The sequence below is a fragment of the Coturnix japonica genome, chromosome 2 (assembly GCF_001577835.2).
Source record: "Coturnix japonica isolate 7356 chromosome 2, Coturnix japonica 2.1, whole genome shotgun sequence".
In the NCBI taxonomy this organism is placed as follows: Eukaryota; Metazoa; Chordata; class Aves; order Galliformes; family Phasianidae; genus Coturnix; species Coturnix japonica.
The window spans coordinates 122,987,095-123,108,990 of record NC_029517.1 but is presented as its reverse complement, the minus strand read 5'-3'; the positions used below and the strand labels follow the sequence as shown (position 1 = coordinate 123,108,990).

Genomic DNA, 121,896 nt, shown 5'->3' with positions numbered 1-121,896 from the left:
CGAACAAGCACACGTTTTTTATAGGGAAGATGTGGGCAACTCAATCTGAAGCTTTGCTGGCAGTGGGTGACCCACTCCTGGATTCAGCTGTGTGTCTGTTACAAGTCCTTTCCCTTGACATAAACTTTGCAGTGCATCCCTGGCTGTAAGGGACTCAAAGCCAACCAGAATAATTGACTTCCAGAGAGCTCAGTGGTTAAGTGTGAGCAAGTTGCACACAGTGCTGAGCATACACAAAGATCTCTTCAAGATTTATGACTTGACCAAATCCAGCTGGAATTTGGTAGGGATGGATGAACGCATTCACTTTAAAAAGGCTATTCTTCCCTGATGCCCCAAATCCAATCTGTTGCTTCCAAGGTATATAATAATGTTATTTGTTCATGGAAAGGACAGAAAAATGTATATAATATCAGTACAGCAAAGTACTCACCTTTTGCTTTACTCTGAAAAAAATGGTTGGCATATTTTTAATTAACTTAAAAATAGATTAAAGAAATCCATGTTTCCAGCACAAAAATAGACAATGAAAAGTAATAAAGTAAAACGGCCATTCTCTCAGAGCAACTAACAGCAAAAATCAAGGTCTTAGAATGGAAAATGTTATCTAACTCTCTAATGAAATAAAGAAGCCCTCCAAGGGAGCTGCCTTTGAGCAGCTACAGCTGCAGCATTTGCAGCATCACTGTATCACAGTGACAAACTCCTTCGTGCCCCTATCTCCAGCTACGGTGATATCTAGATTTCATGTGTGCTAAATACTGACAGCTTCCATTTTATATCCCACCAAGTATGAAATGTCAAAACTTTAAAAATCACTTTAAATTTATGATCCAGGAATTCATTTTCAAAGAAGTATCCTACAGATTAATTATACAGATTCATTAAAAAATGAAAGGTTCTCACGTTCTTATCTGGATGCACACATTTAATACTACATGAGCTCTAGTGAAGCTGGCCCGCGTTTGGAAGTGGCTCAGGGCATCAGATTAGAAGTTCGGGCTCTCCAGATTTGTAGTTAAATTCCTGAGTGCAGATAAAAGCACCCCAGCTAGCAAATTCTGGTGAAAGACTTTGAAAGTGTAAAAAATAACCCTATCCATTACTGAATAGCACTATTAAATGATTAGAAAGGGCTCAACACCACCTTGTTATCTGCACATGACCTCTCCTGAGGCATTCGTGGCCAAAAGAAAAAAAAAAAAAAAAGAACAGATTAAGCAAGAACATCAGTCCGCTGCATTTGAAAGCAGATCTTCGGGACAGGGACGCTTTCCATAGAGTCATTTCAGGCAAAGGTCACATGTGTGCATATAAAATCAATCCTGAAAGCAGCGCCTTTGTCCCCAAGCTCTGTCCCAATGGAGCCATTGTCCTGCGGGGCAGCTGGCACCCTGACTCCAGCTCCCAGCCCAAGGCGGCCGGGCAGCTCCCAGCAGCCGGCCCGGGGCCAGGGCAGCCGCTGCAGGGACCGGGGCGAAGGGAAGTTTCCTCGTCAAACCTCAGCCATGGAGAAAAAAGACCCGCTGGTACGGTAGGCACATCCTCCCTCCCTCCCGTTCTGCCCCGTGTTTTTCTGGCTTGTGGAAGTAGGCTGAAGTAAACATAATTACAAGCAAAGTCAGGCTGTGAAGCGGTGTGAGTGTATTCCTGCCAAGCGCAGCTCGGACTGGGACTTGGCAAGCTGAAAGTCCTTTCGATGTGCTTTTAGAGGTGATAATGGAAGTGCTCTGAGTCATAATTAAAGTAGAACATGTTATTTAATGCACAGAGCAGTAAGTATATTTAAAAAATGATAGTAGATCTCTTACAGCTTGTTCTGCTTTATGTAGATATCCTTCTCTCTTAACCTTCCAAATATAAACTGCCTTTCACATCTTATTACCTTATAGCAGTGTTAAAATTGGCACCCGCTACAGACACAAGCGAAGAAACGTCTGTTTTGTTTGTACTGACCTCCTGCAATATTAACGTCACTTCAACAAGCGATGATCAGTTTAGCTCCACATCACCTGGCATTTGATTTGTATTAAATTCTTCACCATCTGTTGGGTGTAAAGGCAAGCTGTTTTAAATAAGGCTCCCATTACAAGCACCTCTACCTAATCCTTGCTTTCCTGAAAGAAATGCAGAATTTCTTTAATCATTGCAGAATTACAATATTTGTGTTTGTTTTTCCTAACTCCCCATGCCAAAGATGCAAAGTGCTGATTGGAGGTGCAAGCTGATAAGGAATTAACAAAGCCGTGCATGCCTTGCAGTGCTCAGTATGGTTGGAATTGTAATGATTTTTATTAGTTTGATCCTGAAGTAATAATCATTGGATCCCCCTTCTAAGTCTCTTTGGCTTCTGGTTTGCTTAGATTTTAACTGTGATTTCCTCTAATTACTTCTGTGTCTGCAAGCTTCCCTTCAGCATCTGTAAGCACTGGGTAGGGAGAGGCAGTGGGGGCAGCTGGGGCTCTGTATACTTAAAAGAAAACAAAAAAGGCTGACTCTGCTCCAAGTTGCCTACGAGTGACCTGCTGAATTGTTTAGGGATTATTATGGGCATTTTTATATCAAGAAGGAGCTTCTTTTGAAGTGCATGGCTGCAGAAATGCTTCCTCCTAGCAGGCGGACCTGTATAGCATGTTAAGAAAACATGACTACTCCTCTTTGAATCTTGCCTCGTTTTAGAGGGTGCAAAACAGTGCTTAAACTATGAGTTTATGTCATTGCTGTCATTGCAGCAGAGAAGGTTCCCAGTTACTCATAAAGGATGCTAGCTGAGTTTGAATGCCAGATAAAGACAGGTTAGCATCATTCTTGAAAGTTGTAGCTGCTACTAGCAATGCTCACATAGCAGCCTTAGCCCAGGGGTGCTACTTGTAATCCTTTCCACATCGATCTGAAGTGGAGGTATTGAGTAGTTCTGAGGGATCAGTGAGGGGTGGTGACATGAGACCACTCCTGGCATTGCTGGCTCTAGCACCACCTTGTCTGAATTTCCATTTTGAGTGCTCCCTCATGGTGCTTCACCAAAGTAACAGTCACTTAAAGGAGCAACACGCGTTACTGCTGACACACAAGAAACGCAAACTCATTTTCATTTGCTTGTGAAGATGGAGGTGTACTTGACCCCCCACTGCACCTCTCTGGGTGAGGGTTCAGTGCTCCTAGCACAGCACCAGCCCATCTGGGCTCATCGCTCTGTGAAATGGTGGCTGTGTTCATGGGATGTCAGATCTCACAGGCTTTCATTGTCTCAAAATCCATGAAATTGTGTGTGTGCTCCATTCACTTTGAGTAACGGATGACAGGGTCACTGTCACTTCAGTACACAAAGAAATACAAATACATAATTACGTGTGGGCCCTGCTGGAACTGGAGAATTAGTTTGCACTTGTGTACTATTTGAATTCCAACAGGAAGATCCATAGTCAATGATCTTTCATCCTAGATGTCTTCATATTTCAAGACACTGATTTTGCTTCCAGAAATGAAGAAATCCTTAGATGTTTCAGATACTGAATATACAGGAATAATTCAGATCAGTACAAGAATAGTTGGATGAAATAGCAAGTATGCTCAGTTCCTGTGTTCTGGTTCTGTACGAGCCAAAAAGAGCTGTTCTTGTATTGCAGATGGATCTTCCTCACTTACGCAACTGGAGAGAAATTGTGTCTCCTGTTGCCTCCTCAATACAGTTCCTGTCCAGTCACTCTCTTTCCATTTCTGTAGGAAACTTTATGCCTTCCTTCCACTCTTTCTATTGTAAAGTACTTCTGAAATCTGCAGGATTTCTCTCTTGTTTATCTGATTTCATACTATTGTGTGAACGTTTTTTAAGAGGAAGCTGTGGTGGGTTGGCTTGGCTGTCTGCCCGGGACCCACCAGGCTGCAGTATCTCTCTCATTCCTCAAGAGAACAGGGGAAGATAATAGGATGGAAAAGCCTGCGGGTTGAGGTAAGGACAGGGTGAATGAACGTGCTCCAATGTGGGTTTCTTCCTTGGGCCGTAGGGGAATCCCTGCTCCAGTGCCTGCTGCACCCCCATTCCTTTGCGGTGTCTGCAGGGCTGTTCCACATCTTTTCTCACTCCTCAGTGCCTGTGCAATATTTGTTGTCCTTTCTGAAATCTGTTTTTCCCAAGGCGTCACCAGCTTGGCTGCAGGGCCCAGCCATGCCCTGCGATAGGGCCTGGAACTGGCCTGCAGCCACATCCTACGTGGGACAGCCCCTGCCTCTCCTCACAGAGGCCCTGCAGCAGACAGGGAAGACAGAAACTGCTGCTTGTTCTTAAACAGTACCTTCATCTGAGGCCCTTCCTCTCATCTCTCTAGTGCTCAAAGAACTCGGGATATATAATCTATCCTGGATAAAAACACTTGGTGCATGCAGGCATACTGCCAGTTTCTGGCTTTGTATTGGCACCTGCCAGAGTCAGACAAATGTAGGACAAGGCCAGGGTGTGCTTCCTACACTGCTGGGCTGTGCTGCTTGCACTTTGGCCAGAGGTAGCCCATGGAGAGGCTGTTTACACACAAGCTCATCCACTAGCTCATTCTTTTGCCAGTCGCTCCAGGTTTTCCAGAGAGCCCCTTGCAAACCTGGGACAGGATCTGAACGCCTCCCAGAGCGCTTTGCATGCAGCATAACAAAGCAGAGGGGAGGAATACGGCCTATGGACACCTCATCCCAGCCCTGTGTATTCAGTGACTAGATTCCAACAGCTCATTTCTGCCAGGATTGCTCTAAACTGCCCTATTTATGTGCGTATCCTCCAGGCAAGACAAGGTTTTGGTGCAGCAGGAACAATCAGCACTCCTGACAAATAGCAGTGAAAAAGGCAAAGAGAATAGGATGATTTTAAAGTAGAATTTAATATCTGCAGAATGGCTGCTTACACCTGCTGCGTATTCTTTCCTGGGAAAAGCCTTTTCAGTTGTACTGGCTCCATGTGCCTGGTGAACGTGACACTGATGAATGCAATAGCTTGAAAATGCTTTCTGGGATGAAGATAAAGAGTCCTCATGCAATAATGTGTTGTAAATAACTGAGCTTGAATCATCTGTAAGTCCTTGCTTTCCTTTCTTTACAAGCTGCTGCCCACGGAGCTAAGGTAGCAGAGAAGACAACAGGCAAACTCAAGACAAGGTTGTGCTTAGGGTAGGGCAGAGGAAAGGGATCACTGCTATGAAGTTGGGTGAAATTCCTTTGGAGCTGATAGCCCTTCATTCAGCATAAATGTAAGAAGTCCTTACGTGCCTTTTAGATATCCGAAACAATAGGATTCCTTTCTGTGCTCAGGGTAACTGCATTTTTTGGACATTCTTTGTAAACGATGGGATTGTACCAGAGAATTGCTTGATGCCACATTCTAAGACCTTCTGTTAAAGGAAACGTGTCCAAAAGGATTCATTATTCAGGTCACTTGTGCTTCCCCAAATAAATTCAGTGCATCTGAATAAGCTCTAATTGTTATGTCCTTTAGCCTATATCAGACATGTACACTAGTGCACAACAGAAAAAGAACATTAACAATAAAAGGGAGCTCACAGGGATGGTTTTATCCACTGTAGTCCCCCAGAACAGAAAACAAGAAGGAAATATCCCCTCCAAAGATCTGTCCTCCTAACATACTGTCTCTTTTCACCCCCAAATTCAAGGTCAGCTTTTCTTCCTTTGCATCACATCAGTTGGAAAGTAGATGTTCTTTGAGGTCCTTCCAACCCAAGCCACTCTGATTCTGTGATTCTCTGCCAGCCAGCCCAGAATTTCTTCAGAGATGTTGGGATATAGCTCTGACTGTGCTGGGATATTGGGTGCCTCCAGATATTGTTGGCAGCATTAAGTCTTGCTTATTCGCTGAAGCTGCTGCCTCTCCAAAGTCCTCCCACACCTCTGCCCTGTGCCCTCTGTCCTGACCCTGTAACAAGCAGTTTTCCTTGTTTAATTCTTTTTGCCCTATATCTTCTGAAAACATCGACAGAATCAAGCAGATGTTTCAGCAGGATCGGGTTGCCTACAAACAGGGCTATGAACATGAAGTTTGGTCTGATACTCATTTGCAGAACAGCTGTTGTGACTTAAGCTACTATAGAGGAAGCAAGTACGTGCTCCTGCTCTTGTCATAATGCAAAGGGATCCAGGTTTGCCCCAGGGATAGGGATCCTCCTTTTATGACATCAGCAATGTCACCTAGAGGTATTTCTGCTCCCTGTCAGGTTCCTCTGCTCATCCCTGCTCCTTTAGCCAACAAAGCAAAGCATTGTTTGCTTTTCATTTTATACATCTAAGGTGATTTAATCATAGTATTCCTCAATACTAAGTTGGAGGGAAGATTAGCTGAGTAGTAAAACTCCTTTGGTTGTTGCAGAGCAGTGCAGAAGGGACAGGGAGAAGCAACTGGTGTGGGTGACTCTTCACTCAAAAAGAATAAACGTTGAGCTTGCAGACATGAGCAAGGACAGCAGGCCTTTCCTCCAGCTGGCAAAGATGGAAAGAAAAGCTGAAAAAGCTGGAAAAATGGCTCTTCACCAGAGCTCTATTTCACTCAATTTTACTCTATTTCACCCATTTTACATTGCATTAGAACAGGCATTGCTTTCAAAGGTGTTATGTTGCAGCATCTTGGAGAAGGGGCAGCAATGAACAGAGAAAGAATACAAAATTAAACAGCCCCAGCTGTTTTGCAAACTCCATATGAATGCCCAGGAACATCTGTCTCTGCTCTGAGAAGCTTCAACAAGTACAATTTCAAGCTGACTTTACTGGTGTCTGCTGTGGAAAAGGGATTTAGTGGGGTGGGGAGGAGACATGCATCTCTTTGCTGTGAGGGCTGAGCAAAGCAGAGCTTCTTTTATTGTACAACAGTCAATAATCATTAAACAGAGGAACAGATTATTTCTGAAAATCTTGTTCAGTTTGATGGAAAAAAATGAATTAGGGAAACAAAACCTAAATCTTTGAGATTATCCACTTAAAAATATCGAAGAAATTTGTTAATAAAGTGGCTGTGGTTTCACTGCAGTCACCTTGTTTAATCCATAAAAAAAGGACTCTGCTCCTCTCCAAAGCTTTATGCTAAATAAATGTGAAAAGAATTAACAACAACAACAACAACAAGAAAAGGCTGATAATCCTTAAGCAAAACTATGCGAGCACAGTGTTGCATACTTTTGCTTTCTAGCACTTTCCTTCATGGCTTTTTTTTTCCTTCTTTTTTTCATACTGCACTCCTGCACAGCTTGGAATATATTCAGTTACACATTATGATACGGGTTGAAAAAAATAGCACAGCAATGGATTGCATTGTTATGTTGTTGAAACGCTGCTTATACTTTTCTCACCCTGAAAATACAGGGAGTACTGTTCCAACAGGATGTTTTTCCCTTTGTTCCTACATTTGTCATCTTTGCACTCAGCTGTAAGCAGAGAGAGAGAAAAAAATGCTGGCATGACACAGTTCAACTTAGGAAAATTTGTGATGCTTGGAAAATGACCCATCTGTCCAAAATGACCTAAAAATAATATGCAATTGTTTTAAGCTTTTGAGCTTTGCTGTTAAAACAGGCAGTGGCAGATGCATGATAGGAAGCATAAAGAAGTATGAGGGAAGAGATGAATTGCTCTGTGCTGTCCCCAGCCAAGGGATGCTGCACACTGACATTACCCAGGTTAGCGTTCAGAAGCAGTAGCAGCTTGCAGCTTGCTGCTGTCTATTGCAGACATGCTGCTCCCAGGTCTGAGCACAAAACTCATCCAACTGCAAAACCTCACACTGTGGCCCTGGGTAGGTGTGGTGGGGCAGTTGGAGTGAAAGGAATTGAAGTGATGGCCAGCCAGTCTACTGGGATTAATCGAAGAAGGGCAAAAATGCTGTAAAGGGTTTGGAGTCTTATGGGGAGTGGCTGAGAGAACTGGGATTGTTCACTATGGAGAAGGCTCAGGTGAGACCTTATCATTCTCTACAACTGCCTGAAAGGAGGCTGTGGTGAGGTGAGGGTTGGCCTTTTCTCCCACATAAAGTGATAGGGTGAGAGATAATGGCTGTAAGTTGCTCCAGGGGAGGTTCGGGCTGAATATTACAAACAACTTCTCAGAAAGAGTGGTGAGGTATTGGAACAGGCTGCCTGGGGAGGTGGTGAACTCACTGTCCCTGGAGGTGTTTTAGAAATGTGTAGATGTGGTACTTAGTGACATGGTTTAGTGGTATAGTGGGGATAGGTCAGCAGCTGGACTTAGATGATGTAATCATCATACAATCACCAAGGTTCGAAAAGGCCTTGCAAGACCATCCAGTCCAACCATCTATCTACCACCAATGCTTCCGCACTAAACCATGTCCCTTAGTACAACATCTAAATGTGTCTTGAACACCTCCAGCTATGGTGATTCCACCATATGGTGATTCCACCAATGGACAGCCCATCCCAGTGCCTGACCACTCTTTTGGAGAAGAAATTTTTCCAAACATCCAACCTGAACCTCCACTGGCGCAACTCATGGCCATTCCCTCTAGTTCTTTTGATAGTTACACAGGAAAAGAGTCTGACCCCAACCTTGCCACAACCTCCTTTCAGGGAGTTGTAAAGACCTATAAGGTCTCCCTTGATCTTAGAGGTCTTTTCAAACCATATGATGATTCTATGATTCTATGACTGCTGATAGGTGCCTAACACTTGGACTGTACCTGCTGGTTTTGTTCATATATCTTTAGACTGTGCTATTTCAACTACATGACAAAGCATTCCATCCAGAATGGTTCTGTGTTTGTGAGTGTTTTTTCTGTGAGAGCTATTTTTTGTTTAACTGCAGCTCTGTCGCAGCCTGTCACAGGACTGCAGCTCTGCAGTTTTACATACCTTCACACATCCATTCACCGTGCCAAAAAAGCTTTCATAGGTACAGGCACTTACAGGTCACTGTAAGAGCAGCCAGTTCCTCAGTCTTGAAATACCTCCTTGTGCAACTGCAGAAACAAAAGGAGAATGTTCCCAAATGGGGACATGTCCCTGTTGGTTGAGGAGGAATCAAGCCTGATCTCGCTATGCTTTTTCTCCGGAACATGTATTGGTGCTGGAGAGCATGGATGGCCAAAGCTCCAACTACAGGCAAGCTGAGAATAATATTCTCAGTGACAAATCTCTTTAAACTGAAATCAAATAGAATTTTGCTGTTTAGAAAATATCTTTTTTTTTCTCTCTCTCTTTTAGATTAACAAGAAGAAAAATATCAATTAAAATGCTTTTCTTGATCCAAATGCCAAAAACTTTTTTAAAAAATAGATTTGAAACAAAGAAATAGAAACTCTTGTTTGGAAAAGAAAACAAACTGAAAGTAAACAGTGCAGTATTAATTACATCCACATTTTATTTGAAGGGAAATGATTAGCACTTGGAAGTTTTTTAATCATAACCAAGCCTTGAGCTTGGAAAGAGCGCCAAAATGAAGTTTGGGCTGAGGGTAAATATGCTTAAGTAGGAGGGTTTTGTTACAGGATTATTGTAGAAGTCCTCACAAGATATTCTATATATCCAGGCAGTTCAAGCCTGATATTCTCCTGAAAAAGGGTCAGACATGGTAAAGGATGTTCACACAAGTTACAGAAAGAAAGTAGGATATGGTTTGAGGCCTAGAAAACCATCTTCCTTACATCTTTAAGTAACATTACCAGCTTTGCTCTGTTTTTTTTTTATTTTTTTTTTATTTTTTTATTTTCTCTTTTAGCTTTTACTCTTTATTCCAAAAGGACTGTGGTTTTCACAGAATGGAAGAGATTGTACATTTTGTATGAAGATCAAGAAATTAACAGTGATTGTGCAGGCAGATGTTTGCTACCATGTAAAGCCATCAAGACTGGCTGTGATGAACTCACAAGTAAAGTGCTTGTTCTGATTCTTAATAATAATATTACCCAGAAACTGAATTCAGAAGATGTTAGCATCTTTGAGGGTGATGAAAGCATGTATGTTGGATTGGTGTTTATGTTATGTGATTCTCAGGGACATGTTAACAAATTTTGGACCAGCTGGTCTGTTGGGAGCCATACTGCCAGAAGGAGGGAGGCTCTCAGGTACACACAGCTTTCTACACTTGTCTGTTTTTCATCTGACTTTGCTGTCTTTGCTCACAAACCTTGCTTTGCTTGTGTATAGTCACAGATGTCAGGTGTGTGTGTTGCACTAGACATAATGTCTTGCCATGGGCATCCCAGGAAGCCTCAGGATCTGCAGTGTTCTCACCAAACTCACAGCTCTCCCTCAGTCAATCACTGAAGCTGTCGTGTATGGTGTGGGGGAGTTTATCCTTGTACTGCATTATGCCCTCCTTATTTTACTAGGCCACCCACCGGGGTTTCAGTCCTCATCCCAACGAGGATGAAGCAGAGCATGGATCTCTTTTCTTTTCTCTCAGGGTAGGCAGCAGGTAGGCCCAGTGTAGGCCAGGTGTGTGGCCCTGTTACACCTGTGTTTCATGCAGGGCCTTATTTGGTAACTAACCCAGTAAGGCAAAGTAAGGAGGATGGTATGTGCTTTGCTGCTCCTTCTCAGTAATGCTCAGTCTGGATTTCAGCACTCCCTGTGGGCCTCATATAGGGTGCTCAGAAATGCTGATGGGCTTGTAGGTGCCTCAGGCACATCTTGCCTCAGGTTGGACTGCAGTGAACTGTTATTTTGAAGACTTTAATTTATCTGTGATCCTCCCTGAGGGTCTGCTGCCTCCTTATGGATCTTTCTGGCCCAGAAGATCTTTCTCAGCCTGCTCCTTGACTGCACTTGAGCACATGGTTTGCATACCTTTCCCTTCAGGATGGTGATGAGCAGACAGATAATTGATGAGGCATTCGTTAAGCCCTCAGGCACTGCTGGGTGGTGTTTTCAGGCTCTTCATAAGCAGGCAGTTTCATGAGCACAACCTGGCCTGTGTGTCTTCCAGTCTTACAGGGTAGCAGCAGACGTGGTGGAGGAGCCCATCATCAACTCTTGGACCACGGCCCTCTACCATGGAGATCACATCCTTGATAAAATGGAGTTTTTCCATGTAAAAGGAAAAAAGATCCTTGCAGAAGCTTCTGTTAATCTCACCACATGTTCAACAACCCAAAGAAGGGACAGTCTGATTCTTGTTTCTCCTAACAGCTTCTTGTGCCCTTATACCCTGCCTCCACCTTCACATATCCATATGAACATCTTCTATCTTTACCTACCTGTTATGAATGGTTTGCATGTCTTTGTTTTCCAGTTCAGCTTTTCAGCCATTTGAAGTTTATCCCTTGCTGAGCATACAGTTCAGTTTCTGTATATGGCTGTGGCCTGATTGCCAGGCTAGTCTCTGCTGAGGTGCTGTTTGTTGCAGGCCACCATGTTCTCTATTGTCTTTCCTTCTGTTCTCTGACCCTGCTGGGTTTGTTCCTTCATCATGTTGGCTTTGCTGAAAATGTTGGGGTGTTTTCAGTGAGGTGCCCACATCTCCGTCATGTTTGCTTCAGTTGCTGGAGACTCACCTACTTCTGCTGTATGGGTATCTGAGTGCATTCAGTTTGGAGACTGCATGAATTCTGCAACAGAGTTTCTGTAGCTTATCAAAAGCTTTTGTGATTAGAAATCTTTCTACCTGACAAGCCTTTTTTCCTTGGCCATAACTATATGTAAAAGATGTATATGGAGGGAGAGGTCAAATCCACATTTCTGCTACTTGTGTAGCTATCAACTACACTGGAAACTTTCACTCTGGTCCTCATTATTTAATTGCTCCCACCTGTGCACCATGGAGATAAGGAGCTAGAAAGGCTTGGTTTTTAGAGCCCACTTTATCCCCAGCTACTGACTCAGTCAATGTACTTGATTTCTCTGCACTTTCCTTTCTCATTAAAAAACAGAAACCAAGAACAAAACCAGACACAAACAAACAAAATCACAAAACAAAACAGTTCAAGAAAACGTCAATTTTATACACGACAGTAAATATTGCCCTTCTTATAGTAACTCTGTGGAACAGAGATAAAGTAACTCTGGAACTGTCATAATATGAATTTCTCATTTAAAGTGTCACCTAGTGGCTGGTAGGAAGTTTTACATTCTGAGTTAAACATAGTGCCATTACGTGTATTAAGCAGACAGAAATGCTAAATCCCCATACTCATACACAACAATTGATTAAAATGCATTTCACATTCTGTTGATCTTGTTAAAATCCCTTTTTCATGTAATTAAAATTTAAGCCCCAAATTCATACTGAACAACTGCGAGACCAAAGGGTCAGGAACATCTTATCTCTAATTAATTCTTTCTTTTTCTGATGAGTAGAAAGGAAATTAATTGCTAAAAAGTTAATTGCCAGTGCTTCCAGCAGTGAAATTTTCCCTGAACAAAATAATTAAACCTTGTTTATGCTAATCGGTTCCTTGTGCATCTGCAGGGTGGCTTCGGGCAGAATCCTTGTTACAAAAAGATTATTGTGCATCTGAGGATGTGGTCAGTTCAGAGCTACTGGAAAATGTGTCTTACATAACACATAAGAAAAATATTAGTAGTTTCAGGATCACTGTCATCTATAGTTCTCAAAGGATATTACAAAGGATGTTAATTAATATAACATACTTATAGTGTGAACCAGGAAAGTTAAAATGAACTCCTCCATTAACATGAACTTGTGCAGTTTTTATGCTCCGGAGATGTTACGTGAATGAAATAAAATGATATCTATATTTTTATTTGGATAAACCCATTCTGCTGTATAATTTGGTTTTATTTCTTGTTTCGTTTTTTTGGGTGGTCATTTTTAACTTTTTTTTTTTTTTTTTTTTCAAAAGAGCTCAGCACTTGCACATTAGGAAGACATGCAGAGACTGCACAGGCTTAGCATCTCTGAAACTGTGCCTGGATATGTTGCCTCAAAACTGACAACTGGATTTGAAAATGCAATTGGTGGCCTGGGGATCCCAGGCTGAAAGAGCTCAATCTGCCAATTCTCATGCTTTGCTAGTCAAATCACGAACTTCATCAGCTGTGATAAGGGACACTGTAGAGCAATTTGGTGTCTGGTTTCCTTTCTGCTGCTGACATGCACTGCTGTACTTATTAGCACTTGCTGGTGAAGATGTTTAACCAAGGATATATCAGAGGCTAAGAGTGAATAACATTGTAGGAACAGCTAGTGCAAAATTTGGTTATTACTCTTCTCTAGACCTCTGTACATAGGTCTGTGGGTTGTTTTGTTGTTTTTGTTTTTGTTTTTTTGCTAGAGAAAGACTGCCTTCAGCAGATTATGCAACCTGTACTTCAGCTGCCTGTTTCATCGTCAGCCAAGCTGGTGATGAAGCAAACATTAGAAAAGTCTTAACTTCACACAGGAGTACAGTGTCCTGGTATAGCTAAGACTGAGGTCTTGCCATGGTAAAAATGTTTCTCTGAAGCTTGCAGTGCAAAGATGCAGCTGCCCAATGGAACCACTCTTTGTTAAAAAACTGTGTTAAAAAGCATCAGCTCTGAGCCACGGGTGTTAGGCAGATGAGTTGGAAGAAGCAAAGAGGAGCCTCTGCCCTGCAAAGCTACGCTGTGGAGAGGGACAAATACTGCAGCAGCTAAAAAGTACCTCTCAGCAAAGCTGAAAAATGTGTGTGTTTCATATTGCAAGATGGTTTAAAGAAATTTGTTGTGTATTTCTCAGTGCCACTATACAACATGACAAGGTTGCAACTGGAGCTAAGTCTGTCCATAGGCTGAACAGCCTTGATTCTGTCCCTTTAAATGCCATTGTTAGTAAATACCTTAATGAAAGGAGCTCTCACCAGACCAAAAAAAAACAAAGTAAAAAGAGAAAGAAAAAAGTAGCAAACTACGTTGGTCAATAATTTGCCTCGGTAAACTGTATTAAAACAACCAATTTCAACTGTAATTCTGCTCAGCATTATTGCCTGCTTTGTAAATAGAAGCTCTTCTCCATACAGCTTAGCTTTCTGCTGCTGGGGAAGAAAATGGGAAAATGTGGGGCAGAGGGAACGTGCCACTTCTCTTCCTTTCCGAAAGGCTGTGGTTTCCAGCCCTCTGGATAAAACTGTGTGTGTTGCCATCTCTCTGTGCCTTGCAGCGTGTGGGAGCTGAATGCCTACCCTGCGCTGGCAGGGGACACTGCGACCCGGCTGGCAGCGCAGAGTGAGAGCGAAGCCCAGGTTGCTGCCCCACGCTTTGTGGCACTGGAAGGAGGTGTGGGGATATTTCCATTCCGCAGCCTGGGCGAGCTTCCCCCCCTTCTTCTGCTTCTTCTCTGAGCCAGATGGAGACGCATTTGGTTTCTCTTTTAGCCATGTTACTTTTGCGAGGAGAATAAAATGAGCAGGAAAAGCTATTGGCCGCAGCGAGAGAAGAAAGCCCTGCTTTGCCAGAGGAAACCACATAAAAGTGTGCGTGTGTGTGTTTGGGGGGAGGGCGCAGCGAGGGATGATGCCTGGAGCTTCTTGCACTCAGAGCTGCGATTTGTGAGTGAAACATGATGAAATCACCCCCTGGACAAATCACACGAGCCTGTCAACCTCACCAGGTGGGATTACTTGTAGCTAATAGCCCGAACTCCCGGAGCAAACAGAGCTCTGCTCTCACTATAAAGCAAAAGGGACGGTACCGCACGGGCTTTTCAAGAATCCTCTAGTATGGCTAAGAAGGGCTGCTTCCACTTCCACCAGGTAGGGGAGGAAAGGAGCGTGTTTGCTTTTAGAGGAGGAGTAGCCCGTCTCTCCTGAATAAGGTCCTACAAAAAGGAGCGTTTCAGCTTCAGAAAGAGATGTTTTATTCATAAACCCCTTCTGGTTTGTGCTACTCTAAAACGGTGACTCTGTCAGCTGCTGCGCCAGTGATGGGAACTGCTGTGCTGGGGAGCTCGAATGTACAGGGACCATCTCTGCCCTTTTAATCATAATACTCTTGGCTTGGAAGTCTGGGCATTTGCACCATCTGATCACTTTGCTGTTTTGCTTTTGCAGGTTATATCTTTATTTGCTTTTGCCTTTGGAGTAAATGTCTGCATGGGATTTACAACAAATCGCTTCAGGAGATCTGAAGAATGGGATGAGGGCCCAATCTCAGGTACAGTAACAGATGTAAATTGTGGATCTCTATATCCTTATGTTATGAACGGTGGTTAGAAACCATTCCTACTCTGAAACAGTAGTTTGCTTGTTCCTTTTACCTCTAGGATATAATGAAGAAATAACTCACTGAGCCTGAGTCAGTTGACCTTTGGGACTCACCTATAGGTCTCCTATTTACTTAAACTTTTGCTCTGTGTGCATGCGACTATGGAAAATCTAGCCTATTTTAGGCTTGAACACCATCAGTCTTGCAGAGATCAGTTTCCTTAGCTGCTTCACCTCTCCTGTGCTGTTTTATGCTCCATACGGTTTCCCTTTAGATCTAAAAGAAACAGCCCTATCTATTAGTTTAAGGGTGCCGGTTTACTTTTGGTAACTACTGAAGCGGTTTTCCTAATCTTGAGTAACGCTTTCAAGAATGTGCTGCTGAGGAAAGCTTTGGGGATTTCTGTGGCTTCTGAGGTCATGCTAGCTTGTGAACAGTAGAAGGCAGACATCTGACAGCAGAGAGGCTGAGCAGGTGTTAGCATCCTGCACCCAGCAGATGTGTTGTCTAGGGGTCGGCTGTTCACCTTTGAAGGAGAGCAAGAATGTGCCATAGAAAGGACTGTTTGTGTTCAGAGGCACTATAGGGTTTTGTGAGCTCAGGCATCGTCTTGAGTGGAAAAATATATACAATGGAAAACTAGTGTTTTTCGTAACAAAACCTAAAATAGATGTGGAGTTGAGTTGTGTCTTTGTTCCTTCTTCTGGGAGGAGGAAGGGAACCTGTGGTTCTTAGTGCTGGCTAATATAACTGAAGTGAAAGGGTTTCATTTTTAGTACCCTTCTGTAATGATAGCTTCTGAATTTTCATTGTAAACTCGTTTATGGTGGCCTGAGTTTGTTGTGTTCCTGGTGAAGAATAGTGTGATCTCCTCTCCCCTTCTATCAGAGAAACCAGCCACAGTCAGGATGCAGATCATTAAGTAGAGGTGTTTTAGGTAACTAGAAAGACATTGGCAGTTACTTTTGGTATTTATCTTATAGTTAGACAAATATGCTCATAAATCAGTTTTCTTTCTAATTTAATCTCTAGTTTGTAGAGCAGTTGGGTAATGTGTGTAACAGTGATGTGAAGGATTTACATTTCACATCTTCAACACCTGACTGCTGACTGCTTCGCTTTCACTGGTGACTGGGCTCCGGGTCAGGGCTGCTTTACCCTGAGGTCCCAAAGGTCTGATACTGGGAACCAACTGCAGCTCATCAGTGCCAACTTTGCTGAGCACACCAGCACCATTCAACACTGCCAGGGCTAGGAACAGCAGCTGTGTGCTGTTTCCAGTAGCAGGAAGGTTAGCTCAGAATCCCAGGAGAATAGTAAGAAGTACAGGATATCTCCCAAAAAGGCAGGAGATAAGGGTTATTTGGGGGCAGTCAGTTGAAGATTCACATATGGTTGGGATTGGACCTGAACCTGACGTTGGTGTAGTCTAGTCTAAGTGTCAACAATGAGAGACAAAAATAATGGAGGGTTTTGTCCCATGTGTGTTTGGGCAGCCTCATTGCTTTTACTGCAGTAAAAACTGGATTGTGATAACAAAGAAAAAGTTATTGCCACATGAGTCTGAAAGAGAAAACGAACTCTTAGGATAGAGAGATGCATTTTTAACAAAATAAAAACATTATGATCAAGTAAACTATTTAGATTCTTGCAGTTGCTTGACTTCCAGTTGTACTTCATCAGAAGCCCAGCGTTAGGAAATATTCAGAATGAAAGATTGACATAAATTCTTTTCCAATTCCAGTCTGCCTTGGCTTATTTATTTCCAGATTTCTTGGTGTTTAGAATTAATTGTTTTGTATTGACTAAACAGTCTCTTTACCAACCATTGCCACATATTACTGAGCTTTTACTTCTCTGGGGGTATGCCATGATTGTAGTAAAACTTCAGTTCTCTTCTAGTATAGAGCTCCTCTGTAAGTCAAATCTGACATCTGATCTTTTTTTTCCATAGCCCATTATATATAGTACATGCATGCCAAAGAAGTATCACAATGCCTATAATGTTTTCTTGGCCTCATTTTATGGTGTATAGATAGTGTATAGATCTCCAATATATATAAAAGACAATCATTAGATGGCTGTTTTGAGGAGAAGAGTGCTTGAAAGGGATATGGAAAGCTCTATCTATTAGCAAGGAAGAGGAGGATCTTCATGTGAGAAATTCTTTTGCCTGTTGCATGGAGGCAAATGTGACTGCAGAATTTGCAGACAGATGCAGGAATTTTGAAACTGTGTAAGTTTGTTCTGTACAAGGGCTTCTGTCAGTATGAAAATGCTAACCATGAATGGGGCTCCTGATGATATATTTTCAAACTATTCTGCATGCACCAGTAGTCGTGCCATGGCATTGTGCACGACCTGAAAATCATGGTCTGGCTGCAAAGTTGAGGTCAGGCATGGTAAACAAAGGAACGATCTTAATGTATAATATACAATGTACACAGAGATCAGGGAGTTAAACCACATCTAGTTTTGTGTTGCTATGTGGAAAGTGTCTTACATTGACTCAGGCCTTGTATTTGCTATGGAATTTGGGAAAATTTGGCACACCACTAATAGAGAGGTTGCCAAGAGATCTGGAAAAAATAACAAATGAAGTAGCTAGGCTAAGCCATCCTCATGTGAAATGGAAACCCTAATTACAGTCAAAGAAGATGGAGGTAGAGGGAAGCTTGACCAGCTCTGTAGACGTTATCCCAGTACACAGGCAGTTATTTCTGAAGTGCTGCTGACAGATCTTGGTCTAACCTGTTCTTCGGATCTCCAAGATCAGAGATTGCACAGCTTCTGTTAGCAATTTGTTCTGGTGGTTGCCTGATAAATGAACTGCCCTTTACAACAGCTAGGCATTCCTTCAGATAGAATTGGTGCTGTTACTTCTGTGACTGGTGGTCAAGTTTCCACCTTCTTCTTCCTAAACCCGTGTCAGTGTGCGTCTCTTGGCCTTCTGAAATGGTGTCCTTTTCATTCCTTTGAAATGAAGAAAGCAATGCCAGTGTAAGTACTACATAGTCTATGGTTGTATGTAATATCTTTGAATCCAGATTTGCAGTTTATTCAGTCAGTGATTATATGAGTCTATTACACAGCTTCCAAAGGGAAAGTAGCAGGTTAAATAACAGAATTATTCTTTGGTAACATATATTCAGGAGCATTTGGCCCAAAGAATCTGTCATTAATAGGGACCAATTCTTCATATCTCTGAAAACCTGAGTGTTTACATGCACTGAAACAATTCTCATGTGATTATTTTCCCACAGAGACTTGTGGCCTTTTTGTGTGACCAAAGAAAACACTTGTCTGTGTATTGACAGCAAAGATAATCCACTTTTAGCCCCAAGGAGGTCCCGGTGACCAAAATACAGTAGTGGAAGTTAATGGTCCTTCAGGGTCCCTTCTAACTCAGGATATTCTTTGATTCTATGATTTTACCTTTACCAGCTTGCAGATGAATGTGCCTTGCCACTGTTGTGATCAGTGATGACAGTCATTGTAGCTTTACCTTCTCCCACCCACCATAACCTTACTGAAGGACTGTTTTGAAGCCCAGTTTATTCCTTGAAGTATTTATGCTGGTGTCCAGCCCGTGTTGTTGCCAGCGCTACAAGAAAAATAGCGGACCTGTACTGCTGGTGATAGCAGTCAATGCAACATATACCACCTCTAACCTTCCTTTCCATCTTCTTTTCTACCCATTTTCAGTGTTGGAATAGTGCCATCGTATTTGGAAACAGATTTTTTTTTTCTCAGTTTATGTGGAGACTAAACTTTCAGCCATAAGAGTAGAAAAAAAATACATGAAAGATCGGAACGGCTCTTTCCCAAAAGTGCCATTGCATCATTTCTCTTAAAATCATTCCGCTAACCATGCTGAGGTTTGCCGAAGCCAAAACATGGTCTAAAAGAAAAAGGCTTAATTTTAATTGGTCCCTCAAAGTACCGGTGACATTGTGAAATATTCCTTGGAACTCTTCTGTTTTTAAGGAATAACATGAATTTATCTCAGTTTATTTCATAAAATAGCATTACCCCTGCAGAGCAGTACACAGCTTCCCTGCTTTATATAAGCTGCTACATAGGAATCTTTGGTAGGAAAAATTGATGAGATAATAAATTTTGAGAAAATAGCTGGGAAACACACATCAACTCTGATAATAAGGGTCCCAGCTAGTAGGTTATTGAAGTCATGCATTATTCATGGTTTCAGACTATCAGTCTTCCATTTAGTTTTGCACATCAAATACACAGACTTCTTACATATTTCAGTATTTTGTTTAGATTTTATAATTTAATGCTCTGCAGAAGCCCACCAAAAAGCCTTGCTTTATTGCTTCTCACTTAACTTATAGAGCATCTCATGGTTTTCACCCATGCTTGACATTGATTTGGTACCTTCCAGTACAGTAGACCAAGTCCTGCTGACTGCATGTAGATTAACTGCAGTTCTTTCCTAGGCGAACTGCCCAGCCAACCATGTAAATGTCACCTGGTTTTTGAAAACAAAGGCCTGTTTCTAAGGAGTAGCTGCAACTCCTGGAATTAGGCTGTGCATATTTTAATACATTTCTGCTAATGATTATTAATGATAAAGACATCCATTTCTATATGGAATGTTACCACAGCACGCTGCTTCCTCTTTCTGCTTCTACAAGCTACCCTTCTCTTCTAACTGTTCCCTTCCCTAAGCAGGCAGCAGAGGTTTCACTTATCCAAATGGCTTGGGGCTGAGTCACCTGCCCCTGCTGCCACTACTGGCCTGACAGATGTTGCCCTGTTTTTTGTTCCACACAGTCCTGTCAGATTCCCCCTGGATCAGTACCTCTGGCTCCTGCAAAAACAGATGCTTTGAACTTCAAGAGGCAGAGCCTCCTGGCTGCCGCTGTGACAACCTGTGCAAGAGCTACAACAGCTGCTGCTTCGACTTTGATGAGCTGTGCTTAAAGACAGGTAGGATGGGTCTCCTGCCCTGCACTGATGATGCCTGGCTTATGTGAATGATTGGGACTGGCCACCATTATCCAGCACTCCCTGCCATAATCTGGGTATTCTGTTCCCCTTGCTGGCTGGGCTTGTCTTGACCCAAATTGCAGTCCATGTATCCTTGCTGGGAGTAGAATGGATTGCTGCTGGGCTTCTGCCATAGTTTCTGCAGAAAAGGGCAGAGTACTGCTTGTACTACCTGAAAAAGAGATGTTCTGATACTCATTTACAAACAATAATTAGTATTCAGGCACCAGTTGTCCTTCCAGGTTACAGTGAAGAGATGGTAAAGACAGCAGTTGGTCTCTCAGTGTCAGCCATCCTTTTTTCTCCAAAGTGATAACTTAATAATTGAGCTGTTAATGTTCGCTTTTGGATTGTTCATTGCATTTATTTGTGAAAGTACCCTGGAGGCTGGGAGTACTAAAGCAGCACAGGTCTGTTCAAAGATGACAGGCCGGGTTTGTTGCCATTGCTCCAGACGCATATAACACACCAGTAAAGATGTTTACCTTCAATTCATTAGACCCCGAGGAGTGGAAATACAGATCTATGTTCACTTTCTGTTTTTCATGACTCATAGGAGAGGGAAACTTCAAAGAGGGTCATGAGTGATGTTTTGTTTCTTAATGTAGTGCATTTGAATTATTAGTTGTACTCATCTCTTTGAGTGTTTGCTTAGTGGTCAGAGTTGACACAGGTGCCTTCAGCTTTTGCCATTAAATGTTTCCTTGCTTTATCAAGGAATTACACTTACAAAGCAAATAGAAGAGTTCCTCAGCCTTCGGTCCACAGGGTACATTATCCACTTAAATGTGTGGATACCTCTGTAGCTCTTAGAATTGTTGTGTACATCTTCTTATAATTCCATAGGTATTTATTAAGACAATTATCACATATACAATAGGTAAATATTATATATTTATTGGAAAAAAGTCTCAAATCAAGAAGAAAATGGGAAGTAAGAGAAATTGCTCGGGTATTTTTTTTTTTTTTTAACTAATTGCATGATGTCAAAAGCAATCTTTTAAGTTTCCTATTGCTTGGGCCAGGACATATGGGAAACGATATATCCTCAGGCCCCATTCTAAAATGTAGCACCGTACTGTGCTGGAGAGAATACCCTAATTTAGACAGGCCCTTAGATTCTAATGACATTTGCAAGATAAGAAGACTGTGCCACGTTTCTTCAAGTTCTTCTAACTTTGCAGTTGGTGCTGAATCTCATCCACTGAGGTATTAGAAAGCTCCTTCTGTCTGTGAGGAGCTGATGTGAGCATAACATAATATCAGTTTCTGTCCACATAATCTCTTTCCAGCTTTCTCTTATTTCCCACAGGTCAAACTGAGGACTTGTATATTTGAGCAAAAAAGGATGAATTGTACAAAAACACCAACATTTCCAGTTTGCACTCCAGACAAATCCATTTATCTTTCGACAGCCTTTCTTTTCTTCTCCTCTCCATGTACTTCCCGGCATTCCAGTTGTACAAAGCCTAGACTACAACAACTGTTTGTAGCAGAAGCACTTGTGTGGATGCAAGAGTCCTCATGTATCTGCAGGACACAAGGGTCCCTTTTGTTTCTGCTTGACATACTTGAGAAGTCTTGAAATCACAAAATTGGGGCAATAAATTTAAGACCCTATAAAGTTGGATGTAGTCATTATGGCTTGAGTGAGTGCTTTCTGTTTTGATTATAATCTCTCATTCTTGCTTACTTGTGAATATTTTAGCTCGAGGCTGGGAGTGTACCAAAGACCGCTGTGGAGAAACCAGGAATGATGACAATGCTTGTCACTGCTCTGAAGACTGCTTAAGTAGAGGAGACTGTTGCACTAATTACCAAGTCGTTTGCAAAGGTATGTTTGCAATACAACCTTTGGTCTTCCTGCCTCTTATCTTTTGAACCTGACAGCAGGCAGCCCTACTGGTAAGGTCTTTTCTAGAGAAGGACACCTCTCTTTGTTTTGCTCTGAATTTTGGGAATAGGGAGGAAGAAAGGGGAGTTACACTGGTGAGTTTTGGACTCCTAGTGGAGGTGAATGCAACTAATTTCTTGACAGTAGGAAACCTGTAGAGATACTGAAAGACAAAGATTAGGCATGGGTGAGCAGAGTTTAAAACAAAACTCAAAAAGTATTCAGCTGCATTTGACTGCATCACAAGGAAAGCTGGGAGATCTGCTGGTTTCAGAAGGAACCCTAGATGGGTTATCTCTGTCTCCAAAACCTCTCCCATCCCTACTACAAAAGCACCTATTCAAGCTACTACTTGCATTGAGTAGGCTTTGTTTCTTGTAGGACAGTGTTTCTGAGAATATAGCAGCTTTAATTTATAGATGGGGTAGCAAGGGCTCTAGGTAACAAAATGGGAACAACCATATCACCTTCTAGACACATGATGTCTGCCATACAGCCTTAACTGGCTGATGGGAGGGACAGGGTGAAGGCTTAATTGTCACCTCATACCCAGTCTGGAGCATGTCCTGCCTTGCATAATGTGGCTCCCATTATGGGGAGGTCTTCTGGTCCTTGGAAATGAACCTTAGAAGCTGTTACTATTCTATTTCACCTAGCTTTAAATTTTTCATTTGTTTAACAGTGGAGTTTCCAAATGCTGAAAGTGGGATTTTCTTTACTTGAATTTTGCTGTTGGGAATCCTGATGAAACATGCGTCTTTCAACAAGTCTCCATAGAATACATTCTTCCTCTTCCCAATGAGACCCAAGGCTTAGACTACTTAAATACTGATATAGTTCTCCGTTCCTTACTTTTTTTGTGAGCTCCCATTTAGAAGGGTCAGGACAGAGGAATTTACATGTGCTGTTTAATGTACATAATCTTTTTCTGATTGCCTAATAACAAATTATCTCAACGATCCTGGTGTTCTGATAGGAATAAGCCTTATATGAGAACCATGCTTCCTCTTTATTCATGCTTTTGCTTACCTGAGGACAGTGTTTATTTTTATTTTTCCTTGGAAATCCTCCCTCTACATCCCGTCATGGTCAATTGGAATTGCTGCAGGACACATTTCCTGCAGATATTTTCTATGGTGCTTTTTGTTTTGTTCTTTTAATTGAGCTACAGTCCCCTTAATAGTGCTAGGTTCAGGAAGTAAGCCTCATTAGCTAATAATTTGTTTTTCAGCTGACCCGTGAAAGTGCAAGTCATGAGCCAATCTATAGTCAGCATTCAGTAGTGAAAGCCTTAACAAAACAGTTAATTATGTAAAGTAATAAGCCAGCTCTGAAAGACCATTAATACTTCTTTTTTCTCAGCTGCGCCTGAGTCTCACCTGATCCACGAGCTGTTCAGCTCCTTAAACCAGCTGGAAACTATTTAGAGTTGTTTTTCTTCCCTAGAAAGAGTTTTATTTTATTATTTTGTGTCTTTAGCCAGCTGAAGCATGTCATGGAGACGTCAGGCCTGGCGGGATGGAGGGTATGAATTGGCAACCAGCAGTGTTGTACTTTTCTGACAACCTGAAAATAATAATAAAATAATTTTTAAAATGACTGTTGTTGCTAAAGTTTTACTACCGTTTCCTTCATGCAAAATAGTAGTTTTAGCTTTAGTTTGAAGAGCTGCTTCTAGAAGCAACAGTTTGGATATTCTTGTTGAACAGAATGTAACCAGAACACTTGTGCAGCTTTGTGGAAGGAACCTGATCATTGCAAAAATAGGATGAGGCAGTCTATTAGAAGAATTAGATTTTATTTATTTATTTATTTATTTTGAGTTTTTCTTTGCAACCTGAGGCTGTATTCACAGAATTATTTATTTATTTTTTCTTAAACTCTGATTTGAATTTCTGGTAGGAGAAACCCACTGGGTGGATGATGACTGTGAAGAGATAAAAACTCCCGAATGTCCAGCAGGGTAAGTGCTTTGCTTGTTACCCTAAAGCCAAGTACAACAAGGACACTGGTCTGGCATTCTGAACATCATGTTTCTGCTTTATCTTTGTAAAGCTTTTGCTGGATGGTTTAGTTGCTTACTTTCCTGTCCTTCACGGTTTGTACAATTGGGTTGTTAATGTGAGCAATGATGAATGATATGGGGGCTTGAACTCTTGTCCTTGGATCACCTTTGATGGGTTTGCCTGCTTTATTTATCTGAGCAGGAAAGATAATTAAACACCATTTAAGACCTTGGGAATTTTTTTCCAGTTTCTCTAAAATTTAGACTGGCTCAGGCCTTTTAAAAATTATTATTATTTTTTATTTTTTGTTATTAATATTATCTTACTAAGTGAAGGGATTTCAAAACTGCAGTGGGTAATAGGCTTGACTTAAACAAACAAACAAATGAAAAGCCAAGAATAACACTGAAAATGGAAGAGGATCTGAAACCAGTTATCTTACTATTATGCTTAAAGGCAAATATCTGCTTAGGTGCTGCACTGGGCTGCAGCTCAGTCTGTGCTACCAGGAGAAGAGTTTGGAGGAAATAGGAGCTCCTGTTCTCCTGGCAACAGTGATGTCTTCTTACCCCTGCAGTGAGTGACCATCACTAAACACTTGAGCATGTCCACCCAGGACACATCTATGCCTGCTTGGATTCAAATCCAAGTAGAAGTAATAAACAAAATATAATAAAATGACATGAAATACCATCATATTTAATATGTGAGAATGGGCTCTGCCTTTTAGAGCTTGCAGCAGATGCCATATGGACTTTTTGTCAAAACAGAAGAGCAGCTGTCCTGAAACATGTGGTTTTTAACTACAGATTGTGTGCTAGGGTGGGTACTAGTGCACACAATTTGTTGTTGTTGTTGTTTTTGCTCTCCTCCATCTCTTTCTGTAAGCATTTGTCTTTTTGAGCTGTGTACTTCTGGCTGCCTAGGGATGATTATTATTTTTTTATGTTGGAATGTAGCCCTTTAGCTGACTGTGACCACAGTCTGAATGTTACTAGGCATGAAGATTATCAGTTTATGCTGATCTGTTAAGTAAGCAAGTAAGCAAAGTAAAAAAGACACATAGCGCATGTGGTAACTGTACTTTAAATTCTCTGGAGTCTCAATTAGCAAGTGAAAATAAAAAGAAATATCATTCTGAAATGCTGACTTATACTCCTGCTGCTTCTGCTTTTTAGCTTCGTTCGTCCTCCTTTGATCATCTTCTCTGTTGATGGTTTCCGTGCATCATATATGAAGAAAGGGAACAAGGTCATGCCCAATATTGAAAAACTGAGTGAGTACATCTGTTTTCATACAATAAACGAAAGACAGTCTCATGCAGTCTGGTTGTTTTCATTGTGTATTGAGTAACAAGAGTCAGCATGAGTCTGGCCTGTAGAAGGGCTCTGCCAAATGCAGGGCTTTTCTGACTCAAAACCCTAATAAAGATTGCATTTATTTTCCATAAAAGCAAATTGCATTAGCCCCCTTAGGTTTAGATAGTATCATCTGGTGGCTTGAAGGACCCTAGCTAAAGCAGCCTACAGCAAAGAGTGAGGAGAGAGCTGCTTTAGGGAGCACAAATCAGAATGGGTGGTGTTAATTTGGTTTGTCAGCAAATAAATGAATCTGCAGTACGTGATAAGTATCATGCCCTTGTATAGGCTAGATGAGATGTGCCTGCAAAATTTTGCACTTCAGTCACAAATGTGAAAGACGTGGGTCCTGGTTTTGTGGTGTACTGGACATGCTGTATGTTTGAACTTTTCAGTGTAGGACGGTAGCTCGCGTACGTGCTCATATCCTTGAAAAGAGTTTTTTTTCCCCTGTGTGTTTGCTGGCCCTTGCATTTGTGTAGCCATTTGGGGAGCTGTGGCCAAAGCCTGTTGTGAAACTCCCGCTTCAGTGTATTTGTCATTTAAAATTAGCCTGTGATTTCTCATGTTCCTTTACTTAACAGCAAGGCACTTCCAATGACTACGAACACTGAAAGGGGGCTAACTTGTAAGGAACAGCAGTCCATGGAATTGTAGCTGGTTTAATAGTACTAGCTTCTCTGTTTCAGCTGTTTACTGTGAAATATAACGTAGCATGTGTGGATTTAGCACTGCAGGAAGACTTGCCAGTGGTCACCGGAGGACGTTCATTTAAATTGGTTAAAATTTAACCACGTTCTGCAGATTTTCAGAATTCAGCATTTTTTAAAAAATATTATTTTACTTTTTCTTTTTTATGTCCCAGAGTTTCACTGTCTAATGTTTGCACTCCCTACTGATTTTTCAGGATCATGTGGAACACATTCTCCTTACATGAGGCCGGTCTACCCTACAAAAACCTTCCCCAACTTGTACACCCTTGCTACTGTAAGTCCTTGGGAAGGATTTTTTGATGATAAAATGTTGCACTTCACTAGAAATGTGGGTTGTGGGAAGCGAGATTTGCTTTTTAAATAAAACTCCTTCACAGTTAATCCTTTTCTCCCTTATGTTAAGTAGGTTTTTGAGGGGTTTTTTTTGGTGTTTTTTTTTTTTTTCCCATTATTTTGAAGTTTTGAGATAAAGCATTTCTCTCTAAAGTGCACAATGTTACAGCTTTCCTGCATTTCCCTATGCTTGTTTGTGCAGTTATTTGTACTGCTGTATAATTACAGGTCATGGTTTTTCTGGGGGGAAAAAAAAACAACAACCCAGAATACAACCAGCAGTTGTTCTTTCATTGGAGGAGCTGAAGTCAGTAGGGCTGACTTAGCAACCTACTTAAAATTTACAGCTGCCGAACGTGTCTGGATGCTACTTTGGCCCTGCACTAAATGAACCATCATTTCCGTGCTCTGGTGGCACAGCTGGTGGCCAGGCTGTCCCCAGTCTGAGATGCAAATGCTGCCATGTGACAATGCTCCTGAAGCAGAAGACTTGTTGCTTTTTTTTTTTTTTTTCCCCCTTCTTTTTCTTCCTTCAGCCTCTGCACAAACCTTAAGATAAAAGAGAGGGACAAACAAGTAGCTGAGCATGGGAGAGGGTGGGAGAGAAAGGGAGAAGATCAGAAACCTCTTAAATTACCTTTACTTCTGGAGAAGTTGAGGTATAAAGCCTTTGGGTTTATATCACTGTTTGGGTGTCTTGCCTCGGTTTCCTCTTAGAAATAGGCACCACGGAGGCACTAGCAAAGATAAACCATTATAAAATGGGAATGCAGGTTGTAACTCTTGCTACTGGAAAATGAATCACTGTTTCCAGAAAGGGAATTGATAAAGAGGAACTCTAAGTTCAAATCAATCTTCATTTTTTTTAATTTTTATTTTTTATTTTTTTGCTTATCTTTGATGGCCTCAGAGCAACTTCTAACCAGTGTGAAAATACTTCAAAGTATCCAGCAGCAGAAGTTTTTGTGCTTTCTTTTTTTTTCTTTTAGCACAATTCAGTCATTTCCTGCTGTTTTCACTACTAAAGCCAATTTTAAATGTGCTTATCTTGAAGTTAAAACCTTTTTTGGTGCACTGTTACAAAGACACCCATTTTAAAATAATTCAGTGGTATTTGCAGGTAGCTATGAGGACTGCATTTATGTGCATTAGGGTTTTACTAATTAATCTACTTCTGCACAAAGGGACTCTATCCTGAATCACATGGAATCGTTGGCAATTCAATGTATGACCCAGTGTTTGATGCCAGCTTCAGTCTTCGAGGGCGAGAGAAATTCAATCACAGATGGTGGGGAGGTCAACCAGTAAGTTTCAGATTCCCTCTTCCTCTCTCCCTCCTCCTTCCCCTCCCCCTGTGCTGTGGAACATGGCCAATAATAATAATTAAAAAAATACATCTGTGAACAATTTGTACCTGATCTCCCCATGGCTGGCCCTGCGTCTATCAATGTAATGTAACATTTTGAGTTGGCCTTTGCTTTTCAGCATAATAAAGCCATTGATTATGGAAAGGTGCTTGTGTTGATAAGTATAAATTAGATGTGGCTAGGAAAAAACCCTCACTTTAGGCAGCAGTTTAACACAAATTACTGTATTTTCGTCACTGTGGCACAGTGTTTCCTTTTCATCATGGGTTTCTCAGGTTTTCATCCTAGTAATGTTCTTGTGGCAGTTTTAGTATTAATGTTCTGTCAGAGTAGCATGGCACAACTTCATAATTATTATTTGTTAAGTCCACAAGTGATTGCTGTTACCTGACATGCTGCAGAGGGTGTAGGAGTTTGTGAATAAATTTATGCCTAGAACACAGCATCAATGGCTGAGCAGAGCTCTCTCTTGAATAAGCACTACAATTGGTTTTCTCCGAGGTCTGAATCCTTATTTTGGGCATGGTAATGGCCTCCTTCTAAGGATTAAAAGAAAGCCCCTTTGCTTCTGCTGAACTTTCTTCTATTACCACATGCTTCAGTGACCAGCTTTAATTTGCCTCCAAATATAGTATTAAATTAAACTAATAAGTTTTATATGCAAGCAGCCAAGGCGCATATACTACATTGATTATTTGGGCACCTAGCATGTAAAAACTTCCTGAGCACTTAAATCAGTGAAATCAGGAAAAGACAGGGAGGAGATCTTATCAGTGCTTACAAATGTATATAAGGTAGGTGTCGAGAATGGGGCCAGACTCTTTGCAGTGGTGCCTAGTGGCAGGACAAGGGACAACAGGCAGAGTTCTCTTCCAGCCTCTATGGTTTTGGGATGGAGGTGGGTATTGGAAGGGGACTGGGAACACCATAGTCTGTCATTGCTGTTTGCTCAAGTGATCAGTGTCATCCTCCAAATCTTTAAGACGTTAATATCCCAGGAGACAAAAGGAAGTTACTTAGCAAGCATGTGCAATTTGTCCACATGTGGTTTTAGTCCTCAAGAAATGCGAGACAAGACCATTTGGAGTTGCAGGCAGATGTCTGGTTGTAGCTGAGCCAGAATGAGGTATTTGTGCACTTGTAAAATTTGTCAGCAGTAATGAGGGGCGTAGCTGCTCCCTCACCCAGAAATGACCTGGGTTAGTTTTTAGCATAGGTTGCACAGAGTACAGAAGGTGATAAAGTCCCAGGCTGTTATCCATCTAGATCTGGGCAAAGCAGCAGGATCAAAACTAGTGAACAGCAGTGAAAGGGTGACAGCAGGTATCTTCTTCCTCCATCGTAGCTACAGCAAGAGCCACACACTGAATGGCATCTGCAGTGTGTTTGCTGCCATCAAACATCAATCACATGGACAGTGCTGTGGGTCAGCTGTTTGATAGCTTGTTAGATAGCTGCAAATTTAATTGTGCATCTCAACCAAGTTTATGTAGGAATAACTCAAACTTACTTTCAGGGACTGTACAAATGTCTCTATTTTTAAACTGCAATATTTTTATAGCCTGTTGATTGCATCAGCTGTCATATTGAGTGGGGGATATTGGGTAATTCTAACACCCACTCATTAGAAACACCTCTGCTATTGCAGAGAATATAAGTAATTCTGGATTGTAAACAAGGGTCATGAAAAATGTCAGCTGAAAAGAGTTCAAGGAAGTTACACAACTGTGGATGACCACATGCTAGAAAAAAATTCTCAGAGGATCGAGGGGACTGTTGTATATATAAGTAAGGATGTTAAAATAGAACAGCTGATCCAAGGAAGTGTTAAAAGAAAAATACAGGGATCAGATAATAAGCTGGAAATCTCCTTGGAGAATTGAGAACATACATAGAGGGACAGCTGTAATTCAGTTCCTACATGTTTATTATGAGGAGAACCTGTAAGTTTGGTAAATGTTACTGAGTGGCCACACTGCCTGGGTAAAGGGAAAGAGAACATTTCTGCAAGAAATATACTGACATAAATGATTCCCTCTCTGCACGTGGAGGAAATGCATGCTTTGCATTCATTATTTGCAGAATCAAGGAGGTGTGAAAATGAGCTACTAAAACTTAGGGGGTAGAGATTTTTATGGGAGGAAAAGTTCTCTCTCCTCTATGTGGATTAGATTCATAGTTCTAGTTCATTTCTAAGTGAATTTCTAATTATTTTTTACTATTTTACCAAAATATCACATTGATTAAAAACTGCCAAAGAAGGATGGATTATCAATGAAAAGAGAGTACAATTAAGGGAGAAGGAAAGAAAAATCTTGCCTGCGTATTGCAATGCGTTATTCAACTGATCTGTTATAGGTCGTGGTCTCAAAGTGTAGTACGCAGTTTTGGAGAGGTACTTGGTTAGTACAGAACAGGGAATTATTATCTAAAACTGCCCGCCTTCCCCAGGAAGGAAGAAGTTGTTACTGGGGTCCCAGCTCCACATTATAGCTAAGAACTGCCTCGAAGAGAATGTCATTTAACGTTAATCATTCCTAAAATACTTCCTTGCTCCTCGATGAGTCTATTGTATATGGTTTGTTAAAATGTATAAGTATATATATGTATTTGTTAAATTACTTGTTCTGATTGTGAGCACTTCGCTAGAAAGCAGCCAAACTAACACATGACATCAGTGGGATCTGACAAATGAGTAGTTTCATGTTTTCACACAAGAAATTGCGAGAAATTTGAGTGTTAGGGAAAGGAGAAGGAGGGAGCAGGTAGCTTTGGAAGTGCTCAGAGGTCCTCTAACTGCTTGTGAGACTTCCTGAAACCTGTTTTTCTGACTTAGTGTATAACTTTTATTTATTATATAAGCTTAAAACCACCTTGTTTTTTAAAAGAAAAAAAAGTGTGTGACAGGAAACAGCTGCATAACCACTCCTTCTTGTATTGCTACAGCTTCTCACAGAAATTGTGAGCATCAGAGCCCCAGTTCTCAAAGGAGAAACTAACTTCACTGCTCATTTTTCATGATGCTGAGACTGTTTTCATCCAAGTAACTTCAATCACTGAAGTCAGCTGCCTAAATTAAGACTCCAGCTGCCTTTGGCTTCTGTTTAGCAGTAGTTTTCCACATTTTGATTTGGCATAGTGAGTTTAAGCTTGCAATACAGGCAGTATGTTGATTTTCTCAGTGATCTTTCATGATCCTTAGAAATAATCCTTTGGTCTCCTTAAGATCAGAAGATGATAGGTATAAAACTGAAGCTTTATCCTCATAAAAGCTGAAGTTAATGAGGATAGAGAGGACTCTTGAGAAGGCTGTCCAGCTTGTATGTGAGTTTGCCTCTAAAAATGCCTCAATTTTCAGAAATATCTTAATTATAACATCATAGAGGGTGGCTTAGGGCACCTTGTATGACACTTTGCTTTCACTTTTAGCATTTGTAAGAAAAAGGGAATATGGCTAAAGCAAGGCCTGTGGGAGTCATTACTCCAATTTTACCTCGCTGGCAGGAAAAGTGAAAAAGATGAAGGAAGGTAACATGTAGCATCACTGCACCAAGTTAATTCTACATGCCTGCACCACTCTTGTTTATGTTTGTTTGGGAGATAGCGATCATCAGTCCTAGACATGGTAGGGATTTCCCATTCATGCATGGCCTCCTCCCAGTTGCAGTGGTGTCTGTGCTACCTCCATTCCTGACATGGGTTTCCTTCCCTGGCTGGCAGCTGTGTTTGCTCATCTCTCAATGAGGCCTGCCCCTTCTGTTGGCCCTGACCTGAGGTGTGCCACTGCTGTTCTTGAATGATGCAACAGGATGCAGGCAGACCTTGAAAATTTATGTACATTCATTCATTCACAGAAGATTAAAAGTAGGGAGATGCTGCGCTGTCTGTGAAGGTTTTCAAAGACAATTCAACAGCCATGTTGAAGAACTCTGTAGTGTCTGTGCAAACACATGTCTAGCAATGGAAAAAAGGGAGAACTTGGGACTTGTGCATTGCATAGTGCACTTCCACCTGAAGCATTGCTTAGCCTCTCTGTTTTTATCAGTAAATAAAGGAGAAAAATAAAGAATAATTGTAGTATCTCAACAAAGAGGATATACTTAGCTTACAGTAGGTGTCTTGTGAGAATCTAGTTAACCATGTATATGGTTTACTGGATGGTTAACTAGATTCTCACAAGAGAATATATATCATGTCTTGGGACGTTTACCACCATACTTGAGTTGAATCAGTGGTTCTGTAATTTACCAGATTCAGATATCCTCCAATTCCCAATATGACACAGTATGAACATGGTATGAACACAGATTAGCAAATCTTTGATGTGTATATATATTTAATTTTAAATATGTATTCCTCTCTTATTTGCTTAAGCAATTTAAATCAGAAATATGGTCTTTTTGTAACTTACAATACTCTAAAATTGTATCCCATCTGAAAGCCAGAGATTCACATCTGATGTAGAATTTTATAGACATCTGTTTAACTAACATTAGCAGTTAAAGGCAATGTGTTTACATATGACAAATAAATTACATAAGTTCTCAAATGGAACCGACCTTGCAATGGGTAACATAGTGCACTTTATGATAAATGACTGAACAGATGTGACAGATGTGTATATAACACATTGCATATACATGCTCAGTACTGGAATATCTAGGATTAAATAATTTAAAGACTGTGACTCTAACCAACAGAGAGGAGTTGAGATAACAGTTTTTATTTAATTCTTGATTTTGACTGTTCCATATGGACATCACCTAATTTTTTCTTCTATATTGTACACTGATTGACTCCATAGACTCATATTAACCTGGAAGAAGCACGAATGACTTGCACTCTGTCTTGAAAGTCAGTGAATTTTTTTAATGACACTGGGAGATGTTCACTGGTGATGAGGCTGTAGTAACAATTTGCCTTGCTTTCCTGCTGGAGTTAATATCCTATAGCTGAGGGTAGGAAGTAAACTTGTGGATAGCCACCAGCTGTTCCAGCTGCCAGTGTTACCTGATTTTAGCTATTCAGTAAAGGGTGTGGCTACCTGGTGGGTTTCTGGTAGAGAAATAGGGTCTGCCATCACTATATTCTGTCACAGCTCCAAAACACACTAGAAGATTGATTTAAAGTTTGATTAATGTATTTGAAAACTCTTTCACCTGGATGACTGCTGCTGTTTCAATGAGTACTGTAATATCATAGAATCGTTAAGGTTGGAAAAGATCTCTGTTATCATCTAGTCCAATCATCAACCCATCCCTCCCATGCCCACTAAACAGTGTCCCTCAATGCCACCCCTATAGGTTTCTTGAATGCCTGCAGGGACAGTGACTCCATCACCTTCCTGGGTGACCTGTGCCAATACTTGACCATTCTTCCTTAGAATGAATGTATCCTAACATCCAACCCAAACTCCCCCCTGGTGCAGCTTGAGGTCATTACCTCTCATCTTAAATGATGTCTCTGCAAATGCTTTGTTATGCATAGTGGCTTTAGGTATGATGGTGAATCATACTGGGACTTATTATTTTATTATTTACAGGATGTCCTGTAGTTTTTCTTGTAACTGTGGGTTCAACCAGTCTCTGCCTGGCAAAGTTGCAAGGAAGTCTTTTCAAACTTACTTCACAGATGTTGCAGATAGATATGGACCATATGACTTGTTGGTCTTTGCTTTTAACAGATCACCGGCAGAGGAAAGTACAACTAGGGGTGATGCCTGCTAAGGTCACCTGGGAGAGATTGTTAGACCCTACAGTCTTATAGAGGAGAAGCCTGAAATAGACATCTATAAGTGATTTCAGCAGTGCTGTCAGGAGCAGCACAGAACAGCCTCAGCTGCTGTGGGTGGAACTTGGCTTGTTTCTTTTAGTTGACAAGATGCAGACTGGACCACCTGTATGTGTGCAGTCCAAAGCATTAGAAAGTCAAACAGATGGTAAAATCCTAAAACTGAATTTCCTGGACTTAGTTTATTGGTACCATCCCAAAGTTATCTGCAAAATTATTTAAAGTTTGCAAGAACACAAACACTTTCAAAGAAAAATAAATCTGCTGCAGCTCTGGAGGGACAATGGTTTTCCAAGTACAGCATAACCAAAGAGCATAACAGCAGTGGAGCTGACACTCATGCTAAATTTATATTTGACCTCTCTCCTCTGCTGTGGTAGGATTCTGCTCTGGGAATAAATCTAAACTGCAATGGAAAATGTATCTGCTTTAAATGTTGACCCCTTTTCATGTGGGAAGCCCCAGAACCACTAATGAGTATGGAGTACCTCCTGTCTTAGTGTGATACAGGGTCTGGTTTAGAGATATATACCCTTTGCTGACATAGATGACACAAACAAGCTTGTGGATATGTCCTTGCATTACAGTCAAACCTCTGACTACAGCATGCAGACTCCAGCTTGAAGGCACCTTTTCTCATCTCTCCTCACATTCACCTGCATCTTTCTATCCTGTCAGTCAGTGTTTGTCCATGAGCATTCCATAACAGTCACTCTGTTGTTCAGTAGTGTCCTGATTCCCAAGTAAAATCATACTCATGGACTTTCTGCTCCTGTTCTTTTTGCATTCATTTAGTAAACAGTCATTTCTGTAGCTACCTTGGACGTATTCTTCCATGAAAAAGAGGATACATTGCCAGAATATTAGGATGTAATGAAAACAACTCATTTTTTTATAGCTGTGATTTTAAATGTACTGGATTGAGTCCTGTCAGATTTGAAGGAATAAAAGATGTAAAGATAAGATAGGAGGTATGTTCATGGCACAAGAAAGGAAAACAGGATAAATTTTTCCATAACTGTGAGCATAACAATATCCAAATTTAATTCCCATTAACTACAGCCTCAGTGTGGAAATGATCTTTCATTAGGCTGTGCCAGATTTAATTCAGTTAAGGCTAATGCATGAATAATTCATACATGACATTTGAATAATGCATGCCCAGATGACAGTTTATAAGTAAGTGCCTGTTAGAGCAAGGTAGAGTGGTCTTGAATGTATTTTGAAGAGGTGATTTAAAGTAAGCCAAAGATTTTTCCATCATTAAGGAAGGGATCCATGTTTTGGCTTAAATGGCCATGAAATGACCATATTGTAGAATGTGTAAATAATGACATGGGAAAGCAATTTTCTAGTGTTTTGCGAAATATTAGCATTTTAGTCATTGCTGCTTTTGAAATAAGTTTTAAAATAATTTGCTAGATCCTTGCGAAGAAACTCAGTCCTACCAGGCTACAAACTGGCCTTTCTGATACTCTGTCATTCTCATTCCCCTGCCTTCTATAGGTATGCTTAGAATAAAATGAAAAGAGAAAGAGGCAATGAGGATAACTACAGGTACGATGTGGCTTTCACTGAAGAAAGACCAGACAAACCAAGGCTATGCTTGCTTGAAAAGTATTAAACAGGGGAGAATATAGTTGTGGTTTCCAAAATAACGAATCTTTTATGGAAGTGGGAAGAGAAAGAATTAATAACGTGTTTTCCCATTATGACAACAGTACCTTAAACCCAGTGACATTGCTAATTTTAAACCAAACAAAACTATACTCATACACTGTGTATCTGTAATGTAGAACATGCTGCTCCCAACTACTTTATAGTCAGAAAAATAGATGAGTTTAAAAAATGAATTCAAAAAACTCTGGAAGATTGTTTCTGTCATTTCCATCCGTCACCACTTTGGGTGAGCTCAAAGACTTCTATGGAGGAACGTGTTCCTTCACACTTTCTTTTTACCACTACTCTGTTTTATTTTTTTATAGTCCTTATCAACACGTTATTTACTGATGGCTACTGATGGTAGAATACATGCAAAGGGGTTCTTTATGTAGACCCTGATGAGTATTGAGCTGTGTTCTTTCCTAGCTGAGTATCCTTCAAAACTTGAACATTAAAGAGCTCAGGTGAGGTATATCTGATTTTTGAAAATTAAATGGGGTGAAATAGTTGAGAAATTTCATTCCACATATCATAATGTTTTCCATTAGAAGTAACAAAGATATTTAGGGGTGAAACTACAGAACATCAGCTGATGCACTGCTACAGAGTCTGTGTAGGCTTGTCACTCCACATGTTCAAATTAGGGATGGAAGCTAAAGCCTGCAATTTTTATTTCTAAGCTCAGGGTAGAAGAATGTGCCTTGAAAACATTTTCTTTTGATTTCACAGGGTCATTAAGGATCTGAACACACTCTAATCCTCTTATATTTTCCTCATTAGATTTGGATTACTGCAGCCAAGCAAGGGGTGAAAGCTGGCACATTCTTCTGGTCTGTGTAAGTGCCTCTGTTTTCTGGAGATTTGTAACTAATAAATCTGAATTAATTCAGTGCAAATGTTTATTAATTGTTTTCCTCACTCTAAACATTCAGTAGCTGCTCAGTTGGAGACTGTACCTGTGAGCCTCTCATTTCATTTCTCAAATGATTCTCATGACTAAAGCTAACTCTACAGTTTGATAAAGGTTTATACACTGATACTTGGCAAGTGTTTGAACTAAAGAAGAGTGACTGTCAAAAACTACTTTCCTTCTGTGTTGTTTTGCCTCCTCAGTATTGCTGGCAAAGTCTTCTAGACTTCTTAGTGTTTGTGCAAGACTTTCATTGTCCTCACATCATGTGATATCAACAACCTAATTCACCCCCTCCTTTTACGTTCCATCCTGGCCTTTGAATAAGATACCTAGTTCCTATTTTTTAAGAGAAAGCCTTGAGGATCTTTGCTCTTTATTCTGTTTTTTAATACTTCTGAATTACTTTCCCTTGTCCCAACTAAGACATATTTTCCTCACTAAAAATGAAGGGGTTTTAATAACTTCTGAGTTCTGAGGAATTCAGATGTATCAGTCTCTCCATTTCCTTTAAGTGGCAAGATTACAAGAGTGAAGAAAATGGTCATACTATCAAGATTAAAAGTACTGATGGGATTTGCTTATTTTTTGGTTCCATTTTGAACAATATTCTTTGATACTCTAAATATCATCAGCATATGGAGGAAATAATAAATGTAGAGTGTATATAGCTATATACCAGGCAGAGCTTTGATCTACTTCTCTACAAAGCACAGACATTTATGTAATACCTAAGCATTACAACTACATAGTAACCATAAGCACCTTGGCTGATCCATATCTGGGGATATATAAAACATTATGGAAAGTAACCAAGGCTGTATTGTAAATATCTATGTTTGTAGGAAGAGAGTGATTCAGCTACTTTACATACAAATGAAATATGTCTTCCTTAATACTGTATTATTTAATTTGGAGTATGGAATGCTTTTGGTGAAAAAAATCTGTAAAAACTCTTTTAGGGAAACAGTGATGTTTAAACACTTCTTTGTCTCAAGTGATGTGTTTTTTAATTAATGAATATTTTTCAATTAGGCAACTAACAGATTTCAAAACAGAAATACTTAACATTATTCTGCCTTATGATATTTCTTTCTCTGCAAATTTTAGTATTATTTCTCATTTTTATAATTGTTCTACAAGTAGAAGTTTTCAGCGTAGATGGAGAATGGCAACAAGTGTTGTACAAACCATTAAGTAACTTGTTTCAAAATGGCATCTGTATTTCTCCATCAAATACACTTCCAAAGAATGCTGAATTTGATCTGCTATGGTGAATCCAAGATGGTTGTACTTGACTCTTTTCTTGGGATTCTGCAATTGAATTTGAAACTACTGATGCTGTCGTATTAAAATACTTGTATGGTCACTGATCAGCAGAGCTTTCTTAAGATGAGATATTTTGAAATGCAACAGCTGTTTACATGTTTAGTTATTCTCATAGCAATAATTTGGCCTCAGCAGCCAAGTGAGATGTCTCAGGAAAACAGTGTACTGTGATTTATCTGTTCTGCAGAGGGAAGTTGTAAATGTTGTGCGAGTCACCATGTTGATGTTTCAGATAGCTCTGGTTGATTTACACCAGCTTAATCCTGTTTGGTTACAATGGGAGTTTTTCCAGTGTCTGTAAGACTAGCATTTACACTTGTACTGACGTGAGAAATGTCATGGTTTTCACTCATGCCAGCTATCCAATGGCAGTGCATAAAAGCAGTTCATTTGGGTTAAAGATACCAGAATGGATCTTTAGTCACTGCTATTTGAATAGTTTGGTTTTCTACCTTCAGTTCTGACTCCAGTTACGATCTATTAATCCAATTTATTTGGAGATCAGAAGTGACTACTTGCAAAATAAGAATCAGTACCAAACAAGAAACAAGATGCAGTATACTAAAAGGAAATGACATTATTATGATTGATGACAGCCATGTTAGAATCAGTTCATAGCAGGTCTGTTTTGTTGTTTTTTTTAAGGTCGGATAAAAAAGCTTATTTTTTTATGTTTTGTGGCCTAGGGTCATCCCCCATGAGCGCAGAATACTAACAATACTGCAGTGGCTGACCCTTCCGGATAACGAAAGGTAATTCAACCTGCTGTTGTTTAGTTACTAGCTTATACTCTCTTCAAAAATAATTGCAAAAGAGCAAGGGGAAGCTTAATTTTGTTAAACTATCATTGATTTGGGGATTTGTTTTGATTTGTTTTGAATGGTTGGCTTTGTTTGTCCCAGCCTTTAACCATCTCAATTTTGATTCTTAATAAGTGTATGGTATGAATTTCTTTCCTATCTAGAAGCATTTAATTGCATGGAGTAACATGGATAGTTCTTAGCCTACTGAGTCTAATATGGTTTAACAACCCTGTAGACAGTGGCAGTTGCAGCATTGGACCCTGAGGACAGGGAAAATTTTAAGATTTTAATGATGGCTATTTTTTCCATACGCAAGTTTGCACACGCTGCTGGCTGCTAAGCTCTGGAGGGCTACTGTTGTGATCCTGCTTACAGAACTAAGAATGTGTGTGTCCTCAGATGGTACCCTGGGTGCCTCTCGGCATGTGTCCTGGGACTTAATCAAGCTGTAGAACAATTAATTGCTTAATCATACCATGGAAACATATGACTGAGAAACAATTCTCTTTAAAGCCAACTCTCATTGCAAGGTTGGCTTGATTTGGCTTGACCTGGCAGGTTTGGGGCTTTTTGTTGTCAAATGAAAGCTGTCCTGAACAAGGCCTTTCTTTCTTTCAGGCCTTATGTTTATGCTTTCTACTCTGAGCAACCAGATGCTGCTGGCCACAGATATGGTCCTTTCAACTCAGAGGTTAGTAGAGATTTTCTTCTGTAGGAAAAGCACACATCTCAAATGCATTTTTAGAATAACTGCTGCTGTTGAGAAGTAATATTTTTAGCAACTTTTTTCACCCATTTCTGTAGTATGCATCACCTCTGCCAGAGAAAGCAAAACTATTGTCTAAGGATTTATCTTGTGATATTTAGTTCTGAGAAGGAACGGCCCGTGCCTTTCGTATACTGTTTCCCTTTGTGATATGAAAATGCAAATGGAAATCTCTCTTTGGCAAAGATGAGATTATAATTGGGTGCGACGACAGAATTTAATGTTCCTCAAACAGTTTATCCTTCTTAAACATAATAAAACTATAATGCAGAAAATACTAAGGAAAAATGCAGAGAAGAGAAAGGCTTATTTAAAGCTAACGGCCTGCAGTAGCCAAAGTAATAATTCTAGTCTGTCATGAGCTGTAAAAAGCTGCTATTTCCAGTTTCATATAGACCCTAGAGGATTTCTGATAGTTTTGCCAATACTATTCCCTCAGGGCTGGGCTGTTGAGTTTGGAAAAGATTTTGAAGCATTGTAAGGTATTTTAAAGAAAAATTATGTGCCAAACACTGCAGTAGTTTAACCCCTTGTTTGGGATTCAGATTGCCAATGAGTACAGCTTCTCTGCCAGCATGGTCCAGGTTACAAGAACTTAAAGACTGTGTGGTTGTCTGGGATTTGTGGAGAGGGAAAGTAAGTTCTGTGCCCAAATGTCTTACTGCTTGGGGTGGCTGGGGGCTGAACATCTGGCAAAGCTCCTCTAGTCTCAGTAGAAACATATGCCTGTAGGTTGCAGTCACAAGACTTCAGTTTTCATATGTGCTTTTTAAAGGGTAAACAAATGTTTTCAAATCTTTGAAAACTGAGGAGTAAATTTACCCTTTGGAAAGTAATACCAATCTTCCTGAGCCGTCAGTTACCAAGCAGATGTTTCTTACTTGTTTGCTATACATCTGGTAACTTCCTCTACTGGAGAACTGAGCGAAGAGAAGCAACATTAATCTTTTTTAATATACTTGAATTATTTGGGGCTATTTAAACAAATTTACAGTGATTGTGGATTTGCTGTGAGTAGCATCCCTTCTGGAGCAGCTTTAGCCATGGTCCTAAAAGGACCATTAGCTGTGAGGAGCCAATGCAAACCATCATTAAAACACCATACTGGACAGGAAGATAAAGTCCATTTTATGGATATCCTGAGGTTAAAATATGCCAACACTCCTGCTAAATTGATAGGCATTGATATGTTTTCTTGTTGTCATCTGACTCAAAACAGGGGAGGTATCTGACTGGGTCAAGCAAGAGATGGATAATGAGAGCTGTCTGGTTCAGATGCAGTTCAAGGATACACTAATTAATGATGCTTTATAGTTCCTCTTTTTGAAGTACTGCAAGTGTGTGGCTTATGACTGACAACTGTAATTTTATTTATCTGTAGATGACTGCTTCCGTCTGAGCAGAGTTGTGAGGCTCTATCCATGGACTTAAAGGACAATATAAAGAAGATGAAATTGAATTTGTTCTTTACATTCCAGCTTTTAACAAACTAGTTTAGCACTTTATGCTGAGTAATGTAGATTCAGATTGATCAGAAGTGTCTAAAAAACAAGGTGTAATTGTATAATCATAGGAAAAATCCCTATGAAAGCAAAAGTCCCTAAAGGCCTTTATTGCTTGGGGGTTCTTCTGGATGGTTATCCGAAGGCTGACATCTAATTCAAGTTCTTAATAAGCATGAATTAACAGCTTATAAAATTTTTACAAATAATTGACTTGTGCCATTTGTGTTAAACATTAGAAGAGCTTGAAATTGATTTCTAGCAAATCGAGAACAGACAGTTTAGCAGATGAGCATGTGTGGGTTTGGAGTTCAAAGACTGGCCACAACCTTCTGAATGGAAGTTTAAGTAAATCAGTGCTTAATCAGCTGTATAAGTATATAGATGCTGAGGTTTCTGAGGGATCTCATTCAGGACAGAGAAGCTGGGAATTGTTTTATGTTGTTTCCCTTGACACTTTGTTTTCAATATTATTTTTAGGAGCTACAAAATTTACATGAAACAGCTGGGAAGGAGTCCTCAAAGGGACCCTGTTCAGTTGCTTCCTAGATACTGAGAGCATGACCTCCCTATGCAGTCGTTCTTTCCTTGTATACAGCTGGCAGTGGATGGACAGTTGGAGTAACTCTAACCACTTCATTTTTCTTCATGCAAAGGCAGATCAGGCCAACACTTATGTTTGAAGCAACCCTATAACAATTATCTGCTATATTTAAGATAGGCTTTTTACTTCTTTTGAAGAGTCGAAGTTTCATGCTGAGCTTTTGTAGCTGCATATGGCAGCTTGAGAAATTGTTTCATACCGCAGAAAGTCCGTTAGACAATTGGGTGTTTATTAGAGCTTCTTACGCCAAATAATATTCTAAATGTTTTTCAAATGTATAATCTTGAAGGTTAAATAGCACCCACGGCCAATAATCTTCAGCTTCCAAACTTCAGCTGATAGCACTTAGAGCTTCAGAGGATGTACACAACAGCCTATGTACAGAGTTAAAAGCAAGGATTAAAGGGAATTAGAAGCATTTAAGGTCTATTGGGTGAACTGCCAGCGTTGTTGGTATAAGTGGAATACATATTGTGGTCAACGTGCACTACACTAACTTCGCATGTTCTCTAACATTATGAATTTCAGTGTAAATGGAATTGATTGTCTAAGTAGAGTTTTTTGTTTGTTTGTTTGGAGGGACGGAGGGACATGAATGAACTTCTCAGGAATCATAATAATGGATTCTGCTGCATTTTCAGGGGCAGTTATGCAAGTTATCAAATACGTGCTTGCTCTTCATTTACTTCTGCAATTTTTTTTCTTTCCCTCTGTGCTTCTGCAGTTGAACTCTGGTATGTTGGTCCATCTGGGTCAAGAAGCAGAGCTTTGGCTGGCTAGTTACTCTTGTGATGTTACAGTCCCCTTCTGTAAGCAGGGAGGGATTTGTTTCCCTCCTCCATAACTCTTCTGACTTTTCAAGCAAAACTAAGATTTGGCTGGTTAATAAGAACTTGGCTTTTTTAATTATTATTATTGTTATTTTAATCTTAGCTAACTTTTATATTTGAAAGTAAAACTTCTAGATGTATACTACTGAAAGAGCTCTAAAACACATCGAAATCTGGCATTGCTACACTGTTCCTGCTGCTCCTCTAACATGCTGTCTTGAGACGGCCGTTGTCAGTGTTCAGACCTGGGTCTCCTACGCTCGCGTGTTTCTGGCATACTGAAGCTCTGTCTGAGCGCGTTCAGAGAGAGTAAAATGAGAATCCTTCCTTTCCCTGCCGCTCCTCTCATCAGGACTGCACAAAGCTTGAAGCGTTTTAAAAACAGAAAACTCTGGTGCTGCTTTATTAAAATGCCTTTCTGGAGAGAGACGAATGAGACTGGACTAGAATCTCCTTTCCAGCTGCTTGCCTTGGAAGCAATGAAACAGCATGGCAGATGGTAACATCCCCTTCCTCCCCTTCCTTTTTTACGTTGCTCTGTTACTGAACAACTGTGAGAAGCTGACTAAACACGTAGAAGTAAAATACCATCATAAACCACCGACTCTTCTCAAGCCCACTCAGCATGCTCCGTTGTGTGCAGCATATCTTAGTAAATATCTCCTTGTAGGCATCATCTGTCACTGCTTTGTATGCAATCCTGAGCAGTGCCAAGAGCCTGTGACTCATGTAAAGCCAGTGAGAGTGGTAAAGTTTTAAATTACAAGTGAATTGATTAATGAGATGGTAGTTTTTTTACCAGTTATGTCTTAAAAGGTTTTTCCCCTTCTGTTAGTATATCCAGATATTTGTGCACTTATGAACTGTTATCCACATGAGATATCATTCCAAAAGTACTAAGAAAGTTAAATTTTCAAGTTGCCCAGAAAGCTGCTAACGAGGCAGGTGCTGCTTTCAAAGGCTCTGCCACTAATAAATATGCCCTACCAAGCTGATAGGAAGGATGCAAGCTCCAAGCTAACCGAGTCTCACCTTTACCGCTTCATTCTGTAGAACTGCAGTCCCCAGTACTGATTAATGGGACTCTGGTGATTTCAGTGGGGCTTATAGCCTGGCACACAATGCTAATGCTACTGATGAGAATACCGTCACCTATTTGACTAAAAATGTGCATGAAAAATCTTGCAGAAAACCATTTGGTTTGGACAGGCACTAGTACGGATACCTGAAACACCCCCCAAGTGAGATGCATGTCCACCTGCCTTCTGCCCCAGACAATCATGACATTTTATGCAGAGATTTTTACTAAAATTGAAACTAAGTTTACTTCTGATTATACTAATGAATTGACTCTTCATCAGTTTTGAAAAATAATACTCATAGCTATATATTTGCAAAACCAGAAGCCCCCCCTATTTTCTGAAACACCAATTTCATTTGCTTTTATGCCATCTGCTCTTGTAACTGCTGTTCTGCTTTTGGTACAATTTGGTGTATTCCTCCTTAAAGAGAGACAGATGCTAAATTGTCCAAATGCCTGAATTTTTGAAAAGGCCTCCAGTTATGCATAAGGATTAGCTGGCACAGGTGGCTTTGCTCTTTGATGTGAGTCAAGACAGGCTTTTTTTCTGAGTCCAGACATCTCTCCCCGCCAGTACAGGAGAGTAGTTATGGCTCCCCTCTTACTCCGCCTAAGAGACCTAAGAGAAAGCTTCCTCCTAAGAGGAGACAGGAAAGACCAGTTGCAGCTCCAAAGCAAGGAAGAAGAAAAGTACATAGAGTGGATCAGTATGCTGCGGAAGCTCGTCGGAAGAAAGTAAGTTTACACATATTCCAAAATTCTATGATGCAAGTGCCACTTTTTGGGCACTTCTCTAGCTTTACCTTTTTCAACTTCAGAATCACTCCGTGCTTCAGGTTGGGACTTTGCAGACAAAACTTCTGTAAATGTACTGAAGGACAGAAAGGAAAGCAGCCAAAGCAGACCAAGTCTTCTGGGAGCTGTTTTTCTTGTTTCAGACTGTTTGCTTTAGGGAAAGTCATCTTAAATCCTCTTATGATTCCAGCCATCAGCTGGAGGCAATGTCAGATAAATCCATGGGAAGGCAGTAGTAGTGCTGCCAGCACTCATTAACTTCCCAACTCTTGGGAGCCTGGTGACTATTTGAGACTCTATGTCTAGTCCTCTGCATTCTGGAGACATCTTGAAAACATGACTCATAAAATCTAAAAGGGAAAGAACTTGTAAAGTTGTTTCAGAAATAATTACTTAAAAACTAGTTAGTGACTTTGGAGTGCAAGCAATTCTTGATAACGTGATTTCCAATTGCAATGTATTTGCAATGGAAATGGTGCCTAAGTCTGTTTTCACTGGGCAAATGTCAGATGGGAATTGCTTTACTAGGAAAAGACGGGAGAGAACAAAAAAGCATGTTCCTTATTATACTGTCATTCTCCACCTGGCAGTAAGTAAACACGCTGTCAGGGGTGGTAGGCCGCTTCAAGATTTCTTTCATTTCAGAATTTTAAGCAAATAATACAGAAACATAAACAACCAAAATATTTCTCCTTTAGGCATCAAACAAGAATCCTGGCATGCTCCACTGTTTCCTAAAAAAGCTATAGGCACTCTTCTCAATGACATTTTTGGGGATGTTTTTAACTTGTTCCAGGATTGAACTTAAGTAATTGTTTTGAGACAGATTTAGGAAGTGTGAAGGGGCAGACAGGGACGCACAAAGCTTCAAGAACAGTTAATACAGATTCTCTTGAGAGGAGAACTTATAGCAGTTGTGATGATATTGCTATTACTCATTAATTTACCATCCCAAGTTTTAGCCCTCTGACACAAACCTGTAGTATTCCTACTGATGTGAGCACATACAGCTCACCTTTGTTTTCCATTCTGTGAATGAAAAGGTCGTACAAACTTCTTATACCTCTTCTTATCCTTAATGTGAGTTTATCAGTATTATTCTGAGAAACCCAACCTAACAAAACATGTTACATGATGTTTCTCATCTAATCTGCGAATTCATCTTCTGGTGCTGATCAGCAAGGATGGAATACAGTGCAGATCGGATTCTACCATTTAAAACAAATAGTGACATTTCTTCTTCCTCCTAACAAGGCTTTTTGAAAAGGAAAACTCAAGAGAGACTTCAGTTGTGATCTGTATGATCTGTATGATTCAGATCTCATACTCAGTGTTTTTGTAACAATACAGCCCTTTAGTACTTAGATATCCATATATCTTGAAAGACGATATGCTTTCATACATCTTCTCAAAGCCCTCATATCAAGATTTTGGGTGAAGAAAGGTGTATGCAAGACTTACTTGTTCACTGGTAATTCTTTGGAAGTTGTGCCTGGGGAAAAACATGAGCTGAACTTCAACACAAAAAAAAAACTTGCCTGAATATGCCACCTACAGCCTTAAGTTGCAGAGACCACCTGAGGAACAGCCTGAATGTAGCAGACTAATGAAAACTAAGTGAACTTAAAAAAAAATAGAGGTGAAGTCGTATTACCAAGGACTGTTCTCTGGGCTACTCTGAACACAGTCAAAGTAGTACAAAAAGAAAGATGAGTCGTGGATTTCATTTTTTTTTTTTTTTTTTTTTCTTTTCATGTGTGTCTTGTTTATTTTAAGAATGGACATTTTCATTTATTTTACTGTTTTATACACTTTCAGAAATATCTGCAGACTTGCAGATGAAATTAGGAAAGAGGGTAGTTAAACATAATTACCATTAATCATGAATTCTTGAAATCTCTGGAAACCAGCTGACAAAAGTAAACATTAAGGGGAAATCCACCTGGCTTTCCAGTTTCCCCAAATTAGCCTTGGATTCAGAGTAAAATTGAATTTCCTTATATGATTGATGTTGTGCAAATAGAATTTCATAAAAAGTGTGCTCTCAGTCATTGCAGAGTTGATAGTGAGAAAGTGCTGCTGCAAGAGGCAGTTTTTTTGCCTTTTTTTCCTTTCACTTTTTTCAGGTTTAACTTGAACTGTTCCATGGTTTTAACAAAACCAACTTCTTAGTCTTTCCTGATTTCAAATATTTCAAAATATCACCTGTTACTTGGACATCTTACATAGGTTGTCAAAACAGTTCCTCCTGTTTTCCTCTCCCACAGGTCACTTTTTTGTCTACTTACGGTGCCAATTAGGAGATGACATTTTCCCATCTTATCTTCTACGCTATCAGACTTGTTTAACATCCATCCCTTAATAATTCAGGCAGAGGGAGAAGTTCCGAACTATTGCTTTCTGGGTCATACTAAGGTGGTGGTTCTTGTCAGAAAATTATGCCAAAATTTTGTTTTTTCTCATACAAAATTTGTCAGCTTTCTGTTTTTCATTGGAAGGATATTTTGTTCTGCATATTTGTACCAGCCAAATCAAACTGTCTGTATACATGACAAGATTTGCTTTCTTCTAAAATCCAAGTCTTCTGCTTTACTTTAAAACATTTACCTTCTCCTTTCCACCCAGTAAAAATGTTCTGTTTTCTTATACCTAAAATCACAGTCCTGTTAGTATGTTTTGGTGTTTTCTCTTTTCTTTCTAAAAGAAGCTTGAATTAAGAAATCATGGTACCATATCTGTCTTCTGGGACATGCTGACACTTTTGCCAAAACTGTCACTTGAGATTTTGGAAACTGTTGGCTTTGAAGATGAAGAATGCTCCCTCCAAGCTCCATGTGCTACTCAAGTGTCTTCCATGTTATCATTCCAGTATCAGATGTCCCTTGAAGTAAATTTCACTAACTAATTTGGTGTATGAATCCTAAATCCAGAGCTTCATTTCATGTTTTGACTAAACCATTCACATAAAATAGCCATTTACAAGGAGCTGGTTATCTGTAAGAAGCAAACTGAAATTCAGTCTCACATGCATTTTTCTAGTATTTTTGCATCACTTTACAAATGCATGTATGTCACTGGGAGGCCCAGGATCATCCATAAAGATCTTCTGCTGTCTTGTTGTCACACTTGGGCTTTCTTATGTTGCAGTAGATATTTAGTGCCTGATCTAGTGGTTGGCAACCCAACCTGTGACAGAGGGAGTGGAACTAAGTAATCTCTGAGGTTCCTTCTGACCCAAGCCATTCTATGATTCTACGATTAAAATGGAAATAGTACAGTAATTGTAGTCTTAACAGCTCAGCCAAGGTTTTGCCTCTTGACCTGGATGTTATCACATCAGAGTTCTGCCAAAGGACCTTCACATGTAGTAGAAGGAGGAACATTACAATGACAGTTAACTTTTTTTGTCTCCTTTCTGCATATTTGTACAGATGATGGTAAATCCTCTGAGAGAGATTGACAAGACAGTAGGACAACTAATGGATGGACTGAAACAACTGAAACTACATCGATGTGTCAATGTCATATTTGTTGGTGATCATGGTAAAATAAATAAATTCTTCATCAGTACATGAAAGCTTGCACAATGTGGCTGTACATGTGATAGGCAGCTTAAATGAAAGTTCGGTTCAAGCTACTTTTGTGCTGATTTTTCCCCCCAGTAGTTTAAATACCAAACCATAGCCAGACAGTGTAGACTGGTAACTCTATTTTCCTGTTAATCGTCATTGGAGGATACTTCTCTTTCACATCAGAGATCTGGGTATTTATATCTCCATTTAGTGTTTCTCAAAACTTAGCATTTTCAATATGACATTCAAGCATAACTCTCCTTGCATTTATTGGAACACCATTACGTGCCTAAAATTATCTTTTTGTAAGTTTTTGTAGTAGAAAACAATTTAATAGCATTTATCCCTTTTTGTGAGGAGTGGAGTATAAAAGCAAGACATTTCTTGGCAATCAATGAGACAAGTTATTCTAGTAGGAGAAAGACTAGTATCTGTAAGGAGCTGTGTCCAGCATCAGTAGAAAATGTCATCAAAGTAATGGAGGAAAGTGGAAAAACAGTCAAAAGTTATTTTCAGATCAGATTAAGAGTCACCAGAAAGCAGACATACTATTGGTAGGTTGTTGTTGTTCTTAAGTCAGATGAATCTTTGCAATGAGAATAAATTGCAAAGCCAAAAAAAATTTTATCAAGTGATAAATGTGACCGTGTTTGAGAGAAACCTGCTTTTTTTTGTACCATTTTAGCAGTGCTACCGAAAGTCACAGATTAATCATGCGTTTGTAAGGAATTCTGTTCTGTGTAAGTCTTTGTCTAGGAACGTCACACAAGAACGGCTAAACGAGCAATAAAATGGAACATGCCTTCTTTCTGGCCTTGGGGAGAGGAGGTTAAGGGGCAGGAAGAATTTCCAGGGGAGGTAGTGCTGTGCTGAACTGACTGTGACTGGCAACACATTCCTCCCCACCACAAGCGACTGTAGGAGAGAACTGTTTATCTGTGGCTGACTTAGAACAGACCACCAACAGACAATACCTTTTGTGTATGACTTCTCTTAAAATCCTTTGTTTAAAAAGATTCAACACCCCCAAAGTAGTACACTAAACTAAAAACAGACTCTGATTTTTCCATGAGCTCAGTCTGAAGATGTGTCAGTGCACACATGGTGGATGTGGTGCCTGTTGCTTCAGTGTTCAGTGTTGAGACTGGTATTCCTCTAGTGTAGGCAAGTACTAAAATCACCCTTAATTTGGCTTCTATCGGTGTCTGACATTGAAACTAGATGACTGGAAAAAACAAGAATAAGATGTGTCACCCAAAGGAAAAGAATACACAGCCTGGATGTTTTGTTATTTTTCTTGTTTTGTTTTTTAATTTTTTCTTCTTTCTGTGCTGTTTTGGAAAATGTGTTTATTCTCAAGCTGGTTTAAACTTGTATTTTCCTTCTGCAGGGATGGAAGACACTACTTGTGAAAGAACTGAATTTTTGAGCAACTATCTGACCAACGTGGAAGATATTATTCTGCTGCCCGGATCTTTAGGGAGAATTCGCCCTAGGTCTAGCAATAACCTAAAATGTAAGTCAACTGTACTTTTTATGTTCTGAGAACTAGACTCCATCCTTTCCTCAGGATGAAGTACTCCAAAGGGTGTATGTCTGCAGTATGTTGGTGAGACACTCAGAGTGGAGCTCACTAAAGATCAGCTGTATTTCCCATCTGTAGTTCACAGACCCTACAGTGATGGATCTGTGTCAAGTGGGTAACTGAAATGTTCTGGGTTAAAAATCACCTGTTTTGGTAAGAACAATCTTGAACCCAGTTTCAGACAGCAGCATACACGTCTTTGTAAGTTTTGAGCTAATAGAGAAAGCAAATTACTAATTTTGAGTCCAACATCTTCATTCTTTTGGCATAAATGAGAAACTGAACAGGTTGCTGAGTAGCAACAGACTGGGGAACTGTAGAGCATTCATTCAGACGTGATAGTAATAATTAAACGTTTTTTGTGAGAAACTCACCCTGACTTGGTGTTCAAGGTTATCTGGTCTTCAACATGCTCAGGAACCAGTCAGGAGTCCTCTGGTGGAACTTAACTCTGTTATTTAAGACAGTACTGACCCAGCATTATGTCTGTTGCCCTGATTCCCCTCCAGGGAAGCAGTGCCACAACAGGCCTTGAGCCAGCACCATGACAGCTCTGGTTCTGTGTACTGGGGCAAACCTTGCTTTGCCAGCATTTTAAGCTAACAATTCAGTGAACAGAGCGAAACTTATAAATTAACCGTAAGTACCTATGTTGTTGCAAATTGTGCTACAAGGATGATGACTTTTGGAAGAGAGGAAGATCAGATAAGTGGGACACCCTATTGATTCATCGTAGCAATGCACATACATGTAGGCTGAGGACAGATTTTACAAAAAATTGGACTTTGAAGATGAATGACTGTTAGAATGATAGCAGAAATAATAATAATGTAGTTAAGCTTTTAGATACTGATTTATTTCATTAGAAACTTAATTTATCTGGGTATTTGTACTCTGAATATAGGAATACAGAATGAGTGTGTAAAAGATTGTTGGAGATAGTGTGCACGTCGATGCAATGTATGAGGCTCACATAAGACTGAATTTCTAAGCTTCAGTCTACTAAATAGTTATATTTCAGTTCCCCTGAGAATGTTTTTTTTTTTGAGGATCTTTCAATCTTCAAATTCCCAAATTGCTGAGCAAAGTTAGTTTTCTTTGGAGGATGAATGGCAGTATCTATCAAAAAGTTCTAATAGCATGATCTCTGAGTCATACTTCAGGGTTTCCTGCAATACAGTTTTCGTCTTTTGGCCCCTGTCCACAGCTTCCTTGCTGGATATTTGCAACCACATGTAAATCATCTGTTTGAACATAGAACAAAGAAGAATGTTTCTTGATTGTAGAACTGGAGTTTGCCTTCAGTAACTGCCAGATCTCCCATTTTTTTAATTCCTTTTTCCACTGTCCTATTCCATAATACTGCATCATCTGCCATGGATGAGCCTGTGCTTTGTTTGGGGATTCAGTAAAGCCCATTTGATGCTCAGTAACATAATGTTTTCAGCAGTGAAACAATAAGAGTTAAGCAAAAGATTTTCCCCTACTAAGAATTTGTCATTACTTGTTGGGTTTTTTTACACAAGACTGAAGAAATGAGTGAAATACTAAGAGGTAAAAAACACAATGTATTTATCTTACTGTTTTTAAGTAAGTGTCTGGATAGGGAGCTAGGAGGTATGGTTTAGTGTTATTCTGTAGAAATGGTAGAGGGAGGATGGTTGGACTAGATGATCTTGTAGGTCCTTTCCAACCTTGTGATTCTATGATTTTGTTATTGCCTTCAAATGTGCTCTCTAGATCTTTCAGGAAGGATGATTTTGTATTTTAAAGCAATCATAGGACTTGAAATTGTATTTTCAGAAAATAGAGTAATTGTCCAGTTAAGCGTATCTCAAATCACAGAACAGTGAGCAACATTACCTGAGCAACTAGAATATCATTAAGGATAAGAGGTTACATTTAGTTCATATTCAGCATATCTCACCTAATGAGTTCTTTTAGTAAATGTCAGCCAACCTTTAGGAAGAATCCTTGTACAAAAATGAATTCTCACCTTGTGATAACTTCACAACTTCTTATTTTTAAAATACTTTTTTCTTTCTTTTTTTTTTTTTTTGTTTAACAGATGACCCTAAAGTGATTGTTGCCAACCTTACAGTAAGTATTCAGCCTGCTCACTTTGTGCCCTAATTTGGGCATTATTCAACATTCCCTCCTCACTCTTTAGGTAGGAGTACTGGCCATTAACAGGACTGAAGTGTTAAATGGTACCCTTCATGGGTGTGGGTTAATGTTTGTCATAAATTCCACTGTTTGCTGCTGTAGTGACTTTTATAACATTTTTGTGCAACGCAGAGCCAGAACCTCCCTGACTGTCGTGACTCCTTGAATTGAGTCTATTTATCCGTTCCTTCAGAAATGGAAAATAATCTTTTAGGGTAAATATTTTACAAGCAATTTGAAGATGCTGAAAAAGTCCATTTGATAGCTTTCAACCATAACCCGGCTCTTAATGGAAAAAACTGTTTTAAATAAAAACTAATTTTAAAAAATAATGAGATTTGCTAACCAGACTGCTTTAAATATAACTGCAGACGAGATGTATTTTCAGCATTTATCTTTCCTCTGAAATTCAATCTTGGGTTCAGTTAGCTCACAGATGAAGAATTTTATTCTTAAGTAAGCATGACATTTTACATGATGCTTCCAAAACGACTTCCACGAAAATGAATATTTCCAAAAATGTTTTGATTACTCCATGTGCCCTGGTTTTATGTAAACATTGCACAGAAATGACTGAATCACGTACTCTACATGTACACATTGTTTCCAAGTCATCATCAATAATGCACTTCACAGCTTGATTTCTGTACTTCAGGGTGTACTTCATGTGCCTCTGAGCTAACTGACAGCAGTGTCATCTGTAACCATTTATTTTTCAGTGCAGGAAGCCAGACCAGCACTTTAAGCCATACTTGAAACATCACCTTCCTAAACGCTTGCACTATGCTTACAATAGAAGAATTGAGGATGTCCATTTATTGGTCGATCGCAAGTGGCATGTAGCAAGGTAAATTTGCTTTCAGCCCGGTTTCAGTGTGTTTTTCTTTCTAAGAAAACAAGACCTGGAACTACTTTGTCTGTCCTCCTCCTGCCATCTGGTCCTGGTAAGATTCTTTCACATTAGGTTCAGGGTCCCAGTTTGGAAAAATCAGTAGTTGGATGAAAGAGAAAAACCCAGATTATAGTTTCCTTTCCCAAACAACTGTGTTTTTTGATTAATTAGCTCGTATATAGGAACTGATAGGCATTTTTTAGTAAGGTGCAAACTTATTTCCAACCAGGTAGTGGGGAATATGGGAGGACTGGAGAAGTTAAAGTACAAGAGGTTGGGTGGATGTACAGGGTAAATGGAAAGAAAACTGAGATATTGACATAGTGAATGTAAGCCTGAGAACATGTGAAAGTGTATTATAGGTTCACCACCGAAATGTCTGTATTGTATTGTGTTGCAAAACAAATCTACCGCTAAACAGGACGCTTTAGGTCAAAGCAAACCCTGTGGTTTGGCCCATGCCATTTGCCTCTGAATTTTCAGTTACGAAGCATAGACAATTTTTAATACTGTTGGTTCAAAATGATGGAGCAAAAACGCAGAGTGAGCAGAAGAGGAATTGCCTTGGTTTATGAGTTTCTGATTTAATGTATATTGTTTCTCTTGCTTTGGTCTTTTCCCACATTTTGTGTTACAGTAGCAGAATGACTGAGTCAGTGCATAGGACTGACTCAGTGGTTCTTGGAAGATGACAGAGATTTTAGCATATGCCGCTCTGTTATGAGCTTTACATTATGGCAGTTTTCTTTGCCTACATAGCTGCCAGGCAAACACATGGTATGTTGTAAGCACCTTTTGACATCTGTGCATATCTTGCCATGAACTATACAAGGATCATTCTGCTGGAGCAGTGAATGAGAAACTCCAAATGCTTTCTTGCATGACTCCACTAGCCAGCTGGCCATCTGCCTTGTGTAGTTTCAGTGGCTGGGGTTCATGTACATCTCAAAGAAGTAGACTGAATTTTCAGCCTACCAAAATTTTTAGTTTTAAGAACTGGAATTGATGGGATTAGGCTGGAGGGCTCAAGTTTATTATGTTGTTATTCACTGCATCAACAGGTTTCATTCATTTATTAATAATATGTTCTGAAATCTTGTTCACCAGTGATCCATTTGTTAGTGTAACTGTAATTAATTGTATACTCTCTGCCAAAAAAAATGGTTGTTTTTGACCTGGTTGCTGTAGTAAAAACTCTAGTAACTTTCAGTGCTTGAAACAAATTTTTGCAGGGCATAATTTTAATACAGATGAATAAATGAACTTGTAGGGCAATCCATTCCACTGCATGGATTGCTTATATGTGTTCCTGATGAAACCAAAGGCAAAAAAGTGCTCAGGAGTGAGCTGATAATTATAATTCTTAGGCTGCAGTACTTGTTTTTCCACATATTTTGTAAAATAGTGTTCAATCACAAGCTGAGAAAAAGGCTAATGCTTTTTCAATTTAGGAAAGCTGTGGATGTTTACAAGAAACCAACAGGAAAGTGTTTCTTCCATGGAGACCATGGCTATGACAACAAGATAAACAGCATGCAGGTACGAGCAATGTAGTAACCTTTACAGCAGTGTTATTAAGCCAGAAGATATTTGAGATCTCTAAAATGTAAATATTCACTAAAAATAAGCCCTATGATTTAAAGTTGCTCTTCTGTATTCTTCTCTCTCTTTCTCTTTATTTATTTATTTTTCTTTTTTTTAAGACTGTCTTCATAGGTTATGGACCTACATTCAAATACAAGACCAAAGTACCTCCTTTTGAAAACATTGAACTTTACAATGTCATGTGTGGTAAGCTGCCTGCTTGAGGAATCATAAGAGAAACATGCTGCTTTAACCACAAGGGTTTATTTAGACACCTGCGGGCTCAGGCCCTGTCTCCCTCACAGCGTCCCTTCCCCAGCGTCTCCTTCCCAAACACTAACTGAAGGCATTTCCCAAGGGCCTGGGCTTGCTGTGCTCTAGCATCTTGCCAATAAAATGTATTAACATAGTTCTGCTGCGTGCAGCTTGGCACAGATAAATATGCACAACTACAGTCATATTTTCACATACAGACTTCATTAGTCTAGGAAGGAGGCTTCTGTACCTCCATGTCTCATGGAGCAGTTCAGGGCATCACCTACCTTTCTATGGCATCCTAATATTATCACATTTCCTAATCTTTTACTGATTATACATTCTGATCTTCTGTGCAGTCTCTTATTTAATAATGATTTAACACAGAAATAAAACTTTCTAGCTGAATGTATGATTAACTTATTTACTCTTTTTCATACACAAAGTGTCAAAAAAGCAGTTATCCTGTATGTGCAAAACAGGTCACTAATAATACTGTGTTCAAGGTGGTTGGATTGTAGTTTGTATTGGGAACTGCAGTAGTTATAATAAAATAGTTTTCGGGCATCTTCATGCAAATTAACCTTCTTCTCATAAAGTCTACCATGCTATTCAGGCAGGATTTGCAATTTTATGTTTTGGATTAGCATTTTTATTACATTAAAAGCATTCATTAGCATGGCGCAGATGTAAACAGTATTGCAAATAAATATGTTTGCTAAGTATATTTACTGCTAAATACATATGTTTCCAATGCAACCATCATTAACTTACCTTGGGTGTTTTCATAGATCTGCTTGGATTAAAGCCTGCTCCCAATAATGGTACCCACGGAAGTTTGAATCACCTGCTAAGAGCCAATGTTTATAAACCAACTGTGCCAGATGAAGTTGCTAAGCCACTTTATCCTGTAGCTCTACCTTCTGCATCAGATTTTGATATAGGATGTACATGTGATGATAAGGTAGGTGTTAGCATCTGTTGATGCTCCCACTATTAGCCACAATTGCTTAATAAAGTTTATAGCCTTTTTATAGCTATTTTGAGAGTGTTTGATCTGCAAGAATTCCCCAGATCCTTCCTGTGAAATGTTCCTTGTTTCTGCAACAATTATTGCTTTTTGGAAAACAGGAAACAAAACAGTTGTCTTTGTTTTATAGTGTTACTTTTGTTTTGTTAGATGCCTAGTACAGTAAGATGCTCCAGTGATCCTAATCTGTTCTTTTTTCTATTCTTGAGAAGAACAAGTTGGATGAACTCAACAAGCGCTTTCATGTCAAGGGAACAGAAGGTAAGAGCTTGGTGCCTTGGTTATTAAAAACTGTTTCTGTTTTCTTTTGCAAGATAGTTTGCATCACTGATACTAAACATGTTCCTGTTTAATTGTAGTTAATGTGTAGTAAATCAGCATTTCAAATGACTGTCAAAAGAGCACACAGGCATATACGAGTTAGGCAAGGCTAACTGCTGCTCGCGTGTCAAAGTGTGCACTACTTTTTGCTGTGATCAGAACTGAAGAATCCCTCAAAGTGAGACAAACATTTTAGTTCTTTTCCACCACTGTTAGGAGGTTTAATATCTGCTGTGGAAGCAGAGAAAGGAGGAAAAGAGAGGGAGTGTGAAGTGGTGCTCCATTTAAGCATAAGCAATAGATTGGGTAAAAAACATAGACCACGTCTGCACAGTGGCTTACCAGCATTGATCAGGCATAAGCTTCAGCAAGTCATCAGTGGAAAGGATAGTACAACTCTCTCTGACAACTCCTAATTGGCTCGTAATGCTTGTTGTTTAGAGGGCAGGTTATCCACTGAACTTTCACCAAACAAGTACACAAGCAATCCCTGGTTCAGGCATGCTCAATGTAACTTTATCCCTCACTACTAGTGTTTCTCTCAGCATCCCCTGCTCCTCTGGAAGATTGTTCTTGTGCCCTTGATGCTGAACCTGATGTTTTAGCATCTGTGTTGTCAGCTGTGTGTCAGGGCTGCTATCCAGGTTAAAATATAATAGTAATAGTTGTCAGTGTCCCCCTCATCATAAGGATTTATATTTCTTCTTCTCCATCTAAGCAAATTCTAAATCTTTGAATTTGGACTTAAGTTTAGACAGGCTTAGACTGTAGATACTTCAGATTCCTCAGAGGTCTGAGATTCCTTACAAAGCTGCTTTACTTCTACTTCCGTAAGCAGGCAATGCAGCCTATCCTTTAATTTCTTTGGGTGAAATTGTTCATTTTTTCTGTGAGTAAATTGCCTTTTTACAGCTTTCATCTTGCTAAACTGACTTTTACAATGGCTGTAGCCTTTTCTAGCATTAGAAAAAAAAACAAAACTGTTGTGCTTTTGGATTTCTCAACATCTTTATTTTGTTTAGATTTGGATACTTCTTCATTTCAATAGTATAAAAAAAGGAATTTTGTTGTATTTTAAGAAATAAGCATATGTATCTTTTTCAGTTACTTGTTTGTGAGCTGTCAGTTAACTGGAATTAGTTTTCCCTTACGTGAAGAACAAAAAATTCTATTTTGTTTAAGTTATTTTGTTATGTTTTGTGACATGTGCTATAGCATATGTCCATGCGTTTAGTTGGTAATTAACTGCTCCCATTTGGGGAGCGTTTACCTGAAGCTGTTATTCATATACAGAGGGAAAAAGTTCTTCAGCATCTCTTGAAGAAGGGAAGTTTATCTTTGTCCTTACACAACATTTTTCCTACTTCTCTTCTGCATCCCATAAAAATATCTTCTATTTAGACTCAAACTCTAATAAAACATGCCCTTTTCCTTAAAGTTAAATGCCTTTCTATGAACAGTGTTTAGGCTGGTTACCTCATTTCTATGTTTTGACTTCCCAAAGCAAGCCAAACCTGTTTCCCAACTGGTTATCAAAATGAATGAATCATGCAGCACAGTGCAAGCTTAGCCAGCAAATTTGTTTTCCCTCTATCTTGTTTAATTTTTGCTTACAAAAAGATAAAAATATTATCAGAGGTATCTAATGACACTTAACCATAACAGCAGAACAACAGAAGGAAAGCAAATTGTGTAGACTTGGAGGTGTCTTTGGTAGCTAAAGTTAGGAAAAGGGCTTTTTGTTCTAATCTGAAGGAATGACAGGCTGACAGAAAATAACATGTAGGTCTTCAGAATATCCTATGTATCAGCCAAGTGGAAAAAAAATACTCTTTTATTGAGTAGACTCCTTTGCCTTCCTTTTGTGAAGGACTTTGTGTTGTACAGAAAACAGAGGAAGAAGAGGAAAACAGGAAAACTTAGACAGTGAGTGATAGGATGAGGGCAGATCTAAGGCAACAAAGTGATTTTCACCTCCGTGTTTCAAATGTAGGCACAGAGATCCTTGTCTTCTGTGCCTGGAGAAACATACTATGACCCCAACAGTCTTTCAACTGCAGAGAAAACTCGTAAGCTGAAAGTGAATTTTGAGCCTGGAAGTGGGATCCCGACCAAAACTATTGAAGAACAGCTATTCCTTGTGTTACAGGATATCCTTAGCAGTGTTTTTCAACTTCAAGGTTTTGAGTGATAAATTTAGGTGTAATTTCTTCTGATCTTTAGAGAAGCATCTTCTGTACGGGCGCCCTGCAGTGCTGTACCGCACAAAGTACAACATCTTGCACCACCATGACTTTGAAAGTGGCTACAGTGAAACATTCCTGATGCCTCTCTGGACATCCTACACTATTTCCAAGCAGGTTGGTGCTGCCTTTTCTCCTGGATATTGCTTGCAAAAAAATTCTTGGAAAGTCTGTTTGCTGTGTGTATTCTTGAATTTGTAGAAGTCCCCTTTCCCAAGTGGATTTTCTGATCAGAAATGATCCCAAGTACCATTGAAAATAACACTATAGGAGAAAAGAATTTTTAAGGCAGATTGTTTGAATATTTCTTTTCCAGTTTTCATTTTCATTCTCAGCTTTTCTCAGTAGGAATTTGTCTTCCCAGTTAATTTCAATCAGCTACTTCATTTGAATTTCAGCTGCCTGAAGGAGGGGCAGACTTGGTTGTAGAGCTGGAGTGTGGATCACTGTACTCCACACGATGCCTTACAATCTGTAGACTACAAGATGCCATTTTCTTTTAGCTAAAAGTGCTGGTATTACATTTCTTGTCACTGCCCAATGCAGGCAGAGGTTTCCGGTGTCCCGGAGCACCTGGCCAGCTGCGTCAGGCCCGATCTCCGCATATCTCCAGGAAACAGCCAGAGCTGCTCAGCCTACAGAGGTGACAAGCAGCTCTCCTACGGCTTCCTCTTCCCTCCTCGTAAGTTCAGTAGCAAGTCTACAGAATTCAAGGATCTGAATGTCATTTCTATGCATGACACTTTGTTTTATTTTTTAAATAACAAGCGGTTTTATAATTTTCTGTTTAACTACAGAAAACCTTAGGTATGAAAAAACACCAGATGTAAAAGGACTCAAGGGTTATTTTTGAGATTGTTGAGAAAGAATATAGGTAGGAATCCTCTGATTTCCCAGCTTCCTGGGGTGATTCTTTCCATCACAATGCACTTCACTCAGAGGACCTGTTTCTCAACCAGCATCATATATGAGGCTGGATGGGATGGATATATTATCCTTGCTGCATGTGTTCAGGACCAAGAGCTGAATGCCAGAAGCTGCCATCATGACTGTGACCTCTCTTTCACAAGGCTGGAGAGATATTCCAAACTGTTACTTAGCTTCATGCACAAAAAAGATGAAGTGTACCACTTGAGTTAATAAAAACAAAGGTGAAAGCAGAGTTGCACAGATTAAGAACATAAGCTAGAAGGCAGTCTTCAAAAGCTGGCCCTTTAATGTCGATGAATGTATACTGGCACATAGCTGGAAATCTAGTCGATTCATAATTTTGACTTCAAACAACAGAAGAATAAACATATATAATGTGAAAATCCATGTTAGACTATTGCACAGTGTAAAAACAAAGTAGAATTCTACTATCTCCTAGAAACAGTGCTAATAGAAAATCTCTGTAAATGAGTGTTCTGAGTTCTGGTGCAATTATGTCTGTTAAGTCTTGGGAAAAAACCTGTAGATCTAGTAAATGTTAATGGGATACAACTTTGCTGTATCACAGATGTGAACTTCATTGCTCTGCCTTCCTTACACAGTGGCTGAAATAGTTTAGAATGGATTTCTGATGTGGAATTGCTCCTGCTGGAGGCTTGCTCAGAGCTAGAAGATAATCCCACAGCCCTCTGTCTATAAATTGTGTGACTTTTTTATGAAATCACACAGAGCAGCTGACTTCTGTTTTGATGACAGTATTCCTTTTGGTTACTCTCTAAAACCACTTTTGAAAACATTTTTATGTTCTCTGAATTCCGACATCTCATCTCATTAGTATTTTTCTTTTTTCAGAACTAAGTTCCTCTGCAGAAGCAAAATATGATGCTTTTCTAATAACAAATATCATTCCAATGTATCCTGCTTTCAAAAGTAAGTGTTGTTTCTATGGATTTATCTTTGTTTCTACTTACCAACAGCAGTAGTCTGGGAGTGCGCTCTTAGCATGTTGTAGTTCAGGGACAAGTGGCATCTGGATCACCTTTGATTTTTCTATCCCTCCCCTTAGAGGTAGACCAGAAATTTTTATTACTTTTTAAGAAAAAGGAAAAATAAACCAATTTATGGCAAGGGAGGAATGACTTAAAACCAAATGAAACTTTCAGTGCTGCAAGGATGTAGTATTAAAGTTCCTTTGTCTGAACATCGCTTTTCTCTCCAGCGTTGCCAAGAGGTAGGAAAACCGTCAAACTATTCTGGTGGCATTTTTGGCTTGGCAGGAATTGGGAAGCCTTGAAAGAATCTCAAGAGCCTGTTCTTGTGAGATTTCCAATTCAGATTTTAGGCCAGGGAGGTTTGGATAAACATCAAAGACCATGGGAGGCTTTTTCTTTTTAGCCTAAGAAGTGTGCTTTTAACTGCAAAACCTCTGAGTGGGAACAAATGGTGATGTTTGCTGGAAATATGAAGCAAGGCACACTTAACTGATTATAGAGAGCAAAATTATTGGGGGATTTCCCACTCTAAAATCACTTCATAAAACTGCTTTTTACGCTAATGTTAGTCTGTGTAAATTAGCTGAGATGCTCATCATGGGAGAACAACACACCATCAGCAGTGCTTTTTCTCCCATTGGCGTCCAACTTTATCACAACTGAGTGAAGGATCATCTGAGAACAAATGCTGCAACTTGTAGCACTCCTGGGGAATTATGAACCAATACACATGTGCAGGCTGCAATGCAGAGCTCAGACCACTCATTACATGGAGCTGGCTTAAGCAGTTCCTGCTTTAGTGAAGCTGCAGGATCTTGCCTTGGGGCTGCAGTGCATTGGCATTGCTGTCTGTGTGGCTGCAAGTGGAAAACCAATGTGGGAACTGGTTCAGCTGCAGAAATATTTCCTTTTGGGGCTATTTCTGTTGTTAAGGCTGATGCATCAAAGGAGTGAGCAGCTGGAGGAGTGGGGCTGCCAAGTGGTTACTGCAGCTGAGGTTCTTAGACCATCACTTGTGGGTACCTCTGCACCAGCCTGAGCAAGGAGTTTGGCAAAACACATTGGGGAAGGAGGTTCCTGAGGCTGGTGCTGCTGTCAGTGCTGGGGAACCATGAGCTAAGCAGTCTGAGCTGGCATAGCAAAAGTTAACTTTATACAATTTAGAGCTGTTTTGCTTGCACGCACTTCTGTTAGCGTTAAAATGAAAAGGAAAAAAAAGGAAGGAAAGCAATTCTGCAGCTGAAGATCCCTGTGTGTTTCTCAGTGAGTCTCTGTAAGCATCTAAACTTGTTAAGATTCAGAAGGTTGCAGTGGGAGAAGGTGTCATGCTTTCCACAAAAATTGTGGTTAAAATTCCCTGCTAGGCAAACCTCTGCCTTAATGAGATGCTCTGTTATAATTTGGCCGTCCTGGACTGCACCTGATTTAAAAGTTGGACTTTTTGTATTCAAGGAGGATTTGTGAGAAATAATATGGCCTTTGTATTTCCCTGACTTTTAGAATATTCAGGCTTTGCTTTTAATCATGGTACTGTTTCCTTTTGTAAGTGGGAAAAAAAAAAAAAAAAAAAAAAAAAAGAAGAAGAAAAAAAGAAAAGGAAAAAGCAACATACCCAATAACTAGATAAGGAGGACAAAGGAAATGTTTACAGAGACATCAAAAGCGTGTGAACAGCTGCTTCTACTGGCAGTGAAGGAACAGTAAATTCTCTGTGCAACATCTAGGGTAATGCCAGGCTTAGGATGGTACCGTTCATTTCCTTTATTGCTAATTGGGGGGGGGGAAATCAAGAGAAGGCAAAGAATTCTGAATAGGCCTTATTGACCAAACAGAATGAAGCTGCAGTAAATCTGTAAAGCTTAGCCTTTGATTTCCTCTCCTATTGTGTGAATGATGCCCACTGGATTTTTATCTTCATGCAAGAAAAGATTATTTAAAATATCTTAATGATCTTAATATGTTTATCCAAACATCTTAATATGTTTATCCAAATTGTAGTGTTGTCTTTCTTTTCTCCCCCATAGAGGTATGGAACTATTTCCAAAGGGTTTTAGTGAAGAGATATGCCACTGAACGAAATGGAGTCAATGTTATAAGCGGACCAATCTTTGACTATGACTATGATGGTTTACATGACACACCTGAAAAAATCAAACAGTAAGAATTTGTATTTAAAATGTTTCTTTTAATTGTAACTTTATCTCAAACATCTCATCATTTGCACTTCATTTGATTTTGGGAAGGAGATGAATTTCGTGGCTCTGTCCAAAATGGTTCATCAGGACTGAATGACCTGGTGGGTAAGATGGGAAAAATTAAGGGAATGGCAGCTCACCACGTAACTCTTCATCTTGGGTTTGGAATGGAGTGTTTACTCATCCTTCAGATTAAGCTGATTTATATTCCAACTAATGTTTTCTCTAATGCTGTCTGGAAGTTTAGAGTTGCAACTGGGTAGCAGAGCACACCATACTACTTTTGAGATATTTAGATGCTCTAAGCTCTTGTTAATTCTGTTAAGCTTGCTCTCTGTTCCCCTGAACTGAAGAAACCTTTCAGCATTGGCATGTGGTGTTTCTATGGCACACTATCAAAACATGAGATAATTGAAATGCTCATTTTCAGATAGAGCTTGTGAATCAAACCCATCTAAACAAGTACATGCATCCTCACACGTAGGGGAGGAAAGACCACACTGTCTGTGTAATTCTTCCAAGTGGATTAGTCCTTTGTGAGTAAATGTTTGCTTTACTTCCCCAGGTTTGTGGAAGGCAGTGCCATCCCTGTTCCTACTCATTACTATGCCATCATAACCAGCTGTTTAGATTTCACTCAGCCAGCTGACAAGTGCGATGGACCACTCTCTGTTCTCTCATACATCCTTCCCCACCGGCCTGACAACGATGAGAGCTGCAATGTAAGTTCTGCTGCCTGATGGTAAATGTTCTCTGGGGTATTCCCAGGGAAGATGCTAGTTAGCTGTTAGATGATCTTAAATGAAAGTACAGGGCATTGACTCTATTAAGTGACATGTTCAAATCATTAGACAGGAGTACTCTGCTATGACAAATGGGGGTAACAGTGAAAATGTGGAAGTATTACTGCACCTAACATTGTCTGGAAGAACTAAAATACATTAGGTTGGCTGTAAACAACGTGTGGGCTTCTATGTTTTGGCAGACACTATTGGAGTAACCTCAGGCTGAAAAAGAGTGTGTGAATAGATGTACTGTGCTGGCAGCCAGCCTAATGTTTTTATGGAGGTCTGTTTCCATACGCAGGTACAATATGATCTGTCTGCTCTTGCAGTCTGGATGCATCAGACAGCATAATTACATCCAACCCACACAGTGTTAAAACTGTATGCTAAAACCTGCTGAAGGTAGAGTTGCCAGCAGATCTTGATGGTTCCAGACCATGTCTTGATTCAAGGGAAAGGTTTAGATTCCCTTTACCAGAGATCAAAGATGATGAACCACCTTTTTCATTCCTTTTCTATCTTCCTTTTGGATGAAAAATGCTGTAGTGTAGGAATCTTGGTGAAGTACAAAAGCTTCAGTTTGCTCAGAAATGCAGAAAGCAGCACAAATGCCCTGTAGCTGATGGTGTGGCAGGAGAGCCATTAGGGTCCCCGTGAGCTCCAGCGCTCTGCAAGGACAGCAGTCCTCCCAGGCAGCTGTATTTAGACTTGTCCTTCCGCCTGAACTTGTTCTCCCATTACACAGCTGTGCGGATTCCTGCACACAGACGCTTCACTATAGGCTGCCAGGAGACTGTTTCCTGAATGAACGCATTAATGTTATGAATTTTGTATTGGCACAAAAAGTTAAGACTCCTATTCCAGCTACAAGCAGAAATAGTAATTCCAACTCTGTACACAATTCACCTGGAACACTGTTTCTTTCTCATTCATCAAACATCGCCTACTTTCGGGTCACTCTTTTTGAAACCACGCTTTTGGAGCAGTACTCCTCTCTTGAGCAGGTCTGGATTCCCTCCTTTTAGACTCTTAACTGTTTTGGGCAGAGATGTCTTTGATTAGAAGGCTTAGAAAGTCTTCAAGGTATTTCACTGTGTTTTTATTCCGGCCTGCCTTCATCTGAAAATGAAGGTCTAGTTGGTGATCTGGAAGTTGCTGTCTGACATTTATCTGTCCTGGTATTTCTGCCTGTATGTGTTTTTTTTTCTTCCCTCTATTGTGTGTCATTGTGCTTTTAAACTCCGGAAATCTTTTTTTATGAATGGCCTGGAATAATTTTTACTCTTTGATTTCTTATATTCCAACCCAGGCTTCTTTTCTCTGTTGGTCATGCTGCTACTTATGGTGTATGCATTTAGAGTTCCTAGTGTGATTTCAGTGTTGCTATACAAGCTTATTAGCTGCTATTGCTCTACACTTGACATGACTCCTTCTTAGCACTTGAAAAATATATCAGGAACTGTAGTTCTTGAGTGAAAATGCAGGCAACATTTGGCTATTCCAATACAGTTTGTCTTACTTTTGCACTTGATATTTCATCTCATGTTTTCAAAGAAGTGACTGTGTAAAACCTTACATAGTTCACAGATGAAATGCTTGGGATAATATAAGAAATTTCCCTTAGCCTCTCCCCAGCTTTCTTTTCAGATGTAAAGAAATATTAGCTTTCTTCAGCTCTGCTCTTGTCACACACACTTTCTCTTCACGCAGCCGTTGGAGAACACCACTACTCTTCTCATTAAAATTTGTTCCATTTCCAAACTGTGTTTATTCATGGTGAGGTTATACCCATTTATTTCTGTGTCAACATTTTTCTATGGCTTAAATAGCCCTTCAGTGGTCTTCTTTGGGATTTATCCCCACTGATGATTTACGACGATTCTCGAAGCATTCATGGGTGACCAGGATCTTTTATGCTCTTCTTGTAGGAGAGGAAGAGCATTTTAGTAGCCTTCCTATGTATCTATTCCTGTCTGATTTCTATTTATTTATTTATTTATTTATTTATTTATTTATTTATTTTTCTGGAACATTAATGAGATAAATTTTTCCAGCTTACACCTTGAAATGGAAATTGTTTTCTTTCCATTTCACGATTCTTCTCGTACTACCTAGGATTTGCTCCTTCTATAGCTGTATTATATAAGGGTGGCTCAGAATATTGCATAATAAACCAGCACACCCAGGATCTTTCCTTTTATCTGCTGTTTCTCCTGAAAATCTCCCAGCTTAGCAGAAATTCTTACTGCCAACATGGATAACATAATTTCATACTATACCAGGGACTCCCTGATCTGCATCCTGCAGTATGGTATTCCAGTCTTCCTCTGCACTGACGTGAGCTCTCAGTTGCTTTCAGTAGCAAACTAATCACCTTGGCACAAAAAGCGTGTGTGAAAATACTAAATAAAAATCCTTTTCAAAACCAAAGCTGAAGGAACTACTAGAAACTTCCTCCAGTGCACAGTTCTTTTAGTTGGCAGTGACTCTAAATTTCTCTTTTAACAAGAAAGTTCCTCACCCACCTATATAGCTCTGGTCATCTTGAGCTTTCCAGCCAACAATCTGATATTCAGTGATGGGCAATACAGCAGTTCTTTTACCTAGAATATCTGATGACTGGATTTTAGGTTTATCTCCTATTTTATTGCTTCTTTCTATTTATCTCCATGTTCTCAGTAGTTATTTTTTTCCTTCTAAGATCCACTGTACCGCTGAAGTGAGACTAACAAGCAAAGATGGAGAAAAACATCATTTTCAGTGTACACACTTCATTTGTTGTTCCATAACAGTGTAATACTATGATAACTGATCACTGTGCTTAAAATCCTTGTGATCAAGATGAGATTTGGTGGGTCAGTTATGGAATGGAAAAATTAGTGTGGACCAGTTGACTGATCTTCTAGGCTCATAGAAATGCTGTGCCACTGGACATGGTTTGAAACAAAGCCGACAGACCTGTGAGCTCTGTCCAGTGCAGATTTGTTGTTCAGAAGAAGGCTGGAAGATGAGAGAAATGTCACATTTAGCCTCGTTGAGGCCTGTTTGCAGAGTAGCAATGTGAATGGCTGGACAGGGCTTTTTTGTTCCCATGTATGTTGGGTTTTCCTGGAGCACAGCACCACAGGTGGAGGAGAAAGAGCAGGGCATGTTCCTTTCTTTTCCCTCTCAGTCTGGATCTTTATTTCATGTTCCAGTCACAGTTTTGGGCCATGCTACCAGTGTGGAGAGGAATGTGGGTTTGGAGCTGAAAAGCTTCAAAACAAATGAGCAAATGTCATTTGTTGACAAACGGACATTTGCTTTAGAGCAGCTGGCTGTGACTTAAAGAGTACTTTGTGTTCTCTCTGTGCAAACCATCAAGCTCTCTCTCCTGGGCTTTACAGAGTGACCCATAGACTGGTCTGTGGGACATCTTCTGTTTTGGGTAGGCTCTGGCACGACTGTAGCTTAGTGTGAGGGTGTATTTTGGAGGGAGCCATCCCCTGAGGCATTCAGAAGCTCACTTGGAGTAAGACCAGAAAGACAAATTTTATCAGCTAGATTTCTAGGCCACACACACGAGCCTCAAGCTGAGGCTAAACTCCTCTGTTCCTATTGCACGTCCCCAGATGTGCCAGCGTGCAAGGACAGAGGGGGAAAAGTCCTATTTGCTCTGTTCTTTTGTGTGTTGCTCACCATGTCCCCAGGGGTGCCTGGAACATGGCACGGGGCTGGTTCAACACACTCAAACAGCCTGTAACTGCAGGGTTTTGCAAGGCAAATTTCTGATTTTTTTAAGTGAGATAAATTAGGTTATAGATGGTTCCAACATATGCTGGATCTGGTGTAAGGTGTGCAGCAGGGAGCTGATGTGGTGACTGCCTGTGTCTCTTGAAGCAGTTCCCTAAGGGAAGTTACACCCACACAGTCCAACCTCGTCACTCTGGTAGCAACACCTTCCTGATTGTTTTTCATATTGGCAAATGTCTAGTGAAAGGCTTTTTTTCCTTTTCTTTATTTGGTTTTTGGGTTTGTTTGTTTGGTTTTTTTATTTCTGTTTTTGTTTTTTTCAATCTATCTGTGACTAATATGTATGTCCTAATAGCAATATTTTACAGCTACCAATAAAAGGTGCAGTCCCAATTGTGTAAGGTATTGATGTGGCCAACTCAGGGATGGGGCATCCACAACCTCCTTGGTCAACCTGTTCCAGTGTGTCACCACTCCTAATCTCTAATCTAAGCCTTCCCTGTCTCAGTTTAAAACCATTCCCCTTTATCCCATCACCATCCACCCTCATAAACAGCCATTCCTGCTCCTGTTTATACGCTCCCATCAAGTACTGGAAAGCCATAATAAGGTCTCCCTGGAGCCTTCTCTTCTCTAAGCTAAACAAGCCCAGTTCCCTCAACCTTTCCTGACAGGAGAGATGCTCCAGCCCTCTGATCATCTTAGTGGCCTCCTCTGGACCCGCTCCAAGAGCTCCATGTACTTCCTGTACTGGGGGTCCAAGGCCTGGACACAGCACTGCAGATGGGACCTCAAAAGAACCAAGCAGAGGGGGACAATCAACTCCCTGTACCTGCTGGCTGCTCCTCTTTTAATGCCGCCTAGAACACAGTTGGCCTTCCAGGCTGCAAGCACACACTGCTGGCTCATGTCCAGCTTCTCATCCACCAGGACCCCCAAAGTCCATCTCCACAGGGCTGCTTTCAGGGAGGCCTTCCCCCAGCTGAGTTTCTAATCAGATGAGAATGATGTTTAAAAGCAGGGTACACGTGCTAGAGTTTGGGTTCTGGTGATACAGAACAGCTGATTGGTTGATATGGAGCTCCTTCTGTGACGATGTTGTTTTATATGGTAACCAATGAATTTTCTAAAGGTGTATGCCTGCTCTGAAATACCAACAGCATAGGATCAGCTTTTCCAGATGACTGTAGTCCTCGTCAATTGCCCTAAAACCTAGAAAAGCTACCTTTATTTTCAGAGTTAACTTTAGATGTGAAAAGTTATAAACCTTTTGGTTTGTTTGTTTGTTTGTTTTCATTTCAGAGCCTGGAAGATGAATCAAAGTGGGTTGAAGATCTTCTTAAGATGCACACTGCGCGGGTGCGGGACATCGAGCAGCTCACAAGCTTGGACTTCTTCCGAAAGACCAGTCGCAGCTACACAGAAATCCTCTCCCTAAAGACATACCTGCATACGTTTGAAAGTGAAATTTAGCTTTCTAACCTTGCTCAGTGCATTCTTTTATCAACTGGTGTATATTTTTATATTGTTTTTATATTTATTAATTTGAAACCAGGACATTAAAAATATTAGTATTTTAATCTTGTATCAAATCTTAAATATTAAACCCTTGTGTCACTTGTTTTGTTTCTCTAATGTTTAATATAGGTATGCCTTTTGGTTTATTTAGTAGCGCTTGTAATACTGCAGCTTAAGTAAGTCCTTACTCCAAGCTTTTCTGTGGTGCTGCAGAATTTGATACGTGAATCGAGGAAATATTAATTTCCCATGCTCCTTTACCACAGTTTTAGTCCTGTGCTGTGTATCAAAATACTGAACATGTAAAATTACATTCATTTACTGTTGACTATGTGACAGACATATTTAAACCCTATAGACAAATATCATCTTAAATATAATAAACCACACATTCAGTTTTTTTAATGTCTTTTGGTTTCCTTTCACAGGGACTTTCAGAGGGACTTGGTAGCACCTGTATGCTGCTACATCTTTCATACTCAGCCTTCTCAAGAGCTTAAGTTTTCTGGTCAGATGAATGACAAGGGGCTCAGATGTCCTGCCCTGGGGCTTAGCAGCGAGAGTCTACTACTGCACCTGCAGTAGTAACTGCTGATTAGGTTCTGCTTCAGTGACAGAGCTAGGAGAGGAGTTAGGCTGGTATCCTAAGTTCACCAGGAGCACCCCACACCTGGTGACAATTAGCCCTGCTCTGGAGCTCGTGGGAAGGACATGAGCTGATAGTATCTGCTGTTACCCATAAGGCTGCATCATATCCCTTCTCCCCCAGTGCTGGTTCCTGGGTATACCCGCTCCATTGCCTTTTGCTTTGACTTTGATGGGAGCTGCAATAAGGCAGACATTGAAGGAAGAGACATCATTGCCAAAAATCCAGCAACCAGGAGGAGAAGAAAGTCTGATTTCCTGTATCACGCTCTAATATTCATAATGTGCAGCTTTCTCCTAAGCTGAGACTGAGTCCAAGCCCTAATGCCAACCCCCATTCTCAGAGGAACTTCCTTGGCTTGATTGCGCATATATAACTTCTCTTAATGTGAACACCATACAGCGCATGTGATTTACAACCATCAGGTGGTCAAGCAGGCCAAGTCTCTGTTGGCTGCTTCTGTACAGTCAGCCTCATAATCCTGACAAGCCCCTGCACATGACACTGATGGCACAGTCCCAAGGCAGTGGAAGAAACACTTGCATACTGATTTCTAGATAATAGCCTGATTTGGCTTGGATAGTTTTCTTATGCAAGGCACATAGTATGGAGCACTATTAAAGACTTGCATTGATGTTAGTGTATTAGAAGATGTAAAAGATCAGTTATCATGTAGAATACCTGTTGAGGAATTTGGAAAAGCAGTGAAGGCTGAAACAAGTGGTAGCTGTGTTACAAAGCCATCTCTGGGGGTTTCAGAGTTCCCTTTTTGCTCCACAGTCCTCCATTTTCTCTTTGAAGGTTGCAAACGTAGAAGGGAAGAGGTAGGAAGCATCTTGGCCATGTTCACAGATGAACAGTCAGTTCTCCTAAGTAAAATTAATCTGGCACAATTTTCACAGCTTACATCCCTGTAGCATCCATCTAAGAGACTGGAATTAATCATGTTAACACCGATGATCATCATCATGATTTGATTCCTCTTACCAGTAGACAGTTTTATTGTTCCACGTGCCAAATTCTGTTTCAATTAGAAATGCTTGAAATATGAAAGCTTTTAAATCCCCTCAAAATGTTAGGATGGAAATTCTGATATGAACAATTGGGAAACATCCTATCCTTGCAATTTAAAAGTTGTCTCTTGTGGTTGTCTGGTAGCACAGAAATATTTTTTTCTGTAAGCTTTTGGCAAGGTCTCCTGCCATAATAAACTTTACATTCTTATGTCTGATACAAAGAGTATTTCCTCTGGATTTAAAACAGTCTTCAGTTAGGATTTAATTTCTTCAACACCGACTTTAGCAGTGATAAAAGAACTGGTCCATAAACTAAACCAAAGACCAACACCGCTACGTTGCTTTGGCATTCATTGGTTGCTTTTTTTGTTTATTTGTTATTCCTATTGCAAATGATGTCATCCCATTATTTGCTCCCAGAATCACAGAATTGTAGGTGTTGGAAGGGACCTCTAGAGATCATTGAGTCCAAACCCCCTACCAAAGGAGGTTCCCTACACCACATCACACAGGTAGGCGTCCAGGCGGGTCTTGAATATCTCCAGAGAAGGAGACTCGACATTCATCACAACAGAATGTTTAAGCTCTGAAAGATGCTTTTTTCCCCCTATGTGCTTAGAGAAACTTGCTCTTGAAACACCATTACTGATGGTTTTTGGGAGAGCGGCTCTCAGATATACGGAAGAATGTTTAGTGTGTAGGGAAATGTTTTATTGTTGGTTTGAAATTCAGTTTCTTACTGTGAGAATAAATACTGGGAATTTACTTCTGTTCTCCTCGCTTCTCTTCAGCCCCGTGCTGCTGTATGGAATTGCTGTTTCATTTCCCCATGCTGGCAGAAGTCGCTGAGCTGGGGAATGTTTGCGGTGACCTTTGTGAATTGCATGTTCTTTTTTTCCTGTTGAAAGACGTCTGATCAACACAAAAGCCCCAGTGCAAAGCTAAAGCCTTGTAAATCCCTTTAAGCAGCACGGGCTCTGAAGGAACAACAGACTTCTTAGAGCAAACTTGTAATTTCCCTTTTGTTTTCATTGTGGTAGATGTTAGCTGAGGGCAGCATGTAGGAAGGAACCCCTCTGCTTTCCATTCATGTTGGAGTGTTTTGAATATCTGAAACGCTGTTTGTTTCTGTTGCATGTTTCCTTTCTTGATATTACTTTGGCTTCTGGAAGAGGTCCGCTGAGGAGAACAAGTACTGAGTTTGTCTGTCAGGCAAACACCAGTTTTGAGGGTTTGGGTAATTACTGTTTGCAATTGGTGATGTAAATGCGAGGCATGTTTAAGGAGTTGGAGGCAGTTCAGTTGAGCAATTGTCGGAGCAACAAAAAACTGTAAGTGTCCTGCACGCCTAACAAGGTTCTTTTGCTCTGGGAAAAATCCTCTGGAGGTGGTTACACAACTGGAATATCCCTACTAAGAGAAACTTACTTTTTTCTAACTCCTTTTACACAATCACATGCCAGAACAAAATTAAAATCAGTGATAGATAAGCACTGAAAGCAAGCCAGGTGACCTGACCTATGGCATGATATGGTTAAGATGGCAAAACCATAGCAAAGGACACAACGTGAGGACAGAGTGATCTGTTGTGAAGATCTCACCTGAAGGACACAAACCTGAAGCAGCTGGAGCTGATGTTCACCTGGTGTCTCACATCCCGCTCAAGTGTCTTTTATTAACTTTAAATTGGTGTTACAGAGCTGTTCAGCTTTGTTCAGCTGCTCTGTGTGGGAGACGGAGAAGATGCTGCTCATCAGAAAAGTCCTTTCTGTGACTCTCCATTTCCCTTGTTGCAGTCCTGTGCAGTTGTTGCACTTGACCTGAGACACCAGGCACACTCGAGCTTGTATGAGTATTCCCTGGTCAGGGTGGAATTTGCCAGCAAACGATTGGTGCCACATTAGCAGCACATCTTCCAAGTGGGGCCAAGCATGTTGGAAATGTTTAAAGTTCAGTCCTTGTTTAAGAAAGGAGGGAAAAAAAACAACAAACAACCCAACCAAAAAGACATTTTCAACATTGTGGAAAAATACCTAATCTCGTTTCTTTGCACTTGTTGTGTAAATATGAGATAAGAGCACTATTCCCAAGGTTACTGCAAACAGTCCATCACTACAGAGTACAAGCTAACATTTACTAAAATGTATGTTGACATAAAAAGCAGCATAGCTGCAGTCAGCTGCGGTGAGTGAAACCACAGCTTTCTTGGCCTTCACAAATCAGAAGTTTTGGTTGTAACCTATTTAGACCTTCCCTCATAAAGAAAAATCTCTGCCCTGCTATTAGCATCCACTGTATGTGCGCTGACGTTCTGGATCCTTACCTTTCCCCACTGTTTTCTAAATACTGTGGGTTTCACCATGGAGAGAGATAAGCAGGCAAAATGAGTAATCGTGGATTAGCACTGCTGTAACTGATTGACCCTAAAACTGGAATTTACTAGAAAAGAAGTGGGATTGTTATCATAAACTCTCAACAGAAAAGGAGGAAATCCTTTGCCAGGGGATGTTTTCCTGAGAAGTTTTCTGTTTCCTGGCCCCATGCAGAAAGAAGGGAGCTATTTCATCCATTGTGTGTAAAGAATGGATCTATATGAAGAGGATGGATACAGGGGTGACAGGGACTTCATAAACCTACCAAATAAATCTTCTCCAGCCCCCATACTCATCTGCCAGCATCTCCTGGACCTTCATTCAATGTTTTGTATCTTCTCTCTCTCTCTCTGGAAAACTTCAGTCAGTAGCAACTGTACCTTTCTCTTCCTTCCCTATCATGCAACCGCATGAACACTTGCCCCTACCCCTCTCTCTTAATCAGACACTCAACAGCATTGACTGCTAATCCCTGCCTACACCTCGGTGCCCTCTGGCTGAATTCCATAATCCATTCCCCAGATGCACATGAAGGAGAACAGTAGAAATAAAAGGTATGAGGAACCAGCCTCAAAATGCACCACAGGAGACTTAAATTATATATCAGATAGAATTTCTTCATGCAGCAGGTGGTTAGGCATCGTAAGATGCTGACAAGGAAAGTGATGGTGTTGCTATCTGAAGAAGAAAACCATTACACTGGGACATGTTCAATCTGATTAGCAGGCATCCTGTCTGAGCTAAGGATGCAGCTCCAAGACTTTCATCTTTCATGCTTCTTGATCCATTTCTAGCCTTTTACAAAGGCTTCCATATGCATTCATGAAACCTGGGAGCCCTCCTGTGGTCAAAGTCATGAGGTATTCTGGTTGTTACCCCAAATCTGACACAGTCCTTAATCCATTTCTAAACTTTACTCATGGAGTATTTGTTGTGAGGTTCAGATGGTCCATTGGGTGTCTAGGGATGACTTTGTTGCATCTCATTCCCATTGGCCTTTGCACTAGGAGTGATGGACCACCGGAACACATTGCCCAGAGGGGCCGTAGAGTCTCCTTCTATGGAGATATTCAAGACCCAGCTGGATACCTACCTGTGCAAACTACTGTAGGGAACCTGCTTTAGCAGGGGGCTGGACTTAATGATCTCCTTCCAAACCCTGTGATTCCATGGTTCAGAGAGTTTTGGTGTGCTTAATTTTCATATTGTTGTGAATTTGGAGAAAAGATTCTGTGGGAAGTTCATTCTGTCTGTTTCATGGGAAATAAGTTGTTTATTTAAAGTGTTTCCTTGTACAAGATAAGCAAAAGTGTCAGCTACCTGGAGCAGGTTTAAGAGGGAGTAAGATAAGGTGAAGTAGAGATGGGGAAGGAACAGAGGAGTAATAGCCCCTTCGGTTTTGCCTTTAACTTAACAGTTGTGTTGTGTCCTGCTGTGTGACTAAAGAGGGGAACAGCTGCACAGCTGGACTAACACCCCTGACATCACGGCTGTTTGTGGTCTACATCACATAACTAGAAATGCTGAGCCATCAGAAGCACTGGAGTCACTGCACAGAGTGACTTGCAGAGCAGGACCAGGAACCTCGGCTCTTCCCAGTACATTCCCCCCACTGAACTTTTAGAAGTGAGAATCTGCCCAATTACTTGCATCCCAAATTGAACGCTGAAGGAAACCGGTGCAGGAAAGCTGCTAGCAAGACCTGCAATGAGTTGGAGAGAGGATGGTGTTGGCTTCACGCTCTAACTGGAAGCTAGATTCAGAACAGTAAGGACAAAAAATCACAGGCCTAAATGTGTTTGTGGTCAGATTATACCTTCTTAACCCTTTTCTGTCAACATCATTCGTATCTTAACAAGCTCTCCTTCCTTTCTGGTATTTAAATAATACACCCACTCTCTTCCAAAGAGTATTTTTTTTTAATCTGCAAGCACATCTCTTCTGAAATGACACGTAACTATTGCAACCAGTTCCTGGAAAAGGGGATTGTTTAATATTTGTATTTATTTTATGGATTTAGATTTATGAGAACACATGCCTACATTTTATGCCCTGGGTACTTTTGCTTAATTCTAGTTTTAGTCATAGAGAGGATTGTATTTCCCTTTCTCATAATTAAATGTACTCCAGTAAATAAAGCTCGCAAAAAGATAATCTTTCTCCAGCAGCCACTTAGTCCGTCCCCACATAATTTAGTGTTGTTTTTTGCCTAAGGATATATTCCTGTGGGACTTTCTGGAATGGCTTAACAAGTCACCACCTCCAGCAGAAGGCTGTATTTTCTGGCATTGCAGAAATGGGTTGTGTGATGTTCCCGGGCTCTTGACATGGACTCTTTCAACTGCACTGAGCTGGGTGAAGAAATGATTTCTTCCTCTCCCAACAAGGACCATTGCTTCCTCACTGCCTACAGAATTAAATTACTAACCCACTTCACCTGGAGTTACATATGACTTCACTGAGCTGTCTAAACAGAGGATATACCCTGTTAGATAACCAAGAATAGTGGTAGTTGGTTATGGAGGGGTTAAATTGGACTAGGCATACTTTCATCTGGAACAGATGGACTGAGGAAAAATGATTCTCCCCAGCCTTCAGCTGCTTCCAGCACAAGGCATCCTGATTATTTTAATTCACCTTTACTAATGGTTCAAATGAATCCAGTTACCCATCTGGGTGTGGGCTTGTCCTGTAGGTGCTTTAAGACAGCTGAGCCTGACAAGGTCTTACTGCTCCCCAAACCTGTGGTCTTACCAACTTCTTTAGCGACCTCTCCTTATCTCCTAGTGGTGTTGTTCTGGTTCCAGTCCTCATCTGATTGAGCATTTCTCAGTCCAGATCACCAATATGCCCAAAGTTGGGTTTCTTTTGGACCAAGCATCCTGCCAGTTCAGAGAGCTACTGTGGTGCCTCCCACGAGGAGGCTGGAGACAGACCTTGTCTTCTTTGTGCTCCCAGCTTAGCCCAGCTCCCAGCACCTCATCCCGGGGCTGCTCTCCAGGGTAGTAACTGGGTGCTCAGCCATGGGAACTGCCAGCTGCTACCAAAGTAAATCTCTGCTGAAGTTCATGACAAGTGAAAATGATTACAACTGTAGAGTGGACCCCTATATCCGACTGTCTCCTCAGCTGCAATGAGGAAGCTCCCAGTTTTCTTCCTATCTTGCCTTCTAACTCTAGCCTAAGAGAACTTCAGGCAAAAGCATGAGGACTTTGATTATATGGAAGTCATTACTTTACAGAGTTTAAGGAAGTTGTCTGGCTACCTGTTTACTCAAGTAGACACACTACTTGATTTTCAGTGTTGCTGGCAGTTTTCATTGACTCCAGTGGGATTAATTCCTTGTTCATAAACAGTGAAAGCAGAGCTCTGGCTTTGCTGAGTTCTGTGTTCAGCAAAGCATTTCAGAAACTGCCTACGTCCAGGTAATGTCAGAGTTTGAGGACACTGCTGGCAACACTCTTTGAGTGAAAAACTTATTCCTCTTGAGAGTGCCAAGGTAGTTCTGCCCAGTAATGAGATCACGCCATTTGTGCGAGCTCCTCCCTTCCACAGCCTTTGTATCTGTGGACCTGTTTCAAACAAAAAAGATCTGAAAAATCTGGGTCCAACAGGGGTCACAAATAGGAGTGACAGGCTGCCCAGAGCTCTGCTTGGGAAGAGGACATCTGCAAATGGATGTGTATGAACTGATGGATCACAGACCGACTTGTCAGGAAGAGGCAGAAGATGCAAACACCGCAGGGTATGTTTTGGCTTCTATATGTCCTATGCACACCTCTTTTATGAAAGGAAGTAACTTGTCTTGAGGAGAGGTGGGGCTGATGAGATGAAGTTTCAGCCTGTTCTGCTGTACCAGACACTACTCGTGGAAAGTCCCTGTTAGATCATCTTATTCTTGCCTGTGCAAATGTTCCCTGCCGTGCGTTCTTACTTTACTTTAAATGACACAAGGGTTCAACTAGTTCATTAGCAGCCCTTCCCCACTGCACTCCTTGTTGGGAATCATTTTCTTACACCCAACACTTTCCTCGTTGTTTTACACCTTGTTTCCAGCTGAAGATCCTCTCACTGCACCACCCGCCGCTCATTTTAGTCATTGTTCTCAATCAGCTGCTGTGCCTTTCCAGTGTCAGCAGGTATTTCTGTAGGGCTGCAGGAACAGGAGGAGCAGTATTTGCAGCACTCTGCTGCATGCATTAGAATGTGTGGGAGCTCTTCTTCAAGCTGTGCTTAACATTTGAATGGAAAAGCTCCTATGTGATTGATTTGTGTTTTCTTTGATACACCCTATTTGCAATATGAAAGGCAGTATTTCCCTCTGAAAGGTGCTTAATCTCTTCCTGCCTTTCATCTTGATCTTATACTGCATTATCTCCAGATTGTGACTCTCCATGGCTAATTACTTTTTATCCACCCTGCCCAAGCAGAGGTTTGCCAAGACATTTACTAACCACATTTATTGAGGGAAGAAGGAGGTTAGTTTTACACTGTGTCTTATATGTGGTCAAAACTTGGGATTCTCCTGGTTACCCAATCCGTACAAGTTAATAAATATAAGTGTAAATCACTTCCAAGAAGTTCCTTCCCAACAAAAATGAATTTCAGAGTGCCAGACCTTTCTAGGAAATATGAGTGTTTCATTCTGAACGACATATTTTATTGCTAGAATAGATGAACACTAACTGCTACAGAAGAATACATTGAATTATAATAAATAACAGCTACTTTTTTCTAGCCTGGCTAGTTATCCAAAACCTTGGAGTCATGAAGGCTGGTTAAGTTAACAGGAAGATCTGGTGATGTTGCTTCTCTGATACCATTTGTTTCCAGGGAGGTGTTCTGCAATTCAGCCAGGGATATGGGTGGGTGCAGTGGGAATCAGTGTCTGTGGTGCACCCAGGGATCATTCCTGCCCCAGGAGTCCTGGCTACTGTGAGTGTGCATCACCCTTGGGCATTGCAGGGCCTCAGAGCAGATGCACAGGATAAGCACAGCACATCTGGTGTGTGCTGGGACCACAGCTGGATCCCGAGTGTATTATGGATGGGGCTGAAAGGCAGCAGGGACCACGTCTTTGGTGTGGAAGCTGCCTGGACAAACTTCGTAGCTGGAGAAAGAAGAGGATCTGTGGGAAGTGTTTTTAAAAAGTTGTGTTTTTCTAGATAAAGCAGGATGCCAGCAAAGGAGAAAACTCTTCTGTGTCTGCACTGTTTTCTGCTTTTGTGTAGACACTGTCCCTTTGCAGAACAACTCCTGAGTGAAATACTGGGCTATTGTACCTGAGGCAATGGGTATGTTATCATAGTATCGTAGAATCACAAGGTTGGAAGGGACTTACATCTAGTCCAGCCATTCTCCCTTTACCATACCTACAGAAAGCCACTAAACCATATCTCAAAGCTCCTCATACAGACGCCTCTTGGACACTGCCGGTGATGGTGACTCCACCACCTCCCTGGGCAGCCATTCCAGTGCTTGACCACTCTCTGAGAGAAAAAGTTCCTTCTTATGTCCAGTCTAAACCTCATCTGATACAACTTGCAGCCATTTCCTCGGGTCCTGTTTGTTGCCTGGAAGAAGAGTCCAAGCCCCTCCTCATCACAACCTCCCTTCAGGAACTTGCAGAGTGCTGTGTCTGCCTGCTCCCCTGCAAAGCAAAGTAATTCTCTTATGTACTTCTGCAAGAGGGTTGAGAGTGTTGCACAGAGTTACACTGCACTTTCCAAGTGTAAAGTACTATGTCCTACTGCATTGCTGCTGTAGGTGCAAGATTTAACTAATGCCCACCTGAGGATAACTCCTGTTACACTGCAATAGGAGGCTTTAAAACTCACTTGGTCTCTTACACCATGAGTCGCAGGATCGAGCTCCCACATTGTGATACCAGCTGTGACTATGATACATGTTCTCTTTGGAAAGAATTCATAGTTTCCACTTGTCCAAGTCTGTCTGACCATGTCCTTGGCAAATCACTCAATCATTACTCCCAGTTCCTAACCTGTACTAAAAATAATGTAGATTGATTTTCCAGAAATGGTAATGTATGGTTGCGAACAACCTTGATCTTTATAAGTAAGTATTATGTCTGTCATCTGCAAATTACATGTATAAATTTTCCTGCCCATTGCATTTCTGTGTGAGCTCTGCATGCTGGAATAGTAATTGTTTGCTCCATTAGCTTGAGTTTATTTCAAAATTCAGGGCTCTGGGGAGCTTATTGTTTGTTTATTTTCTTGTTTTTAAGTATTACAAACTATGGCAAATTCTTAAATTCTTGGGTTGTGCAAAAGAGCTTTAAAAGAAAATAATGTCATATCTCTAAGTGCATCTGCAAAACAGCAGTGATTAAAACCCCCGAAATAAGGGCTTAGTATTTCATGTCCTATCAGGTACTGAACTTTGAGTAAAAACAAACAAAGCAATCTTTGAATGTTGTTGTTTGCTATCATAAACAATGAACAATGTAAAAATGGCCTTGTATTTTGGTAAGATAAAGTTCCTTGGCCAGAGGCTTTCCAGGATGTTGTGAACAGTTTTTCTGGAAGGTCTGGAGGAACAGGGAAAAAAGAAAATAGATTTTGGCATTTTGACTGCTGTCTTGATATGAGCTGTTGACTACCGTAGTGTTTGTTCTGGTGTTGGTTTTAGATCACAAGCTCCAAAGCTTAATAAAGTACCTGCTTAAGTATCCTAAAAATAGACACTTAACTTGCCCATGCCTTTCAAAGTCTGTTCTAGTCAACGTGGTACGTTCATCTCAACAGATTTCTTCTCAGTATTGATGAAATTTTAAATGTGGAGCCATGGGAAGATATGTAAACACTAAGCATAACACTCAAAATAGTTCTTAAGTGGTCTTTAAATAATGAATTAAACATGAATTAAATGATGTAATGAAGTAAAAGATAAAATACATGTGTAACATTTAAGCAGGTAGAGTGAGAAGAATTAAACTTGCAAATAGATTTGCAGTGTCAAGGCCAAAGATAAGAATACCAACCTTGCACCTATTTGTAGACCACTTTATTTTACCCATAGATCTCAGTTTTTTCTTTTTACCCATTGTGTTAAATCTGTCCAAACACATCAATAAAGCTAATGTATAAAAAGTAGAAGATGAAAACAAGGCATGACAAATCAAGGAGCAACTCACAGAATCACAGCATCACAACATCACCAAAGTTGGAAAAGACCTACAAGATCAGGTTGGTTAAGCAGGACCTGCCATTCATGAACACATGCTGGCTGGGCCTGATAACCCGCTTGTCCCTCACTTTCTGTGTGATCTCCATCAAGACAATCTACTCCATAACCTTCCCTGGCACTGAGGTCAGGTTAACAGGCCTGTAGTTACCCAGGTCCTCCTTATGACCCTTCTTGTAGATGGGAGTCACGTTGGCAAGCCTCTCATCTTCTGGGACCTCACCAGTCAACAAGGAGTACTGATAGATGATGGAAGGCAGCTCGGCTATCACCTCTGCCAGTTCTCTCAGCTCTCGGGTGAATCTCATCCGGCCCCATGGACTTGTGGCAGTTCATGTGACAGACTCATTCTTTTGTTCTCAGCAGTGACGCTCCAATCAAGACCAAATTTTTCTGAGGTTAAAAGATGAAATCAGAACACCTAAAACCATAGTTTTTCTAAATATATAACAAAGCAAGTCTCCCATTTAAATTTTCTTAAGCTAAATCAGACATTATTTAGGATATTAAGTGTTTATTGAGCAATGTTTGAAATACCTCCCACAGTGAGGGACCTTTGCATGCTGGAATAGGACTTAAGTCTGGGAATATGTCTGAAAAATTTCCAAAGAGATGCCCAACCTCCTTCCTTTCCCATCTCCTTGCCTTTTACAGGTAAGTGCCATTACAGCCAGATAGCCCAGGTAAAAAGGGGAGATGAGAGTGCTCAAAGAAGAGATTGTCTGGACAGATAAAATCACAGCTCTTGCCCTGAGATTCGTGTCTTGCCTGCAGATGATGTTGACTATGAGAAGACCAGGAGATGTACAACACTGAAGGAGAACTGTGCCCTTGCTGAGAGCCAGCAGGCCCAGACACAGAAGGAGCTTGTGAACCAAGCTGCCAGATGTTGCTGGAAGAGAAAATGCCAGAAGAAAGCTTCAAGAAAATTTGAGATTAAATTAAGAAGATTTGTAAATAAATCTCACTTCTGTTCATGGTGTCCTTAACATCAGGTTCTTTCTATCGGGTTGGAGATTAGGGCAGCCACCGCCAAGTGGGATCCCCATCAACTTCCAACTTCCTTGTCCCGTCTGGGCATTTTCTCCAGCTTTCTGCTCTTTTCTGGCCAAAGGAAGGATATTACCTCTGCTCACCACATCCTCCCTGCCAACCACTTGTGTCCTTTTCCCAGGATTTTTGGAGAGGACACCATCTCCCTTCCCTGCAGATGTCTCAGCCTGACCCAAAGCACGGCAGCCAGGCCGGAGCAAACTGGTGGCATTTCTCTTTGTTGTTTGGCCAAATCCTTTCAAATGAACGTAACATATTAACATACAACCAGCTGTGAGCAAAATGCATACCATCTGTCACAGCAATTTAAAACCACTGTTCTCATGGACTGACTTCTTGGAAGTTATTGTAAGTGCCGTGGATCAAGTTAGAACAGGAGTCTGGACTTTGCAGTTACTTTAGGGATGCCTCTTCTAGGGCAAATAAGTGCATTTCCAGTGAGCATAAGCACTGACGTCAATGATCCTTCAAGGCTGGGGTGTCAGACTACTTTAGAGGCTAAATGAACTGGCAGAAAGCCTACAGAGCCCAGGAGGTCATGTGTATGTGCAAGGTCCCAGGCCCTGCCACGTCAGAGACTGTGGGAGTTGGAAATGAAGGGCGATGGATGCTTTGAGCTGACCCACTCTTGCTGTCCAGCTCTGTCCAGATACTGCTGCTAGCTCTGGGGACCTGGCACTAGAATGCCTTTCAGAAACCTGGGTTCAATTTAGGCCTTGAATAGGTTACACAGCTTGCTTTGGGCTCCTGAAGTGTTCAGAGGACAACTTGTAAACAAGTATGCAGCTTGTGCTGCTGTAGGTAGGGTGCATAGAGGTTCAGAGACCTGCAGCAAAACATACCAAGAGGAAAAGAGGAAATAATTGTTTCAAACTAGAACAGGGGAAATTTGGACTGGAGATAAGGAAAGGTTTTTTTACAATGGGAGTGGTGAGGGCAATGAAACATGCTGCCTAGAGAAGCCCTATCCCTGGACACATGCAGGGTCAGGCAGGACAGGGCTCTAAGCACCCTGCTCTAGCGGTAGGTGTCCTTTTTCATTGCAGGGCAATTGGAATACATGACCTTTAAGGGTCCCTTCCAACTCAATGGGCTTTATGGTTCTAAAGTTCTATGTTCCTAACTCTGCAGGAAAGTGTGAGGTACTCATACCTCGGAGAGTGACCTCTTGCAGACCATCTCTGTCAGCCTGCCCTGCTGAGTTGGGATGATCTTTTTCCCCTAGCACAATCCTCCAGGCCTCAGGAGCAAAGTATGGCTGATTTGGGATCTTCGGTGGGACAGGCTTGTGTCTGCAGGCAGAACAAACACGTCTTCACTCCTTTCCTTCCATGTGCTGTCCTCTGGATCCTGTTGCAGAGGCACTGAACAGTACTACCTTGACTGGTCATTTTTGAGCATATTCATTGTGCACTAACCTAAATTTCTGCTGTTGCATTACTTTTTCTAACTTCTTCAGTTCCAAACTGCAAGATCCTTATGGAGATCTAAGTACACGGTGGCAACATTATGGCCTTTACCAACAACATTTGTAATCTCAACAGGAAGATGTATGTTTGTTTGACAAGAGCTATTTCTCATGTACCTGTTGCAAATAAATGTGTTTTCTGCTGCCCCTTTACTCCCAGTTCTTTGCTTGCTAAGCCCCATTACAGCTATCCTGTTATTCCTCCTTCACTCAGTCATGCAGGTAAGTCTGCAATTCCTTATGTTGCCCTGGTCTTCCTTTCTGAAAACTGACCAAACTGCAGTGTTCTTACAACCCTGTATCCCTCTCAATGCTTTGAGTAGCTGGAAATCATAGAATCATAGAATCACAATATTGCTCCAGTTGGAAAAGATCTTAAAGATCATCAAGTCCAACTGCACTTGTCTCCTAGATGGGACACTTGATGCATGGTGATGTGGGCCTGTTTATTCAGGTCTGATTTTCATACCCTTTTTGCTACTACCTTTCATCAGCACCAAAGTCAACATAGTACAGGACTAGGACTTCTGTTTTCTCCAAACACAGCCCCCAAAAAGGGGGCAGGGGAGAAACATTCCTAAAATCTTCTATAATGATTCACAGTTCTACATTTAACATATGAGAGTGAAAGCCTACTGTGCTTAGGGGACCTTTCTCCTCTAATATACTTAGGAAGAAAGCCCCTTCCCACCTTCATTCTCATGGCCATGCACTCCCATTCGTATCCTGTTACTTCCCATTCCAGTCATCTACCTTCGCTGAGGTCTGATACAGAGTTGTTTTCAGCAGTTCCTTCCTTATTCATTATGATATATGTGTTTTTGGTTTGTTTAATATTCTGTTGCTGGGAGAGTGGTGGAGGGGGGTTGTTTGTGGAGGTTTTTACAAAAGCTGATTTAATTTCCTCTCTAAGCCAGCTTGTGCTTTTTGTTTTGTTTTGCTTTTGTTTTTAACTCCACTTGACCTCTTTTGTGCAATGTGAGAATGTGCCTTTTGGGGCATTTAGAAAATTATGTTTAAATAGTTCCCAATTATCACTCACATTTTTCCTGTTTAAATTCTGTCTCAGAAATAATTTCACTCGTAATTGTTTTCAGCTTTGCGTAACTGGACGTCTTGAAAGCACAGAGTGTATAGAATTGCTGGTTAGGATTTCATTTGGGCTGCATTCAATTAATGTCAAGCAGCCTTTCTGATTCCTTCCTTTGTAGCTGTCAGGACAAGTCTAATACTGATGTTCCCTTGAGTTGGCTGCTGCATTTTTATGTCTGAGTTTCCATAGGTATCAGTACAAGCCCACTCCTGTAAGAGCTATTGCTCTCTCATCCTTCGCATCACGTTCTCCTGCTTGCGCTTGTGAATCTCCAGGCTTCTTTCTCAAGCTGGAGGTGTTTCTTCATTCTCTTTGCCAGGATCAAGTGGGTAAGAAATACCCCTCCACCTGCTTTCTTTTTCCACTGCTGGTAAGAAGCACTGTGGGAGGAGTGGATGGTCTCCTAATTCAAGTTTCCCCTTGACTTACTGTGGTGAAAGAGCTGTGAATTGGTGACTTCCTACTTTTTGCAAGAGAGCTCCAGTTGTGCAGAGCCTTTTTGCTCTTCTTCACTAGGAGAGTGGTTTTCTTCACTAGGAGAGTGGTTAGGCCCTGGAACAGGCTGCCCAGGGAGGTTGTGGATGCCCCGTCCTTGGAGGTGTTCAAGGCCAGGTTGGACGGGGCCATGGGCAACCTGATCTAGTAAAGGTGTATGTTTGGTGGCCCTGCCAGGCAGGGGGATTGGAACTACATGATCCTTGAAGTCCCTTCCAACCCGGGTAATTCTGTGATTCTGTGATTCTGTGATTCTGTGATTCTGTGATTCTGTGATTCTGGGATTCTGGGATTCTGGGATTCTGTGACTTGCCATGAGGTTACCTCGTGATTATTATCATTGTTTTTTAAACCATTGACTTGGTTTGATACAGGATCTGAGCATTATCTACACTCCTATTTGGAGTGACTATAACCAAAGGCAGTTGTTGGGAAGCAAGATCCAAAATGACACACTCTAACCAAAGCAAGAACGGGGCCAGTGTGGGAGCCTGGTCCCATGGAGTGGTGGTGGGGACTCCTGTGAGTGCTGAGGGGGCCCTTGTTTGGTTCACTCTTTCATTCAAGGAGGTCTGTACATGTGGATGCCTCTCTCCAGGCAAGTAACATAGCGTTCATAGTATGGGTGAATGGATTCAGGGCATTCCCTGCACTCCTGCTGCTGGTGGCTCCCACTGCAGGTAATCCTACAGCATCTCTGGTGCCAGACGGAGCAGCAGTCACTGCCCAGCTTAGTGCTTGTGCCTACTCCAGTTCCAGCTGCACCCAACAGTTCAGTAAAGGCAATTTATGCTGGAAAAGCTAGACCTCATTCTGGAGCTACATGTTGCTGCATCTGGGTTAGCAGGGAATTAAAACTGGGTCTTGTAAGCCCACCATAGCCTTATTTCCTTGTATGTTCCTGAAGGCTCACAGAACGTGACATTTATTTAGCCACAAAATATTTACTTGCTTATTCTTTTTGCCAAGTGATTCAATTGTTTCTCATGTGCTTTTAACCTTCTATCCTCATACACATTTCATTGCCACGCATCCAGGATTTTAGCTTAGTGGTCCCAGTTTTGCCCATAAAAATCTGCGTGTTTCATGGGAGAAAAACTTAATGCCAAAAGGGCCACTAATGAAAGATGATAACAGCCTTGCACAATGAAAGGAGGTATGGTACGGGGCAAACAAAAAGCCCTTTTACAACATTACAAGGTTGTTCCCTTCTGTTTTGCTTAAGGCTCTATTCATTTTAAACTAAATGGTGTCTCTAATTCAACACTCTCTAATTTTTCTGCCTCCGGGAAGGCATTGATCAGTATCATCGCCTGGGTCACCATGTCGGATCTCAAGCACTGCTACTGTTTACTCCTTCCCCAGCATGCTAACTTTAGTTTATTTGCCCATCATTAGTAATCCCTGAGGTTTGGCTATTTTTTCCAAACCGTATGATGAAAGTAGTTTTCAGTCTACTCAGAGGAAGAAGTCCACACCGTCTTTAAAAGCACAGCTGCTGTAGCAATCTGTCCTGCGTTTGCAGAGATGGATTTGTATGGTTTAAACATCACTGCGCAGCAAGGGCAGTCGTCATAGCAGCAAGCTGATCTGTCTCAGAATCTGTTCTTGGTTCCACTTTCTGAACAGGGCTTCCCATGGCAAACAAAAAGATAGAAATAATCGTTAAGGCATATACTAGGGAAATGGTCAGAGCCTGCTGAACACAAGCAGCAGCAGTAGCTTCTTAGTTGGCTAAATAAGCCATAGCAAATCTGGACCACAAGGAAGAGAGCTATGAAAAAAAAAAAAAAAATGTATTAAGTTTGAGAAAAGTCTCGGGTGTGACCATCTCTGCTTCAGATGAAGCCTGTAATTTCTGCCACTGATGTCCCTCAGTCCTGATAACGCTGTTTCAGATAGGCAAAATCTGCTATTAGCTGTGATTTCCTCTTGCGCAGTTTACTCTGGTTTCAGGCAGGGGAGAGCTGAACCAATGTAAATTGTGGTTTTGGGGACATTTTCCTGCGTAATTAAGAAGATGGTTTAACCACAGCAGCTGCATGGGCTGAATCTTGGCTTTTGAGTCCCTGACCGGCCACCACGCCATCCTGGCAGTAGTGGGAGGTGCTGAACTCCTCTGCCCAGCCTTGGAGAGCCAGGCCACTGCTGCTATTCCTGTAGAAGGCATGGAGGGATGGGCAGCTCCTGCTCCCTCTGAGCCCTCAGCAGTGCCTAAGGTCCTCCATACTGCCTGGGATGGCCACAGACCAACAGTAAGACTCAGAGTGAGGAGAAACGTGAGGGACAAGCAGCAGGCTTCTCTCTGCACCTGCCTTGAGTGTTTGCTAGGTGGGCAAAGGGGGCTTTGCTCCCCAGGAGCTGCAAAGTCTCTCTTGAGCACATGGGCTTAAGAGCGTTTGCACTGTTTAATGCAAAGGAGGAGGTTAGTGTAAGCACGACCTTAGCAGCACGTGCTAAGCATGACCTTAGCAGCACGTGCAACAGGATGCTCTGATCTCAGGTCTGCATGGCTGTTTGGGGTGGTGCTACACCTCAGTTTGCCTTACAAAGATCAGGAGAATCCTCAAGATTCTTTCCTTTTTTTTTTTAATCATAAAAAATAAAATAAAATAAAAATTACCATATTGATTGTTTTTTATTTTTATTTTCAATGCATTTAGCCAAAATGTCTCTAAACCTCAAAATATTCAAACAAAATGCCTTTAAAAAATTTTTTTTTATTTTATTATTATTTTTATTTTTTAAAGCAGCAGTTGATTTGAAGCCAAACTGAAAGCTCATGTATGGGAAAAATAGTAGTTTTAGCATGGGAAAAAGAGCCTTTCACTTTTAGGTCACTGGTTCAGATCCTGCAAACAGTCTGTCCTCAGACCCCTGCAAGTTAAATGAGGACTCGTGGGGCCTCTCTTATCAGAGCCAGGTGCCTGGCCCAAGTATCACACCATAGCTGTCCCACACGTTGTCATGTAAAGCTGGATGTTCTGGTTTTGCCTCGAGTGACAGATATTTGTGTCAATGAATGTCATCGCATTTCACAGGACTGTTGGTGTGAGGGCACTCAGTGTAGCTCAGGTTCATGATGTTGTGTTGAGCAATCGTTGCTAAGAGAAGCCATAATGCAGGGCCTGGGCAGCTGCTTACTCATGTTATTCAAATTGAGAGTTGGACTTAGGGCCAGAAGTGACTCTATTTAGAAGAGAGAGCTCTGTGAGGAGCCTCAGAGATGGCCTTTGCTCTTCAGTTTCCTTGTAGAGAAGTAAATATTCTGTTTTGCAGCAGCTGAACCACTGGGTGTGCTGTTACTGAATGATGCCAGTGCTATTTTATGGGTGTATGATGATTTTATGCACTAATATGACAGCTTCAGATTTGCTTACTGAATGCACTAGAATGTGAAAAGTTTGCATGAGAAAGTGAAGAGTGATAACAGACTTATAGGCAGAATGAAAAAAAAGAAAAAGAAAAAGAAAAAAAGTGGGATCATTTGCTTTTCATTGTTAAGAACAATATCAGTACCTCTTATTTGGTTTTGGTCTTTTCAAGCATTAAACAATATCAGTACCTCTTATTTGGCTTTGGTCTTTTCAAGCATTAAATTAGGCCATTTAGCAAAACAGAGCAGGCTATTGCATCCAAAAGTTGCTTTGAAACAAAGAGATAAATTCAGAGCAAAGAACTAGTTTGTAAGTCTGCTTATCCTGAAAGGTCACGATGGGCATTGTCAGAGATGGAAGGAGTTACTGGTAGGCAGCTGGGTAAACTAAATAAGGAGAAGAATGCAAAGGGATAGAGACAAACAAAATATGCACTACTTAGTGCCCCAACCAATGGCAAACATCACTTATGTAGCTCTATGAGTCATAAGACATCTGAGGAAATATCATCTCAGTGAGAAGCACTATGCAGTTGAGAAACATGTGTTTAGGGGAAACCCAAATAAAGCTGGATTTCTTTGTCTCTGGGTTCCTCCTCTTTCTCTCTCTCTTTTATTTTTCTTCCTTTCTTTCTTTTTTCTTTCTTATTTCACAGGATTTTTGAATCCCTGAAGGAGCATCCAGGATGGAATGAGGTTAGGTCTGGTCTTACCCTACTTCCTCCAAGCAGGGCCTGAGGTATCATGAGAAAAACAGACCTGTTATTTCAGACCCATAGCCTCAATTCTCAGCACTTCCAAAAGCGCTCTGTGAAAAACAGGAAAAAAATAAGTATATAAATGCTGGCTCACATGTATAGCCCTTACAAGAGCTAGTTATCGCCTGGAGAGCTGCAAAGCTGCAGAAGGACACCGAAGCCATCAGCTCCCTAGGGTGCGTGTAGGACTATGTGGAGGTGCATTTCCAGAGCACTCTGCCTTGGACTGGCTCTGAGCACTGGAAGCAGAAGAGGACACAGTCTCTTTTTGTTTCTCCCCCCAGAGCATCCTAGGATTATTTCATTATATGTTACACTTGTATCTCAGTTAAGGGGACAAAGCAGTACATAGCGATGGGATGCCACTGGCAATAGCAAGCATCAATGCTGTGGCTATGTTTATCTACATGATCTTTGTGTGAGAAAACAAGTCTCCACAGCTCCTCCAACTTGAGAAGCCATGTGCTGCTGGCTTTTTTATTTTCTTCCCAGAGCAGAGCTGTGCCCAGTTTTACTTCCTTTTCTTCTAGAAAAAGTCAAGGACATGGAAAAGGAAGGCAAGTTTCTGCTACAACCAACCTAAGATGAATTGGCTCACTGGGTCAAGTCCAATCTTTAAGTAACTATGTTTCCTTCTCTGATGTTGCTCAAGAGATAATTTGTCTCCTCAGGCTTGGCCTGGGAGCGCTGTTCCTGTGTGACAGCCTTTCAGGGGAGGTATTCAGTGTCTTCCTCTCCACAATCTTTTTTCCAGATTTTTTAATCTTTCTCTTCTCTTGCTTCCTCCATCTCCTGTGTCTGGCTGAGTGAAAGATGCCTTTTGCAGCAGTGGGTCGGGAGCATGGAACATGTAATCAGCACTCCCCGCTTGGTTTTTGGCCCCGCTGCTGATTTGCTGTGCGATTTAGAGCAGCTGACCCAACCTTTCTGTATCCAAATGATAGCATGTAGTTTGCTTCCCAAACGGCCAGAAATACTGTCCAAAGAGGTGTACTGAGTCCAAATCAGAAAGTGCCAAAGATGAGTTTTACATAAAATGTCCTCTCAACCTTCAAGTGCATTTGCAAGTGTTCACTTTAGCAATGGTGAAGGAAATCCAATGAGGCCCACTTGCCCCTTCTGGCTGCTTGAAATCTTCCCTTTGTGCTTCCTCACACTTCCCATTTTGTAACAAACCTGTTGCCAACTGGAGACTTTGCAGCTTCATGGCATTCACTTACCTCTCTGTGACAGAGTGAGGACTGAATGTGATTTTTTCTTTCCAAAGGCACCAAGGAAGCATGTAAGCATGCTAATGGTAGAGAATATGCCACTTAGAATATACCTACATTGCTCCATGAGGTCCTGGAAACACTATTTATGGCATTTGAGCAAGTTGGGTTAGAGACAGCATGTGCCTCTCTGCTGTCTGGTGTACACACTGGCTACCAGAAGCAAAAAGGCTCTGGCCCTTAAGGTCCTCCAGGTTTCTGTGCAGAGCTCTGTGCAGAGCTGTGCACTCCCCAGCAAGGTCACTGGGAGATAGTTAAGGCAATCCTGCACAGCACCTCACTGTCCTGCAGATAAACCCTCTGTGTGTGTGTATAAACGTGTATGCTGCAGCAGATTAAACAAGTATCTGCTATTCAAAGATTGATGTGTATTTAGAGTTTGGATGAACCTAAAAACATAAACCAAGAATTCAAGGATGCCCAAAACATATAAGTAAACTGTATTTGGGCAAGACTTGAAGTAGTCATTTGTGGCTAGGGATCTCTGCTTTTCCCTGCTCCACCTCCTCTATGTGAGGAAGAGAACCAGGCCTTAAAATACAGACCCACAAGACTCAGGGACTTTGAAAAAGTGGCTCAGGCCCGTAACTAGTTAAAGAATGAGGCAAACAAGGAGCCCAATTAAACTATTTTATTAGATGTAGGAGAGCCACCGGTTGTGAAATTTACTGGTAGCCAAGTTTTCCTCCTGGCCCTACCACATATAATTATTTCTTAATTGTAGCTACTGGCTGTGGCATAAAGCTCATGCATATAAACAAATCCCAGGATGTTCTGCAAAAAATATGGGAGGCATTAGCAAGAAGATAATCGGGGGCTGGAACTGTATTCCCAGATGGAAAGCTGTGGGTGGTTTACAGAACTCTTATCCATATGGATAGTTATGTCTAATGCCTTTATAATGGCATTGTACACTGTAATTGCTTTTTCTGGCATGTTTCTAGCCTTCAGTCTCTTGGCTGATATATACCAAACTGGGGTCCTCAGACCACTGGTGGTCCATGAAGTTATGAAGAGTGGTCCACAGGTGGTCTGCAGAGCCATACTGAAGAGTTTTCATTTGTTGATAATATAAGGTTTGTGGTGGTCCACAAAAAGATCTTAGCATTAATGGTGGTCCCATTGCCCTAAGAGTTTGGGAACCACTGACCCAGACAATCATGTACATCTAATGTATTTTTGTGTTCTGTTGTACCAAGTTAAAAGTTACAGCATGTAACTCTCACTTGGGTGTTACAGACAGCACAGCCTGCTTTACTAATAACTTTTAATAATAATGATGTCCTGTGATGGCGACAAATGAGGGCTGCCCTGAAAGTAATGACTCCTATTTTATTATGTTGGCCCACAACATCAGCAGTGTGTATTGGTCAGATGGCAGTAGAGGATGAACCTTCCTGCCAATATTTTGTTACATGAACCAACAGTAGATGTGAGAACAGTAAGGTGGTGGGCAATGTATTTCAGCAGTGGCAACAGTGATGTGAAAGACAAGCCACATTCTGGATAGCCACGCACAGCTGTCACCCATGAAATTAAGCATCTTGATCAGCTCATCCACACAAACTGGTAGATTATGACAGTGAATTGTGCACAGAGCTGAATAGCAGATTCAGTGCACTAGAAACAATGATGGCAATGTTGGAACATCTCAGTTTGCACCAAGTGGGTCCCACAAGTGCTCACACAGGAGCAGAAAGAACACCATGGGCAAATTTGTCTGGACCTACTGAGCGATGATGATGAAGGTGACAGTTTCCTGTATCACATCATCACCAGTGACAAGATGTCACTGTTACCACTACGAGCCAGAGTCAAAACAGCAGTCCATGGAGTGGCAACATGTGAATTCCCCATCAAAGAAAAAGTTCAAGATGCAGCCCTCAGCAAGCAAAGTGATGTGCGCTGCCTTTTGGGATAAGAAACGGACGATTCTTCTGGATTTCTTGGAACCAGGACAAACCATCATCTCTGACCACATCATCATAATGCTGACTAAGCTGAAGGCTCAAGCTTCAGAGTCAGACCAGAAAAGAAGACAACCTTTCTCTTGCAACACAATAACACCAGGCCCAATACCAGTTTGATGACATTTCCAGTCTGGGCTGGGCTGTCCTACCACAGCTACTGTATAATCTGAATTTGGTGCCTTCTCACTTCCATCAGTTCCAGCCAACTGCTTGGGCAACATTTTCCTAGCAACAACCCTAGCAGAGGTGTAACAGAGATTCACTGGTGCAGTTTCTACAAGCACAGTGTGCAGACTCTGGTTCATTGCTGGCAAACAAACAAAGAAAAAAGCATGGCTAGAGGTGGTGGTCATAATGAAAAATAGTGTTCTGTAGCTGAGAGTTTGCTCTATCAAATAGTGCTCACTGTATCTGTTGCATTTGCTATGGAAATAAATTGAAGACCTTACTTTCAGAGCGACCTACATAATTAGTAGTCTACTCCTCCCAGACCTGAAATATTTCATGAGAGAAAAGGGAAGTTTTCCCTCCTGAAACGTTTCATTCTCTGAAATGGGAGTTGGACAGATGTGGGAATAGATATGAGTAGTAGAGAGATTTCTGAGTGATGGCCATTTCATCTTGTTGGGGCATATGAAGCTGAGATGAATAAATAAGGCAATGAATCCTATTTTGTAAAATTGTTATGTTAATAACTGAATAATTCTCTAAAATAGAAAGTAACTCAGTTTAGGCTGGATGTTTAAGATTAGGCAAAATTTTGTTTGATCTTTACAAACTATGTGTGAAGGTTCATGGCCTTTAAAGCAAGCACTTTCCAAATCTGTCAGCTAACATGTAGGATTAATCCAAGGCTATTCCAGTGAATACCAGTTCCTCTTCTGTACCTGGAGGTAGGCTCCAGGAAAACCATGGGAGCATTGTGGAAAAGGCACTTGTGGTCATGCTTTAGACTGCAGTGCTGTGAAAGGTGAGACAGGCTGCCTTGATGCTGGGTACTACCACATTTAGCTTCCTAAGGTCCTGTAGAGCTCCCTGTTAGTCTGAGGGATGGTGACTTTGAGCTTCATGGAGCAGTGTCACTTCAGATGAGTATCCCCATCCACAGCATCCCTGAGTATAGTGGAATGCCACTCTTTGCAGGATATCCTGGAAAGGTTTTGTGATCCTCAGCCTAGAAATCCTCCTTAAGACATTTTTCTCTGAGATCTGAGAAGATGGAGATGTCCTATGGTGTATGATTGCAGGGGTACTGTAGCACACAGCCTGACTGCACTGCATCCCTGACAAGAAACATCTGTCGATAAAGAGAGGAATTGGAAAGACATATGTCCATCCATTCTTGTTTCTGGTGGTTGCAGCAGATGCCCATCACTCAAAGCCATGTATTTTCTCAGTTACCAGCTCTGGCCTATTCTGGACTAGACTTGCTGCATTGTTCTTGGGGAAGAATTCAGGATGCCTTGGAGGAGAGGAAGAGCATAAACATGACCTTTTAGTTTAGGGCATGGGGTGTTTAGCTGGGAAGGAAGTGGCCTGGCTTCTCATCTCTGCTACCAGTGCTGTTTTCTCATCTTTAACCAGTGTTTGGTAAAATTACTGTAAGACTCCTGGGAGCAGGGACAAGGCCCACATTTCCCTTCTGAACTTTTGACACCCTTTTGCCTTTCCTGACTCAGTGAGCCATGTGGTCTTTACCCTACACTGAACTTGGGTCAGGATGAGCTCCCACAAGGTCCTGTATCCCACTTCGTGGGCAAACATCTTTTCTGCTAGAATGTGACAAGAGGACAGCAGCATCCTTGTCACTGTCACCTCACTGAAAGCAGAACCACAGTTGTGTGGATACAGGTGTCTGATACTGCCGGCTGGTGGGGTTGCAGCAAAGCTGACACCTCAGGCTGGACTTCTGAGATGGTTTAGGAGGAATAAAAGTGTACTTCCTGTATCTCAGTCATGTTCCAGTGTCAATCAGGTGCTTGACTGCTTTTTTGTGATAAGGATGTGCACAGCCAGGATTGTCCAGTGTGTCTCAGTCTGTGTAATAATCCAACCTCAAAATTAAGACCTTTGATACTGCACTAAAACAGATGGTTCAAATGAAATTAACAAGCACTACCCTGGAAATAAGTTAGTTTCATGTTTTTTCCTCTTTCTATTGGGATTTGCTGTTGATCTAATGAGTAAAGAGCCCTTTTGAAATTTCCAGCCTAAACTTCTTCATTGCCAGTCTGCAACCATGTACCTTTGGACAAGCTTTTCTAGTTTATTGTGCCTTTTCCTTCTCTATTGCTGGTCTGTTTTTCTGTGCTTGTAGGGAGAAATCACACTTTTTGTCCATAAATGTTTAAGGTTATTTCAGATTCCTCTAATAGTCTTTTCTAAGGCAGCCCTTCCCCTTCTCTGCTCTCTTTACTCTTGCTCAATTTCAATTTTACTGAAGAAAGGTGTTTAATAAAAAATGCTTATTAGAGACAGCCCCCTAAAAAATACCAAAACAAACACACCTCCCAAATTCCAAGTAAATCCTGGTATTTACTGTGGTCACTGAAATATTTCTCCTTTTGAGTGCCATGACACATCTCTGGCTGCACTAATGTACCATCTAGGATACACGTAAGTCTTTCTCTGACATTCCCAAATCACCTGGTCTTCTATCAGATGATGCTATCCATTTCATGCACAGCTTTGTATTACATACTATATCATTGTGTCTCATTTCTGCTCCTCTAAACTCCAGATTCATACAAGTCGCCCTCAGTACAACATTGCTCATCCTCTAGGTTTACTGGGGCAGCTGCCACCAAGCTGTCAGCCAGGGACAGATGCACTGAGCAGCCTGGATGTCAAACATTGCTTTGATAATAAGTAACATTACCTAACAATTCCAGTTTTGAAGGAATTGAAGGCAGTGTGAAGTCATTCTATATGAACTCCCCATGCAGACCAACATCCTGTTTCAATTTGACCTAAACCAGGATTATTTTTGGTTAGCCAAGAAGATGAAAAGTTGGCCAAAACACAGTGGTTTTCCCACTGGATCTAAAAGGCTTTACAACATTCAAAGACCAAGAGGTCAGGTTGTTGGTGGTGGATTTGGTTGTTGGTGAGGCTTAAGTGCCCTATCCCAGTTAGAGGAGCTCCAAGTATTTGCATGGAGTTTACTTCCACATTTATTCCATTATTACTCTTGTATAATTAATATATGATTTCTGATCAATTGGCTTTTATTTAGTACTCTTGAATCAAAACTAAAGAAACCAGTTCCAAAAGTCTCTGCAGTGAGAACATGACACATATTGACAGCATTGCATGCAGGCTGGCTCACTACCCAGAGTGCCTTGTGGGCACTGGGAACCAGGTTTCGCATGGCTTTTTGATGTGGGTCACACTGAACAGTGCAATCTGTACAGCCCTTGGTTACATCACGTTGGAGATGATTTCACAATGTTGTTCTTTATTTATGTATGCAGTACCATTCTGAGGGTTGGGAGGTGGATAGAAGGACTGCCTGGAAAAATAAAGTGTATTAAAACACATCTTGATGCAATTTCTTGTGGTGATTTTCTGGATGCAAATATCAGACAACTTCAAAAGCATGAAATCGCACAGTGGAAAACAGACCTGCAAATGGCACACAGCAGAGAGAGCCCTGAAGGCTGGAGCACTGGTCCTCACGGCTTGTGGCTCAACTGCCAAAGTCATTTATGTGAAGTGTCCCCTCTGCGCTTACAGGGCAACTTGTGAAGATTTTATGGTGCTTGGAATCCTTTCTAATGGGCCACGATCCAGATATTTTATTAATATATTTCCATTGCTTCTAGCTTTCCAGGCTCCTGTTCTTGTCCTGCACTGGCTAATTCTATTCCTAGAAGTAAAATGTAAATTACACCTTCATTTGAAATGTAGAACCATCTAAAAAAGAGGCTATGAGGGAACATAAGAGAGAAGATATGACTGAAGTTACAGATAAAGGACAGCACTCCCCATGACACAAGCTGTCAGATTATACTCCATACTGCCTATGTTAATGACTGTCAGTCACTGCAAGCAATATCAGCTATTTAAATACAGTAAAACTGTCTGAAGATGTTCTCTGTGATTCAATCTTCCAGAGAGATAGATTCAAGCCTTAATTCATAGTTCTGTGAGAGAACTCATGTCCTGATGGGGTAGAATCGTGAGGTGCTTTGAACTGACAGCAAGTAAGGTCTGCGTGTGAGTCCTGTCTTGAGGATGATGAAACCCTTGCAAACGAGGTAACTGCTAACTTCCTTTAACATCTCTCTGCTGAGCATCTGTAGGAAGTGAAGACCTTGGAGTTTCAAAACTTGGAGTTGGCAGAGCTCCACCTTTTCCTGTGATCACCCAAAGCGGCTGTGGTGTGCTACGGCCTCTGCCATCTTTTGACTGTGGTCATGAATGACATTTCCACTACAGCCATTCCATCTTTCACCTGGCTGGTCTACGTTGTTTCAGGAATAGCATGGACTGGCTTACACAGTTTTCTTCTTTGTCTGTCTGCAATGGAAAACTGGATCCAACTGATTTGTTCCCTGTCATCTTGTTTTGGTGCCGTGGAGCCTCCTCCAATGGCTGTTTGGATTGCATACTAGTATACCCAGTACACTCCAAGGGAGTTTCTTGGGGTCTGCAGTAGTTGTTTTGACCACAGATCCCAGGGAAGATGTGAGTTCTTGGTTGCATCCTTGTATCTTCAACTCAAAGCAAATTAGAAGTAGACCACATCTCACACAGGCAATTCCACCTGGGGCATTCAAAGATTTAGATGGCTTGAATTTGGAAGGCTACTTGTTCTCTTTTAAAATAAATATCATTCTTTGCTATAGATACTTCCTTTTGAGCCAGTTACTTCTGTAGGCTGATTCCTGGATGTCCTGTGCATCGGAGATGCTTTACTGACTTTCCTCAATGGGATTTGAAATGAAGTTCAACCAGGATAAGTCCCTGTGTAGCTCAGTTCTGTCCCTTGTTCCTGTGTGCCATCTGTATGCCTTTTGCCCTTGGCTACAGCTCCGTCTTCCCCACAGGCTTCCTGCACATTCCTTTCTGTGTAATTACATAGACCTCCATCAGAAAGCTGGCAGAGTGAGGGGTTTTCACTTCGTGGAAATACAGGAAACTAGTGTGCTAGTGTGCCTAATGGCATGTGACCCTGCCAAGTGACATGAATAGGTTTGCACTAAGGCCTAAGAATTTCTATGAAACTGAGTTTACCCCAGGCTGTGTGACACCATCTGTGAACTGCGTGGATCACAGGGGGCATAAAATGCTCGTTGTCTGCTGTTGGCTCTGCTGCACATGGTGTCATGTAACCATGGGGGTGAAGATAACCTTTCCAGCAGGAACACATTACAAAGGTAGCACAGTTGTACCCCTTCCTATCTGCCATATAATACAGTTCTGGTTCCTTGTGCCTCAGCAGGCTGCTCCTACAGCTGAGGCTTGAGCAACTCATGGTTACTAATAGGTAGAAAGCACAGATATGCAGCTCAGCAGGGTACAGCCCACCTTGCCCACACTGTTAGCACTTAGCATTCCAGCCTCAGGCTCCAGGAACCAGGTCACTGCAGTCTCCCCTCACCATATTGCTCAGCATGCAAACCTCCTGCAATTGAGAAGAGCCAAGCCACGTCTTCCAGCAATCACTCAATCTGCTGTCTGTAGAGCAGAGAAGTTCTGAAAACTGTCCTTCCCCTCAGGAATCTGAAGACTACATGATGATGAACATCCAGAAACTGCCCTACTGAACAGTGGTTACCTTCCATGAGCTGGCAGATGTGCAAGTACCCTTGTTCTGGGCTTTACAGCATCCTCCTGTATTGCAGCCCTGTTGCAATCCCTCACTTTTTAAGCCATGGAAACTGAGGCAAACAAAGGCTGAGTAAGTCAACCAGTGCTACAGAGCAAGCCTGTGGCAGAACTGGAAACTGAACTCAGACTTTCTGACTCCTGATCCTGGGCTTGAACTACCCACTGAACTCCAGCGTAGGACGAAGTGAATCTCACCAGAGACATCAGATAACCACAGCTTAGTTTGGTTTCTCTGTGCTCCATACCCTGGGGAGATAGCAGACCTCTGGCCACGAAAGGCACATTATTGAGAGATTTACTGTTAATTCCTCCTTATGAGGTCCATCTTGTTATGTTTGGAGTTGCCATAGGTTTCTGTTTGTTTTGCCTGTTTTTTTGTGTGTATGGGGCTTGTGTATTTTATTAAGCCCTTGGCTAGTGTCTTGTGCATGTTTAAGATTTTATAAGGACTTCTTTCGAGGTTATTCATTATAGTTTTCAAAGGTGACCTATTCTGCAGGCTTGCTACTGAATGACAATCTTTGACAGGCCGATGTCTCACAGAAGGGAGAAGACTGTTTCTCATATGCTCATAATTGATGCTCCTGAGGGTTCTGTAGCTGCTTTTCATAGCACCACACTGACACTGACCTTGGACACTGAGTGCTCCAGGGCTTCTTGAAGCATAGTCACTGGAGAGGCATGCTAAGAGAGTAACCTCCCTTTATTTTCATCACTTAAAAAACTGAATATCTTCCACGACATACTAGTTAGCAACAAATGCTCTTGACTCCATCCCTGATCTGTTGATGACCACTAGGAAGGCAATTAAACCCTCTGCCATCTTTTATCTGCCCTGTTGCTGGTGCTGTGGGCAGAAGGTTCTGGTAGTCATTTCAGACACACACACACACACACACACACAGATATGGTTGGGGAAAAGACTTACTTAGAATGAAGAGAATATTCCAGTAGGAAGAGAATACAACTGGCTTTTCTTCTTATTTTTTTTTTTTAGTGCAAGTATGTATTTTCAGGTTCAATGTATATCATAACACATGGAAATTTAGAAAGATTTTTCCTTTGATCTTTGATCTACTTCATATAAACCATGCTGTAAGAGTTTGTTGGTTGATTTAAATTTTGGAGGAACTCCTTCTGTTATTTTACTCCTTATATAGAAGCAAGAGCATTGTTTCAATTAGCAGATTTCCTTCCCCTGGAAAATGTTGGCCTACATTCTAAATGCAATCACTAAGCTTTTAAAAAAATCTTACTTAAAAGGATATGAGCTGATAACAACAATGTAAAGATTAATATTTCCCTTAAAGTTGAAGACAGACTGTTTAGTCTCTTGGTGGACGTTCCTTTTCTCACTAACAGCAGTATTCTAAGAGTGGCCCTTCGATAATTTTTCAGCTGCCTCCCCCTCGTGGTCAATCTGGAACACATATAGAAATACTGAAAACCGGGGTAAAGCTCAGCTCGTGCATTTAAGTCGACTCTTTTTAGGCAGAGCCTTTCAAATGCCAAACAAATTCGAATTAAGGCAAGACCATGTCAGTTCCTCCTAGGAACAAAAACCCAAAGTAAAATTCAAGATTTCAAGACTGAAGATACTGCAAAGAACTTGATGTGCAGCTGCAACTGGCATCAGCATTTTTTGTCTCTCTCCAACCTCTGCTCTTGACCTTTTCTCTCCTCATCCCTTCATGAGAGCCTAAATACTGCAGCAGAAACTTTTCCTCTTACTTCTCTATCTGCATGCTAAGGGTCTTGAGAGCAGGTCATTGACTCTTCTTGGCCTCTTGGCTCCCGTCTTCATTGCTCTCTCGAGAAGCAGTTCTGTCTCCATACATGATCTGTACATTTTGGTTTGATCCTTAGGTTTTGTGATGGATTTTTATTATGCGTTTGGTTTCTGGACTCTGATGTAGAAACTAAAATGTTCATTGCAGCCTGAAGGAGAAATGATTGACCAAGAAGTCTGGATAAAAGTCAGTGCAAGTGAGAGATGACCATTATCTCCAAAGACATCCTGAGAAAGACAGATGCAAAGCCATACAACAGCGGTATTTTCACCATGAAGCACGTACTCATATTTCACGAGACCATAGATTTACCTGAGCTTGTTGGCCTTCTGGACTGTAGAAATATTAGGCATTAGGCCTGAGACCTCCCCAGTTCTCCAAAAAGAAATCATATTGCTTTATTTTCTCTGCACTGCGATCCTCTGAAGTTCAGGACTTACCTGAAAGAACAGCACTAAAAGGAGGACAGCCCGTGTGGTGAAGGCAAAGGCTGCTACTCCTCGCTTGCTGGTTTTATCACAAACTGTGTGTGGTATGAAGGAAGCTGCTCGTGTATTCTGAGCTCTTAGTGCCTTGTGTGCCAGACAGAGAAAAAGGCCTCTCCTTTCCTTCATCTTTTGTGTCTTTCTCACCTAAATGGATCAGAAACTACTCAGCACTGTGTTGACATGAACCCAAACCAGGCCCTGATGGCGGTGGTTGGCCTGCATGGGAACTGTGCTGCTGATAATAACTCGAAGGCATTTTAAAATGAGTCAGCTACCCAAGCTTCTGCTCTGCTTCACTGTTAATGTCCCCATAACCAGTGATGGCTGTCGTATCAGTTATGATTTTCAGGTTGAGATCCTGAATCTGTCATTTAGAAGGTGAAATGGCCTGCAGCCACCAGGTGTCCTCCTTCTCCGTAGTTTGAAGAACTAAGCTGTTGCACTGAAATCCATGCTGTGTTGCAATTTTGAGATGAAATGCTGCTTATAATTCTGGACCAAAATTAGGGGCTCTGCTGTGGTGGTGGAGGCAGTGGTTACCACCCCAGTACCCAGGGCTGGAGGTGGGCCAGGGTCCTGGGATGAGAACAACAGGGCTTCAATATTCAGTCACAAGCTGTGAGTAAGAAAGTCACAAACCGTGTAATCTGCAAAATATTAAAGGTGTATCCAGATGTAGCAACCTGGATTCTTCTTCTATCCAAAGATGTGCAGTTAGTTTCTGAGTCAAGAAGTCTACTATACAGTGTAAAGATTTTGCTAAGTGAGAGGGTGCAGATATTTGTACATTTTAGCGCGTGCAGTTGTTTATGCAGGCAGTGAATCTGTGAACAAAGAAACATTAAAACAGTGTGATATTGTTTGTCACTGTTTTAACGTGATCACTTTCACGTCCAGGACAGATATCTTGGGATATAAAAACCATATTTTTTCCTGCTAGGTAATCTACAAATCATTCAACCAAACAAATCAATCGATTGGCAGTGGCTATTCCTACTGCTTCACTGAGTGAAGAGGCTTTTCATGAGATTAATGTTATGTTAACAAGCTCGCTGGCAGACAGTCAATCACCTGGGCTTCCTCTACAATCCACACCAGAGAGAACACTAGATTTTAAAGATGTGCTTAATCATTCAGGTACAGGCTGCAAGCTCTAACTCTGCGTATTTACAGGAATAACAGTATTAACTGCAGTGATTTAAACCAATATAAAAGACTAATTAGGAGATATTAGCAAGCAAACCGTTCCTCTCACATCTGCTTGACAGGTCTCTTGACTGATATCAGCTTAATAAGTTCTGATCAGAGAATAGGTGTTTATACTGGTATAATATATAAACTAGGATTAGCCATGGGAAATCCAGACCTGAATTTTCTCACAGGTCATACAAAATTTTGTGCCTGCACTAGAGAGCTCAGATTGAATGTTAGCATGGTAAATATAACCAGAATGGCTTTCAAAACAGGAGCTAACACTGTTGTAATAAAGAATTATTTTACAACTGCTTCAAGAATTAAGAAGAAATATAAAGTCCAAAGTAGTCAATTGTCAGAGGGGAGAAACAAAATCCCATTTTACAACATTCACACTTGCCACAAGACACAAATTAGAGCTAGACGGAGTAACAGAATTCCTTTCCCTTCTATTTCCCCACACACTTATAGATTTAATAAAATACGGTGAAGACAAATTGTAACTTGGATTAGACAGAAAAATGTAGGGCAATTCTATTTTTACAGTGTTTTTATACTACCTTGGAAATATACTGGAAAACAGAAACAGTGAAGTCATGATATTTCAGAAATTGATTGTAAGATTTAAATTGCTGTGAGATTTCTACTCCAGTGTCAAGCAGCTAATAAAGGAAGATGACAACTGGCCTACTTATGTAGTCACTGAAAGGAAAAGAACAAGCATATTAGCAATATACACATTGTATTTTTCATTATTCTTCGAGGACTGTGCAAGCACAGAAGAAAAAACAACAGGAATTGAATTCTGAATGGTAGATTTATAGCAAACCGTATAGCTGCATTTACGCAGAATAGAAATAAATTCATCAGAGGAGTGTGGGAAATGAATAGCAGCATGTCCCTGTTCCATTGACAAAACTCAAAAAACCTGTTAGTAAACTCTACTTTAGATTTGCAATTAGTAAAAACTCTTGTCATGAGGCTAAGACAGAGCAATCAATTGTATTATCAAGATCAGCCAAGAAATACATGCTTTGAAGCGTTCTTTGCATATCAAAGACATAGAATACATTCTATTTATCTCAGTAGAAGAATCAAAATGAATCAAATTGAACTGAATTGAATAGAATATTAGTAATTTGATCTCTGTTTACAGAAAAGTTTAACAGTAAAGTGGATGAAGGGAAGATGGTGGATGTAATCTTTCTGGATTTTAGTAAGGCCTTTGATACTGTCCCTCACAGCATCCTTCTGGACAAAGTTTCTGGCTGTGAGTTAAACAGGTCCATGCTAAAATCTGTATTGAATTGACTCTACAGTAGAGCTCAAAGTGAATGGGACTCCATCTGTTTGGTGGACTGTTAGAACTGATATTCCCCAAGGTTCAGCTCTAGGACCAGTTTTGTTCAGTTTTTTTTACTGATGATCTGAATGCAGGAGCTGAATGCATCCTCTACTCAGCACTGAGATGATGCTGAGGTGGTGAGGTTACACATGATGCACAGTGTCCAGTTCTGGGCTCCCCAGTACAAGACAGATGTGGACATACTGGATAGAGTCCAATAAAAGGCGTCTGGGGTGATTAACAGATTGGGTTACCTTCCCTTTGAGAAGAGGTTGAGAGAGCCGGGGCTCTTTGGTGAAGAGAAGGCTCAGGAGGAATTTTATCTAAGTTAGTCCCCTAAGAGAGGGTACAAAGAAGAAAGAGCAAGGTTCTTTTCAGTGGTACCCAATGACAGGGCAAGAGGCAGTGGGTACAAACTTGCTCAGATAGAAATCTGTGAAGACATGAAAAAAAAAGCCTGCTGATATTTGAATAACTTAATTTTGCTCAAGTTGAATAATTTAACTTTGTTTGGGAAAATCATAGTCTTGAAACAACAAAGCTCAGGATTAGAAGCTGACTGTACTCTTTAATTACACCTGGCTGAGCACTAGTTGGATTTTGGTCATCCAGAGTCTTTAAATTTGGCCAATCAAATGTTGCATTGCTTGGTGACTGATACCTTGCAAATTATGGTGCATTTGATTTACAAGATGATCCTGAGAAATACTTGGTAGCTTCTTTTATGTATTAGAAAAGCATTGCACAAACCAGCATGAAGATCAGGGAAGCAGAGATGTAGGGTGAAAGAAATATCTGTTCCTCGCTCCTAGATTCAAAACTGCTTCTTAGCCGCCTACAGGGATCTCCAGCACTCAACATATCCTAGCACATCACAAGGTTTACAGGGTGCAAAACCAGGAAGATCTTTACAAATTCTGCACAATAGAAATCAACCAGTGCAAGAACAGAGAGCACACAGTGTCATGCTCCAACTAAGACTGGAGTTATTCCAGTTTTTTCAATAGCAAAAGCCAGATAGGGATGATCTGACAACAGCAATGGGTGCAAATGCATTAAATTAATTAAAGAACAGGCTGCCCAGGGAGGTTGTGGATGCCTCGTCCTTGGAGGTGTTCAAGACCAGGTTGGATGGGGCCCTGAGCAACCTGGTCTAGTAAATGTGGAAGTTTGGTGGCCTTGCCAGGCAGGGGGGTTGGAACTTGATGAGCCTTGAGGTCTCTTCCAACCCGGGTCATTCTGTGATTCTGTGTAATCATTGGTGCAGTTATTAGGGAAAACCATGCAAGGGTTCAGGTGAGGATCGAAGATGTAAAAGGGCAACAGATCTGCTTCCTAACACATAGTTGCATGGTCAAGTTCATGGTTGTGGCATAAATAATGCTACCTCTTACACTCATACTAAATTATGTTTGACCCCAAAGTCTAAGTAGCTCTAAGTCTGCACAATTGCACTTCGGACTCTCTTGCACACTGCTATTAACACACGTGATTTAACATATGTCAAATTGCCACCTCAGGCTCTATATTCCTAGGGTACACTGCTATGAGATCATAATCAGGGTCATGGGCTAATTTGTGAGTCAGAAATGCTGCAGGATGAAGTTACTTTCTTTAGTACTTTACAACCAAATTCCAGGTCGCATAGTTTCTCTTCTCCACCACCACTATCTTCCATGACAGGCTCCATCACAGTATTTATTTACATCACTTTGTTTTGATTTCAGGAGTTAGCAGACTTTTTATCATCCCATTACTTTTAGCCATTATAATTTACTGATGTTTAGAAAAAAAAAACAACAAATAAACAACTTTAGGAAAAAGTACTTTTTGATCACATAAAGTTTATTTACCTAATAAAGTTATATTACAATATATACAGTTTCTATTTACATAAACATCTTTCTAATAAGTGAAGCACCATCTGATACAGTTAGTATTTTAAAGGAATTTACAGCGATTTTATTTTTGCATACAACTACTTGTATCTACAGACAGACACTGGTTAGAACCAAGCTCCCCTAAGACACTTCAGCAGGTTTTGGATTAGGCTGCTAATAAAGCTACAAAAGAGACACTGGTTATCAGCTATCAATCTCCTATGCTTCAGGATACGAGATCTTAGCTATGTCATTTCTGAGGCTATGTACAAACTAATCCCTCAGAGAAAGTCAAGAAGTACAGACAGAAGATACAAGAATTCAGCACTCTCATCAGTAATACTTTCAGTTATCAGGAAGAACTGAACTAGAACAGAAAGAAGGCGGCTGTCTGTTTGTACACATTACGCAAAGTGAAGAGCTTGGAAGCTTTTGTGACATATTGTTATGCATTCCCCAGGGAATCCATTATTAAAAAGCCCAGTCTTATGGCTACTGAAAATCATGGCACGGTCCCCTAAACTCAGAGAGAAAGACTAGCTGTTGACTTCGTAATCGTTATGCCACCATCAAGAAAAAACAGATGTCTCTGTCCAAGGTACAAAATTCCTTCAAATGAATAAAAGACATTTGGAGGGGTGAAACATCATGAGGTATTTAGTAAACTACAGGAAAAAAAAAGGCACTCAGACTGTTTAGAAAAAAAATCTCAGATATTTTACATATGCAATTATTACATTCACCTGATTGTGGGTCAAGTTTTGTACAAACTAAATACCTGTTGGGCCACCTAAACTATACATTTCATATTTTTGCTTCACTAGACATGGGATCTAATGGCTGGAAGAAAGCATTGTTACTCTGAGGACAGTTACCATGACAGACACAGGTATTGATCAACATCATTGGCTTTTTCAGGAATTTGCCCTGAGGACAGCGGAACTCAACTTGAATCGTTTTGGTGTTGTGTGGGGTACAGCATCGCCCATCATTGCAGAGGCCACAGTAACGCGGTTTGTAAGTCTGCACACTGGTGCAGTTCTTGTATTCAAAACGAACAGCTTTCATGGACTTCTTTGTTCGGATACATTTTTTTCCTTTCTAAGAGAAATAAGAAAAGATATTAGAGATATCACTGCATAAAGAAGAAAACAGTTAAAACCTGATGTGCAAGGATATAGGTCTACACAGAAAGCTTCCATTTGTCATCTTTGCTAGCAAAGTAATACTTTGCAGTAATACTTTGCAGCCACTTCAGTAGTTTCTTACCAGTCCTCATTCCTGCAGGAACTCTCCTTGACACCAGTAAGTTATTAGGACAGTAACAAATAACAAGTAGTTAAAGCTCTCTTTCTTAATCTGAGACAAGACAAGCTGACACTCATTATGAAACTCTACTCTAATGGAAAACTTCACAGGCAACTGTACCTCCATCAGAGAGAAACAGGAAGACAAACAGCAAGTTGCAGAACTAAATTCAGGATAAGAAGGCTAAAACAAAACCCAGAAGCCCAGTTCTTGTGACCCAAGACAGAACCAGTTTTATCCATGTTACTCTTAACAGATGCTTGTCTAACCTATCTTAGAAAGCCTTCACTGGACAAACCTATTGGTTCGCTATGCTTACTGCTTGGAAGGTTTCCATACTCTCAATCTCAATACATGAAGATGCAGTCTAAACTCACCCTATCTCAACATATCTCACACAGACTCAGGCTGCAATATCACAGCACAGATAAGAAAACTGGCATCCTTTCTCTTGCTTGCAGTTAAAGAGCAGTTAATCAATTTTTCTTTAGAACAGATTTTCTAGACCTCTGACCATTCCCATTAGTCTCCCCAGTCCTTTCCAAATGTCCTCTCACATCCTCTCACAGCATTCAAAACTGCATAGAGAATTCAGCAGTGCTTTCCAACACAAGAACATTACAAAACAAATTGTCCTCTTCCCTACCTACATTGTTCTCACTGGCAGCAGAACTTGTAAAATGTCTAGAAGCAGCTGAAAAGTCAGCTCTCTTAGAAACGTATTTATTGCTGCTTAAATGTCAGTGTTGGGTTTGCTTTTGGCAAAACATCAAAAGGATTAAGAAAAGATTTAGTCTACCCAAGTAGATTCACACATTTTTCAGCACTTCTACAATGCTCAGCAGACTAGAAATATGATGTACCCATTCTGCATATGCAATATGTTCGATCCCTCCGGGATGCCTCAAACAATGTGCAGCATAAAGCAATTGAGCATACATGACAAATCTAATGCTTTGGAAAAACAAAGGGCTCACTGCATGTGTGCTAAAATATGTATGCATATGCAGTTCTACCTAGAGCATTCTAGACCGAAATACTGCAGCCTTGGAATTACAGCTGAAGAGATGCTGCTCCTGTCACTGCTCAGAGCATACCTTATCAGATGGCTCTTCATTTTCACAAGGTCTCATCATGCAAAGTCGCGTCTGCTTTACCATCTCACACTGCTGATTTCTGTTGGTAACACGGGTAGAAAAGCCCATTCCACAGCTTCTGGAACAAGCGCTCCATTCTGTTGTCTGCTCGATACAATTGGCACTTGAATCAGACACATCTATCCCAAGTGTGGCCTCCTGTCTGTATGCTGGAAACAAAACACCATAGAACTTTGTTAATAAGAGCAACTTAAGAGAAAGCAGAGTATCTAATTGATCTCTACCACAGCTGGGATGAAACATGAAACAAATACAGCTAAAAAACTCATAATTCAAGAATTTTAACATCCGCCCGTCCAGTTGTTCTGAATCTATAGCTAAAGGTCTTCCCATATCTAAAGGTCAACATAAAGGTGCAGGTCATCATTATCAGTGAAGTTGTTAGCTTAGTTTCAGTAAATGGTAGCACATAATTCTAGGAATCATTATCAGTTTTTAAACAGTTCAGAAAATTACTTCAACAACTATTTAGTCTTCATTCTTTCCAAAGGAAATACATCACAGATTTGTTCTTAAGTTGTCACAAAAAATAATATTTATATTAGGTATGATTTAAGAGAGGTCATATGCTTTATCTAAACTAATAAACAGCAGGGAAGTAAAGTGCTTTAACTCCCACAGTCATAAAGTCACCCAACTTTGTCAGTTATTGACAGATTATGGTGTGAAGGAAGCAGGAAGGAGAGGAGAAAGGGAGGGTAGAAGGGAAATTCCTAGTTGCTCAAAGCTACTGCCAACTCTGATCACTGCTCTGCCCACATGGATGTGTTAAGCTCCATTCTGCAAATGCTGCTAACTGTAGTTGGTTCAGCGGTTATCACAGCAGTAAAGGGAATGAGGAAACATGACTGAGAAAGTCACATGAATCCTCCTGTGTCACTCCCACAGCTCTGGCTGTTAAGCTTCTCTGGAAATGTATTTTCACCTTTTGCAAGATAAAACTCCAAAGAGGTGGCCTTCTACAGTGAATGGCCATAGACAGAAAGAATCCACATACAATCAGCCTGCAGGTATTTTAAGGGCCTAGGATCAGACCCAGTGCCTGATGTGGTGGTTGTCAGCCCTGCCCACAGCAGAGGGTGTTGGAACCAACTCTCAAATCTCAGTAAAAGTAACTTAGGAACATTCCTGTTGAACTGATAGACTGCTTTTGAGGAGAGGGAGGCATCATTCAGTAAGAAAATAGGCAAAAAAAAAAATTATGTAGCTGAATTGATTTAAGTTATAAAAGCATTCGATGAGTTCTGTGTTTTGGAATGGAAGTTTTTCCAAATCCACTCCTATTTGTAACTACCGCTTCTCCAAGTACTTCAGAATGCTTTTAATGCCAACAATAATGATGAGAGCTCTAGCACAGACAGACAGGAATTTGCTGGCATTTTAGCTGCCATGCTGACTACTTGTAATAGCTGGGGAATTTGGGGGAGGAAAAGTCTTTTGCAGACTAAGCTGTAAGAATGGTATTATGATGCGAGTTATTCTTCCAGAGCAAATAGCAAGGCTACACTTCTGATTCTGAGGGGAAAATAATGTTCTACTCACAGATCTACCCTGTAACAGATAAACAGCAGTTCCAGAACTGGAAACTAACTCAGGCTAACTACTCCCCTGTCCATGGAGACGTGCAAGGTAAGGCTGTAATGGGCTCTGAGCAACCTGATGCAGCTGTAGGTGTCCCAGTTCATTGCAGGGGACTTTAAAGGTCCCATCCAACTCAAGTGATTGTATGACTCTACACTTTAAACCTGTGATGCACGTTTATCCTCTGAGTATCTTTTCTTTTACCTGTCAGCCTCTGCCTTTCTTCATAAGCAGTGTTGTACTTACTGGTCACTCTAGATGAGAAATATGAAAAACAAAACAACAACAAAAGAAAACAGCACAGAGTAGCTGCATCTTAGACTTTGCAACCCCAGGGATACTCCCATCACCTCATCTTCTCCTCCTAACAGGTGTGATAATCAGTTTTAGTTCCTCACCGGCCATAGCAAAGCCTCCCAGGAGCACTTCATCCCTGGGCTCACAGACCCACTTCTCGCAGCACTCTCCGGGGACTTCGATCTTCCTCGGGAAGGGGCAGTCGGGACCCGGGAGCAGCAGGCCGAGGTTGCAGCGGGGCAGGCAGCCGATCTGCCCGTCCCGGCAGGTGCACTGGTACTTGCAGCTGGGCTGGAACGTCTCCCCGTTGCGGTAAATCATCCCATCGAACACGCAGTTGTCCCCTTCCAGCACTGGGGAGGAAAATGAATGGATTGCAGCGGTAGAAGTCAGCGCGCCCCGCCCGCCCCGCCGCACCTACCCATGCAGATGCCGGTGCCTCCGCCGTCCTCGGGGCCGCGGTCGCAGTAGAGGCCGCCGCTCTCGTCGCAGGGCAGCAGAGGGGAGCAGCTCTCTCCGCGCTGCCGGGCGCACACCAGGCAACAGCCGCAGCCGTCCAGCACTGCGGGCACCCCCGGGGCGCAGCGCGGCGGCTCCGCGGGGCAGCGCCCGCCGCAGGGACGGGGACACGGCGCCTCCCGCCCGTTCACCTGCGGGGACAGAGCGGCCCCGAGGGCAGCGGGTCACGGCTCATGCCCGACCGACGGCTCCCTCCCCCCGTGCCCCCCGCACTTGCCTCGCTCGGCCGGAGGAGGAGCAGAAGCAGGAGCAGCAGCAGGACGGGCAGGCTGTGCCCGCCGCCCGGCTCCATGGTCCCGGCCGCCTACCCGCCGCGCTGCTCAGCTCTGCCGATAGAGCCATTGCGGCCGCTTATATAGAGGCCGGCAGGGACCCCCCCCTCCACCCCCACCCCCGTCCTCACTCGCTCCGCCACCAGCAGCTCGGGACGGAGGCGGGGAGCTGGAGCCGGGCAGGGCTCAGCGCTCCGCTCCCCGATCTGCTCCTCCACCTGCCCGGAGATGCCCAGCACAGTCCTGCCGCGATCTGCTTCTCGGTGCCGGAGCCATAGGAACGTAGGATCACAATGTCGTTAAGACTGCAAAGACCACGAAGGTCGTGTAGTCCAACCATCAGCCCATCCCTACCATGCCCACTAAAACACATCCCTTGGTGCCATATCTACACGTTTCCAGGGATGATGATTCCAACTCCCTGGGCAGGCTGTGCCAGTACATCACCACTATTTTGGAGAAGAAATCGTTCCTGATATCCAAACTGAAACTCCACTTGCAGAACTTACAGCCATTCCCTCTCATCCTATCACTGATACCTTGGAGCAGAGACTGACCCCCACCTCACCACAACATCCTTTCAGGGATTTTTAAAGAGCAATAAGCTTTTCCCTGAGCTCCTCCAGACTGAATAATCCCAACTTCGTCAGCTGCCCCCCACAAAACATGCGCTCCAGACTCCTCATCATCTTGTTGTCCTTCCATGAACCTTCCAGGGCCCTGATGTCTTGTAGCGAGGGGCCCAAAACTGAACACAGCACTCAAGGTGTGGCCTCACCAGAGCTGAGTACAGAGGGATGGTCACTTCCCCGTGCCAGCTGGAAACACTATTTCTAATACAAGCCAGGATGCCATTTGGCCTTCTTGGCCACTTGGGCACACTAATGGCTCACGTTCAGCTTGCTTTCAGCTATGACCCTCAGATCCTTTTCCTTCCTTCCCTCTGGGCATGGCCCCACAGTCCAGGGCCCACTTGTCTCCCTGCACTGAGTGGAGACCTGCATGGCTGGGCCAAGGCCACCAATATACCTTATATAAGGGACAGCATTACAGGGTGACAGCTGTCATCAATAAACTTCATTGACAGCAGCCCTGTGGAGAAGGACTTGGAGGTCCTAATGGATGAAAAGCTGGACACAAGTCAGCAGTGTGCACTTGCAGCCCAGAGACCAACAGCATCCTGGGCTGCATCAGAAGATGAGCATCAGCAGGGAGAAAGAGGTAACAGTCCTCATCTGCTCTGCCCTCATGAGGCCCCATGCTGCATTCAGACCCAGGGCCCCATGCTCAGAATCTCTTGCAAAGCTGTTGAAGAGGGTCCAGAGGAGGGCCATTAAATTGATCAGGAGGCTGGAGCACCTCTACTATGAAGAAAGGCTGAAGTTGCTGGGCTTGTTTAGCTTGGAGAAGGGAAGGCTCAGCGGAGACCTCACAGTACTTGAGGAGTACTACAGCGGAGACCTTTCCAGTACTTGAAAGGAGATTATAAACAGGAAAGGGACTTACTTTTACATGGTCTGATAGTGACAGGGCAAGGGAGAAACTAAAAGAATGGAAATTTAGGTTTGATCTTAGAAAAAATCTTTATTCCAAAAATGGTGAGGTACAGGCTGCCCAGAGAAGCTGTGGATGCCCCTCCCTGGAGGTGTTCAGTGCCAGTCTGTATGGGGGCCTGAGCTGCTTGATATGGTGGGTGGCAGCTCTGCCCACTGTGGGGGTGTTGGAACTCCATGTTCTTTAATGTCTCTTTCAACCCACGCCATTCTATGATTCTATGGGAAACTCAATCTGTTTAAGTGTCTTATTTGTCAGGAATTGTCTTCTTCCTATGGTAGCCTTTGGTCTTTCTAGGATGCAAATATTCTCTATCCCCTCTTGTCTAAGGCAGATCATAATAACAGATTCTGTCATGGCTTGTTAAAGAGAAAATATTTGAAAAACAAACAAGTTGTGGGCAGATCAGTGAAACCAGGATGCCTTTTCAGCTTAAGACATAACACAAGTGGTACACATGAACTTTCAAAGCTGATGTATCTCTAAGCCAAAGCAATACTCAGTGCAAAACCAGCAATCGTCAGACATGAGTTTTGTTCTGGACAAGAGTTACCTTTCCTTCCCTAATGCTACGCGGCAATAGCCAGGTTTCTGGAGCAGCCTGTTGTCCCCATGAACAGCAAACTTCACCAGCATGGAAACAAGTCACACACTGACCATTCATGTTCTTATTCCTAAACAGCAGAGTCAGCCAAATGGAACAGAGGTCTGCTCAATGCTTATTAACGGCATGGGTGCAGGTTTGAGGTTATTTCAGTTATCTAGAGCTGCACAGGTCATTTCAACTTACTTTTGTCTCTCTGTTTTGTCTTTCCCTTGCATTTTGCCTACCACCTCTGATTTAGGCAGTTAGTGTAAAGCCCCTTCTTACAGCGTTTTGCTTGTGAGCAGAATCACCCATGCTCTTGGCCAAGCATTAATTTCTGCTAAGAAGAAGCATTGCTACTCCTGTAGTTCCCCCAGAAGCAGGGCTGTAAGCCAGAGGGGCACATACAAGATCTGTTTTTGCCTGTTCATCTGATGAGGTTTTCAGTGCCAACAATCATCCACAGCCACTGCAAGTAACCTTCCCTTGAAATGAGATTACTTCACTCCTGAGAGGTTTCACCACATAAAACTTTAGAGACAGTTAAAAAAGCAGAGAGAGAATATTTACTAGCGTACTTAATTCTGAAAAATTAGCAGCTTCATGTACATTTAATAGATTTATTAAGGCCCCGTGCTCTTATAAAATACCAGTTATAAAATCAGGATGATGCTGCAGCTTAGTGCAGGAGGTCCAAGCACTTTATACCAGGCATTTCTCCCTCTCCAAAACATGCTTCATTTGGAGTCTGTTGAAGTTACCTGCTCTAAAATGCTTCTTCATCTTTCTAACGTGATCCTTTTTGTCTGTGCTTGTTTTACAACTTTTTTGAGAGTGACATAACATTCTTATCATATGAAAGTACTCTTTGTTAACATTCTTCGGAGAGTAAAATAATGTTGAGGTGGAGGGATATGTTACTGGCTCACCTGACTATGAATAGCACTTACTCATGCTTTAAAGCTGGTAGGTACGAGTGAATGAATAGTCTGGTTTCTTGGTTGGGTTTGATTTTTCTGTATTTAAGTGTGGTAATATTTGGTTTGCCGCCCTGGCTATGGTTATTGCAGAGAGTAATTCCTCCTAATATGTAAAGAAACCAACCTCTGCCGTTCACTTTGCAGGAAGTCAGAGCTGATGAACAGCATTGAGAAGTGTGAGTTCAGGAGCAGAGTCCAACAGTAGAGTTCCAACTCCAAGAATAGACTTAATGGCTTTCCTGTGCCAAGGTCTCAGGCAAGGAGAGTCTTGCATAGTACCTAGTAAAAGGAAAACAGGTTGGCAATCTGCAGTTTCTGACTGCTTGGGATATGGCATGCTCAGGTATGTAAAATTACAAAGTAGGGGCTGTGCAGAACAAACACAGAAGTGTTTTCTAATCTGAACTCTAGAATTCAGTTTCTATTGCGGTAAATGCTTAAGCAAGCAAGGCAATGTGTCTACTGTTGTACTTAAACATTGTCAAGACACAACATGCTTTTCATCTCCTTTCTGGAAGGAGTACAGCTCTCTGGTTCTGTACAAAGAATGTATGCACAAACTCAACCACAGCTATCATCTCCCACATTGGCCAATATCAGCCTTTGCGGGCAAAAGTTTCTCACTCTGGATTTCCTTGTCTGCCCTGTGCTAAATGTCTGGCATGATTCTCTGGACATGACATTTCGCTTAGATCTTTAGGTATTAATTGTGTTGCTCACTCTGGTAAGTGGGTGTCTAAACTCCTTCAGATCAGCCCTCCCTTACTGCTACTACTTTGAGGGGTGTACCACAGCCATTGTGTTTCAGGAGAGATTTGTCCAAGTGGAACCTCCTACATTTCTCTGTTTATATGGCTAGTCTACATGGCTAGTACGGAGTTTGGTAGACTCTGACTTTATGAGAGTTTAGCCTGCTGCCTCCTTGATTTCCACACATACTGCATGATGAGCTATCCAAACCCAAATATTTAACTGGACTTTTGAGTTTATGTTCGATGTTTGGAGCTTTAATATTGATGGATGCTGTGACTGTGAAGGTGGTACTTGCACTGCAAATATTAGATGCTGGTGATAGTATTTCTGAAGTCATTCTTAATGACTTGTTCTGTATTTCATCAAACTACTGAGAAGACTGAGATTTCTTCCTCTGAAGTGCTACACAATTTGATAAGCAATCCCTTCAACCTTTTATAAAGACGCAGTGTTTCCTATTCACAGTAGAATTCCTGTTACCTTAAAGCAAAAGAGCTGTGTTCACAGAAGAAATAAACATATATTGATATCTTTTCAGTAGAATCTAATGGAGGTCAATATGATCTTTTATGCTCTTGCTGAGTAAACCAGGCTAGTAAATCCTCTTCACTGGTACATAGAGGGAACTGATGACTGTTCTCTCCAGAAGAGAAAGTTTCAGCTGGAAAATGGATACTGCACAAAAACAGCTGGTTTGCTCAATGTTTAATGCTGTTTGTTGTTTCATTCTTCTAAGTGGGATTTAAGTTGTAATTATTTTTCTAATAAAAAAATTTTCAAGATCAGTCCCTCAGATGGAAGCAGGGTTGTGTTTTTCAGTTGAAATTAAGTATCAATTATCTTTCCTATTCCTTTTTACTATAAAAACATTTGTCCACTTTTTATTTAGCACAGTGTTTCTTGTGTGGTATTTCACGATTCCATGTAGCCTATGAAACAATACCGTCTGTTTTGCAATACCTATGAATTGTGTAAGTGACTGTGATTCAGAGTCTTTTCTTTCTTCTTTCTTTTTAAAAAATAAAAAATAAAAAAAAATTAGAAATTTGGGGAAAAATGGATTGGGAGTAAAATACCTTTTATTTTAGAGATTTGTCTTTTGGAGTTTTATATTTTCAGGTGCAACTGAATACAACTTTGGAATGGAATAATATTTCATACAAAACTGAAACATAATTTAGGAAAACATTGGAATGAATTATGTGGGGATGGGGAGTTGCATCATTGCTTTGGACTCAGACAATTTTATGTACTCAAAAGAAACTCACAGAATGTTCCAGTTTAATCCAGCCTTCAAATTCCACCAAAAAAGATCCCTTGATTTCTTTCCATCAGACCTACTTTATCTGTAGGACATGCTGGGAATTCTTACAGCACAAGTCACCAGGTGAAACTGCCACATATGGTTGTGTTGTTTTGGAAAACAAGAGGAACAACAGAATCAGAGAATTACCAAGATTGGAAAAGACGTTCAAGATCATCCAGTCCAACTGCCCACCTACCACCAATATCCCACCTACCACCAATACTCCCCCGCTAAACCACATCCCTTAGTACAACAATAGGTGCAGGGTGTGCTAGTTCATGGGTGTTGTGTACTGATCAGACAGAATCATAAAACATTTGGGGATGGAAAGGGCACTTGATATCATCTAGATCCAGCCCCCCTGCTATAGGCAGGGACACCTCCCTCTAGACCAGGTTGCTCAAAGCCCCAGCCCACCTGGCCTTGAATGCTTCTGGGGTGGGGAGGGAGGCATCCACAACCTCTCTGGGTAACCTGTTCGAGTATCTCACCACCCTCACAGTAAAGAATTCCTTACTGATATCTAGTCTAAATCTACCCTCTTCCAGTTTAAAGCCATTTCCCCTCATCCTGTCACTACATGCCCTTATAAAAAGTCCATCCCCAGCTTTTCAGCTTGTTTTCAGAAGCCCACAAGTGAAAGTGAATGCTCTGATTTCATGTAGTCTGAAATTTCTGGAAAAGAAGACAAAGTGCAGATATGATATGTGTCACTGCAAATATGTAGGAACATCACATGTCCACACAGAGTAGGGTTATCGTTCCTTAGAGCAGATACTTCGTGTGCACAAATCTCCAATTAATTCTTCATGCTGTGGGGATTCCCTTATGGTCACCAAAAAAACAATTGTTTTGAGGATGATAGGGGATGCTACTGAACAAAGTGCCTGAACTAACCTGAAGGTGGGATTGCACCCCACCAAAATGATGTTTCTGTACAAGGACTCTGGGGTAGATGTTGCATGCTATGGGATTTGGTGTGCGTGCCTACTCTTCTTTAGACTGATTTTATGTGTGTGTATACTTGGTGCCCCATACTCACATTCTGTAGGGCTAATTCCTGCTGTGCTTGGAAGAAAGGGGATGAGACTTGTGCAATAAATGGGTTATTAAAACTTACTCTCAAAAAAAAAAAAAAAAGAGATAGATAGTGTGTTTTTGCTTATTTCATTTGATTGAAACTTGACTAACCCTGTTTGTATAATAATTGTATGTTGTATCTGAAATAACTGGACTTATACTTCAAAATGGCTAAGTTTGGTTCGTTTTACCACATACGATGATAATGGATAAAGTGGATTGGGGAAATCTTCCTTTAATTATTCACCAAGTGAGATTCGTGTTGGTGCAGATGCCCAGTGGAATCTTGAGGAACATCTCACCTAACTGATTTCAAAAACTACAGAAGAGGCACAAGAACAGATCATTTGGAATGTACAGGGGTTTTTTTTGTTTTTTTTTTTAGCTCTTTCTGGACAAAACAGTTATTAGGTGGTTGCCTCTTAGAGCGCTTTTCAGAATAAGAATACATGTGTGAGCAAGATCTGCAAGAACAGGCTGGCATTTTGAAGAACCTAATGGCGATTAAACTGAAGTTCTGCCATCAGAAAGTTAGCTCAGCTGAGTGGGGTTTCCCCGTCTCTCTTTCCTCTCCAAAGAACAGCCATTCTTTGTGCATGTCTGATGGAAAAGGGTATGGCTAATTGATTCAGCGAGCTGACAGCTTCTGACACTGCCAAGTGAGGTTTGTTGCAAATTGCATGATTTAGGGCCGCCCTTCATGCCTGTTTCCCATATCTATGTTGGTGTCTGCCAAGAGCTGAATAGTCTGGCCATAAGTAACAAAAACATATTTTATAGGTCTCATTTCGTGTTGCAATATGCTTTTGTCATATGCTTTTGTGGCCTTAACTGAAAAATAAAAAACTGGGGAGAGCAAGTGAAACTTGCTGTGTGCCCTGGGAATGAACAGATCCAGAGTTCTTGAATTGGGTGAGATCTGAATTGGAGTCTTCAGAGCTAGTGAGAGTGCAAGCCAGTGAAAACAAATGAAAGGCCATTAAATTGTGCTTCTAGCTTGAGCACTCCCTGTGATCTCTGTTGTTGCTTTGTACCACAGATGTCAAGGCAGACACAGAAGCAATTCTTACCATTTAAGGCTCTTAAGGTTAAAACCAGCTTTTGCTCATAGAGCAAGTTACTGACCAGTGAAGACAGAGAAGTACAAAAACATGTTCTCCATACAGGAGTATCACATATCAAACACTGACCCACTGTGCAGCAACTGCACTCTGGTAGTGGTCTGGGGGGTGCATTACAGCAGTGAGAAGAGCAAGGACAGAGAGCAGCTGCAGGGGGTTGTATCAGGAACATCTGCACAAGGAGTTCCTTTCGTCTAACTGGAATGAATTTGAAGACCATGCATTTTGCATCAAACATTTCATTTTGGGCATCTCATTTGTCTCAGTCAGTAATACATCTGCATTTTCTCCATCATCTGTTCTGTGTTGCTGTGGTGTCCGTGAATGATGTTCAGGGCTGTCAAGCTGGATGCCCTTCCAGGGAACTGTTCCAGCCACGGTTCCTGGATCAATTGTTTGATCTTCCCAAAATCTCCTTGTTGTTTCCTTAAGTTGGAGCTTAAAAATATTCATAAGGAAATACTGCAATTTTGGTCCTGTGGTAGCCAAGTCTTTCTATTGGCACTTCAAAGGATTTTTTTCTCCTTTCACAGCCATCTGATATCAGCATCGCATACCTTGTAGCTGCATGTAATGATTTTTGCCAAAGGCAACATACCGAATCGAGCTTCACCCACCCAGAGGAGACACCGAGTCCGAGCACTGCATCAGCCATCCAGCAAAGGAATCGAAGACGTGAGAGATGGAAGAAACAATTGGTCATCTAATCTCTCTTTCTATTTTTGCTGGTCTTGTTGTCAGGGAGATATTGTATTGAAAGGAGTGGCCTACATACTCACTACACTTACAAGCTGCCTCGTTGTAAAAACAACATTTAAAAATAAAGTTTAAAAATACTTGCAGACTGAAAATGTTGTTGTGTCATTGTTTAGTCAACCTCAAATAATTTCATACTTACAATATTCTTTGTAAGCAATCTGCTCAGTTTTGTGGGTTTTTTTTTTCTTTTTCTGGGTTTCTCTAAGTTCTCTCCAGGTTTTCCTGTTGAAAGTCATAGAGCAGAAAAGGTCTGTTCAGAATAGCATGTCCTTTGTTTTTCTAAATCAAACTCAGGCACTTGTTTATAGAAACTGCTTTAACACCATAGATTCCATTTTCTCATTTTCTTTTCTTTGGTGCTTCTAGAAGCATCCAATAAAGTCTACCTCTGTTTTCCCTTTTGTGGGAATGGGAACTGAAGATGGATTCAAATCCACATGCTTCTTCCACGAGTGCTTGCTGATCCATTTGCTTTGGAATTCAGAATAAACACAGTGCAAATACTTATCGAGGTTAACATGACATTCACTTGTTTAGTAAGCACTACTGAATTCAAAGAATGGGCAGAAGATCCAGACATCTGCAGTTAAAATCAGGATTACTGTTTAGTCTTCTCTTCAAAAGAAGTGATTTGGGAGGAGCACAGGAGGTCTTGAACCAGAAGCAGGAAGCCCCATTTGTGGGTAGGGTTCATCCTCATGCTCTGTTTGTGTGATCTCATCTCCTTTTTGAAGAGTTCTGAAGGAACTTCCCCATGAAGCTTCTGTTCTGTATCTTAAATGCTTGGAGGACACAGCATGGGAGAACAGCAAAGCTTCAGAGATCATCAGTTCTCTTGAGGTTTAAACACCTCTGAGATGCTGCCACCACTTGTATCAGTGTCTGTGTGTTGCAGTGTTTGTTGTTGTACATGTTATGGTTGTTTCTTTGTCATCAGTTTCCTGCAATGGACTTGTTTTTGTATGTCTTCCAGTCCATCAAGAGTTTTACTTGTGGTGACAAGGTAGATGTTTCTTTCAGCTGTTGGACGTAATTCCTTGAACAAGCCAGTTGGCCCCTAATGCAGGAAAGCCAAAGATGCACATAGTATTTGGAGAAATAAATGCAGTCATTTCAGGATGTATCGTGACTGCTTTTCCTGGCAGCTGCTGGTAGCTCATGGTGCTGCATATACCATTACGACTTGTGCAGCTGGAGAACAGTTGTGAAGATGACAGTGTAGTTACCTGGGGGAAATTCCAATCTAACTACTTAATTTATAACTTTGGTTCTAGTGGTGGTGTGACAAGAAGCTCCAGGGCAGTGTTTCTAACTTCAAATCACTGCTTCTGCCAAAGCTGGGATGGATTTACTGAGGTGAAAGTGCTATTCAGGTAGTAGCCACCTGGTGTGGCACATATGCTAGATCTTGTGAGAAATGAGCAACTTAATCTGAAGGAAATTTGTCTCCTAACAGCCTAAGCACTTGACATACAAAACCACCTGCTTTGGAACCCTACAGCCTTGATGTTTTTGCAGTGGATGGGGTGGGGTAAAATATAAGACTATCATCTCATTTTATATGAATTCCTGTAAGTCACTTTGCCCAGTCTGGACCCCAAATCCTGTTGGAAATTGAACAGCATCTCATTTGAGTTTCCTTATAGCTAAGTAAAAGCAAATACTAAGCAATGATGAATGTGATTTTTTTCTAGATTATTACTATGTGCAGAGGAAAGTTTTGTAATGTCTTGAGAGTGTCACTCTGCTGAGAGTCCACACAGCTGAGGAAATAGATTGAAAAGCATTACTGATGCTGTAGAAAATGAAGTGCATTGATTTTCATCAGTGACATTCACATTTCCTCCTGGCTCATAATTTATGAATGTGAAGCATTGGCAAGAAAATTTACAAGAAGCTGGAGCACCTTGCATTAATATTCATCTGTGCTGGTATCTGCAGCACTTGAACTATAATCATATGTACTGAACAGGTCTCTTGACTAGCTATGTAATAAACAAAACAGCTAGAACCTTTACAGTGACATGCAAACAACACTTAGATAGAAAACTGCAGAACAGGAGTCCCACTGTGTATTTCAGTGGCTGACTGCTTAATGCCCAGACTATGAATGAATCTAGGTGCTATCATTTGCTCCACTGGAACAATCAAAAACAAAAACAAAACAAAAAGTAACGTTATAACCAGACAAAATAAATAAAGAAAGAAACAAAATGAAATCTTTGAATAAATGATAGCCAGACAGCAATTTAATCACTTCCTTCAACTGCAGTGGATGATGATGTGTTGGAGATGTTAGACCCATGACTGGTGCACTAAACATGACATCTGCTATGCTGGACATAATGTGGCAGTTTTGTTGGAAAAAAACGGCACTGCAAAGTATAGATGGTGTCACCAGAGCTAGGAATGAAAATCATGCTCATTGTGTCAAAGCAGATGGTTACCAAACTGCCCTCTGTGCCATCCCATGGCCGCAGTTATTTCAATGAAATGGCAATTCCGAACTCTGTCAGTAGTGATCTGAAGGCAGATTGCTTGTTCTTAGATAACAGTGGAAATTCAGACCTGCCAATAGATCATACTGCTTGTTCTTAATATCTGTTGATGTTGGTGAATGATGGTTCTTCAGTAAACATAAATCTAAATGAAAGGGAAAGTACTAAAAGAGCTACAAGGTTGGAAAGTAAGAAGGAGTTAAGAAACTTTAGTTTAGTGAAAAAGATGGAAACTTTTGATAAATAGCCATTCACTTATTTAGTTAATGAAAGGGAAAGCCACGTTCTCTCAGATTGCTTGCCACCTGCACACAACTTGATTTTCCTGTGAGGAAGTAAAAGTCAAAAAAGGGAGAGAGAGAGGAAGGGAGGATAGCAAAGCAAAGCAAAGCTGTGCTCTGCTCCATTTCCTTCCGTTTACTTGCTCTGCTCTTTAATCTCTGCAGCAGCTCATAGGGGTGTTAACAAGGTTGGCAAACACAGCTGGTGTATCCTGCCTACTGGACCCATTTGTCCTTCAGTACCAGTGCCATGCTATTATAAATGGTTGTAAAGTACTTTTAGTTCATAAATTTTTCCAGAAATATTTGCTTCAGTATAACCTTTCAGTTTAAATACAGTGCAGACAGCAGGCTAGGTATGCAAAATCCATGGCTACAGAAGTATGTTTGAAAGTCTCTAGGCCACAAGTCCATTTCTCATGCCAAGAAGAGAGGAAAAATTTTATAAACTGGAAAGAGAAATAAAAGGAGGTCAGGGACAAACCAGGAGAAAAGAAAAAAGGAGTTTCAGAAAGACAGGCAGAAAACAAAGACATGTATTGATATAAAAATAATGCAGTCCTTTAACCAGCTGCTATTGCATTGAACCTTATCTTCAAAAGCAAGCACAACAAAAGTATAGCTTGTATCATGGAAAGTACATAGAAGGAGTAACTTGTGGATATCATAAACACAATTATTGTTAACTATGAGTAATTTATATTCAATGGGTAATAAGTACGAAGTAAAGTGTTTTTTATAGATATTATTGCAACATCCTGTAATGCTATGCGGTAGGTGCGCTACAGATACAGAAGAAGCTCTGACCATGACAGGTTGGAACCTAAATGAAATTAACAGGTTTATTACACCATAAGGAGTTATGGATTAGCTGAAGCTGAAAGCAGAAGTTACAGTGTCTATGTTCACGGTAAATTTTCTGCAAGGCATTCTTAAGCCATTGTATTCATCACTCCAGGTTTCATAACATGAGATAAAAAATGTGTATACTGCACCATGAGAGTACATCCAAATATTGTCTCAGCAGTATCAGCTTGTTTTAAACAAACGTGTGCTCTTTGTTGTGTAAATGATCTATTTTCTTTTCTTTCACTGACAATACTAAGCCCTTTTCCCCATATAGCACGACCTCTTGCTTTTCTACTCTGAATCCTTCATGACTTGAAATATTTGCATTTGAGTAATTTGATGATCTATTAAAGCAATTCAGGATATTTAATATCCTGTCGGACCATCAGACAACCAAGAGTTTCAGAATTACATCAGATAATCATAACTAAAATAGTTAACACCTCTATTTTTCATTCAGATTGTACATTAAAAATGGTCAGTCTTACATGTATATTAAATATCCTGCTGATTATAAAGCTTATGAAGGCTTATAATATTTTCTAATGTAGACAAAGCTCCAACTCAGCTCTGCAGGAAAACAAACACATCATAGAAATCATTAAAATGAATGATATTGTGACTGACAGTATCGGAACGGAGACCAGGGGTCGAAGGAGTAGGAAGCAACAGGAAGACCTATGGATTTCAGCTGAATAGCCCTAAAAGATCTTTGCACCTTCTGATACAGTGCATGCCCAGGAAAATACAAATGATGACTTTTACTTATTACAGTGTACTCTTTATGTACTATTTATCTATTGATTTACCTATCAATGCATTGTTTTAAAGCACTTTAGTGCATGCCAAATATGAGGACAGGAACACCTTATCATCAAGCAGCTCAGTTTCTCCTGCAGAAAGAGTGAAAAACAGCTCTCCTGAGATTTCAAAACCAGTGGCTTTCTTAATCTTTTTCACACTTCAGCTCAACTTTCAGCCATGGAGATGAGCAAGAAGGTATGTGTGTGTTCTTCTGTGTGTTTTCATTGTGAGTAAGCTCAATGCTATTTCAACCAGATGTTTCTGTACTGTGAGTTGGGTGGAAAGTTCACCACATTCACTTGGCTTTGAAGATCCACAGCTTAATATGAGCAAACCACCAGCTGGAATGTTAACCTGCTGTAACATCTGCTGATCTCTATAGGGAAATCTGTCTTACTATCAGATTTTGCTGAGTATAGTCCTCTTGGTCCTCATTACCTGGAAAGTAAACTTTGATTATGCTAATGAGAAAACTGGTGGAATACAAACAGAAAGGAAAGAAAGCAGTGATGGCAAGAGCCTGCAAATGCTTGTCTGGTGTTCATAGGAAAAGAGGTAGAAATGCCCAATATTGCAATAATGGAATACAGTTGTCTGAGTTTTCCGTATAAAAATCATCAAAACAACGATCTGAATATTTTGTAAAATTCAGACCAATATCAGAATTATAACAAAATAGAATTGAAGCAAAAATATTCCCAAAGATCTACAAATAATGTCTGAATTTGGCCTTGAGACTCTTTGTTGTTTGACAGGTGGTAATCCCTGGACGCTGATTTAGAGAGAAACAGCCTTTTTCCCCACTGACTTTATTATTCATACTCCACAAGCATGTTTCCTAACTAATTAACCACTTTAACTTACTTAGGTATATTAATATCTTCATTAGCTTGCTTTTGTTCCCCTTTTCAAGATTCAGGCATCTCACATTTCTTTTATTACCTTTGTGACTCTCTTGACATTTTATTTTATTTCCTAACTGACATTCAGTCATTTAGTGGTATTTCATTCAAAACTATTGCTTTCCTGAATTCTTTGACCTTCTGCCTTTTCCTTTTCACAGCAGGTCTGTCTCCACTCTTTCAAATGTACCCTGTGCTTTAACACATTTATGTTAATAGAAAAAATATATATATCCATTGAAACCAGCAGATTTGGGGCAGGCTTGTTCCAGCACCAGTTTGGAAGCCCATATGTAGAGCAGAGCCTCACACTAAGGTTAAATCTTAACTTTTTCCAGCCTTCCTCTGATTCTGAGCAAAG

The 121,896-nt window shown here is 41.1% G+C and overlaps 2 protein-coding genes and 1 long non-coding RNA gene across 8 annotated transcripts; 2 read left to right on the top strand and 1 right to left on the bottom strand.

Moving 5' to 3' along the window:
• Positions 1–1,346: 1,346 nt before the first annotated feature.
• On the top strand, positions 1,347–68,077 carry ENPP2 (ectonucleotide pyrophosphatase/phosphodiesterase 2). 6 transcript variants are annotated; one of them, XM_015856200.1, is made up of 25 exons: positions 1,347–1,529; positions 14,966–15,068; positions 19,914–20,069; positions 21,838–21,963; positions 23,926–23,986; positions 25,208–25,305; positions 26,295–26,374; positions 27,618–27,737; positions 36,033–36,088; positions 38,178–38,243; positions 38,913–38,985; positions 47,304–47,415; positions 48,835–48,960; positions 51,098–51,129; positions 51,915–52,042; positions 53,539–53,626; positions 53,791–53,878; positions 54,718–54,890; positions 55,166–55,217; positions 57,501–57,637; positions 58,067–58,202; positions 59,303–59,380; positions 61,467–61,599; positions 62,203–62,359; positions 67,457–68,077. In XM_015856200.1, the coding sequence occupies exons 1-25, from the start codon at positions 1,362–1,364 to the stop codon at positions 67,625–67,627; spliced, it is 2,718 nt and encodes a 905-aa protein (XP_015711686.1). In that variant the 5' UTR covers positions 1,347–1,361; the 3' UTR covers positions 67,628–68,077. The 6 variants fall into 6 exon arrangements, with proteins under 6 accessions (XP_015711686.1, XP_015711689.1, XP_015711687.1 ...); XM_015856203.1 differs by lacking the exon at positions 1,347–1,529 and adding an exon at positions 14,228–14,526; XM_015856201.2 differs by lacking the exon at positions 1,347–1,529 and adding an exon at positions 14,273–14,389.
• Positions 68,078–102,880: 34,803 nt separating this feature from the next.
• On the bottom strand, positions 102,881–108,095 carry CCN3 (cellular communication network factor 3). The gene is given in 5 exon segments (NM_001323219.1): positions 102,881–104,029; positions 105,334–105,542; positions 107,373–107,624; positions 107,693–107,921; positions 108,008–108,095. Coding segments are annotated over 5 exon segments (1,062 nt in total). The 5' UTR covers positions 108,083–108,095; the 3' UTR covers positions 102,881–103,732.
• Positions 105,540–116,284, top strand: LOC107310513. Its single transcript, XR_001553615.2, has 2 exons — positions 105,540–107,022; positions 115,976–116,284. It is a non-coding gene; the product is annotated as an uncharacterized LOC107310513 (long non-coding RNA).
• The last annotated feature ends 5,612 nt before the right edge of the window (positions 116,285–121,896 follow it).

Bases quoted from the DNA above. Each gene is read 5' to 3' on its own strand.
- ENPP2 (XM_015856200.1), top strand. From the start codon at position 1,362: ATGGAGCCATTGTCCTGCGGGGCAGCTGGCACCCTGACTCCAGCTCCC. The intron at 38,244-38,912 runs GTAATTCAACCT...TCTTTCTTTCAG, and splicing joins ACCCTTCCGGATAACGAAAG to GCCTTATGTTTATGCTTTCT. The intron at 55,218-57,500 runs GTAAGAGCTTGG...TCTGATCTTTAG, and splicing joins TCATGTCAAGGGAACAGAAG to AGAAGCATCTTCTGTACGGG.